This window comes from Erpetoichthys calabaricus, chromosome 16 (assembly GCF_900747795.2).
Source record: "Erpetoichthys calabaricus chromosome 16, fErpCal1.3, whole genome shotgun sequence".
Taxonomy (NCBI): Eukaryota; Metazoa; Chordata; class Cladistia; order Polypteriformes; family Polypteridae; genus Erpetoichthys; species Erpetoichthys calabaricus.
This window is the reverse complement of record NC_041409.2, coordinates 56,383,472-56,506,096: the sequence shown is the minus strand read 5'-3', so window position 1 is coordinate 56,506,096 and position 122,625 is coordinate 56,383,472. Positions and strand designations below refer to the sequence as shown.

Genomic DNA, 122,625 nt, shown 5'->3' with positions numbered 1-122,625 from the left:
TGCAAGAATTTGTGGCTAAACCACCAGTCCACTGGCCTTGCAGCAAAGCCCCAGACCTGCTTGTGATGATACCCGTCCCCTACAGACTCCCTCTTCCCACATGGAAGTCTGCTGAACCAACACCGTCGATAGTTATGACCAAGATGAGCTGACAGATGAGGACAAATCTCAGATGGAGCCAGAGGATGGTGGAAAGTGCTCATGTGCTTTTATTAAACAGTCAAAAACAAAACGAAAAGAGTCCACATTTCAATGTTCTTAAACAAAAAAATCCATAAAATCAGTGAAACGTGGAGATAAAAACAATAAGTAAATCCATTAAAATAATGGTTAAAATGCAGTCTCTTCACCCGGTCGCAGCCCACCACCTTCTGTCTCCCCGGCTCACCCATCACAGGTGTTGCCAGCAAGGCCTCTGTAGCACGAACTCCTTTCTGCCAACCCCCATCTTGGCTGCCACCACACTGTGTAGCCAGACTGTCTGAGGTCGGCTCACCTCCTGTCTTCCTTCTCACTCCCTCAGTCGCTCCTCAGATCCATTGGGAGGTATTACTTCTCGCTATGTGTGGCGTGAACCAGCCCCTAGAGCGCCTCTGCCTGCATTCCCTCACAGAGCCCTAGCTCGTGCTACCTTCTCCTTCCTGGTGTCTGGATCATCTCCCCTGACTGCCTTTTTCCGTCCTTTAACCTTAATCACATGCTGCAGGAAGCCAATGAAGTAATTGAGAACGATCGCACCCGTATGTGCAGGTGCGAATCGCCCCAACTACCTCATTTATTCCCCACGGTCATGCAATCGCACCCACGGAGAGTGACACGGCTTTATGGATTTGAAACCTGGCCATTTTGTTATAGCCACGGACCTGCTATACCACACTATTGTTGAGCAGCAAGAAAAAAGCTTTCAGGTTTATAAGAGTCCCTCCATAGGATGTTATCAGCATGTCTCCTGATTTGACTGAAGCAACTGGCAGGATAAAAATCTGAATCTTTGGTAGTTGGTTCTAAAATGAATGCCAGAGTGTGGGAGAAGTTTGTTGGGGATATTGAAAGTGAGCCTTGGGGGTGCTGAAGTGGTGCTATCAAAGCACTTGATAGTTCTAGAATGGTGAGCAGGTCAGCCATGGTAGGCAGTTCTAAGAGAGGAAGGGAATACATTAATCTCATCAAAGGATTAGAAAAGGGAGCCTTGTCTCTATAGATTAGGGGAGAACAGACGTTCTGAGATAAGCGGTTCTATACATTAACTCTGGATTCATGAGACGGGGCCAAACATTTAGCACAGCTGAGGCAGTACAGTTTGGCAAATGTTGGATATGAAGCACAACTTTGCTCCTCTGATGATGCCTTCTGTTTGTAGTCTTCATATCCATCCTTGACTATAGCAACATACTTTGTATACTAAGTGAAAAAACTGAGATCAAGGTGAAAAGCTGAGAGGAAGTTTCTCTAGTGAGCTGCTTACAAGAAGCTCAACAAACTGTGAACACCATGGATTGGAGTCTCTGGTACGCCAGGCTGAGAGAGGTTAGTTAGGTGGTCTGGGCATCTAGTGAAGATAGCCCCTATTTGTAGACTTAGTTTTGTTATTGTCACTTGTACAGAGTACAGCGAAATTCTTACTTGCAATGTCTTACCTTGAAACGTCTGTCGTCCTGACACTCATTTTTTTCATCTGCAAATTCAACCAACTTGTTTGCTGCATTTTTACTACCTTGTTCCAGAACCTGTTTTTCCTGTATATAAAGAAATTAAACACCCATCTTAAAACCACTCTCTGAACCACAGCCACTTTCAATCTAACGAGTAATTTTGTACTGAGTACCAAATTCACATTTTCTGAAAATCAAGGTACATAAAGGTATATTCTCAGATCCTTTTATTGACTCTTCATTGATCCGTGTGGCCTGGCTTTTTGTTTTCTCATGCCACTCAGCTCTCAGCTGCTTTTTAGCTACACGTATCCAGTACAGGGAAGAACCCGTTTTAGTCTTCAGGACAGCCCAAATTCTTTGAGGCATTAACTAAACAAGGTGACAGAAATATTCCTTAGAGATTTGGTTTCGCTACCAGTCTCAAAATACTGCCGCCTTACTTTAACTCAAAGCTTCCCTTTTCTCCTTTCCAGTCTAACTGTAGGGAGGCCATTAATCAGGATGTATACCCAGCTAGCACTTTGGAGCTCTTTACTGATTGATGCACTAGGGTCAATCAGCTTTCCACAATAATATTTTAACTTTTATTATAAACGATTACAGCAGTTCCACCGCCTGTATGCGGATTTTTTTTTAAATATGTTGCTGTGACACAGATCAAAATGTCTTTTCTACCATATTTAACACGGTTGCTCCCCTTTCCATATGCAGACTGCAGCATGCTGTTGTGTTTTAGGAGCACAGATCTTCAAGCGCTGTGTGGAAGCAAAGCTTTCCCTCACTGAAGTGTCTAAAATGGACTGAAAAGTTCTAGAATGGCCATACCACTGAAACAGAGGAAGGACAATCAAGTCGTCCATCAACATTGTCAATAGATGACAAATTTAAAGGAGTACTCCACCCAAAAATTATATTTTTTACATGTTACTTGCCCCTTCTGTTGCCGCACCCACCACATGACAAAACAGCTCAGGATCCTGGTTGGCAACTCCCCAGACAGACGCATGGTCCAGTCCCATCCTCCAGAAATGACCATCTATCTGCCACAGCCAAGTATTACGTGGGCATCCCCTTGGCCCGCTCTGGCCACTTGGGTCTTCAACAATGAGGATCCTGTGAGCCGGATCACCCTTGGGAAATCGCGCCACATGGCCGTGGTGCTGTAACTGACACTCCCTCACAATGCAGGTAATGTGCCTCATTCGGGACTCCGTGAGCAACCGTTCGTTCGACGCAAAGTCAAACCAGTGGTACCCAAGGATTCTCTGAAGAGACACAGTACCGATGGAGTCCAGTCTTTGTCTCAGAACCACATAGCAAAACAGGAAGTACCAGGATTCTAAAGACTTGGACCTTTGTCCTTACGCCACACACCCCTTTCCAGCATCCTCATGACCCCATGCTCTCCCAATCCATCTACTGACTTCATAGGAAGAGTCATTAGAGACATGATTGTTGCTGCTGAGGTGAGTAAACCTCTCGACAAGGTCAACACTCTCTCCACAGACAGACACACTGCTGATGGCTGTGCCCAAGAGGTCATTAAGACCTGGATCTTGGTTTTCATCCAGGACACTTGCAAGCCCAGACACTCAGACTCCTCACTTAGTCTCTCAAGAGCCCCAATCAGAGCCTCCATTGACTCTGTAAAGATCACAGCATCATTAGAAAACTCAAAATCAGTGAATCTTTCTTCACCAACAGATGCCCTTACAGCCACTGGACCCCATGACCTTGCCCAACACCCAGTCCATGCAAGCACTGAACAGAGTAGAAGTAAGAACACACTACTGACAAATCCCAGAATCAACTGGGAGAAAATGAAGAGGTTCTGCCTCCACTCTGCACAGTACCAGTGTACAGGCCGGCCATGATTTCCAGCAACTTTGGAGGGATCCTGTGAAGTCTCAGGATGTCCGACAGGGCAGCTCAATCAATTGAGTCAAACGTTTCATTAAAATCAACAAAGGATGCAAAGAAACTCTGCCGATATTTGCATTTGTGTTCAATTAAAGCCCTCAGTGCCAGGATGTGGTCGATGGTAGACTTCTTAGGTGTAAAACCAGACTGCTACAGTCGCTGGTAGGTGAGCAAGTGATCAGTGATCCTATTGAGGTTGACCCTAGCAAGGACCTTACCCGGCACCGAGAGCAGTGTTACACCTGTGTAATTCTCACAATCCAGGCGATCACCCTGCCCTTTCCAGATAAGGATGACACATCCTTTTTTTCCAGTCAGTTGGGATGATGCCCATCTCCCAAATGGAAGCAAAGATCGCTTGCAATGCAAGGATGACAGCCTTACCACCAGTGTGGAGAAGTTCACCTAAGATACTACAGATCCCTGCAGCCTTCCCTACCCTCAGCTGGTTCACCACCTGTGCAATCTCAGTGAGACTTGGTGGTTTACAACTAATTTGAGGATCAGCCTCAAGGACCATGAACCCAGGATCCAATGTCCTAGCCAGAGGGTCAGCTTTAAACAGCTCCTCAAAGTCTGCCTAGCAGGTCACAACTGCAGCGTCATCTGTAAGGACTGTTCTATCACCCACCTTGACTGCGACTCTCCAAGGAACAGATTCGGATGTGCATAATGCTTCGATTCCTCTGTAAGCAGGACGTGGGTCACTAGACTATAGATGGTGTGGCACTTGCTCACAAATTCCTCTATCAAATGCCTCCTCATGTGCCCTCAGATCCCTTGCAGCCATCCTTCTCAGTTCCCAGTACAGACCGGAGTTGCCATTGAGCCGTGCGCTGCAACTCCTCTTGATGATATTCAGAGTGCCCTGCGAGATGAAACACCTCCTTCTGGGAACACCAGCAACACCAACACATGTATACTGTACATATTAAATCCTAAATGTGCTGAGGGGTAAATTTAAACTGTCCAGTTTAGGGTCACATAGAGCCAGACATTATTGCGGTATAAATGGGGAAAAGGCAAGAAGCAAATGTGGTGGTTGGTATGTCGGTCCTTTGTAGGTCTCAACCGCACAGTCAAGCAGAAAGAGTTTGCTGCGTGCAATCCAGTAACAGAATTGTAGAAATGTTTAGTTTTAATCAAATTATTTGCTGTAGATATTTTTAAACAATATGACTGGGTGGCAAAGCGGCAGTGTTCATACTGCAAATCTTCAGGGGCTCACGTTGATAGATAGATAGATAGATAGATAGATAGATAGATAGATAGATAGATAGATAGATAGATAGATAGATAGATAGATAGATAGATAGATAGATAGATAGATACTTTATTAATCCCAATGGGAAATTCACATTAGAAATGTGGATGGAAGAAGAGAATGGATCTTATTAACTTCATTGCACACAAAGAACTAAACTTTTTTTTTGTAAAACACAAGAAAATTGTCAAATTTGACTGCTGGTCTGTTTCATGAAGGTTCCCCTATGGACTTAAGATTCAATAACAGTGGCCAGTGAAATGTGCCATTTTTCATACAAGAGAAAGAAAAGTAACACACTGTTTGTAATGCAGTGCATTTTATAGTATGTGACTGTACATATTTAGTTACTTTATTGTAAGTAATGAGTGATGTAACTAACCGTGTAACCTTTCCCAGCACTACATGGGACTGACTTTTTGAAATGAAGATCTACATCACCCCAAATTCACTGGTCAAGAGACCTCTCTTCAACAACAGCAATGTTTATTTCTAGAGCACATTTTCATACAAGTGATGGAGCTCAAAGTACTTTACAGGATGAAGAAAGAGAAAAAAGACAAAATATAAAAAATAAAATTAGGCAACACTAATTAACATAGAATATAAGTAAGGTCCGATGGCCAGGGAGGACAGAAAAAACAAAAAAAATAAAACTCCAGACGGCTGAAGAAAAAAAATAAAATCTGCAGGGTTTCCGAGGCCACGAGACCACCCAGCCCCCTCTAGGCATTCTACCTCACATAAATGACCTCAATCAGTCCTCATGGTTTTCAGGGTTCACATGGAAGAACTTGATGATGACGGTCATGTGGACTTCTGGCCTTTAATCCATCAATGTAGGGACATCACGGTGCTTTGATTGTGTGGTGGTGGAGCAGATGGCCACCACAGAAAACCGGAAAAAGAACAGCAGAGAAAGTCAGTCCTGTGTCACTTGTGTCTCCCATTTCAGGAAGCATTTATGCAGCAATATTTTAGCAAAAAATACATGGTTTTAATATGTTGTGTGCAAAATGACTGGATACGTGACATGGATTGTGTGTCACAAGATTTTTATTATCAATGTTTTTCATATCATTTGCCATTGTTGGTCATCATTGGCTTGTATTATATCATAAACTTTTTTTTTTTATCTTTGGTCTTCACAAACCCATGAGATTTTATTTTTTCCTGGGTCATCATTACAAAACACATGGGGCAAATAACATTAAAAATATAATTTTTTGGGTGGTGTATTCCTTTAACATAGCAGACATGGTTCTGGCAAAAGAGAGTGCAAAGATTGAAGTAAATGTGTCCATTACATAGGACACTATGCTGAAAAAGTTTTCATTTTTATAGACAGATCAAACTTTGTTTGTCCCCAGGGGGAAATTTGGCTTTTTACAGATACTTTCTAAGTAGATAAATAAACACAGGGCTATTCAAAATGAAAGAGCTGATTTCAAAAATGTATTTCAAACAAACTGCATAAGACAGAAAGACATTCCACACATCACTGGACAGAGGAAAGTTCAAAGTTTGGTCCTATGGTCCTTGAGGTTGCATGCACTCAACATGAGCACCATGTGTAGCACGACAAACATCAAAATGGTGGACCATTTCTTGTGACACACGAGTCAACTGGTCCCTAGTTACTGAATTCACAGCTTCCTCAATTTGATGTCACAAATCTTGAAGATTAGTGGGCACAGGTGGAGCAAACACTCTTTCTTTAATGTACCCCCATAGATAAAAATCTCAGGGGATAAGGTCTGGAGACCTGGGAGGCCACAGACGATGAGCAAGATCTTGTTGTCCACCTTGAACAATGGACTCACACTTCGCAAACTGCAGCGCTCAAAATGATTTCTCTTGTGGCGTTGTCACCATCTATATATATAATTCTCTAAGCCGCCGCCAGAGCAAGCAAGACACCCATGAAAGCACGCAGGAAGGAGCCACGCCCACCAACTCTAAGACCATTGGATACGACCAAAACTCGCAGAGCCACACCCACCAACTCGGACGCAGCAACTCACAACACAGGGCGTCATTCACGTTCGTCTCTGCTAGACTACACGTGCACCTCTGAGCCACGTTGACTTTTCATTATTCTTTTTGGTTATGACGCACGCACCACAATCGCAAACTGTTTTACACGCCATGGTCTTAGAGTTGGTGGGTGGGTCTCCGTGAGTTGCTCTTGCGAGCGGGCACATGACCAGGCGGTGTGTATGCTTTGAGAACGAGGGTGGACGCGGCAGGACCATGTAAGAAGAGGCATGTTTGTCGCGGATGTGAATCGCTGAATGAGCGTGCGACGGCGGTAATCTAATTGTCAGTCACGGACAATTGTATATTTCCCTCTCCAGAGTTACATCTTTTCATTCACCAACAGTTGTATCCTCAAACCCTCCCCTTTTAGACAACTGTGCACTTCTTTCCGGAAGTGTTCAGCCATCAATAAATAATTAGGCGCCGTATGCTACGCCGCGAGTTCACTAATTTTACTATAAACAAGAAACAGCGCTCGGTGGCATTCACTGGTACTTTTAGGCGGGCTTTTAAACTTTGAACTTTCCTCTGTCCAGTGATGTGCAGGATGTGTTTCTGTCTTATCTAGTTTGTTTGAAATACATTTCTGAAATCTGCACTTTCATTCTGAATAGTCCGGTATATATGCACATACACTATGGTCTAAACAGACACCAGAATGACTGAAAAGGAAGAAAACAATCGGGAGTGTTCTCCCCTAGACTTTCTCATATACTCCGATATGGGGATGGATATTTCAGGAGTAAACTGCAAGACAATGATTATATTTTTATAATATGTACATTAAAGAACCATCAACAACAGATCAAATCAATAATATATTGAACAATTATTGTAAAAGTAAACATGAATAAATCAGACTCTGCAGCTTCATAAATAAAAGGTCAAGTACCACTTCCGGTTAGCAAAAATTGCCCAAAGGTTGATATAAATCTACGTTTTGTACCTAATACTTGTACAGTATACAGAATTTGGTTGACCTAAGTGAAAGTGTACTCAAGTTATCATGTTTACATACACACACAGACTTAATTCCATAAATGGTATTTTTGGACTCAGGGAGGTCTAAAATGTTGTGATTCATCAAAAATGGAATTTTTGGAGGATTCCAATACTTACTTCGTATACGAGAAAGTCAGAGAGGTCTAAAACGTTGAGATTCATCAAATTCTCTACATCAAATCTTTGGATGATTACAGTATACTACGTATATGAGAAAGTCATTAAAAAGAAAGAAAAGTTCTGACTTGGCTGTCCCAGTCCCGGTCCCGGTGAGGCCTTATACAGACATAATGCTGTTGGTATAAAGGAGCCCCAGTCGTGTTTCTTCACACACTTCTGTTGAATGGTTTGTTGGCTGAAAGTCCTCATTGCTAGTGTGTCAGAGAGAGGATGTGCAGCATTGTTCATAATGACACTCAGTTTTATTTTAATTCTCTCTTTTGTTTCTACCTCCTGGGGGCTCAGAGTGTGTCCCATAACTGAGCCTGCTCTTTTAATTCGCTTGTTGACTCGGTGGGCCCCTGTTGAAGAGTTGTTACCAGCCCAGCACATCATAGTGTAGAAAATAGCACTGGCCATCACAGAGCTGTTATAGACACGTTTTGAATGAATACTTATTTAGGACATTCTCAAACTGTTTGTGTAATGATACAAAAGCTTACTGTATAGAAATGCGCAACACTAAAGCAAAGTAAAAGAAGGAGAAGGCACCTAAAAACATTTCATTTTTTCCTACTGTATACTTTTAAGTACAAGAGTCAAGTGTAAGGTAGTTCGTCAACTGTCATTAGTATCTTTTTAAGGAATCCCGTGCTCCTCGCCCAGATAATAAAACCGCAATGTGGTGCTCCAACGCCACCACTTTTACTAAATGGCCACACTGCCTGTGTTGAACATCGCCTTAAATAGCCAGACGCCTGGACGGGACTCTTAAAAGTGAAAACTGGAGAAAGTTCGGGATAAAGCAGCTGGTGTTGCACATCTGCTCCACACACGCACGGCGGGGGAGCGGGAGGGGGTAACTCTAGTGGAACAGCAGGAGCGCCCCCTCCACCCGCTAAGAGCTTCCCAGAATTCTAGTGGCATATATTTGCATATCATATAAAATTATTAAGTGCCGGGCGGCTGGACGGCATTTGGCTTCACCCAAGTGACACTGGACGCGTACACGCGCCTGCGTGTGTGTGTGGTTGATTTTTAATGGCAGCGCTTGGCGCCCTTCACAAGCAGCTGATTGTTTGCCGGCGACGAATACAAAGTGTCACTGTGTCCCGCGGTTACCACGCATCCACTGCCTTAAAAGGCAGCGGCCCCAGCCCAATCCACTCTGGCGACACTAAGGGGAGAAAGAGCGCTCTCAAGTTTAAGACATTTTTTTTCTTTTTTTTTTAATATCTAAAACGAAATATACCCGTCACCTCGGTGCAAGTGTTCAAAATAAAAATAGGAAAAAATGCTTCAAAACGGACCAACTCCAGTGCCCATGAGTAGGAGGAAAAAAATGGGATGGGAGGAGTAACGTAAAGAGAGAGAGAGAGCGCGCGCGCACGAGCGAGTGAAAGGCAGCCAACGAGCCAAGCGCCACAAGGACTCCATTATCAAAACAGAGGAAACACTTGGGGGACTTTCCTGGGACTCGGGTCGTGAGTATTACTTTGAGGGAAAGAAGAAAAAAAAATCCAACGCACTAAAAGTAAGAAAAAAGAGGAAAATCCAGAAAGCCATAGACATACTTTGAAGGACGCGGACGTGTCTTGTGTTGGAGGGATTGTCTTTATCCCGTCGTGAAGGTGAGTCGTTCGCATGGGTTCATTGAATATTTCGAAAAGTTCTTTTCGATTTTTTTAAAGAGGGAAATGTGTTTTAGTAGTTGTGGAGCCTCCATTTTTCGAAAACTCTTTTTACGTGCGCAACTTGCATTCTGTTGCAGGACGCTTTCGCTTAACGCGCAACTTTATTTCTCAGGGGGACGGTCCCGTTACGTTTCGCAGGTGAACAGGGATTTGACTGCAGCACTGGGGAAGGCGGCTGACAGTCGGCGCGGTAGACAAGGAGCCAGAGTGCGCGTGACCCCGCCTGCGTGTCCAGTGCTGCGGCCGGCCGCCTCGCCTGAATACCTCTCGGAGTCCATCGCGGCACTGTCGGGATAGCTCTGCAACATGTGCTGCGCGCTCGGTTGATCATTAACGACTTCATTTAATGCTAGAAGCGTTGTGTGCTTCGGAAACCTTTAGCCAGGTTTCGTGTTTTATTCAGCCGTATTCATTCTTTATTATTGGCGGAGCAGATTGAAGTTTTCACGTCGCCTTACTTAAAGGCTCGGAATTGCGGGTCGTGCTTTTGGGTGGGGAACGGATACAAATTGTCGCCCCCTCTTTTCTTTACTCTCGTATTGCCTGCCATTGTCAAGTTGTTGTTCGGTCAAACTGCTTTACTGATGTGTATTTTTTAATTTTAACTGAAGAAGTGTTAGGTGCGAGTCCGCTATCTGAAAAGCAAAATTTAATTGAACTTTGTTGGGTGATTGTGAATTCGTTAGAATAGAAAGGGGCTTGCAGTGATGGGGCTAATTAAACGAAGTGGTTTATCTGATTAAAGATGACCACCTCTGCGCCTTTATTCTATCCTATATGCACTCTGCCTTGATGCTGCAGATGGTTTTAATGAGCGGGGCGCCGACGCAGTTTTTCTTTTCAGTACGATACGCCCGTGTGGGCAGATAACCGGGGCGTAGTCGAAGCCGGGGATAGTGAATTAGACGAAGGGAAACAAATTAATAACGACCGCCGATGCGCAACTCTTCTGAACAGTACATATTTGGTGGGATTTTACATTTACAGCGGAGACGACCTGTTTTTTTTATTTTTTATAAGACTGGAACTGTTTCCTAAAATGAACCGTTATATTTGACTCAGTAACTTTTTTTTTAAACTACAAACGGAGTTAAACCCCAGATTAAGCAGATTTGTTGTTGGCCAGAGGAGACTAACCATTCGGCCCGCACAGATTTGCACTCCCAGTATTCTGACGCGGCTGGAATGGTGTTGAACGGCGTTTCGTATCCTGTCGGAGAAGTGGGTGTGTCCGGCCCCCTCTGACCCTGAGGGGTTTACTCGCGCTCCTCGTTTCCGTGTCGGCTTCCTTCATAACTGATCGAGAAATTCGTGTTGGCTTGATTTTTTTCCCCCCTTCCTCTTTTATCAGTATTTGTGAACGACGTGTCCTCTTAGATATACGAAAGGACTGAATGAATCAATGTATGGAGATCACTGTACAGTACCTGTGTGGTGTCTACCGAAAAAGTACCAGTCTTGTGATGAAATGACGGAGCCCCATTCTGTAGTGCAAAGAAGGGTCTTTAGCCCGTTACCTGGCGTCTTGGATACGTACGTACGTCTGTGCATTTTTAAGGCGGCGCTGGCAGTCGAGTCCGCGACCAGTGCAGTCGAAGTTTCAAGACCAGCAGTACGTGGTCAGAGGTTATGCTTCTGAAATAACGGAAAATAAATGCTCCTGATGGGCAACACAAGCATTAGGCCAACCATGTGTCAGAGTGAAGAAGTCAGTCGTGGAGGGTGTTGCATTTAACATTTAATCAATGCATGCAAAGGGTTACCAGGATTGTGGCTGATTTGACAGGCTATGCTAGATACTTTATTAATCCCAAGGGGAAATTCACACTATGGTGCTCTTAGCTGAATATAATGTAGTAATCAAGAATGGATGGTAGGTTTAAGCTCGTACATGCTGATTTCATTTTTTTTTTCTTCCTCCTGGTCAGTGACAGGAGTACAACAGCAGAAAATTGTGGCATTTAGGTCCATTACAGAGGTCAGGTGCTTCCACTTTCTGAGGTTGTGGACTTGTATCAAGACACTAATCTGCCTAATGACTTGTCACTGGATGGCCATCAGAATCGAGTTAATACAGAGAAAACGTAATATACCCTTATTAGGATTCAAGATCTGCCCTAACTGCTTACTTTGGAGATAAAACACTTCTTCTTCACAGGGCTGAAGGAATACTCCACTCAAAAATATTATTTGTTTTTGTTACTTACACCATGTACTTTGTAATGGTGGCTGAGAAAATATTTTAATCATGTTTTAATGCAGAACAGAGGGAGAAGTTTGACATAACAGTAGTCAATAGCGACCAGTGTTGAACATTGGCAATCAATGTGAAAAACAGTCCATAGAAAAAAATTAAAACAATCTGTCATAGCTTGTGTTGCATAATCATCTGTTATGTAGTTGCTTGCTCAAAACGTGCAAAGCACATGCTTTTCATTTGGTAAAATATTGTTAATAGTTACTTCTGGAATTATCTTTCCCATGAGTATCTAGGTTTAGTGTTTATGTCCATGCGGATGTTTTGACGTGAAAGCTGGACTCTTGACCAATGAATGACAAGGACTTCTTTCATACATTTCTTTCTCTCCATTTTACATAAAAACATGAGATTGAAAGTTTTCCTCAGCCACCACTACAAAGTACATGGGGTAATTAACATATAAAAAATATCATTTTTGGATGCAGTATTTCTTTAAGCTAGTAGCTAATTTAGTATTTGATGAGTTGTCCTGCACTGTCAACTGTAGCACTGCAACAGCCTCCTCCCGCTAGCATTCCAGACATTCTTGTAAAGTAGCCTTATTTTCAATGCAGGTTTTGATCTACATAAATATTTGTAAAGTAGATGGTGACACCAAATGTACATTGAGTCTGTTATGAAAGCAGTTAGTTTAGAGCACAGGTGTCCAAATATAGTCACCCATTCACATTGATGGGGATTAGGAGCAGAAGACACCCATGAATATGAAAAGTTATTGTTTGTGATAAGTTCTCTTGATGCAGTACCTACCAATTGATTCATTTGTAACAGGCACTCACAAAATTACTGACCAAAATCTTTTTTTTAATTGGTAGATAAATATGTCATGGGAGCTCCTCCACCTTTCTCCATACTTTGTCACATGCCTGTTGCATCCCATATTCCACAGTTAGTTGACTGCAGCCCAGATTAGCCCTCATCTAATGTCCAATGCAATGACATTGACAAAGAAGCTTATGAACGGGCAGTTTCATCCATCCATCCGTCTTCCTAACCTGCTTATCCAGGTCATGGTCGCATGGCAAGTGGAGCCTATCCCATCAATCATTGGACATAAGGCAGGAACCACACCTGCACAGAGCGCCAGCCCAAATGTCCATGTGGGAATGTGTGTGGGCGCAGCTTCAGTCAGTAACCCCCCTCATCCAAAATGACACACCTTCCGTAGTAGAAAGGTGCTTTTTGTGTCTCCATTATTTAAATGGATTTTGTATTCTGGTTGTTAGATTGCCTGGCCGTGTTTAAACCACAGTTTATTATGCAAGTTCACATGTTCTTCGTCGCATATCAATATGTTGTCTGAATCTAACTTGGACTGCTTAGGGTGTTTGAGCAGACAGATGTCAGTCTCATTCCAGCTTTGTTTCTAATGTTTTGACCATTACTTTGTGAGAGAGACTTGCATCTCCCCCACCCAACATTCCTCTGACTAGAAAGCAAATGATAAATAACATAGCTGGATTCTATCAGAAGTCGAGATAACCTGTTTTTTAATTGCTAATTCTCTTCACTTGTCCTTTTTATTCTTTCTTATCCATTTCACTAGGTTTCATGTTTATGAGCCAGAATGTTGTGAACACGTTGTAGGGCAGTACGTGTTTTGTTTTTTTGAGAAGATGCATTTTTGCATGCCTTGGGTAAGGACACCTTTAAAAACAATTGCTTGACATCAGATCGACATGTTTAATATAACTGTTAAAAAACAGATTGACAGTCTAAGGGTCAGAACACTGTGTTCATTACAATATAGAGCCACTATTCCAGCATTAATGACCCGACTTGCCTTAGTCTTTCCCTACATTTTTTTAACACTCTAGAAGCTGTGGATATGGGTGTGCAAAGCTGATGTGAAATGTAATTGAATTTAAATATGTGAAAGTGAGATCCATGGTTTTATCCTCTTTGTAGTGCAGCCAGACAGTACATACTTTTCAGTTTAAAGGTGGTAACACCTTAGTACTGTACTTGGTGTCTTTTATTCAAAAATTACAGTTGGTATAAGAAATTGCTAACGGATTAAATATTCTAAATCCAGTCCTTGAGATTTTGATTGGTTTATCAATACTTGGAAGTTACATTTGCTCTTAACAAAGAAGACCGAGTCAAATTAGACTAGTGACGTGCAGTTGGCTGTGGTTGATTGCTTTCACATCTACAGTTTATATGTTGCAAATGATTTAACTAAATTAATAGAATCTAAAATAACTCCTGAACACTCAAATCCATGGTATCAATAGATAATTGTATTGTTATGGCTTAGAAGTTCAGAAAGATTTATTTTGAGACTGCAGGTAGAGAGTCATGAATTTAAAAGTAAGGGTTTGCACCAGAAGATGGTTGATGTGAAAGCTTCAAGCCATTCTGTCTCCTGTCTCTCTTTTTGTACACACCCTAGTGTAGCTTGATCTCTTGTCCTTTGGTAGTTTAGTGATGGGAGCGGCAATGTGCAGCTCCAAGTCTGCCCCCCCCGATGTACTGTAGCATCTGAGGTGTTACTTATTGTTGGCTACATTTTGGAGCAGATGAAGCAAACCTCACCTGTACTGCTTATTATGAGTAGATTTTGTTTTGTTGGTATGTATTACACACACCCTTGGCTGATAACACTTCTGCCTCTCCCACTCAGGATGGCGCTGGATGGTATTCGGATGCCTGATGGCTGTTATGCAGATGGCACATGGGAACTGAAGATGTATGTGACTGACCTGCACCGAGATGTCTCCCTGCGAGTCACAGGAGAAATACATATTGGTGGAGTGATGTTGCGGCTGGTGGAAAAACTTGGTGAGTTGGAGTTTGTCACAGTAGGGTGTACTTTTTAATTGTGCTGGGCAGCCTGGGTTCAGCATGACTTGAACAAGCATCGTTTGTAACTCAAGACAAGTGAGCCTCCTGTTCCCTACATAGTCATTGCATAACATGATGGTTGGGCTGTGGCATTGGGTGAGCTTTAGAGAGGCTGAGAATTCACACTTAGAGTTCACTTTGGTTTCTACGTAACGCATTTGCATGTTGGAACCTAAAAAAATTCAGGTCATGTGAAAAAGTTAGTACACCCCATGAAATGCCACCTTCTTTTTACATCCATGTAAACTGAAGTTTGGTGATCGGGTAAAAAATTTGCTATTGCATTAAGTTCAGATTTTGTGATGTTCAATACTTTGAGAAAAATTGGTATTTATATGTTTGTCTGTGTGTTTCAGTCTGTGGAAACCTATTGCACAACGATTACTTCTGAAACTTTGACCTGTCCTTTTCAAATAAGTTACATTGTGTTTCTCGTTAGAGACTCTAAACCTAATGTTTTTGGTCCAGTTAGGGCCAGTAAAACAGTTTGATCTGTGTCAAATGATAACTGCCATAGAAATCGTTAATGTCAATGGGATATTGTCAGTATGGTCCGTTTAGCCTTTTGATTTGCAAAATGTTTGCACAAGTAGTTTTTAAGACACATGGTTTATTTAAATATATATATACACAGATAGTGGCACATTCACTCAGACTCAGAAGAAATTCATTAGTGAAGATAGCTGACAGTTTCTGCGCTGTAACAGAGCACGTGCTGGATGATGAAGAGAAAGAAGTGAACACAAAAACACACCACACCGAGATCTGTAAAGGTTGATGTGCACAGAGGCATTAGGCCACCGTTGTGCAAATCTCTCTGTGCAGCTTTGTTATTTCATTTGACCCAAAGTGTTTAGTTTCAGGATAAATATTTAAGTTGTTCACTTCAATTTCCTACTCATTTTGCTCTCCTCTACATTTATTTGTGTACATAATCAATATTACACAAGTTAGTGTACTTGATTCTTTATTATTGCACAGTACAGTCATATCTATTGTAAAATTGTCCATTGAGTGATTTCCTGTAGCATCGCTAAAATGAAATTTACATGGAAGTACTGTAATGAACCTTTCCATATCTTTTTAATATATGGACATATTAATGTTTGGTCCTCAAATAAGCAGTATCTTTAGTTAAAGGTGATGTAATTAAAGCAAAAAAAAAGAATTTAATTATGCAGTAGTTTATTCAACACACGATGAAAAGAGATGCCATTTTCTTCCTTGGGAAATGTAACATCAGCTTGGCTGTAATAGCTGGTGTTGCCCTCTCAAGTAGAGATTTCCAGTAACTGTCTACCAGTCTCTGCCATCCCACTCCTCCATGTCGTTCCTTGGTGGATATACTGGTATGTTTTTAGGGTCATTGTCATGTTGTAAGGTCCACTTTCAGTTAAGTTTCAAGCTTATGGCAGATAGTCTTCCATTATCCTCAAGCACCCTCTGGTACAATGAAGAATTCATAGTGGTTTCTGTGATGTTGAGCTGCCCAGGTACTGATGTAGCAAAGCAGTCCCAAACCAGAGCATTTATACCACCAGGCTTTACAGTTGGCATTAGATTCTTCTGGTCAAATTCTGTCTTTGGTCTTTGCCAAATATGGTAGTGTGGTAAATAACTTGTACCATTACCTGTCCAGAGCATATTGATCCAGATGTCCTTGCCTTTGCCCAGGTGTTAATGGGCAAACTTTATTCTTGCCCTGATGTTAATTCTGGGTAGCAAAGGTATTCTCCTGGCACACTTCCCATGTAGATATGATTTGTGCAGTCTGTTTGTAATGGTAGACTCATGGATGTTGACATGAACATCTGGAAGAGCTACTTGTACTTGGGAGACTTCTTTCAGCATCGTGTGTTCTGCTGTCAGGCAGAACTTACTGGTGTGGGTTGCCCTGGACAATTTTGGCAAGTGTTTGAAATCCTGTGTACTTCCATATGATGGAATGGTTGATTTCCAGTTCTTTGATCTTTGTAAACCACTTCCCAGACTCCCAGGCATCAATAACAGTCTTTCTGAAGGCCTCGGGCAGCACTTCCAATCTGGGCATGGTAATAACATACACTGCAACAGCAAAGACCAATCCAAACTAAATGTTTGAGGTTTAAATAAAACTGGTTCCTCCAAGATCTAGTGACAAGGCTCCGGACTGCGACTAAAAAGGTCGGAAATGTGACCAAAAATAGGCTTTGGCTATTATTTCTACTTAGATCACCAGTGATGAATGAAATCATTGAAAGTGTGCCGTTAGCGTGTTGGTTATGGGGGTAGGGCAGTGGCTTTGTTCCACCTTGGAGACCCAGGAGCCGTATTCTACTAAAGGCTGGTTTATACCTGACGCGTCCATGTTTATGGAGAAGGGTACTGCCACAACCTGGAGAAATTATGGGCAAATCTGGCTCATGCAAAAATATTTTTTAACTTACATGGTGTGGCAGATGCAGCGGTCATGTATTGCAAATGGTGAATTTCAAGGAGTGGCTGGTTACACTTGTGCCAGAATGATGAACGAAGGGCTGAATATAACGCAACAGGTCATCAAAACGCAAGGAGCACATACAAAACATTTGAAATTCATCTGTCCATCGTGCAAGTCTCCTGTTATGAAGATATGTGCCTCCAGAATTCAGTTGTTCCTTCTGACTTAGCGCACGCATACATCATATGTATGGTTTGTTATGGATTTGCCATTTCTCTTTTGATTTGACACATGCTCCTTGCTAAATGATGGCCTGTCTATCAGTAAACATGCATGTGTAAACATCGCTTGCTTGCTATTTCTTCATGCACGGTGATGTCATGAATTCTGTGTTTTAAGGTTGCAAGTGTATTACATATTATTGTTATTTTACCAGGGTTCTCTGATTGACGGCATGCAGTAAACTTTGTTAAAATTGTATCAAGTGCCATTTTGTAAGTTGTTACTTAAGTCATTTTGGCATGCACACTATATGTTCTGTTACTAGCAAGTTTTTCAACGGGAGCTCATCAACGAAGAAACATGGAAAATTTAGTAAAATAGAAATAATAGTAATAATTATAATTAATTCAGAATGAACACTGGGCAATTAAAATAGAGTACAGTGTTTTTAATAAGCCTATCAGTCTTCAATAGCATGTTCATATCTACTGTTTCCCTGCATGCCTTCACCCAGAGGAGGCAGTCATTTCCATAGCTGAGCCTTTTCTGTAGAAACAAGTGTCTATGCAAGCTGCTTGCAAAATGAACACTGTATAGCTAAAATTGTTCAAAATATATTTTTAAAGACTGCAGACATTCTTCTTTATCAATCTCATATTTAATGTGCCGCACTGTTCCATTCATTGGAGGGGACACTCATTTCCATATCTGAAGCTTTTGTCGTTGAAGTTCTCTTCATTTTACAAAATGAACACTGGACAGCTAAAATGTATTTTAAGAGATTGCTGGCTCACTTCAGACAAGTGGTAAAGAAGACCAAATTACTCTGACACTGACGTTCAGGGACACAGACTCAGACCTTGAATAAAATACACTGTTTTTAATAACTGTACACAATGTGAAAGTTGTGACATTCAGTTACCCAAATCTTCAAGATAGGCACAAAGGTACAAGAGAAAGATGCACGTTACAGATGGAAAAGAATTAAGCACACACATGGAGACTGTAAGATTCATATTTTACACATGTAATTATTTGGAGCCTAAATCAATGCTATTGGGTCCTAATTTTTTAGGTGAATTTTTGTCTGGTGCGCTGAATGATCATCTAATCATTTGTACCTGATTCTAATTTGAGATAAAAAGAGATGTTACAGTGTGTGTACTTTTTCCATGTGTGAAAGTTGAAGGTATCCATCCATCCATCCATTTTCTAAACCCTGCCTTTCCTTATCAGAACTGCAAGCATAAGGTATTCAACCTTATTTTATATTATATTAATAATTAATTATAATATATTGCATTCAGCAGGAACAATTCCCAGATAGGGTGTCCATTCAAATTATTGAAATTATACGGTGGATGACAAAATCTGTAGATGCTGTGCAAATAAAGATCAAATTTATGTCCTTGTTAAAAGGAAACAAAAAATATTTCACAGGGTATACTTATTTAACATGATTGGGTCTTTTTTTGCCCTTTCCAAGATTTCTCCCATTCCAAAAACAGGGCCTGTTAAAACTGTGGGAATATTGGTCCCTGTCGACCCCTGAACCCGCAGACAACACGCCCAAACACCAGGTAAAATATCTGAAGTAATTTTAATTCTTCCAATAATGTGCACAAAGCACCTCCACAATACACAAAATACTCAATACTAATCAATACAATAATCACAAATCCTCCACTCCACCCAGCAGCTCTGTCGCACTCCCTCCCAACTCCGGCTCAGTCTGCTGGGGTTTCCCATAGTCCTTTTATATTCCTTGACCCGGAAGTGCTTCTGTCCCTCAGTCCATGTGATTTCATAGCACTTCTGGGTCAGATGAAAACTTCCTTTTCTTCAGCCCCGAAGTACTTCATTCCTTCCATCTCCATGATTAGGGAGTACTTCCGGGCTATAATAAAAACCATTGTGCCTCCATGCAGCATCCCCTGGCGGCCCCCACGGTATCCAGCAGGGCTGTGCAGTAAAACTCCATTGTCCATGATGCCCTGCTGGAATTCAGGGCACCTCCATGTTGCAGGGAGGACTCCATCTAGCAGCGTGGGGGTATTGGCTGGGATAAACTGCCAGCCATATATCACAAAACCCATTGGGGCATTTTGTTTTTTTTTTTTTTTTTGGGCTGTTCAAGAAATAAATTGTAGTTGTTTTTAAATGATGTCGGAAAGAAGCCCTAAGAAATGTTAACATGGAAGATGGTCTGCTCCTTCCTTTGGAATTGTGCTACATTAAGATGGTTTTGGATCAGATTATTGACTGAATGGGCCAATCTGTTTTGGTAAGCAATATTTATATAGAAAAAATATACATTTTATGCTGTCCAGTCTATTTTTGCATGAGTACTGCAGTGGTTGCAGATTTCTTATTCAGCAGTGGATTCTTGTTACTTTCTATCCCTTTAAGACCTAAGCCTCCAAAATACTCCTGAGTACAAGTACATTTATTTGCTTAAATGATTCTTTTATCCAAAGCGACTTAGAGGTCAAGATAACCAAGTAAACATCAGTCTAAGGGGCTGTGTGGGACCAAGTGTTGCAGGACAAGGTTACAAAATTGATCATCACAAATGAAGAGCTCTGAGCAAAATACAAGCAAGTAGTAATTCCTAGGTTACAAAACCTATCTGTAAGAAGCGTTTGAAGACTATTGCGTGGTGAATTTCTGTCTTGAGTTTACCCCAATTTTACACTGTTGTCAAATGCTTTGTGTCTTCTGATGCACACAGCTCGCACTTTCTAGTCATCATAGTTATGAACAATACCATACAATATAAATAATGAAAACAGTGAGGTAGAGGAGAAAGCTACTTGAACATTTTAAGTAATGATCACAAAACGTTATTCACCTATTCTATATACCATCACCAAGAACTTGCCTTTTGGAATCAAATAAATACACATTGAAACCATGGACTGATATCCAGTGCCTCAGTTTGCTCTACTTGATTGTCAACAATCCTCTGTTAGGCAGTGGAGGCTTGTTAGCCTTGGTAATTTAGCCTCTGATTGGCTGGAAACATTTGAAATATTTATTGAGATTAGCAAACCTTGTCATCAGCAGCCACAACATCAAAACCACCAACTAGTGAAGTGAATAGCATTGATTATCTCATTGCAGTTGCACCTGTCTAGGGGTACGATATATGATGATGGTATATTAGAAGCAGGAAAAATGGGCAAAGGTAAGGATCTGAGCGACTTTAACAAGGGCTAGATTGTAACAGTTGCAGAGTGCCACTAGGATTTTTTTCTGCAGTAACTGCCAGTGTACAGTTAGGTCCATAAATATTTGGACAGACAACTTTTTTCTAATTTTGGTTCTGTACATTACCACAATGAATTTTAAATGAAACAACTCAGATGCAGTTGAAGTGCAGATTTTCAGCTTTAATTCAGTGGGGTGTACAAAACGATTTGCATAAGAATGTGAGGCAACTAAAGCATTTTTTTTAACACAGTCCCTTCATTTCAGGGGCTCACAAGTAATTGGACAAATTAAATAACTGGAAATAAAATGTTCATTTCTAATACTTGGTTGAAAACCCTTTGCTGGCAATGACAGCCTGAAGTCTTGAACTCATGGACATCACCAGATGCTGGGTTTCCTCCTTTTTAATGCTCTGCCAGGCCTTTACTGCAGCGGCTTTCAGTTGCTGTTTGTTTGTGGGCCTTTCTGTTTGAAGTTTAGTCTTCAACAAGTGAAACGCATGCTCAATTGGGTTAAGATCGGGTGACTGACTTGGCCATTCAAGAATTTTCCACTTCTTTGCTTTAATAAACTCCTGGGTTGCTTTGGCTGTATATTTTGGGTCATTGTCCATCTGTATCATGAAACGCTGCCCAATCAATTTGACTGCATTCAGCTGGATTTAAGCAGACAGTATGTCTCTGAACGCCTCAGAATTCATTCGGCTGCTTCTGTCCTGTGTCACATCATCAATAAACACTAGTGTCCCAGTGCCACTGGCAGCCATGCACGCCCAAGCCATCACACTGCCTCCACCGTGTTTTACAGATAATGTGGTATGCTTTGGATAATGAGCTATTCCACTCCTTCTCCATACTTTTTTCTTGCCATCATTCTGGTAGAGGTTGATCTTGGTTTCATCTGTCCAAAGAATGTTTTTCCAGAACTGTGCTGGCTTTTTTAGATGTTCTTTAGCAAAGTCCAATCTAGCCTTTCTATTCTTGAGGCTTATGAGTGGCTTGTACCTCGCAGTGCACCCTTTGTATTTACTTTCATGCAGTCTTCTCTTTATGGTAGACTTGGATATCGATACGCCTACCCCCTGGAGAGTGTTGTTCACTTGGTTAGCTGTTGTGAAGGGGTTTCTCTTCACCATGGAAATGATTCTGTGATCATCCACCACTGTTGTCTTCCGTGGACGTCCAGGTCTTTTTGCATTGCTGAGTTCACCAGTGCTTGCTTTCTTTCTCAGGACGTACCAAACTGTAGATTTTGCCACTCGTAATATTGTAGCAGTTTCTCAGATGGGTTTTTTCTGTTTTCGCAGCTTAAGGATGGCTTCTTTCACCTGCATGGAGAGCTCCTTTGACCGCATGTTGTCTGTTCGCAGCAAAATCTTCCACATGCAAGCACCACACCTCAGATCAGCTCCAGGCCTTTTATCTGCTTAATTGATAATGACATAACGACGGACTTGCCCACACCTGTCCATGAAATAGCCTTTAAGTCAACTGTCCAATTACTTTTGAGCCCCTGAAATGAAGGGATTGTGTTTAAAAACTGCTTTAGTTGCCTCACATTTTTATGCAATCGTTTTGTTCACCCCACTGAATTAAAGCTGAAAGTCTGCACTTCAACTGCATCTGAGTTGTTTCATTTAAAATTCATTGTGGTAATGTACAGAACCAAAATTAGAAAAAAGTTGTCTCTGTCCAAATATTTATGGACCTAACTATAGTTGTTAACATAATAAAAGCTTGTTGCATGTTATTTGCAAATCTGAATTTGACAGTAGTTTTTACACATTGCAGTGCAAGTACTATTACTATTTAAGTGTACTTCAGAGATGTTTAGTATTGGTGAAAACCATGGCAGTTTGGGGCAGGGGTTTTTCATATGTCTTTCTCTGTCCTAACTCTCTACTAACTGCAGAACAGTCTAGTCAGTCAGTTTTTGTCATTAACATGTTTCCCAAGTGGACATCTTCAAATACAAACATCCGGTGAACTCCAAGTAAAGTGCCCCATGCCAAGCTGCTTTTGAGTCTGAGTTTTAGGATAAATAGTGTAGGCCTTCAAATGAGATATTAGGTATCAGTAAATGTGCTAGGTGTTCAAGGCACATAGTTGGCAGTAAATAACTGAGTTTTCGGTGCTAGCATGGTTTGGCATAAGGTTAAGGTTGTTATGTAACTTGTAACTGACTTGCTGTGTACCACCTTCTGCTGGCATTCTGTCCTGATCCTTTTTGTGTGATCTTTGCTTTCCTGCTCACTGCAAATTGTTGTTGTGTTGGCTTAGCTATAAAATATTTTTTTGTTTCTGTAATTACGTCACAAATGTAAATTTTTTTTTTTTTTTTTTTAAAAGCTTGGATTGGTCCATACTATAGAGCAGAACAGTGGTGATTTCCCTAAAGGAAAACAAAATTGAGGTTAGAGACCGCCAGCTCAGTCTGGCTGTGCCCTCGGAGAAACGTTGCTTTAATGTCTGCAAGCTAATCCAAGAAAGTATTGTCATGCATAGCTGTAGTTCTACAACATAGGATTCTAACCTGGAAGATTTGTACTGAATTCTTGGTCTAATGATCTTCATATTTATCCTCTAATGTTAAGCTGTCATGCTTTTCTAGTGCATTGTGTGCATTCCTGATAAAGTCCTTGAATGTGTGAATATTCAAGGTTTGCCTTTTAGGGTGAAGCAGTCATTGGCCTGTTTTGTGGCTTGAGCTGGGAATCCACAGTTTTACAGATTTAACATTTTAACCAGAGCAGGATAATATGGCTGTTGTTTGATCTTCTTGAAGGCAAAAGGGCCAGACAAGCTAGTGGTCTTTGAAGCTACCACCAAGAGAACACACACTGAAAATGGGAATAAGAATGCAGACCACTCCAATGTAAGGAAAAAGACCCCCCAAATGAGATTCTGTGGAGAATAGATAGGTAGTTTAGCTAAAAAAGAAACGGACTAAAACCTGTAAATGTATTTTGCATTAATATGGGTATTGATCTGTCATACTAGATGAAGGTTTGTTGCTTTAGGGATAGAGGCATTGTTTCCTACTTTGTGTGTATGTATACTATATTGTGTCCTTCTGTATGGGTATTTCTCCGTAATCTGCCTACACCTTATCAATATGTTGGATGTGTTTTCTATAAATCTATATTCTTGACTTGAAAAGAATACTTGAAAGCCAATTTGCTGGGATATTTTTGGCATTTGGCAATGTGGGTTTTAATAATTGATAAAGGTACATAACATTTTGAGATGTGCTTTTAGATTCTGCTGATCTTTTTTTGACAAAGGTTTTTAATGATTTAGAGAATACGATTGCTACAGAGAATCAATTTGCACTTAATGCAAGTGGATAAGTAGAAGGTAAGTTTTTTTTTTTTTAAACTGCAGTGTGGAGGAGTGTATTTGATGTAGAAATCGTAAGACAACCCTTTCACTCCTTAGTCTTGTCACACTTTGACTGTTTTATTTCCCTAAGTCCTCAGAATCCAAAATTAGGCATGAAATTTTATGTGACATTGTACACTCAAATGACAGCTTAGACTTGTGTCCTCACCCAGATGAGTACAAGTTTAATCATATATTTTCCCATAATTGGTAATGTGAAACTGCATTTTTTTGATGATAAATTGTTTAAAAGTCTTAATCCTATTTAATGCTTGTGTAACTTCCTGCCTCGTAATTTTAATTTCTTCATTGTTTATATTGGATGCCTTTGTTACCTCAGGGTTTTCCCTTGTAGCAAGATCATTCCCGTTGTTTGCACAAATTATATGGTCCATTTCTTATAGGAAGCAAATATTTTGGATTTATCAGTGGTGTGATCAGTAGGTTAGATGCCCCCTTCAGGCAAAACCACTTCTTTGCAGCAGTCCATCTCATTTTGAATTATGGCAGGCATGTAAACATTTATATAATTTTCACACATTTAAGGTGATTACATGTTAGTGCAAGCATCACTGTTGTCATGCACACAGCTGGATTTAACTAGTCGTTGATGCATTGTGTTGCTGCTGATCTCAAGATCCCTCTGCATGTGAAGAGTTAATCTGGGGCAGTCACGGTTTTGCATCTGCATCTTGGTCTGCTCTTTACCACGCTTGGGCTTCATTGAAGGATTAATTACATTTTGTGAGCCTTCATATTCATTAGAAGACTAACTTGGCTCAGAATTTAAGGAATACTCCACCCAAAAATGGTATTTTTTTACGTTACTCCATGTAGTTTGTATTAGTAGTTGAGAAAAATATTTAATCTCTCATGTTTTTTCTGGTGAAAGGACATAGAATTTCTAATAGAACGGGACCCTATGGTGACCAAAGTTGAATGACAATGTAAAAAAATGCCCCCCAAGGGTTGGTGGGCTGTTACTCATGTTGCATAATCCATGTGTAAGTTATCCAGTCGTATACTGAATGTTCAAAATGCATGCTTTTTTGCTTAAATGTTGTTAAAGTAGTTACTACTTGACTAAACTGAGTAAATAAATCATAAACGGGAAACTAAACGCCTCATGGGACCCACATTATGAATTGATGACAGGACTATTGACCAATGAATAAGGGGGAATGGGGTCTTCAGTTCTAAAAAGACTGCAAGGATGTTTGTTTCTTGTTTATGATTTGCTGTGTTTATTTGGGAAGTAACACTTTAACAGTATCGCAGTGAAAATGCATGCATTTTGTACATTTTGAACATGTGACAGGATAATTGATATGTTGATTATGCAACACAAGTCATGTAAGATTAACATTGTTTGCTGTTGTCCAGCTTTGATCACTATTGGGTTCACTTCTATCAGAAACGTTCTGCACTTTCTCAATGAAAATGGGCGATTTAAAATTTTTTCTCAGTCACCATTACAAACTACATGAGGTAAGTAACATTAAAACCCTTTTTGGATGGAGTATTCCTTTTAAATCTCAAGTTGAACAGTATGCCTTGCTTTAAGAAACCATGTACTGTATGTGGTGTTGTAATATTTTTTCCATTTTATTTAATTACAAGTAAGCCAGCGATTCTCTAGAGAATTGTAAATCCAAGAATGGCAATCAGTTTCTGTTCCGTCTGATATTTGGATGGATGGACATATCTTGGAGGGTGGGTGCGTCTGGGGAAATGTCATTTAATTAAATAAGCATATCTGTACTAAAGCGGTTTCGCTTTGTGGAGACGTGATTCCGTTGCCTTTGCTGACACCGACGGCCGGCAGAGTGGAGCACAGCAAGTTTAGTGTACAGGTTGTGGTGTTTGTGTGCCAGCCACGGAGTCTGGGAAGCTGCTGTGTTTGACTCTGGGGCGTGCGCCACGGCGCAGAACGTATGCGCCTCGGTGGGAAGCCACTGCGTGATGAAATATCATGGAGGGTGGGTGCGTCCTGGGACAGTTCATTTCAACACGCTTCTGTTATTGGTTTTCTTCATGCAGTCTCGTGTTTGTTTTTTTTTATGTCTGTGTCGTCGTATATGCGGTGGTGTAGGCGGTCGCGTCCGGGTGGCTGTACAACCTGGCGTGCACGCTTCACCTCAGGTTTAGTTCACAGGTCGTAGGCATGGTAAAGTTTCCATTTAATTCAATAACCCTATTTGAACAAAAGTGGTTTCTTTGTGTGGGCGCCTTCGTTCATTGTTTTTATCCATACGGACTCGTTTACAGGTTGTGTTGTTTGGGCGCCACCTACTGACTCTGGGGCGCCCCTCCGCAGTGCGCATGCGCTTCGCCGCGTCCGCCGTGCATAAATTAACTGTGGTTTAGTAATATAGATTAATTTTAGTCACTTGTCAAAGTCGCATTCTACAACAGGGGTGGCGAACTCCAGGCCTCAAGTGCCGCAGTGGCTGCAAGTTTCATTCTTACCATCTTCTTAGTGACCAGTTTTTGCTTCTGCTGCATCTTTCAGCTGCTCCCATTAGGGGTTGCCACTGCAGGTCATTGTCTTCCATATCTTTTTGTCCTCTGCATCTTGTTCTGCTACACCCATCACCTGCATGTCCTCTCTCACCACATCCGTAAACCTTCGCTTAGGCCTTCCTCTTTTCCTCTTCCCTGGCAGCTCTATCCTTAGCATCCTTCTCCCAATATACTCCGCATCTCTCCTCTGCACATGTCCAAACCAGCGCAATCTCGCCTCTCTGACTTTGTCTCCCAACCGTTCAACTTGAGCTGACCCTCTAATGTACTCATTTTTAATCCATCCTCGTCACACCCAATGCAAATCTTAGCATCTTTGACTCTGCTACCTCCAGCTCTGTCTCCTGCTTTCTTGTCAGTGCCACCGTCTCCAACCCATATAACATAGCTGGTCTCACTACCATCCTGTAGACCTTCCCTTTCACTCTTGCTGATACCCGTCTGTCACAAATTACTCCTGACACTCTTCTCCACCCTGCCTGCACTCTTCTTTTTCACCTCTCTTCCACAATCCCCATAACTCTGTACTGTTGATCCCAAGTATTTAAACTCCTCCGCCTTCGCCAACTCTACTCCCTGCATCCTCACCCTTCCACTGACCTCCCTTTCATTTACACACATGTATTCTGTCTTGTTCCTACTGACCTTCATTCCTCTCCTCTCTAGAGGATATCTCCACCTCTCCAGGGTCTCCTCAACCTAATCTCATATGTCAACCTGTCCATCACCATTGCAAGTAAGAAAGGGCTCAGAGCTGATCCCTGATGTAATCCCACCTCCACGTTGAATGCATCCGTCGCTCCTACCTCAGACCTCACCACTGTCGTACTTCCCTCGTACATATCCTGTACAACTCTTATGTACTTCTCTGCCACTCCCGACTTCCTCATACAATACCACAGCTCCTCTCGAGGCACCCTGTCATATGCTTTCTCCAGGTCCACAAAGATGCAATGCAACTCCTTCTGGCCTTCTCTAAACTTCTCCATCAACATCCTCAGAGCAAACATTGCATTTGTGGTGCTCTTTCTTGGCATGAAACCATACTGCTGCTCACTAATCATCACCTCACTTCTTAACCTAGCATCCACTACTCTTTCCCAGAACTTCATGCTGTGGCTCATCAATTTTATTCCCCTGTAGTTACTGCAGTCCTGCACATCCCCCTTATTCTTAAATATCAGCACCAGTACACTTCTTCTCCACTCCTCATGCATCCTCTGACTTTCCAAGATTCCATTAAACAATCTGGTTAAAAACTCCACTGCCATCTCTCCTAAACACATCCATGCTTCCATAGGTATGTCATCTGGACCAGCGGCCTTTCCCATCCTCTTCATAGCTGTCCTTACTTCCTCCTTGCTAATCCGTTGCACTTCCTGATTCACTATCGCCACATCATCCAACCTCTTCTCTCTCTCGTTCTCTTCATTCATCAGCCTCTCAAAGTACTCTTTCCATCTGCTCAACACACTCTCCTCGCTTGTGAGTACGTTTCCATCTTTATCCTTTATTACCCTAACCTGCTGCACATCTTTCCCAGCTCGGTCCCTCTGTCTAGCCAATCGGTACAGGTCCTTTTCTCCCTCCTTAGTGTCCAACCTCTCATACAACTCATCATACGCCTTTTCTTTAGCCTTCGCCACCTCTCTCTTCACCTTGCGCCTTATCTCCTTGTACACTTTCTGCATCTCTCTGACTATCCCACTTCTTCTTTACCATCCTCTTCCTCTGTATACTCTCCTGTATTTCCTCATTCCATCACCAGGTTTCCTTTTCCTCCTTCCTCTTTCCAGATGTCATGCCAAGCACCCTTCTTGCTGTCACCCTTACTACATCTGCTGTAGTTTCCCAGTTGTGCCTGTCTCACCTCCTCCCTAAACTCAACATTGCAGTCTTCCTTTTTCAACTTTCACCATTTGATCCTTGGCTCTGCCCTCACTCTCTTCCTCTTCTTGATCTCCGTCATCCTACAAACCACCATCCTATGCTGCTTAACTACACTTTCCCCTGCCACCACTTTGCAGTCTTCAATCTCCTTCAGATCAACTCTTCTGCATGGGACATAATCTACCTGTGTGCATCTTCCTCCACTCTTGTACGTAACCCTATGTTCCTCCTTCTTCTAAAAATATGTATTCACCACAGCCATGTCCATCCTTTTGGCAAAATCCACTATCCTCTGACCTTCTTCATTCCTCTCCTTGACACCATACCTACCCATCACCTCCTCGTCTCCACTGTTCTTCACCAACATGTCCATTGAAATCCACTCCAATCACCACTTTCTGTCCCTTGGGTACACTGTTCGTCACTTCATCCAACTCGCTCCAAAAATTTTTTCTCACCCATTGCACACCCAACTTGCGGTGCATATGCACTAACAACATTCATCATCACACCTCCAATTTCCAGCTTCATAATCATTACTCTGCCTGGCACTCTTTTCACCTCCAAAACACTCCTGACATACTGTTCCTTAAGAATAACTCCTACCCCATTTCTCCTCCCATCCACACCATGATAGAACAATTTGAATCCACCTCCGATCCACCTGGCCTTACTCCCCTTCCATTTAGTCTCTTGCACACACAATATATCAACCTTCCTTCTCTCCATCATATCTGCTAACTCTCTCCCCTTACCAGTCATACTACCAACATTCAAAGTTCCTACCCTCAGTTCCACTGTTTACTTCCCTCCTCTCCTTCTGCCTATGGACATGTCACATCCCCCAACCAACCCTTCTTCTCCTTCTTCTTCTTCGAACAGTTTTTGCTGCTGATTACTTCTTTTAATTAACTTGACTCAGGCACTATGGTTGTTTCCTTTTCTTTAATTAGCAGCCAAACAATAATGAGACACAAAACAAGCCACCACATGACCAGCTCCCCTGTGCCTATTACACAATATCTGAAATTAAAGAGAGGTGATGTTCTTGGTAAGGTTGATCTCTCAGGTCACCAAACATTTTGATAGTGCTCTTAGAAAGAACAGCAAAACAAGTTTTCGAAATGTGTGCTGTGGCAGAATGAGAGCAGCAACAAGCCATGGAATTAAATAATGGGTTTAATTAACAGCAAGAATTGGCTTCTCATTAAGAAAGTGATTGGAGTGAAATTGGTTGGAGTTTGAAGCCCCAGTTTAGCTGGTCATCTGTTCGCTCGTTTCACATCTCATTTCTGCTTGGCTGTCATTTAATGAAGAAAGGAATGAATTCAGAGGGCTGAACTCTTCTAACAGGGCTATTAAAGTGATGGGGGAAAAAGTTAATTAGCAGTGAAAACTGGTAACTGATTAGGAAAAGGGTTAGAATGAAAACCTGTAGCTAGGGCTGGGTGATATGGCTCAAAATTCAAATTGCGATATTTTTGGACCAAATGTCAATATACGATATGCAACGATATTTTTTTCCTATCTATTATTACCTAAAAAAGAAGCCACACATTTATATTGCTCTTTAGTTAATTACTTGAAATTGCAAACTTACAACTTTACATCATAGGCATAAACCAAAATATACTCATTAATGCAAGAAACACATCTAAACATTTATGCAACAAAGCCAGTTGTCTGAATATTAGGTGACGTAGGAGTAGATGCTTTATCTACTTTACTAGGTTTGCCTAAAAAAAACTTAAAATAATAATGTTTCAATATGCTCTTTTTAAGCTATGTTTAATAAACAAATAAAGCGTGGCAAGAACATGCATTCAGGTAACACAATTTCACAAATTTTGTGCAAGAAAGACAAATCTGTTAACTGCCTCTGGCTTTAAAGATGCCCTGTGGCAGTTCACTATGTTGCCACCTGTGCTAAATGCCCTTTCTGAGGGCAAACTAGTGGCCTGTATGCAGAGATATTTTTTTGCAAGGCGACTGAGAGTTGGAAAGATTGGTTCATGCTCCATGCAAGTGGGTTTGTCTCAGTGTCAGTTTCAGCTGCTTGTAGGTAGGTTGAAAGTTCAGCTTCAATTTTATCTCTGTCAGACAATGTCGATAAAGATGTTGGCCTCTTAAAGAAGCTACCAAGGCTTCACTTCTCTTTTTTGGTCGGTGGTGGTGATGCTTCAGCTGCTTCTGAAAGTTCCCCAGCTAAGTCAGGCTGGGCACTGGTCTCATCATGTTGAAGGGTCTCCGCTTCAGACACAACTCTGTTTGACCTCTTCATACTTTTCCTCAGGAATGTATGATCTTTTGAAACGTGGATCCAAAAAAGAAGCAATGTCTAGTAGTTGCTGGGTGGCAGGGTCATCAAATTTCTCTCTCAGATAATCAAGAATTTTGGTCTTAATTGACATAGTGAGCTCTGTGTCTTCTGGCTGGTGAGCCAAGATGCTGGTTTGAAAAAGGTGTAGCACTGGCTTAACATAGGAGACTGTAACATAGGACTGAGCTGAGAGTGCATCTGTAAATTCCAGGAGGGGTCGAATAGCTTTATCAGTTGACTCTAGTACATCTATGTCCTGCCATGTAAGTGCCAGATGTCTGGTTTTCTTGTCAGATGAGACAACTTGGGTGATGGCCCTCTCTTGTTCCAACACTCTCTGTATCATTGCTGCCCTTGACCCCCATCTTGTAGGGGATTCTGTTATGAGCTGATGGGAAGGCAGATTGAGTTCTTTCTGTGTTGTAGTCAAATCCCTCTTTTTTTTTTTCCAGCTGAAGGAAAAACATGCAACAATTCTTTTGCATACACCAATTGCCGTTCAATGCGGGGATCTCTCATGCTTCTTTCTAAAACCAAACACAAATTAGTCATTAATTATTTACGTTATTATTAATTAATAATATTTGTCATACACACTATTTATGTTTATTTACTACTTAGCATATTTAACAGATTTCTCATACGTGCACACACACTTTACATTTATTATTACAAATTTCTTATTTATTACATGTTATTATTTATTTTCAAACATTTCTCATACACGCACGCGCTAGTGATGGGCATTTCGGCTCTTTTTAGTGAGCCGGATCATTTTGCCCAGCTCACTAAGAATTGGCTCTTTCGGCTCCCAAACGCCTCTTCATTTTCCCACTCCAGCCTTTTATAATTCAGCCAAATTTAGCAGTGTTCTGGCCCATGATTAGATGTTCGCACTTAGCGTTTCGCTACAAACCCTACACAGACATCGGTTCCATAAACCGGGAATCGGCTCCCACTGTTCACTAAAAAGAGCCGGCTCAAAGAACCGTTTCGTTCGTGATCGACACATTACTAGCACGCACACACACGCCATACCAATCGCCAGATTCAGCCGGTGACCAAAGCACTGCAGTCTCTTCCATTTGTTCAGATCAACGGCTTTAATCACATTTGCAGCGTTATCCGTGGTAATGCACACTTATCGCACATCGTCTAATTTCCACGATTTAAGTGCATCTTTGAGCCCCAGTGCAATCGTTTCTCCGGTATGGTCATCTGGTGCAAATCCTGTCTGAAGACAAACGCTTCTTATCTCCCAGTTTTCAATAAAATGAACCGTTAGGCTCATGTATGGTTGCATGGTACGATTAGTCCACAGATGGGATGTGGTGGAGAAGTGGCGAACGTTCTGAAGCCGATTCAGAATTTTCTCCTTTACCTCGTTGTATAATTTGGGCAGCGCTTCTTCGGCAAAGTATTTCCGACTGGGAATTACATATTTGGGATCAATCGTTCTCAGTAGTTTCTGAAATCCGTGTTTTTCGACAGTGGTAACAGGGACCATATCTTTTGCAGTGTGGTATATTACTGCAGCTGTTATTTCCTTCCATTTGGGGCTTGTTTTTTCATACGGTATGCAACGAGAGAAGGTTGCTACCAGCGTGATTTGTTTTGCGGCAGGGATGTGTTTCGTTGCGTTTTGAGCAGAGTTCTCGCGAAGTTTAATACATTCTTCGTACTTCGTAACGTATTTTGTTTTCAAAGAGGTTCGAGGTGTTGCCGCTCTTCGTTCCTACTTCTCTCTTACAAAGTTTTACATATAACAGTCTTTTGTTCTGTATCAGTTTGTCTAAAGCCAAACCATTTCCAAACAACGGAGGTCACATTTGTACCTTTTTTTGGCACTAAATCATCGCTGATAGCCGTACTTGTTTCTGCCTCCGTCTCAGCCTTTGTTGTTACTGTTTACGATAAGCAGGAGGCGGGGTTTAATCGCAATGACTGCATTTAGGATGTGCTCCAATTAGCAGAAATAACGCACTACACACTTGTAGTGTTTAATAAAACATATTACATAACATATCGCGATAGGTTTGTTTTCAAACAATGCATTAAAAAATATTGTTCATATCGTGCCACTCAATATATCACACAGGCCTACCTGTAGCCACTGCGGCACTTCAGGCCTGGAATTCGCCACCCCTGTTCTACAAGATGTAGTCTGTTCCAGAGAAGGCATATGCGAAAAAATTCCAGAACTGAGTTGTCCAGATTGTACATTTTGCAAAAGTTTGACAAATGCAAAAAAAAGAAAAATAAATCGAGTTCTTCACTAGTACTTCTGATAACCAGGACGCTGATGTTGAACATAGAAGATCACTTGCTTGTATTTTTGTTTTTCTTTCCTGTTTGAGTCAAGGTCCTGCTTGACACACACTACGTGCTTGAAAGTGCAGACCTAGTCTTTGTAAAATACATTTCTCTCCATGTGCTCTCAAGCTGCATGAACTCCAGTCAACCTTGTTTAGAAGGTTTTTTTTTTGTTTTTTTTTAGTTTTTACTGTCCTGTAACTGCCTAACATAGCTCAACTGAGAATACCTTATTTAGCAGTGGTAAAAGCTGATACTGAATGCGCAAGCCAACTTTCTTTTGTTCATAGGTTTGGACTTGCTCCATGATTTTTTTTTCTTTTTTTTTTCCTCCATTTTAATTTGTGTCACACAGTGTTAAAATTCATTGCTCTCACTGGGACTGCTCTCCTTACTAGCAGCTATATACAGGCTCTGCTTTTGTTCAAGTACATCCTGCCCTCCTCTACTTAGACTCTGATCTCAGTAACTTTGTATGCTGCCAGGTGCAATGGAAATAGGCTGACATGCTGACTTTGGATGGAATTGGTTAGATTAAAAGGGACATAGTGGAACCTAGATCCTTCAAAAGGCAAGTTCTGGAGTATTTATAAAATGACTGCATATTTCCTTAAACAGGTCCTTGAGAATCATCACTGATGGTTGTAATATGTTAGCCTATCAAGTGTGAGTGCAGTATATTTTCTGGATGATGGAATCTTATATTTTATAATAAGAAAAAAAAAACCCTTTTTCTCACCTTTGGTGGTGTTTTGGAGGCAGGATGCACATTTGATAGAAAATTGCTTCTTGATTAGATGCCTCTGTACCATTTATCCTGGTTATGACCATGTACAATCAGTCCTCCTCTTTCATGGGGGTAACATTGCCAGAAAACGAAAGTAAGACATGAATATTAATACATTAAACCTGTGGGAAATATGGGGTTAGGTTCCTGCAACCACCAAAAACCGTAATCTTTTGCTAGAGGGAGCATAGAATTCTTTATAGCAAAACATTCCAACACTCACTTTTCACAATGTAAAATAAACCATAAAATGCAGTATACAAAATAAGACCGTTAGTTTGCCAATGCAGAAGTAAAAATTAGGTTACTAATAAAATTGTGCAGATGCTTAAAGTCGTGAAAGTTAATGTGCAAACGTTGAGGATCACCTTTATTTTCGGTGTGGCTTCATCACTTGTAATAAATTTGTATGGGGTGGGGGGGGGGGGTGAATTTCAGAAAGATCATCAGACTTTTTATCTTAATGTGCACCATTGATAGTTGGTTTTCTAAAATTGAAAAATACTGCTTAATCATCGTGTAACATAGTGTTATACTTATTACTATCCAATCAGAATGTTTTTTTGAAAAGTGTGTGTGTGTGGTGTGATAGATCAGAAAAGGTCTTAATGGCTTTACATTTTAGCCTTTTAAAGTACAGCAAGCCCACAGTGGGGAGGTGTAACTACTGATTTTAGAAACCGAGCCCGTCACTCTCTCCAGATGCCACCTGTCTTTGGTAGAGAGCAACTAGTCATAGCCGATTTATTTTTTACTTTTAAAGCTTACAGAACTTCTGTATTTTGCATGTTCCTACTTTATGAAGTTATTCTGTCTTTTTAAATTTATAATTCTCACAATTCTCTACTGAAATTCAAGTCCAGATTTGTTTCAAAATGATGTTCCTCAGTTTGTAGTGCCGATTCAGTCTAATTTAGCTTTTGATCAATCTTTTGTGGCAGCATACAATAAATATTGTAGCAGCTCACAGCACATGTCTGGCATGCTTGGAAAGCTTTTCTGTTTTCTTTCCTTGCAGAAGTTTATATTGGTATCTATAGCTTAACATGAGGTCATTATTTGTCACAATTGACCAATAATATAATACGCAGTCAGTGTAAATGTCTTGCCATTTTTAGCACTGCAGACCTGTTTAGAATTACATGAATACCAAAGTCAGAAGCCTTAATGGGTGCTCATGTTTTAAAATTAGTTTTCTTTAGGTCCACTGGATAATGTTTGTTTAGTTTCCAGAGAAGGAATACCTTGAGGCAAGATTATAAATATAAGTACACTGGCAGTAATCCAGGTCCATTTTTACTTTTGATGCAACTTTTCCTTGTAATTTAATTTGCAGTTTTAAGTCATTGGGCCCTCATTTAGCAGATCCTCTGCCATAGGAGTTTGTAAAAGGTCCGGGTTGAGTTGGATAAAAGTTTCGACTGCTTAGGCAGTGTCAGAGTTGGTTCCCAACCCCTTCCCCCAAATAAGGCATGAGCATAATAATTAAGTACAGTACAGATCAAAGCTATAAGAAGCCCTGGCGATAGATGCAGTGGTCCCATTTCCAGTAAGATAAGGCTGTCACTAACAGTGGTTGTACTGGACCAATATAATGGGTGGAGCCCATTATTCCTTGGGCTTAGATGTGGGTAATGGACAATTGGCAAGTATTAGGTGGTAGCAAGCAGATACATTAACTTGTGCTTTCACAGATTCACGTTTTAGCTGAATATCTTATGTTACCTTTAGTAATTAGGAAATGGGCATCATTCTATTCTAAAATAAAAAAGTAACCGTTTCTATTTTCCAAAAAAAAAAAAAAAGCCCCCCCACCCCCCACGACTGGGTGATTGATATTGCAATTATGTTGAACCAAAATATGATCTATATATATAATTCACTAAGCTGCTGACAAGTAGCCACCCATGGAAAGCACGCAGGAAGGGGCGTGGATTCACTAAGCCGACGACAAGTAAGATGCCAATGGCGCACGCAGGAAGGAGCCATGCCCACCAACTCTTAAGACCATTGGATACGACGACAACAACTCGCAGAGCCACGCCCACCAACTCGGACACGACGACTCAGAAAAAAAGCCGTCATTTATGTTCGTCTGTGCTACAGTACACATGCACCTCTGAGCCACGTTGACTTTTCGGTTACGACGCACGACCGCATGCACCATAGCAAACTGTTTTACACGCTACATACAGCAATTCGCATCCGCGACAAACATGCATCTTCTTAGATGGTCCTGCAGGAACACGGAAAACGTTTCCCCGCCCACCAACACTCCTTATTCCCCGACCGGTGTCCACCGCATCCACGACAAACATGAGTGTTCTTAGATGGTCCTGCAGGAACACGGAAAACGTTTCCCTGCCCACCAACACTCCTTTTTCCCCAGCCCGCGTCTTCCCTCGCTCTCTAGGCATTCACACTGCCTGCTCATGGGCCCAGACGCAAAAACTCACCGACCACCCAGATAGTCCCTTTCGTCTGTGCTAGGAGTCCACATGCACCTCTGAGCCACGTTGACTCTTCATTATTCTTTTCGGTTATGACACCCGACCACGTCCACCATCGAAAACCATGGGAAAGGAACAACGAAGCCCTGCCCAGAAACTCTACCCCTCCTCCCACGTGATCGGGAACGCACCTCCGAGCACTGCCCGCCAACTCGAACAGCTCATCAAACACATACTTGCTTTGGTCTGTGCTGCTGTCCAAATCCAGCTGTGAGCCACGTTGACTGTTCTTTTGCCCTCCGTGGCTACCGCTTCAAATGTATTTCATGGAAACAACACTTCTTTCAATGTTATAGAAATTCCTGTATCGGGTAACTGTTTGTTTCTATCAGTCGGGTTTTTTTGGAAAAATGTCATTGACGAAACTGTTGCTCTCAAACTTCGCAACATGGCTGTTGGCTTTGTTTGCCAACATTGGGATAACGTCGGCGATGTGGTCACAAACTGCAACAACTCACCTTTGCCCGCCCCAACTCCTCACCTGAGTCGGTTTCGTCTGTGTTCAGCAGTGTTTCCCAAACTCTGTCCTGGTGAACCCCTGTAGATGCAGGGTTTTGTTCCAACCAGATTCCTAATCATTAATGCCAGTGAAACTCATCAGGGATAAGTCGGTTTTTCAAACGCAGCCATGTAGCAGGTTAGTCTAGCAGGATGTAATAATCCGAGATGAATGCGTGCCCCCGCGCAGAGTGAAAAGACAATGTATATTGAGTCTAGAAAACATGATCAGCAAGTCTTTGATAGGCTGCAACAAAATGATGAAATAACGGGCGCATTTTTTTCACATAAGCTGGGTGGGTGGGTGTTAGTTAATTAGTTACTCTAAGGATTTCAAGATTTAATATGCACAAGCGGTAACACTGCAAAAGCAGCCCAAACCAGAAAAGACGGCTGGCAAAAAGTGGTCGACAAATTAAACGCGTGTGCATTGTACTTACTGAAAGCAGTGTTACGGATTTTGCAAATGTTCATTTTTTTCAATCTGCTTAAAAAACATTTAAAAAGCGGCGTGATTATGCGGTGTATACTACGCCGCGGGTTGGTATGCAGCGTGTAAAACAGTTTGTCACGGATAATTTGCCTTTTACTTTAACACGAAGACAATTTCCTGTTAGATTTGCCTTTGCGATGACGATTAATAAGGCACAGGGCCAAACTTTCAAAAAGATGTGCATGTATCTGCCAAAACCAGTTTTCAGTCACGGACAGTTGTATGTTGTTCTCTCCAGAGTTCCATCTTTTCATTCACTTACTGGTATGCCTGCAGGAACACGTGCAGCGAGCGAGAGCGAGCGATACACACAAACATACAGGCGCGTGCGAGAGAGAGCGGTGTTTTCAGTATTCAAAGCGCTATCCACACAGGGAGAAACCGGGAAGTGAACCCAAAATCTTCCACGGTCTCCTTACTGCAAAGCAGCAACACTACCACTGCGCTACAAGGCAGTTAAAGAATTCACCAGGCTCGATTTTTGTTTTCACTTCTGTTTACAGCGATCGGATCGTAGCGTGCATTATTGCAATGTTACTTTCCTTGGTGGCTTATTACATTACGGATGTTTCACATGTTAATTTTTTCCCTGTGCTTAAAAGACATTAAAAAAGTGTTTCTCAACTGTGACTCCGGATCAACTCAGTACGCAAGCTATATTAAGCGTCAACAATGAAGACTCGCTACACCTTAATGAACAAGTGCTGAAACGTATCCTTACCGACGAAGTAACTTTCACCAGCGTGGCCTCCATCGTCATAGACGATCCCGCTTTCAGTCACGGACAATTATATGTTGCTCTCTCCAGAGGTCTATCTTTTCATTCACTCACAGTGGTATCCACAAATCCACCCCATTTGGACAACTGTGTCGTTCAGGAAGTGTTCAACCATCAATACATAATTATGCGGCGTATGCTACACCGTGGGTTGGCTAGGGGGGGGTCATACGCTCGCACTGATTACGTCCCTGCCCTTTGTACACACGTCCATCCCCCCCACCCCACATAGGTACTACCATGGTCGGGTGACTTGGTAGATTATATATAGAAAAGCAGTCAAAACCGCAAACAACAATGAAAAGTCTACGTGACTCACAGGTGCATGTGGACTGTGCAAAGAGGAAAACGACTCAGGTGACGAGTTGGGGGTGGGCACATGAGCAGGCAGTGCATACTGAACAAGAAATCAGCAGACTAGCATGACGGAGGGGGCGGAATGGGTGTCCTTCCCCTCTCCTCCCGTTCCACCCTCCGCGCCCGAGTGCCATCCACCCCAATCCCTCGCTCTGGGAGGAGAAGGCGCGACGGCGGTCCGCCAGTTTTCAGTCACTGACAATTGTATGTTGGTTCGTTCCGTGCTTTGTTACAATGTTGCTTTTCTTGGTGATTTATTACATTACTGATTTTTCAAATGTTAATTTTCTCCCTGTGCTTAAAAATCATTTAAAAAGTGGCCTGATTATGCGGCGTATGGTACACCGCGGGTTGGCTAGTATTCAGCATTTCTCTATGTATTTCAAAAACCCCTTAAAATTGAAGATTAGCACTATTTAGACATGTATACATAAATTTTCTATACAAAGTCCAAAACCTGGCATATTTTACCCACAATAATAATATATACTATTAGAAAATGAAGTAGTTTTTTTTGTGTTTTGAAAATGTAACAATTTCAGGAATAGGCATAGGAAAACATACTGCAAAAGCAAACCAAGTGCTTTTCAAGGCACAGAAATGGATTGTTCTTCAATGGCCAATCAACTGACCTCAACCCGATTGAACACGCATTTCACTTTCTAACGACAAAATTGATGGCAGAAAGTCCAATGAACAAGCAGCAACTGAAGACAGCTACAGTAAAGGCCTGGTAAAGCATCACTAGAGTGGAAACCCAGCACTTAGAGATGGCCATGGGTTTCAAACTTCAGACAGTCCTTGACGGTAAAGGATTTTCATCCAAATATTGAAAATATCATATATTTGATTGTTAGTTTGTCCAAATACTTTGGAGCCCTTGAAAATAAGTGGACTATGTATAAAATGGCTGTCTTTTCTAAACCGCTTGTACAATATCTTTGTTAAACCCTTTGAATTAAAGCTGGAAGTCTATACTTCAATTATATCTTGATTGATTTGTTTGAAATTAATTGTGGTGGTGCACAGAGCCAAAATTATGAAAATTGTCACTTTCCAAATACATACGGACCTACCTATATATACTGTAAGTTATACATTTAGTATTACATTAACTATTAGTATGTTTTTATTAAATAATGGATATATTGTGGTCTTATCTCTAAAGTGAGAGCTAAAACCATTGGATAGTGTGTTCAAACTTTACTTCCCTTGCTGTGTGTCCCTCAGCAGGTTACTTAAACTGCCTGTACTCCTACTAGAAACTTCAAAGGAAGTGTAACCAATTGTTTCTCAATGTTGTCAGACAAACAAATATGAATATTCACACCCATATGCATACATATATACGGTATTTAAAGCTGCCATCATCATGGCCATTTACAAATATACTGACCACATCATCCAGTGGTAGACCAACTGGCACATGTTTTAAAATGTTTATTCACTTACTGATCAGTCGGTGCAGCAGGCGAGTCCAATTTGTTTTTCTTTTTCTGCAAAACAGACTTGACAATATTTGCTCTGCTGTCTGTTCTTATGCAGACCTGGTGGTTTTCTCTAAGCACCGGGCGTCCTTGAGCACCACTGAGATTTCTGTTTGCTGATTGACCCTCGGGAAAACAACATATTGCATTCCACATCATTGTAATATATAGCAAGAGATGTATATGCTTCCAGTATGGCTGTGGTACACATTCATGATGTCCTGAAGCCTTTTTGATCCTCCATTATATAGGGTCATGGCTACAAATGTCGTCATGACAGACTGCTGTCTTGGTAGAGCACCACTGCTTGAATGCTTGCTAGCCATATCACTTGAGTGCTTTTTCTGGCAATCCTCATATTTAATCTAATGGTATCTTTTGAAGTGGTGGAATAGATTTTTGATGTATTCCCAGTCCTTGTAGGTACTTGGGAGTGGCTTATCTTGCATACTGGTCTGTTTGGTCTGGTTTGTGATAACTGAACGACTTCCAGACTTTTGATATGTGCCTTGACTTTGGTCTCTACATGAGCAGCTAACAGATTTTCCTCCTTGGTTTCGCTCACCAGGTCCTTGTCTTTACTGTACCGTACATCTCCATTAAATAGACAAGTGGTAATTAACAACATGGTCATGACGACTGTGAGGAGGAATGGCGTGCAAAGTTAAGCATGACTGGCTGATGTTTTGGCATTTCACTAAGTCTACATAATAGGTGACAATCCTGTCTATTTCTGTATTAATAAAACAGCTGATAAAAATGTAATCAAATTTTATACTGTAAGCTCATCACTGATTTAGCTGTCAAGAAGTTAAGTGGTCTGCATACTAAGAAATCAACGTTCCTTTGAAAAGGCACTAAATGGCTAGTTAGCCTTACACCTTAAACAGAAGGTGCCTGCTAATGACATTTTCTTTAGTACTTTTAGATCAAATCTGTCTAACAAATATAAGTGAAGAAGACCACTGAGCAATGAAAAAAATCTTTACAATTTATAAGAACAAAACTAGCCCCCAACTCTTTGTTCAGTAATTAAAATTATCGTCTAAAGGCTTATTCAAACAGCTTTCTAGATAAAACTGACTTTTTGCAAAAAGCAAATGCTTATATTCGTGAGATTTGAGATGCTTTTTAGAGTAAATTAATTCTTTGAAGTCGGGAGGCAAGTGCAAGTGAATTAGGACACAACTAAGTTCTTAATGCAAATTTCTGTCCATGAGACATAAGTAAAGATAATTTGGCACATTGTAGAGAGAGCGTGGTCATATACGAGTATTACCTGTATCACTGCTAGCTAATATGGGGAGTGGCAAACTAAATTTCCATCTTCATACCACTAAAACTTATTTTGCGTACAGCTCAATTGATCTTTTAATTTTCTGACTCTTGGATTTATAATGTACTGCCTCTTGATTTCTGTCACCCCTCTGGCTTGCTCTACCTCTTCCGTTTGCATTTCCTGGACATGGTCCATAGAAGAAACACAAAATTAGAAGCATTCATTAACCATTGTTAAATGTTCTAATAACTTGATTTTGCAGAAACACAAAATAAGAGAGGCTTACAGGCCTTATGTGTAATGCAGTGTTAAAAAAACATCAAATAAACAAATGTACAGAGGAAACCCAGTCTGAATGATTTGTGATTTGTTTCACTTTCTGAGAAATATGCATTGTGTATATGCAGATGAGTGTGGTGCACTCTGTTCGTCCCGTCCTGACAGTGACCTAGGCAATGCGTGTATCATGAGTAAGAACTAGGGGTTATGTGCCTGGGATAAGGTTGGTAGGTAGGAGATTTATTTCAGCCAGAGTTTAACTTTTAATATTCCAAAAAAGCTGCTGTCCCATATTCGTGTAGTTTCTCGTCAAAAAACATATTAGGGCTATTTGGTTGCCTCCCCTCAGATGCTAATTGTCCATAATGTATTCTTTTTAATATTTCCTCATCCCATAAATTCTTCCTTTTGCAGGGCTTGAAATTTGACATGGGATTGCATGTAAATTCTAATTTTGTAATATGTGAATTTCACTCATTACTTTGGTGAGCAGTTCTTCTTGTGGTAAGAATAGTAAAAAAAAAAATATATATATATATATATATTTTGCCAATCTTTTTACTTAGAAATTGATGTATTTTTTCATTGTTCACATTTGGTTAAGGTCTTATGCATAGGATGTTGCCATTTCTTTTGACTGGAATGTTCATCCGTAGAATACGGCATTCAGCTGTTCAGTGCTGTATTCAGTGGTGTGGAGGTGTCCTTTGTTTAAACTGAGATTTAGAAGAAAATCAATTAATCTTTATTAAATTGAAGTCTAAAACAGGCTGAAGTTTTATTTTAGTGTGCCAGAAATTCCGTAAAACTGACTTGGATTGTTTAGTGAATTTTGTATTCAGGCCTGTTTTTGTTTTTTTTTAAATATTTGATGAACCAACGGCTGCCAATTTGTGGCTGTGTTGAGAAATTTAAAGAAACACACGATCATCTTTTTTTAAAATGTTTATAGTGGGCTGACTTTCTTTAAGCCTCAATCTGAAAAGTAAAAATCTGTGACATATACCAACAGATTACAAACAGTGCTCAAGGATAATTTGAGCATTATGAAAGTTGACTGTAGAAGGCTGCCACATCTTACTCTGAAAAGGAGGACATCTCAGAATAAAAGTTGGAACTTCCCCTAGGATTAAATTTTTACATTCATGCATGGTCTTTTGGAAATGTATATTCACTGGCAAACAAATAAGTCAGTTATTTTCAGACCCAGTCCAATTCAGAGCCTGTTCTGACAGTAATGTGCACAATGTGGGAAGAGAGCCCGGTCAGGGTATCAGTCCATCAAAGGGTCCACTCACGGATTCACCCCCACATGCACATTTGGAGTACTCAGAAGAAAAAGACACATGAAGAATGGTGAAGCTTTACACAGATATTCAGGAGCTGGATTTGAACCCACTGCAGTACACTGGATCTTTAAAGTGGCTTTGAAAATCCATGTGCACTACTATGGCACCTGAGCTAATAATGTTAAGTATATTTTAACAAATGACTCCCAACTTCTTAAATCTTAACAACATTCATGCTTGAAGCATTATGCTGATTGCCTATCTGTATTAAACTGAAGAAATTATATTCTGACATGAAAAACATAATATTTGGTGAGGATGGGGGGAGAGTATTTTCTTAGCATTTTATATTACAGTAATCCCTCTCTATATCGCGCTTCGTCTTTCGCGGCTTCACTCCATCGCGGATTTTATATGTAAGCATATTTAAATATATATCGCGGATTTTTTGCTGGTTAGCGGATTTCTGCGGACAATGGGTCTTTTAATTTCTGGTACACGCTTCCTCAGTTGGTTTGCCCAGTTGATTTCATACAAGGGACGCTATTGGCAGATGGCTGAGAAGCTACCCAACCACAGCACGTATTATGTATTAAATAAAACTCCTCAAATATATTGTGAGCACGGAGGCTGTTTGCACCCCTAGAGGACACGGCCGCTCCTCAAAAAACGCTGAAAGATTACCTTCACACTGCTCCCTTCTTTGCTGGGCTTACATGTGGCTGCTTTGCAAGCGATATGCTACCTGCATGGTGCTTCGCATACTTAAAAGATGAAACAGCACGTATTGATTTTTGATTGTTTGCTTTCCGCTCTCTCTCTCGCTCGCTCGCTCTGATATTCTCTGCTCCTGACGAGAGGGGGTGTGAGCAGAGGGGCTGTTCGCACACTGGCCTAGAGGATACGGATGCTCCTCAAAAAAAAATGCTGAAAAATGCTTGCTCCCTTCCTTGCAGTTACAGTACTTTGTCCGGCGGTGCTTCGCATACTTAAAAGCCAAACAGCCCTATTGATTTTTGACTGTTTGCTTTTCTCTCTCTCTCTCTCTCTCTCTGACGCGCACTCCTTTGAAGAGGAAGATATGTTTGCATTCTTTTAATTGTGAGACGGAACTGTCATCTCTGTCTTGTCATGGAGCACAGTTTAAACTTTTGGAAAAAAGAGACAAATGTTTGTTTGCAGTGTTTGAATAACGTTCCTGTCTCTCTACAACCTCCTGTGTTTCTGTGCAAATCTGTGACCCAAGCATGACAATATAAAAATAACCATATAAACATATGGTTTCTACTCTGCGGATTTTCACCTATCGCGGGGGGGTCTGGAACGCAACCCCCGTGATGGAGGAGGGATTACTGTACGTAAATTTATTTGGATTATTGTACTGGTGCAACTTGTCTTTGGTAAATGTTTTTTGGCCAAATATGACTGGAAAGTGTTACATGCAAAATGTGTGTAGTTATATTAGCTGAAATAACAAGCTTATCGGCCATTCTTTCAAATAACTTACCTACTCAAAATTGTATAATGTACTGTAGACATAACATTATAACAACATTTATTTATATAGCACGTTTTCATACAAATTATGTAGCGCAAAGTGCTTTACAAGATGAAAGAAAAAAAGAAAAACATTAAAAAGATTAGGCGATTCTAAGTAACAAAGAATAAAGTAAGGTCTGATGGCCAAGAGGACTGAAAAAACAAACTAAAAAAAAAAAAAAAACTCTAGAGGGCTGGACAAAAAAACAAAACAAAATCCGCAGGGGCTCCAAGGCCACGAGACCACCCAGCCCCCACTGGGCATCTACCCAACATAAATGATCTCAGTCAGTCCTCATGGTTTGCAGGCTTCACGTGGAAGAATTTGATGATGATGGTCATGTGGCCATCTGGCCTTCAATCCATCAATGTAGGGACATCACTGTGCTTTGATCAGGACAGAAAGCCGGAAAGAGAAAGTAGAGGTTAGTACGGATTGTGAAGCTATGATATAAATAATTAAATGCATATATGGAATATTAAGGTTACACTAAAATGAAGCTATGAGAAAGCCATGTTAGATTAATGAGTTTTTTGCAGTTTTTTTAAAAATGCACCACTGTATTAGCCTGGTGAATTTCTATCCATGAACTATTCCAGATTTTAGGTGCATAACAACAGAAGGCCGCCTTACCACGTCTTTTAAGTGTAGCTCTTGGAATTCTAAGCAGACACTCATTTGAAGATCCAAGGTTATGCTTTGGAGTGTAAGGAGAGAGGCATTCCGAAATATAAGATGGAGTGAGATTATTTAAGGCTTTGTAAACCATAAGCAGTATTTTAAAGTCAATTGTAAATGGCACAGGTAACCAGTGTGGCGACATCAAAACTGGAGAAATGTGCTTGGATTTTCTTTTTTTAGTTAAGATTCTGGTAGCTGCATTCTGCACTAGTTACAACCGATTGATGTCTTTTTTGGATAGACCTGATAGGAGTGCATTAGTGTAATCTAGTTGACTAAAAGCAAAAACTTGGAACAATTTTTCAGCATCTTGCAAAGTTATAAGGGATCTAACTTTTGCTATATTTTTTAAGTGAAAAAAATGCTGTCCTAGTCATCTGATTAATATGTGATTTAAAACTCGGGTCAGAGTCAATAATTACCCCTAAATTCTTTACATCTGTATTGACTCTTAAGCCTAATGGATCAAGTTTATTTCTAATATCCTCATTATATCCATTTTTGTCAATCACTAAGCTTTTTGTTTTCTCCTTATTTAAGATACGAGAGAAATTGTGACTAAAAAAAACCCGACTGAAATCCCCCCATTTGTGTTAAATTTAAAAGGGGGTCTTCCCTCCAAATTTCAAAAATGAACTTTGAGTCCTACTTTTGGGAGTGACTAATACAAATTATCTATTTTTTTTATTAGTCTTTTAGTATTGCGTTTTTAAGTAGCTGCATGGATGTGTTAATGTGAGGAAGTGGAGCTTTGATATGCATTTTGCTGGATTTCCAGTAAAACCTGGCTATGATTCTACTTTTGCTTTGTTTTACCCCAACATCCATTTGTATGCTAAAGCCAAAATGCTTTCCAGACGGCGTTCTTGCTCAAACTGGCTGGCAAAGGCACATGTACCTTTAATCAGTATTGACACAGTGTTCTGCCAGTTTGGGGGAGATAAATGTAGTCTGGCTGGCAAGTGATAATGTAAGTTGTTTCCAAATAAGGCAGGACAATCCTGAGATTTGGTGCCTGGGGGCAGGGGGTTTGACACTCTCTCAGGATAATTCTAGAATGTTCTCCGCATAACAAGTTACATTTTATATTTGTCTCCCCTGTTTGCTCATTCTATTTGGAGTCTCTTGTATTGACTTTGCATAAGCAGTTTGAAAATATTTGCCTTTTCACTGATGCTGATTTGTCCCTAATCAATAAAAGGATAAAATGTCAGAATAGCTGCTGGGAGCGTTTGTCCAGTCATCAACGGCGGTGTCTCTGGCTTGTTAATATACCGTCTTTGTCCTTTTCAATAATATGAGAGGAAATGAGTCACAGTTTCCTGGAAGCATTTTGCTGCAGAGCAAGGTTTATCGATTTGGCTTTTTGCCGTGAGTGCATTTTATTTTTTTTTGTGTGTGTGTTCACTGGTCATTTCTTACAGCAGTCACAGGAAATGTGCCAGTTGACGTTTCTGTTCAGATTGATGGTTTTTGTTCAGATTGACAGGCCGCAGACATTTAACCATAATGTTTTGCTTAATGCTGACATGGCATTCAGAAAACATCTAGAAACAGCTTGTCTTGGATGTCTCAAAAATTGACCCAGGTGTGAGGCAGGAGCAGTGGTAATACATGTGAACAAATTCTGAGATTTTAAAAATTTTAAAAGATTTACATGAAAATGTAGAGAGATTCCTCATTGTGTTTTCTTGTAAAAATTGAATACCTTTACTTTATGCTATTATAGTTCAGAACAGTGGCATGGAATTTGTGTATGGGCATGTGTGCTTTTTCTGTCAATGGGAATTTGCCATTGCTGGTGTTATTTAACTACATATCATTTAATTACTATTGCTGTATTGTTGCTATCTTTGGAAGAACACCCATTAGTCCTTCCTTCATAGGTCAGAAATGGGGAAGAATGGTACTGCCACATTCTTTTGATCTAGAACAGAGTTCTCAGTTTCGATCATTCATGGTACCTGTGGATGTGTGTGTGTTTTTGAACCCTTCTGCAAGTGTCTGCTTATAACACTTGACATTTATATCCTTTTCTGCTATGCTCTTTTTTTGACTGTAATTGAAGGAGCAAATTTTATAGAATGGTAATAAAATTGGGAAAAAAGCACCAATCTTAATTTCATACAAAACCAAATCAACACAATTACAAAGTCTTTCTCACTACAAACTGAGAATAAAAATATTACTAAAAATACTTTAGTTAAAAGCAAGCATGTCACTGATCGTAAATAAATAGTAAAAATAACCTGCAGCCCAGTGGATGCTGCTCAGAGTAGCCCGCCCAGCCTAGCGGGTCACAACTACAGCTGTTCCGTTACCCTGACTGTGACTCTGTGACTTTTTGTCCACGGTTCTTGAAACTGATCCTCCAATTAGTTGTGAACCACTCAGGCCTTCTGCGATTGCACAGGTGGTGAACCAGCTGAGGTAAGGGTACACTGCAGGGATCTGTGGTATATTCTAGGTGAACTTCTCCATACTGGTGGTAAGGCTGTTGTCCTGGCATTGCAAGCAATCATTGCTTCCATTTGGGAGATGGGCATCATCCCTTTCTGGAAAGGGAAGGGTGATCACCTGGAACTATACGGGGATAACACTGCTCTCAGTGCCAGGTGAGGTCCTTGCTCGGATCTATGATCACTCACTCCACCTATCAGCAATTAGAGCAGTCTGGTTTTACGCCAAAGACATCTACCATTGACCGCAACCATGGCACTGAGGGAACTCATCACGCATAAACACAAATACGGGCAGAGTTTTTTGCAGCCATTCTTGATTTTTCATAAAGTATTTGACTCAGTTGAGCAAGCTGCCCTGTGGGACATCCCGAGACTTCATGGGAACCCTCCGAAGTTACTGGATATCATGGCCAGCCCGTACACTGGTACTGTGAGTGCTGTGCAACGTAGAGGCAGAACCTCTGTTTTTCCCAGTTGATTCTGGGGTTTGTCAGAGGTGTGTTCTTGCTCCTACTCTGTTAGGTGCTTGCATGGACTGAGTGTTGGTCAGGGGCGTGGGTAGTGCTGGGCGGTATGACCAAAAATCTATATCACAGTATTTTTCAAAATTATACCGGTTTCACGGTATTGGACAGTTTTTTTTTCCCCATGCATGAGTGGATGTTAGCCAGTAATTGCAGTTGAAAATGTGGTTAAGAATAACCTATTCCACTGTCATGAAAATTATACATTGTACAAAAAAACATTTTAATGTGCACACAAGTATTCATACAGGTTTGCATGACCCCATAAAGTGATCATGTTTTCAAGGGGGTGATGAAGAGAAGGAATCACAGTGCATGACAGATGCAGTCAAAATATAGAACCTTTTTATTGAACAAAGTTTGCAAACAACTTAACTAAAATTTCGACAACATATTTTTAACCATCCAAAGAGGCATTTAGACTTAATATATCCAGAGGTGCTTGTCAAAAGTTGTATTGCACTGAACATGTCTTAGAAAAGGAAATAAACAGTAAATATTTTTTGTAAACCAACTACACTTTCTGTTAACAATCTCTATCCACTGACATGTTTAAGTGACTTTTTAAACAACTTTACCATCATTAACTGCATAATATTTAAACTAATAAAATAAATAATGGTGTAACTTCCAGTAATACTATTACTTCCAAGACTTCAAGCCCAGGTGCATTACACAGTATTCACCAAATTAAAATAAAGTAAAACAAGTGCAACTTGGTGATGCCATCTTTACCAACTGAACCATCATTAAGGCAAAATGCATTAATATGGACCATACTTCAAGCTAAGCTATATACATAAATAATAAAACTGCAACTTGCATTTATAATGGTATTTGTGGTATAGCCGTAAAGAAGCGTATTAGGGCCACGGTGAAGGAAAAAAAAATTACGGACACAATGGGGGGTGGGGGGGGGGGGGGGGTTTGGGGGGGGGGGGGGGACTGTCGAGATTAAAGTTGACATGTTGACTTTATTCTCAACATTTCCACTTTAATCTCAATGCTTATGTCAAGATTAAAGTCGACATTTCCACTTTATTCTCATAGTTTATTTTATGATTCAAGTAGAATGTCGTAAACTAAACTTCATCCTAAAATCAATGTTTCATTTACTAGATTTTTTCAAGCCCCGTCATAAGTTAATGTAGCACACTAAATGCTTTGTGTTGTGTTCCCCGACCCAGTTGTTAATCACTGCGCTCTTCTTAAACTGACTTCCTCCTCACTAAGAGGAGGCGCAGGCAGCAATCGCAGCACAGAATCCATTCACTTCATGATATTCCTGCTCTCTGAAAATTTAGAATGCTAAGATAAATACTTGATATCATTTTCATGATGAAATGCATTAAAGCAGGTATTAAACATGCATGGTGGTGTGGCGGTAGTGCAGCTCTCTCGCAGTAAGGGGTCCCCAGGTGTATGTTCAGTGTAGAGAACTTTATGGCAGGTGTGACGAGGCTCTAAAAAAAAAAAAAAAAAAAAAAAAAACTGCATTTATGAATGGGTATCACACAGGTTTAACTTAAATATTGTGTTTGTGATCTGGTGGTCAGTGACACGAACACAGAATTCAATGGATGTTCTTCTGAGCGTACTTTATTTATTGCATGCGTGCTGTCTGTCTGATGTACCAAACCCCCCAGTTCCTATCCTTCTTTTTTCTTTCTCCACATAACCAATCACCACACGATAAATGTCTTTGTGAAATTAAAACTAGTTGTAAACTTAGACCACGGAGTGTTCAGAACTTCAAAAAAAATCTTCGTTTTACACGTTTAATTATGCCAACCATTCAGAGTTGTGCCCATCCCAGCAAGCATTGTGTGCAAGGCAGGAGCAAATCCTGAACAGGGCGCCAGCACATCACAGGGTGAATACGAGCAATACATACACTAGCAGGGCCAATATAACGTAACAAAACCCCACATCCTACATGACTTTGAAAGGAAACTGAAGCGCGCCAAGTAAACCCACCGGAAAAAACATGCAAATTCAAGGCAGGGAACATCCGGGACCCCATTGCTGCGAGGCAGCAGTGCAACCTCCACGCCTCCGTGCCCATACATGATTAATACACGCTTTAATGCATTTTGTCATGAAAATGATATCAAGTATTTATCTTAGCATTCTAATTGTTTAGAGAGCAGGAATATCATGAAATTAATGTATTCTGTGTGCTGCCTGCGGCTCCTGTTAGTGCAAGAGGAAGTCAGTTTAAGAAGCACGTAGCGATTAACATGGCTCCGGGAACACACAACACAAAGCATTTAATGTGCTACAGAACTTATGACGGGGTTTGAGAAAATCTAGTAAATTTAAATATTCATTTTAAGATGAAGTTTAGTTTACGATGTTCTACTTTAATGACAAATTCCGATAATAAAGTCAACATGTCAACTTTATTCTCATCATAAGCGTTGAGATTAAAGTGGAAATGTCAAGATTAAAGTCAACATATCGTCACACTATTACACAGTACCCAGGTACATTACACAGTATTGAAAAAAAATAAAACAAGTACAACTTGGCTTGCAGTATTATCTAGTAGTATAGAAACAGTATTCACACATTTGAACATAATGGTCCACATCCGACCTTTTAAAACCAAAGTATCTCCAGACAACAGACACGGCTCCTTTTTTCGGCAAAAGTTCTTCTGTGCCATCGTGTTCAACTTTATCGTCTGCTACAGTTTCAGAATGTTCTATGTCCGTTTTCACTTCCACTAACGCATGTACTCCGTGTTTAGCGGTGCTGCCGTGAACAAGGTCCCCCCCCTTAAACGGTTTCCCACTGCGCCACGCCACGTTCCGAACGTTGTTTAGGCTATTTAAACCGGTGCTGTGGTATAAGAAAAGTACATATAACAAAAATAAATGGTTTTTGGTATGAACCGGTATACCGCCCAGCACTAGTCGTAGGACATCTGTTGGTGGAGAAATACTTCACTGATCTTGACTTTGCTGATGATGCTATGATGTTCGCGGAGTCAATGGAGGCTCTGATCGGGGCTCTCGAGAGACTAAGCGAGGAGTCTTGAGTGTCTGGGCTTGCGAGTATCCTGAATAAAAACCAAGATCCAGGCCTTTAATGACCTTAGTCAGTAGATTGTGAGACCATGGAGGGGTCATGTGGTCACTGGAAAAAGGGTGTGTGGCGCTCCCAATATCTTCACAAAAGGATTAAGGTCCAAGTCTTTATAGAGTCCTGGTGCTTCCTTTTTTGCTATATGGTTGTGAGTCATGGACTCTCTAAAGTGAGCTGAGACGAAGACTGGACTCCTCCAGTACTGTGTCTCTACTGCGAATCCTTGGGTTCCACAGGTTTCACTTTTGTTGGACAAGAGGTTATTCACGGAGTCCCGAATAAGGCACATTACCTGCATTGTGAGGGAGTACTAGTTATGGCACTATAGCCATATTGCCCAATTACCAGAAGGTGATCCGGCTCACAGTATCCTCAATGCTGAGGACCCAAGTGGCTGTACCAGCCCAAGGGGATGACCATGTTACACCTGGCTGTGGCAGGCAGTTGGTCATTTCCTATTTCAGTGGGGCTGGACCATGTGTCTGCCTAGGGGGTTGCCATCAGCAATCCTGAGCTGTTTCGTTATTGTGTTGGGTGCACCAATCCGTTGTACCAGTGCATGCACTCCCTGACCTGACATGACATGTAGATGCTCAGGGTTGAGTATGATTAATTCTAAAAATATTAACAAATTTCGGACTGTGTTAATTGGCTGCTGGGTTCTCGCCCCTTGTGTGGTGTCTGATAAGTATGTTTTGCCTTCTGCTTTTAAATTCTAAATAACAAGATGAAGTGGTATAAATGTAGGGGATTAGACCGTATATCTTTTTTTCTCTAAGCCTTTTTCCAGGTTTTTAGACTCTTACACCTTTACCCCAAGTCAGTCTTGTCACTACTGGACTGTCCTTGTCACACTCGATTCAAGAGTCAGAAAAGAGAATCAACTGGCATGTTGTTTGTTTGTGTGTGTGTGTGTGTGGTTGTATAAAAGTTACTTGGCAACTTTGTTTTTTCAAATAACTTAGATTCTGGAAAATTTCCTCCTCCATGATGAGGCATGGCAACATAGGCCAAGTATGTCCTAACCTGTTAAGATTGTAGGGATTGTGGTTTCAAACCAACTTCTAATAATAATTCTGGCTACTGTTGCTTGTGTGTAAAGAGATGAGGATAAGTTACAGTTGAAGCCTGACATGATGAATAGCTCAATGGTAGAATTCCTTAAAAGTCTTGGTTGTGGCAGGAAATGACTGTCCTGGTTTGGCATGCACACTTAACAGCTGGCTTTCTAAATCCCCTCCTACTCATCCAGTATTTCAGCTGCATTGATCTGTTCTGTTCTAACCTAACTTGACAAGAGAGGTGAAGCCTGACTTGGTCAGTAGGTGTGAGACTGGCTGAAGTAACGAGCAGTAACAGTGAGAAAAATTGGAAACTGTTTTCCTTTGTTAGCTTTCTTGTTTTTCTTTGGTTATGGCAGCTCGGTCACCAGTATGTAACTACAGCAGCTCTCTTCATGCACAATACCTTTTCTCTCCCGTTTTTTTTTTTTTTAATTTTATTTTGTTTTTAAACCTGAAGTAAAACTTGCTGAGAATGTCTGTGTGAACGTGGAGTTAATGTTTGAACCTGTACAGAGCACTATCTCATGTTTAGTACTGCCAAGTTGAAGAAATCTTCATTAGAGTTTAATTTATATGGTGTTATTGCATGCTTATAGAGCAATATCATAAATTACTCAGTGCTACCTTTCTAATTTGGAATTTGCAAGTCTGAGAAGGATGTAACTGGTCAGCAAAGTGTCTAGAATTCAGTACTGAGAATAAGACTGGTCAGCAGTCTCCAAACTATCAAAACTGGGAGAGAAAATTAAAATGAGTTTGCAGGACTGTGTGTAGGAAAGGTGGTGCTGACTGAAAATCTGCACCAAGAGGAAAGTAGAGAAAACAGAGCCTTTGATACTCGGTGGTGCATCTATGATTTTGTACAATGCTAGTAGCAATGTGTCATTTTAAATTATCCACAGGACAGGGTGGGTAACAAAGTCCATAATGAGAAACTGAGAAAATGAATACGTATGCCAATGTGTTAAAGCAGGCAAAAAAGACAGAAAATTTAATCAGTAATTCAGGACTGTTCTCAGATTCACACAACATAGCCCTTGTTTCTATCTTGGAAACTAAAATTTTGTTTTCATTCTAGCATTGCATTTTTGACATTTCACATTCCCAGTTTATCCTGATAAACTGCCAGTTGTGACATAGTTACAGCTCCCATACAACAAGTGAAAAGTTGAAAGGAGATGTTTCATAATGGCAAGCCTCGTTTTGTAACCTTCTCTCTCGCACATATTTCAGCATTCCTGCTTTGAGTGTCAAAGTGAAAATGTGGAGTGAAAACATGTTAACTTGTAATAATAATAATAATAAAAAAATCATAGTTCCTATGTTTGAATTAACTTATTCACTGGATTTTTTTTTGCCATTTTAATGGCCTGCAGCACTGCTTACAATTTAATTGGAATGTTGGAGACCTGAAATACATGTGTTAAGTGTTACATAAAATATTGATTTAGCAATACATTTTAATTCTGAAATTTTACCAAAATGGTAGATGGTAACAAAACTCGCTTTCCATAATAAGGGTCCATATCAGATGATCTTTCCTGCTTTCTCGTTCTTTTAGCAAGTTCAAGCCCACAGACTATCACATACCCACACTGCTCTCCACACAGAGTGGCAGATCTGCCTCTTCACTCACTGGAAAGTTGCACTTCTCTTCGTTTTTTTGAGAGAGACTATGGTCTTTAGCCCTGAAAGCTGGAGACTGCACACTCGGAACAGTAATTTACTGCTGCTAGCTGAAGCAGTTGGTGACATGCACAGAATGAGAGTTGAGTGTTGCATCTAGAGCGTAAAGATTAAGTGGTATTTAATCATTATTTGAAGGAATCAGGATATTCTGGGAAATTGCCTTAGTTACTTGATGTGTTGGGCTTGAGGCATCAAGGCTAGTGTTAACAAGTGTGTCGCCAGTGGTTCATGATTCAAGGTGTGGGGTTGCTTTTTTTTATGGTCACTTCTGTTACCCCTGTGTAAAAGTGATTTTTCTGATTGAATGGTATTTGTTTAGTATGTTGGGGTTAATGGCACTTTTAAGAAGAACCCTAAGCTGACAAGGGAAATGGCAGCTATTTGTCCAGGACACTTTTTCATGCTGATTTGGAATGCCTGTTTTGCAGTATAACCCATAAGGCTTTTCATTATGAAGATGTTGAAAGAGCAGAAGGGGATATATTTGATTAATAGATGACACTAACGTGTGTCTTCCAGGGTCTCTGCATAATTTGAATAACCTGAAGATGACCCACAGGGTGCTACACCATTTATTAGATGCTGTTTGCGCCACCTTCTCCCTCAGAAACAGTTTGCATGTGCTGCCGTCCAGTGTGTGGCATTTTGGTGGCTTATTTCAGTTATCTTCAGGCAAACATAGGAAGTTATTTGCTAAATTGCAGCCCAGCTTTGGCTTTGTGGTTTCCTGCTAGAAATTGGATTGTATTCTGGATACTGACTAAGCACTAACTCAACAGAACACCCATCCCCCACAATTTAAAGTCAAAAGCACACTGGAATACTTGCAGTATTTTCTTCTTCTTTCTGTTAATAATTCTAAATCAGTTTAGGTTTTCCAGTCTGGTTGAGCCTAGTAGTGGAAATGGGTGAATTATAAAACAAAACTGTTCTAATACTCTGCAGCTGCTCTGGTGCCTCTGGTAAACTGTAAAGTAAACTGAGGGCAAAGTAATTGGTTGTCCTGTGTAGGATCAGGCTTCCTGTGTAACATGCTTTTCGGAGGATATTTAGAGCACTCAACACCCAACCTGAACTCGCCTTATTTTATTTGAAAATGAGACAGTAGATGTAACTTTTATATTTTTATAAAAGCTTCTTTTATCGTTCAGGTTCCAACACCTTATCTTTAACTTTGTTGTCACGATAAGGCGGATGAGTCAGATTGTATGAGTCTGGTGGAGAACTCTTTCTTGGTGCAAAGAGAATGGTCTGCATCTTAATATCAGCAGAACCAAGGAACTGGTTATTGACTTTCGCCGCACCAAAGAGCCTCTGTGTTCGGTTACTATTCAAGGAGCCACACATCTTCATGGATGTATAAATGGTCCATTTCTACAGGTACTTGAGGGTACACATTAATGACAAGCTGGATTGGTCTTGGAACACAGAGGAACTACTGTATATAAGAAAGGGTAGAGCAGACTATTTTTCCTTAAGAGACCACATTCCTTTAATGTGGGAAGTTACATCCTTCACATCTTCTATAACACTATGGTGTGGCACTTTGAACTCCCCACCCCCACAGGTGGTAGCAAAAGAGAGAATTAAAATGGAGTTCCATTATGAACAATGCTGCACATCCTCTCCCTGACACATTAACACTGATTACTTAAAGCCAATGAATTATTCAGCAGAAATGTGTCAAGAAATGCTACTGGGGCTCCTTTATACTAACAGCAATACATAGGCATAATGCTCATGTAAATACACTGTATTTATCTACCTATTTATGTATTTATTTAAAGAGCTTCTGAAAAAAGCCAAATTTCCCCTTGGGGACAAATAACCATCCATCTAAAATATTGTGCCCTATCTATCTGTCATATGGCGCCTTTCCGGTCTCTTTATTGTATCTAACATATAGCGTCTCTGTCTATCTATTTAACAATCATAGAATCGAATATATGGTCTGTGTGTATCAACCCTATAGGGAACAGTGCTGATTAATTCAGCAATAAGATCTGTATACTTAATTCACATTTCATGTTTACGTTCACTACGGGTTTACTCAATGATTCCTAATCGAAGGAATGTATTGTACTAAATAATTTTTCTCTTTAATATTAATGTACAGATCGGTGGATTCTTCTCCTACCTTTTTTTTTTTTTTTTTTTTTTTTTACCATTTGTGTCTGTCATTTTATTTAATAAATGCCAGTCATAGGAGCTTTTGTGTGCTGATGCAACTTGTATCTCATCCAAATTACTAGACACACCACTGTGTGTTTAATACACAGATGACTGAGCAGAGCTGGAAGTGTTTCAGGAGACATGAGTATGCATGGGAAGCCTGAACATGGTGATGTGGTGAGTTTGCTGCTGCTGATGAATGGACACAGGTTGTCGGCTTGCAAGTCACTGCCAGATGCATTAGTCGAGTACCCTCCTTCCCCTCCTCCTCCTGGTCCTCTGCATCTAATTACTGAAACTGCTCTAGACTGGGCATTACATCACTGTGGCAGAGCATATTTTTAGCTATGGTGGAGGAGGAGGCGGCTGAGGCCCCCAGAAAATTAAATTACCCGTCTTATAAAAAGGCACAACAGCAGTATTCAGACTGCAGCCAGTGTCAATTTAAGAGTGGGGGGTTAAAACATGAACTGATGTGAAGTCTTGCAGAAGGGAGCACAGACTCATTGTTGTGAGAAGAGGTGTTCGAGTTTGCAGGTCATATACATTTTCGGCCATGATTTTAATACTGTAAATACTTAAGTCCCTATCCCCCAACATACCCGTGTTAGCAGTAGGATATTTTATTTCTGAGCTGCTTTCAAATTGCAGCTTAATCCACTATAATTTTGCAAAAAAAAAGTGAAATAATTGGTGCTGCCAGGAGTTTTATTTATGGAGTCTGTGCTCCTGTGTAGACAGAGGTCATCAGCCCTGAGAAATATTCAGCAGGTGCAGATTGCCAAGCAGCTGGAGGAGAATAATGTATGGCAGGGGCCTGTTTGGCTATTCTTTGAACATTTAAAATGCATGCATTGGTCCCTGCTAGGCCAGGCTGCCTATTACACCTGTGCTAATGGACAGACTGTTTAGTCTTCAGACTCCACACATCTTCACATAGTTACTGTCACATTATGTCCCATGCTCAAATGGAATAACTTCCGAAAATGGTGCATCTGTTTTTCCTCTTCTCAATGTAAGAGTGTGTTTTGCAGTAGAATTATGAATAGATACAGAATTTCTGGCAGGGCCTTATGTCTAAGATGATCGATTTACAAACACATTCTTGTATGCCGATCATCTTACAAACAGCCTGTAAAAGCATAGTTTTTACATTAGCATGTTTCTGTAAGGCCACAGGTAGCCCTTTCCATTGCAGTGGTGCTTGCCAAAAGTATTCTCTCTGTGCTATATAGGACATTTTACAACCTTCAGTTTGCCTAACAAATTATAATCCTACTAAAGAGTGTCCTGAAATGTAGCATGTATGCTAGCTGTAAAAAAAGGCAAGCATAGAAATGGAAAACAAACTGGCAGTGTCAAATGCCACTGTCTGGTTTAGATTTTAATGTTGAAAGTGAAACCAGGGTATGCAAGCTTGAAGCATATATCTTTTAATGTGAGGTACAAACTCTTCCTTGCAGTGTTGCTCCCAAAATATTCTAAAGCATTGCACATGGAAGTCTTTAAAGGCCAGAGACACTTGATCTGTTGACCCTACTGGTTGTCATTCATCCACATGGTCATAAAAATAAAAGGAATGTCAGAATGGTTCCAGATTTCGCCCTCCCCTAATTCTAGTTGTTTGTGTACCAACAGGCATTTCCAGCATAATGCCTCTGTGCTTTATGCATTGTTCAGCTGCATTTGGTTTATGTTTACATTGTTGGAAAGCGTTTACAGAAGAAATGTGACGCGTTTTTCTGTATGTACTTTTCCCCAACATTGATGCCTCAAGCTTTGCTATGTCCACAGTCTTGCAAATTACGTTGATTGTGACTGTTCACTTTTTTGTAGTTTTTTGATGGCTGCTGTATATGGAACAGGAAGAAGCCTTGGTTTCGGGATAAGATTGCAGTTGGGAATTTATGCCTGTTTAAAAAAAATCTCTACAGCTCATTCAAGACAGTAGGAAAAAAAAACAATATTTTCAATTTCAACCTATTTTGGTGCAGATATAAAAATGAATGATTCATGCATGCTTAAAGAGAACAACACCGTGATCAATCTCATAGCTGAATAAGGGAATTGAAAATAAGGAGATAATTTATTTTAATTAAACTTTAATTAAACTTTCATACTCTGCAATTAAACTCTGCAAATTTAAACTTTAATTAAACATTCATAAGGGAATGGAGATTTCACATTCATCTTTTTGGGTGCAGAGGACATGCCTGTGTTGGTCTGTCCATCCATATTTTTCTTTCCGGCCTATTCAGTTCATGTTCGTAGGTAGCCAGTCGGTGCCTGTCCTGGCTGCATTGAGCACACGTTGAGAAATGACTTTGGCCAGGGTGCTAGTCATGTTCATGCAAAAACTTTAATCATTACAAGGCTAATTTAGAGTCCTCATATAATCTTACTCGCATGTCTTTGGGATGTGGAATTACAGCCTGAGGAAAAAAATCCATGTAGATGCAAGGAAATAGATTAAAGAAAACTACGTATGGCTGGTGACAGCTACAGTTGCAAGATGTAAAAATAAATGTCAATACCTGAAGCAAGTCCAAGACCATCCACACACGCAATGTTTTTGTTTTTTTGTTAATCTCCATCCACATGAAAACACAATAATAAGCTGTAAAGAGCATAAAACAGGCATAGATAACAAAGGGAGTGTCATCTAGATTAATAATCCCCCACCACCAAATGTGTTTTGTTAGCATAGAATTTGCAAAAATAAGGGCATCATGAGCGCTACCCAGCCATTTCACTACATCATCAACAAGTGAACACTTATAATCGTGGGTGGCTTGTATGTCAAGAGAAAAACTCCCCTTTCTGTTCAAATAATCCATGGAATTTGTGGATGGCTGCTTTATTTCTATGGAGTGTTCAATGTAGCAGTGACCTCTGTAGCGCATCCTGACGTCTCGGTTTGCTTAATGTAGTGATAACATAATTGTACATTTAAATGTAAACATGTAAAAAGTCCTGTTAACAAGGTTAACACCAGCACTACTTGGCACACACTCTGACGTCAAGCAAAGAAGATACTGGCACACACTCTGATGTTACAAGCCAAAAACTGTTTTCTCTGTCTACACGTAAACAGGGAAAACTGAGTTTTTTTTAAACTAATTCACCCTGGCAGGAGCTTTTCAAAAGCTCCATTTTCAGTGACCTGAAATGCAGTTTCAATATGGACGAAAGGCCAAACCACATAGTGTTTTAAAAAATACCCGGGTACATGTGGACACGGTCTAAGAAACTGCATATACAGTCGTGAAAAAGTACGTACACTGACATTTTTATTAAACATATTTGAACAGGCAAACGTTGCATCTTAATGGAAAGATGATATACATCGATAAAAACACAAGGAACATTGGTCTTTTAAGTCATTTATTCCTCCAAAATATCAATATATTTAATGGTCCACTGAGGAAAAAGTAAATCTCCACCCTTGGACTCAGAAGCTGATATTGGCCTGCTTTAGCGTAGATCACTTCTTGTAGGCATTTTTCATAATTGCCCACCAGTCTCTGACATTGACTTTGTGAATTTGTTGACCACTCTTCTAAGCTCTCTTAGTCATGCAAAATTCCATCAGTTGTTAAGGTGATTGTGGGTTTTCTTGTATATACTTCCTGTTTCAAATCCCCCACAACATTTCAGTGGGATTCAAATCAGGGCTTTGTCTAGTGCAGCCCATAACCCACCATTTATTTCTTATTTCTGCTGCTTTTGCTAGTGTGCTTCGAATCGTATTTTTGGTTCAGTTTCAACTTTTGGACTGAACCTGCCATTCTCATCAAGCACACTTTGATATGATGTAGAATTCATTGTAGACTATAACATTCCCACCATCATGCTTCACACTTGGTATAGGGTGGTTCACCTGAAATGCAGTCTACCATTTGCTTTAAACATATCTGCTGTTTACAGTGGCCAAAAACTTATCATTGATTAATCTTTCCAGAGCACATTGTTCCCAAAGGGCCTGGTCTTTGTGTAGTTTTTCAGTGTAGGCTTGCTTTAATGTTCTTTCCTGGCATACCTCTAATGCAGGTTAAATCTGTGCAGCTTCTTTCTGATTGTAGATGCATACATTTTGACACCAACGTTTGGAAGAGTTACCTGCAGACCCCATGGTGTAATTTTGGGGTCTATGATAAGATAGTCAGCTCTTGGACTGTATTTGCTGGGCTGGCAAGTCCTGGGCAACCTAGCAGTTGTTTGAAATCTATGCCACTTGTAAATGATTTTCCTTCTAGCAGAGTGATGGATTTCAGATAATTTGGCAATCTTTTTAAATCCCTTGCCAGACTCTTATGACGCCACAGCCTTCTTTCTGAGGGCCTTAAAAGAGCTCTTTTGATTGATGCATATGATGACTCCACAGACATGAACAGTAAAGAGAACACCAGACCCTTGTTATCTATGGTTCAAATGAGATGGCTTCCGCCTGCATACTCCCTAAGGAAGTTCTAAACATTGGCATCTTATCTGGAATGCCTGATTTTGTGGATTTGAAGTGGTGGAAAATGTAGGGGTGTGCTTACTGTTTCCACATGACAGAGCTGCATTTTTATTATCTTAGATTATAAGAATGAATACACAATGTCAGATTTGTTAACCCCCCCCCCCCCCCCCCCCCCCCCCCCAAGTGTATCATCTTAATTTGTAGGAACTGTGTGCATGAAGATGTAATGTTTACCTATTCAGTTATATAGAAAACTTGGCAATTTCCATGGGGTGTACTTAACTTTTTCACATGCCCGTATGTATTCCAAAACACAATTAGTGACTTTTTTATTTTTGTTTTCAATGTCTCCACATTGGCCACACATGGTAGGCTGTTATAATACAAAATGAGATGTGTGGTTAGTGGGACTGATAAAACAGCATATGCAATGGCTATAAAAAGTTATCAAACACTAAATTTGTGACATTTGTTGAGCTTTTGTAGCTAAAGTAGTATGCTAATGGATAAGAACTAAAATATATCAAATGCAGTAAAGCACTTGCTGCACGCATTTTTGGTACTGGGACAACTAGGATGCATTGTCTGTTTATAAATATATTTCTGCAATCACAAAGAGCCCCTGAGCATAGCAGTTTAAAAAATAAATAAATAAATAATTTTAAAAAATCTAATCTATGATGTGACATTTTCTGAAATGCATTGATCTTAAATTGAAAAATTTGATTTCAGAGACATCTGTAATGTTAGAACAAATGTTTTTAAAATGGAGAGGGAAGAGAAAATTTAAAAGTATTAGTTTATGAAATTTGCTGTTTAAATTGATAATTCGACTTTTCCATTAAATGTTAGTTTTCAATAAAGAAGAGCGAGACAGCAAGAGAGCGAGCTGTACTTTATAAAATTAATTTTAAAATTCAAAGATTGCATGATGCTCATTTAAAGTTTTTTAACTGCCTAGTTAAATGTCTCGCTCGTGACACCCAAAACTTTCCCTAAGGCCAGATTTAATTTCTAATATAACTCATTTGAACACCCAGGATCAATTTCAAAAAAGATTAAATTAGCCAAGTGTTTCATTCCACCTGCAACAAGAAGACCCAGGGAGCGGAAATCAACTTTGTAGCTACTCAGGTTAACAGCAGACCCTGAAGGGCCTGGTGAGTAAAATAAACAAAGCTAAAATAACTCTTATTAAAATATATACACTGAATTCAGACAAACTGTCTGTTTTAATTCCTAATATGAGATCCCCAGAGCTTATAATGGCAGTAGGTTTTAATTGCGTATTAATTCCTGATATACAGTAGACAGGCCCTCAGCAGTTGTAATCACAACATCTAAATCACAACATCTATTCACATTGCTGAGGGCTGAATTAACAATGACTTGGAATTATTCCTCACTTCAAACTGAAAGGCTTGTCATTATGCATAGCCTAGCAAACATTGCGTTCTTGTATTTGTATCTACTTTCTGGAATGAGTGCAAGTCTTCCTCCTCCACAGAGCCTGTAGCTTTGTGTTTCCTTTTCAAATGTTTGTGCATCACCGTTGTGCTCCAGTGCCACACATGGTCAGACCTACACGTTGTGCACCTCACAATCTTTTTTTTTTTCTTTTTTTTTTTTAATCTGCGTTCAGAGCAAAGAACTCCCAAATTCAAAGTCTTAGGTCGCGCAGTCTTTTCTTCACTTTCTTACTGTCGGCCATTCAGTCACTATATGCGCGCTACATAATCAGCCTGAAGTAATAATCTAATCAATGAAAGTGATCATTGCCAACTTTTTAATCAATTATCGATTATGAAGATTGTTGCAGCCCTAATTGTATTTTGAAACTTACTTCAAAGAAAGAAAAAAATATGACAAAGCAGCCCTTTGAATAACCTAATTTGAAAAGTGGGTTGGCATAAAACAATATTTTGTTTTTGACAATTCACATTTCTCTATAAGGATTGAACATATGTGAAATGAACAGCCATATAAAGTTATATGAGGGTAGCTCTGTATTTAGATAGGTTATGTTGCCAGTGATGATAGATTATATTCTTATTCTGTAACCCCAATAAATTATATATAAATTAATTTTAGTCCCATGAATTAAACTGACTAGCCTAACATAATCACAAAATTCAGTGAAAATGAAGTATAATTATCATTTTTACACCTTGATTCTGGTTTACTATATCCTTGCTAGTATATACAAAGAGTGCAGTACTGGAGAATGATTGATTATTTGTAGAGTTTTCATGCAAGTCTTTGAATTAAGTCAGTCCAGCAATACAGTCAAAGCCTAGTATTACCATTTTGATTTAATTTTCTTTTGTCATGTCTGTTGTCTATTATTAACTGTTTTGTGTTTTTATTATTATTGTTGTTATTGGATTATTATCTGTGTTGTAGCCTATATAATTTTAACCCCTATTTATGTTGACACCCTTGATACACTGTTGCTGCGTACCTGGCAAGTCACCTTTTATTTCCTTCTTTTAGTGAAGATGTTTGTAGTGTGCTGTGTTTTATTAGCACGCATAATCCAGTTCAGTTTGGGGTGCAGCAACACACTAGCTAGCTTAAAGTCTACAGCTGTCATGTTGTCTGAATGGGGGGAAGAGACCAAAGAAACTCTGCAGAGAGAGTGTGCAAACTACACATCTGGTGCATGTGTGAGTGGAGATTAGATCTCAAGCATCTGCAGAGATGAGGCAGGAATTCTCCATCCCAGAGATGTGCTGGTTACATTGATTTAACAGCTCTAAATTAGTTCATGAGTGTGAGTGCTAGGCACTGGATCGGTGTTCTGTACGGGGTTGTGTACTCTTCTTCATTCAGTGTTGTACGCATACTCACTGTATTGGCATAATTGGGAGATCACAGTTAAGGACCCTTATCAAGTCACATTAGCCCATACTAACATGGGTATATTTTTCATATTGGGTTTTTAAAGTTAATGACCTGGACAGAGGAAGAAGTACAACTAGGGACTCTTGTGGACTACTTGACTCGTACTTGGGGACTGCTGGTGAGAACTGCTGCTCTAATCTAACCAACTGAATCCCACAATGTGCCACTTTTCCACTTTGCAGCCACCGCACACCAAAAGGTCCATTCATCACTGTATGCTACTATTGGGATAGGCTAGTTAGATATTAAAACAGATTGAGTCAAACTCTGCATATTCTGTATTTAAAATGTGTGTTCCACCTTTGCATGCATGTTTCAATTTATGCAGTAAGTTTGCTTAAGATCATGTTGTTAGTGTTCCCAGGTGCCTTTTTAATACTGAAAGTGCTGCAGGTATGTTAAAACAACAAAGGCTTGGGTCTTTTGTGCCAGCATCGCGGGATGAAATTATTTCAACCATTCAAGTAATTGATGCTATACTTGAACCAATCTGCTCAATGCCTGTCCCTTTGTCTCTTTCTAGATGTGAAGAAGGACTGGTCAGACCATGTACTTTGGTGGGAAAAGAAGAAAACATGGCTGCTGAAGACACACTGGACTCTAGACAAGTATGGAATCCAGGCAGATGCCAGACTGCTTTTCACTCCACAACATAAACTACTGCGTCTACAGCTGCCAAACATGAAGCACATGAAGGTCAAAGTGAACTTCTCTGATAGGGTGTTTAAGGCTGTCTCAGATATCTGCAAAACATTCAGTAAGTGCCCCTTGCTGCTTCAAATGTATAACCTTTGTACATGTGTGACAGTTACAATTCATCATCTATAAATATATAAATAAAAATATAAAATGCCATCCAAAACTTCAGTTTAAATGACATTAATTCTGATTGTTTATGCCATGTGACAGAAAGAGTTTCATACTTATTATGGGTAGAAAGGGATTTTTCTTTTCTTCCACCAGGCATTACAGTGAACTAATCTTACGAAGTCACAGGAACATTCTTTTTGAAAAATGGTGAATTCAGAGTATTCACTTTTTCACATTTTCTTGAAATTTTGCTATGTTGCTGCCTGGTGCTAAAATCTTTTAAATTCAGTTTTTCCCGCATCGAGCAGCAATCCATACCCCAGAATGACAAAGCAAAAACAAGATTTTAGACATTTTTTGCAAATTTCTGATAAAATAAAACCTGAAATAACACTCTCACACAAATATTTAGCCCCTCAGAAATGATACTTGAAATTTGGCTCAGGTTTGTGATCTGTTGATCATAATTTGTTTCTACATCTTGTTCAGAGTCCACCTGTCCAATCAATTGAATTGACCATATGATTAGGAAGGGCACACACCTTTCTATAGAAGGGCCTTCAGTTGAAAATGTATATCAGAGCGAAAACCAAGCCATGAGATTGAAGAAATTACTTGCAAAGCTTAAAGACAGCTGCTCAGATCTTGGGCTGGCTACAGAAATATTTCTGCAGTGTTGAAGGTTCCCAAGAGTACAGCTGCTTACATAATTCTTTAATGGAAGAGGTATGGAACAACAACTACTCTTCCTAGAGCTGGTTCCCGGCCAAACTGAGCAGTCGTGGGAGAATGACCATGGTAAGGGGGGTGAACAAGAGTCTGATGGCCACTCTGGCTGAAATCTTGTGTGGAGATGGGAGAAACGTCCAAAAGGACAGCCATCACTCCAAACCTCCACTGATCTTGTTTTTATAGGTCAAATAGAAGCCTCTCCTCAGGAAAAGACACACAGAAGCCAGCTTGGAGTTTGCAAAAAGGTACCTAATAGACTTTCGGAGTAGAAGAATAAGATTCTCTGGTCTGATGAAACCAAGATTTGCATCATGATGCCTGAAGGGTACTGGGCACTGCTCCTCACTTATGTAATACCATTCCAATGCTGCAGCATGCTGGTGCCACATGCTGTGGAGTTGTTTTTCAGAGACCAGGACTGGGATACAAGACTTTGTTGGGAAAAACAAAGTACAGAGAAATCCTTAATGAAAACGTGCTCTGGAGCACTGTGGACCTCTGACTGGACTAAAGTTTCACCTTCCAACAGAAAAGTGACTCTTAAGTACAAAGCAAAGACGACACATGGGTGGCTTAGGGAAAGCTCTGTGAATGTCCTTGCATGTTCCAGCCAGAGCCTGGACTTGAACCTAATCGAACATCTCTGTTGAGACTTGAAAACTAGTTCACTGATGGTCTCCATCCAACCTCACAGAGCCTTAGAGTATCTGCAGAGAAGAATGGCAGAAAGTCTCCCAACCCAGGAGTGCAAAGCTTTTCACATCATACCCAAGAAGGAGTTTTAAGACTTAGTATAGAGTTTGAATACTTGTGTCAATATGATATTTCAGTTTTTTTTTGTTTTTTTGATCAATTTTGAAAATGTCTTTCACTTTGTCATTCTGGTGTATTTAAGGATAAGGCTGCAATATAAAGTGAAGTCTGAATCCACAGTAACCCTGTATAAATAGCATCTCAAGTACAAAAATATCATCGGTTATGTATTTTATGCAGTGTTTTTTAATTAATGGTTTATATTTTATACAGTTATGGTTATAAATTTTAAATTCAATCATGTTGCAATATCAGACACTTGATGAATGAGGAGGACTGTGTTAATCTATATTTTGCAGAACAGCACATTACATGATGATACTGTGATACTTCTTTGATCTTTGAACTTGCTAGTAGTGTTTGTAAAGGCTGTGCTTCTATTGAAGAACTGATCCTACTGATTATACCAGGAACATTTAAGAATATGCTTCATTTAATTCTTAGCCTTTTTCTAATCATTTATTCTGGAAATTTTCGGCATTTCTAAGTGTGTGTGCGTGTGTGTGTGTGTGTTTTATTATGCCCTTGTTACTTCTTGTTTTTGCTCACTCTTGCACAGGCTCTCAGTTCAGGTTAATATTCCACCTCTCCCACAACTTCCAGCTTGTCTGTTCTTCTAGCGTTCTTTGTGTGGGGTGGTAACCTCTGTGCACCTGAAAAAGCTCTTTGAATCCACGAGTTTCACTAATAAAGAATTGCTGTAGCAGATTCTGGAGTCACTGAAATTGTTGCTTAAATTACTTTGATTTTTTCAGAATCCTGTTAGCAGGAAAATAATTCCTAATCTTTATCAAGTGGCATAGTCCCATCTGTGGGCTTATTTTTATTTGTTGTATTGTGTGGGTGCCTGCCAGCACTGCGTGTTCTGTAGGCATATTGTAAATCTTAGAGTCCCTGGTTGTTTGTAACTGGGGTCAGTGCAGGACTGCTATTGTGCTGTGCTCATTTTCTTAGCTCCAATGCTTTCTACACCTCTGCAACTTGATCTTTTATTTTCTGAACCACAGGAGTACAGGCACTCATATTTCAGTCCTTTGTAAGGCTGATTTTTTTTTTATTCCCACACCCTGCCAACACAGATGAACATTAACCACAATAGTCAATGTCTAGCTCTTATTTCACCTGCATGACGCAGGACATAAAAAAAGACTGCCTGAGTCAAAATATTGCAAAGACAGGGTGTATACTCCAAACCCCAACATTTTTTGTTTTTCCAAACAAGGAGGATGGGCTTGAAAGAAAGGGACCAAACCAACCAAGGCATATTGGTCAATAGAAATGAGTGTTGTCTTGAATTAGAGATTTTGCTTGTGCTACTGTCCATTGCAAAATTGTCTTGATTGTTTTCAGTGGTTGTGGGTGGAGGTTGGTATGTGCTGCCTTCCCAGCTGAACTGACATCAAGCTGCATTCCCACAGATTTATTTCAGTGTAAGGACAGTGATTGGCAGGGTTTTTTTTTTTTTTTAAATATACTACTACTCTCCAAATTTCAATTCGGTTTGGGTTTTTAGGCTTCACATTTTAGCAAGTCTTGGAGAGACCATGTAAAGTATATAATTAGCACTGTAGAATGGCATCCCGTTCATGAGAATTAGATTCTTTGGTACTAATATGTGGAATATTTATGATGGTTTATCTCCATTAAAATACAATTTGCCCTGGGCAGTTCTAGTGCTTTAGTGCTAAAGCAGACAGCTGAACATAAATGTCATGAATGTTTCAATAGTATTATCGTCCATTCTTGACAAAGCTAAAGATCCTGGAATACTCAATGTTGTTTTTTTTTTCCCCTTACCTTGTCTTACCAGTGTTTCAAGAAGTCAATTAAAATGGAAGAAAGTGCCACTGCTATTCTACCAGTCATATTTACCAGCCATCTGGTAACCTAAGTGGTAACCCATCAATATTAGGTACTTGGAATTTTGTGCAGATTGTTTTTGGCTGACTGGATGCAAGCAGTCATTGGCAGGTGATTTAGTGAAGTTGGCTGTTTTTCAAGTGTGACACCAGAGTCTTCCGTTGGAAGTAGTAAATGGTAATGATCCCTCCCCCCACCACCATTCTACTGGTGCTAAGCCAGCTATGACCAGGCACTTCCTTTCTCCTGCCTTGCAAGTTTCCCCAAATTAGTTTTGTACACTCTTAAACTGTTTTCTGTTTTTATTATTTTAGAAGTATGTAGTGTGTCCTGAAAATCTTAACTGAAGCTGGTTAGTTAGATATCTGGGCATAAGGTATGCTTGACAGCTGTTTTTTAGAATCCTGATGGATTTTATTACTTGATCGAATCAGTGACTGAGTTGGATATACTGTATGTATTGAGCAAGTCATGGTTTTGGGGGGCTGGGATTTTCTTAAAGTGACCTTGTCAGTGAGAAATGATTAGAAGAGTGACAGGATCTGTCCCTACTTCTGAAAGTGGTACTCACCAGCTTTGTTGCTGTCCTAACTGAACTAGGCCTTGTGAGTGAATCTGTAGATTATAATGTCATGAGACCTTTGATCCAGCAGTCAGCCCAATACCACATCTTTTGTGAAGAACTCCTTTTTAGATTGTTTTTACCAGTTCCTTTGTACAGCACATTATGGTCCAAAAAGGTCACAATACAATGTAATTATAGTCTGTTTTTTATTGTGTCATGAATGGGAAGATTGTCTAAAGGTGAGCTGTAAGTGTAGTTGGTGTGTGTGTGTCTGCCTGCTATAAAACTGTTTGCTGTCACTGACCCAAGTCTACTTTGCTTGTGCTTTTTTACAATTTTTTCAGGCTGGTTAAGGAAGTCAGTCTGTATACCGGTTGTAACCATAGTGATAACTATGATTGGTATTTAGCACATAATGGCATAGTTTTTCTTTGTGAAAAGCATAAAGAAATACAGTGAATTGACAATACTGAAAATGAGTGAAAGACAAAACTTTCAAATACAGGATGAATTACAAAGGCGTTCAGGTTTGAAATTATCAAGGAGTACAAATATTCTAAACAGTTTTACAAGGATGTCATTCATATATCACAGGAAAACTGTTTGAAGGTAATTAGCAGCTGTTTTTTGCTCATTTTCCAAAAAGTAAACATGTATCTTATTTATATAAAAAAAAAAAAAAGACTATCAAAGATTCAAAAAACAAAGCCACGATTATTCTGAATGAGGACCAGGAATGCCTGGGGTGTGGTGTGAGTATTCAGGACAGAGTTAACAGATGAGGTTTGGTTTGATCACTGAGCATATTATTTTTATTTTATTTTATTTTTTTTTTAAGAATGTACCCTTCCTCAATGGGTATTTGCAGCTGCAGTTGACACGACTCCTGTTGTCACCTCATATTGCTGTATAAGGACAGGCTTCCACAAGCTTCACTCAGCCTGGCCATCTGGTAGCACTTAAAACTCCTGGAATTTCTTTGCTTTAGCTACACAAGCTAAACAGTGTGTCTGTGCCAGAAAACTAGAAGCAGGCTGTAGTGCTTAGTCACATTCTCCCTCTGAAGTCACATGTTCACGCATAAAGTATTCATTGACCTAAGCAGTGCAGCATCAAAGGTGCTGCCATCCACCCATCCTTTCAAAACTGTATTACTGTACCTTAGTTTGTCACTGAGTGGTAGGGTTAGAGTCCATGGTTCTTTTTTGAATTAGTACTAATTTTTGGCCATTTTCCTTAATGAAGAATATTTGTAACTTTCTCAATCTCTAACTCACTTCAGGCTGTTGGGGTGCCTACTGGTTTTTAAACTAAACTCATTATAGAATTATACAGCCCATCTGTTGACCTATGGCACATGAAAAAGGATGGTTCTGGTATCCGTAGCTTGACGAGAATGAATTGTCCTAGGCGTATTGTTTTCTAGCATTAGAAACTTTTTCTGGTCAACAAAAGTTGTCTAAAATGACTCTAAAGGCATTTTGTTAAAGTAAATAAAAGTGATAGTTTAAAAAATTAAAACTAAACTGAAATTAAAACTCATACTCTACCTAAAATAAATAGGAAATCTATGGAAACAAAATCCTTTTAATAAGCAAGTTGCCTTCTGTTGACCAGTTTTCATCATAAGCTGCATACATGCGTGAGCACACACAACTTGCTAAGTCGAGACTTGTAGGTCAAGAAATTCTACCACTGAAAGTTTACAAAGCAAAGATGGTAATATGGCCCACTTCCTGGTAATCGATTATTGAGACTTGCCATAGAAAACCCATTTGAAAATTAACATTAAAGTGACCCACTTAGTTTGCATTTAGGCCATCCACTGCGAGATATACAGTTTTCATAATTTTGGCACATTGTATTTGAAATGAAGTGTAGACTTGCAGTTTTAATTTAATGCGTTTAACAAAAACATTGTGTGAGCCATTTGAGAAAGACAGACATTTTTATACGTGCACCCCAAACCTCCACCAGCTCCCCCCATGCCCCCCCGCTCCTTTTCAGGGGTTCAGAAGTATTTGGACAAACTAACATACTTGCAATCATGAATATAATGTTCATTTTCAATATTTCATTGAAAATGCGTTGAAGTCATTTACTGCCTGAAGTCTGGAATCCATGGTCTTCTGTAAGTGCTGGGCTTCCACCCTACTGATGCTTTGACAGGCCTGTACTGCAGCTGTCTTCAGGTGCTGCTTGTTTGTTGGACTTTTTGCCTTCAGTTTTGTCTTCAGCAAGTGAAATGCATGTTCAACTGAGTTGAGGTGAGTTGACTGACTTGGTTATTGAAGAATATTCCACTTCTTTACCTTGAAAGGCACTTGGTTTGCCATCACAGTATGTTTTGGCTCATTGTCCATTTGTACTATGAAGTGTCATCCTATCAGTTTTGCAGCATTTGTCTGAATCTGAGCAGACAGTATAGCTCCATACACTTCAGAAATCATCCTGCAACTTTTGTCAGTAGTCATATTATCAATAAACACCAGTCGCCCACATCTATTGGCAGTCACACATGCTCATGCCATAACACTGCCTCCACCATGTTTTACAGATGATGTGGTATGCTATAGATTATGAGCTGTTCCTTCTCTATTCCATACTCTGTCCATCATTCTGGTACATATCAATTTTAATTTAATTTGTCCAAAGAAAACTGTTCCAAAACTGGACTGTTTTAAATATTGTCAAGCTTTGGTCACAGATTTGCACAGGAAGAGGGATCAGGTTTCCAAGGTACAAAAGCTTTATTGCTAAACTGGTCGGTACAAACACAAGACTTTATTCAGAAGGGAATTATCTTCTAAATACCCAACTTGTTGGAAGGGAATGTCTAAAATAGACATTGGTGAAAGGGGAGCCCTAGGAGGTCTGTGAGCTGAGACCACCTAACAGTTGGGACAAGACTTACAGAACTCCTCGACATCTCTGGCCATATTCAGCTAATAGAACTGTTTTGAGATGCAGTCCCTAGTTTACTCAGTGCTGAGATGACCGCCTGACACGTGTGCATGAACAATCTTAAATAAAGCTTTCAATGGTCAGCTGAGACAACCAACTGTTCAGTTAGACCACTGGAAATCACCCGATAAAGGAAGCCGCTTTTAACCAAAAGTGTAGAGTTTTGAAGCCGGGGCTCTCATGTTCCTTATAGTAGGAATCACTGACGGCATGGGCTTGTTTAAATGCAAACTCTAGGGAGCTGTCAGCTTGGTACAAGTACACAAACTCTGTCTGCTCACCAGCTGATGCCTCAGGAGGGGCTGGAGCAGTGGCCCCATCTAAACAGGTTGAAGAACCGGAAGGCTGCTCGAGGAAATCCAAGGAATCCCCACACCCTCTCTGGACAGATTGGGTTCAATTTCCAAGCTGGTTTCCTGACCAACTCTGTCCGTTAATACCTGGGAAGGGCAGCAGGAGGAGCAGGCACATCCTCTGGGTCTGATGGAAGGGGGTAACGTGCTGAGATACCTGAGGATCCGGGTACCACTTGTCATGCTTGGGTCACAGAGTTGCACTGGAGACTGGAAAAGGGATCAGGTTTCCAAGGTACAAAAATCTTTATTGCTGAACTGGCAGGTACAGACACAAGGCCTTATTCAGAAGGGGATTATCAACGGCAGAAAAGCACACAGGTTTTAACTGTCAAATGTGACGGTCCAGATCCCCTCTCCAGGTCAAAAGAACACAGTCTTCTTTATTATATGGGTTCAGTGGCTCAGAAGCAGCCAACGGGGCGCACACACAGTCTCAGGGAGAGAAGACAAACCTGTTCTAAACCTTTGGTGAGAAGCATGTTGCGCGGTAATCCTGCAGCTTAGCCTGCAAAGGGGATAGGTAAGAGTGAAATACTGTTTAAGAGGAAGTATCTGAAGGGCAGCCGTGTTTCTTTGCCATAGGTGTACTGTTTAACAGTGACACAGCTTGCAGTTAAGTGCATAAGTGTGTGCAGCTGACAGCACTACGTGGTAGTAAAAACGGAGCAGTGGAACTACTTAACTGCATATGAACGACGGTTGCCACCATTATGGGTAGCTAACCAGTTACACCGGTCACAGTATTTTCTGGCAAAGTCTCATCTGTCCTTCCTGTGCTTGAGGAATAAAAATGGTTTACACCTTGTGGTAAACCCTCTGCGTTTACTTTTGTGAAGTTCTCTTATGGAGTTAGCTCAGAAACAGATTTGTGTGTGCTTTGAGAGCACAAGACATCGCCAATTAGAAGAGTTTTAGCTGTTTAACTTTTAGTTAGTGAGATTAACCACTTTTTAGTACCATGCCCTACACTGTCCCGATAAAGGAACGGAGGCTTTACATTCATTCTCTGTTCATCTACAGATACCCGTTTGAGCACCCATCCAATTTCTAAGCAGCATCAGGGTCATGCATATAGAACTAAAGGCTGTAGAAGGAAATTGCAATTACATGGCAGCAGAAAAAGCAACAGCTGTACCAAGGGAAAATCCAGCCACGGTTTGAAAGAAAAGGCTATTTAGTTTGTCTATGCTGGTGATGAAATAAGCTGCTGCATTTTTTAATACCAAAATATAATTTATTTAGTGTTTTGATGCTTAGAAGCACAAAGCATATGTCTTTAGTAATGTGACATGTACTGTGTTAATAGAAACGCATTGCAGAGACACACACTTCTAGCAATACAGAAAAGCAGCTTACTGAATATGAATCTACAAATACTAAACTTGCATTTATCATTTGGGCTTTGGAGGAAAACTAATGTTCAGTAGTATAATCCATAACGTGACAAATGTAGTGAAAAGCGCGTACAATATTTAATATATTTGAATGGTATAATGGTGAATGTAATGCAGTATCTCGGTTATAATTAATTGAATACAAGTAATGCCATTCTAGTAAATTTTGTAATTCTTGATTTGACTGCAGGCTGAGCCAATAACAGACTTTAATCACTCATAAGATGCTTTGAAAACCGCACAACAGAAGGTGTTTTTACAAGAGTCCTTGGATAATGGATTAATGTAAAACTGTGATGTTGGATTTCACATAGGAATCTCTGAAACTGGGCCAGACGTGTGGTAAAAAAAAAAACAGATTTGGAGAATTAAAGCAGTGTGATGGTGTGGGTTGTTCCCATCTTACTGGGTCTTCCCAGGGAGCCTCTTAACCCTCCACCATCTAACATCCCCGAGGGATGCGCCAACTGATGAGGACGCAAACATAAGGGGTAGGTGAAATAGTGCCTTGGTGCTTTAATTAAAATTGGAAAAAAAAACAGAGTGCCCAAACTGCAGTGCAGGCATTGAATATTTAAATAATTCAATAAACAGTGAAAATCTGTGAGTTTAAAAGCAAGACATAAAATGAGAATTAAAAAGCAACAGTCATTGGGTCAATGTTCCTTCCACTCATAAACAAGCCCAGCACAACTCCCTCTTTGTCTCCCGAGCTCATCCATTCCTCGCTCAGCAAGTGGAAACACAAGTAGCCGCGGTCCTCGCCAACCCGAACCCCGTCTTGGCTGCTGTGAGTGGTGTTGGCCAGAATGCTCGGGGTCAGTTGTCCTTTCATTGTCGTCTTGCTCACTCTGGCAGACCTCTGATCCCTAGAGAAGATGCCGCCTCAATCGCACCAACTCCAGTACATTTATTCAGTGGCAACAATCTGCCCCTAGACCACCAGTCCTTTTCTTCTTCTTCACTGCCTTTCCCTATACTGGTGACACTGTACAGTTTTGTTTTTTGTATTATTGCTTATGTAATAAAACACCTTTAACACCTGGCATTTTGTATTCTACCATGAGTGAGAAGATCCAGAACGAATGAGCAGCTCTCCAAAGTAATGTTGCTTGGCATAAAACTGCTTCTGTATTTAATCATAAAAAGCTAAATAACATTTTTCAGTTGGCTATAATTATAATAAATGAAGTAGCAAGTAATAATTCCTACATAAACAGTTTATAAAACATACAGCCATACTTGCATATTTTACGAAATTTGAATGTAAACCAATGGACTGATTATAAAACCTTTCACATCAGCAGTCTGCACTCATTTTTGAAATCTGTCTTCTGCACTGAGAAAGATGACACTCACTCTAACATGGCACTGCTTCTGTACTTGTTCAGTTGTCTGTCTCCTTGACCATCTCTATAGTAGGATGACAGCTCCTGTCTCATTTTGTTTACAGTTCAAAGCAGTCTTGTCTTTGAGTCAAGTCACTTATTTGCCATGGAAAAAATTGTGCAAATATTGTCAGCAGTAACATTTCACACATTGTCTGTGAAAGGCTTAACAGGTCTCATCATCACAGTTGGAGATTGCTTTTTCTTGGTAATCAAGTGGAATATTTCTGCAAATAAGGAATAGTGTTTAGTATACTGTATATTTGTGCACTGCATGAATGGGCATCAACAATTTATCACAAGTCACTGATCATTGGTGGTTATGTTCTGTTCATACTTAAGGCACAGTGAACAAAGTGTGCCAAGTGTCTAGTGTAGTGGCAAATGTGCATTACATTTTTGTTTGTGGTGTGTCTGAGTGAGCTGCCTTTCAGCACTGTGCTATTTACTCTGTCCACAAGTTACCATTTTCAAGTCTAGCCACAAATTCTCAATTGGAATGAGATCTGGATTCTGACTCCACCACTCCAGGACGCTAACATTGTAGTTGTTAACCCACTCCTGTGTAGCTTTGGCTTTATACTTGAAACTGTTGTCTTGCTGAAAAATTACCCCTCTGATGCTCAGGTTTTTTTTTTGTTTGTATTAGTTTTTCCACTAGGGTTTCCATATGTTTTGCTGCATTCATTCTACTCTTGCAAGCCTTCCAGGGCCTGCCCCAAAGAAGCATACCCACTGCATGATGCTGCACCACAATGAATCAAAGTAGGAATGGAACATTTTCGATAATGTACAGTGTTCAGACATTGTTTAGTCTGATGCACATTATCAACAACTTACTATCCTCAAAAACGGCCCAAATTTGAGTTTCATTAAACCATAGAAATTTCTTTCAGCTGATTTCCAAGTCTTTTATGTGTATTCTGGCAAACTCTAGCTGAAATTTGGTATTTTCTTTTTTTGTAACAGTGATTGTTTGACACTTTTGCATAAAGCCACGACTGGTTGGGCACCTAGGCAACAGTCTCTCCAATCTCATCCACTGCATCTTGTAACTACTTGGTTGGCTCCCTCACTGGTGGTGGTCTTGCACAATTAGTCAGTTTTTGTGGGTGGCCTTCTCTAGGCAGATTTACAGCTACGCCATCCATACTCATTCCAATTCTTAAGGACTGATTTAACTGGGGGTATTCAGTGACTTGGATATTTTCAAGTCTCCATAGCCTGGCTTGTGTTATTCAATCACCTTTTCATTGAGTTCTTGCCATATTGTTTTCTCTTCATTGTGTAGATTAGACCATGTTACTGACACGCCAGTTGCACTTTCCAGATAGAGGGGCAGTTATACTACAATGAATTGAAATTCCTTGATTACATAGAAGTGATTTCCATTGAACTAATTCTGGGACATATTTTATATTTGTAATTAATTTTAAACCACTTTGCATAGATCTGTTTTCACTTAGTTTTTCCTGATGATTAGTGTCAAAAATCCAAATTACTGTGAATCTACTGTTAGTTGTGTTGTACAGCAATAACATTTCCATGGGTTGAATAATTTTATGGGCACAATATTTTAGGTAAACTATTATTTAAACCACTAAAAGAAAATCATCTTGTGAAAGTCTGGGGTGCATGTTCATACAGGATCAAGTTCTCCCTCTCCCCGATTTGTTGCTATGGCCTCTCACTGTATCTCCAGGTTTTTTTTTTTTAGCATCACTTGCTGAACCACCTCAGATACACAAGCAAAACAGGGAATAATCCCCCCACCACCACCCCCCAATAATTCTTTCACTTGCCTTTAACTTTTGCTCTCTAGCTGTACATCTTTGTTGCACCATGCTCTACGATGCTGATAATATATGAGGCGTCAGAATGGTCAAAGAATGAGCTATTCCTGGGCAGAACTTGCTGACCACTGAATGATGGGTAGGTGTGTCATTTCAATGAGCTCCCCTTGCTGTCTAGCTCATTTTCAAAAACATTCCCAGCTTCCACTGGAGCATCATGCTAACTACATGCCTAAACCACCTCAACTGGCTACTCTTCATCTGGGGAAACACTTGATTTGCTGCAAGGTTCTCCATATTGCTGAATTACTTGCCCTATAATGGGAAAAGCCCAACAACTTTGGGCAAGAATTGCATGTGCTCACAGGCACAGGACAATGAACATTAAATTATTGAATGATTTAATGCTATGTGTTCTTAGTGGAGATAGTACATTTTTCCTTAGTAATTAATACTTCTATTTTCAAACTTTCAAACAAGGAAACTATACTGGTATTTTAGAAAACATTAATGAGATGTTTCCAACTGTTTCCAGGTTAATTGCTAGTGATTATCTGCTCTTTCACTTAATATGTTTGGAGGTCTTAATTCATAAATGAGTGTTAAATTTTTCTGAACCACACTTTGAGTATTTTGCTTTCTTTGCAGCACTGGTCACATTAATGGCAATGTTTACCCAACACAAAACATATGAAACTCTTATTTTGTTAATTTGATTGCAGGAAATTGCGTTTTGCAAACCCCCACTTTGTTCAGCTACTATAGTTCTTTGTTCTTTTATGTGAAAAGACCATTACTGCAGAGAATTATTAGTGGAGAGCCAGTTTTATCAATCTCTACCTCCCCAATTTTGAATGTGTTTTAATCAATCAGTATTAGTTTTCATAAACACTTTTTTTAATAAATAGGTTGTGTTCTGTTTGGTTCCTCTGGTTGTATCTGTTTGATCCCATTTGACTACATTTTCAGACTCTGTAGGATTGGTTTTATTTCTTTCCTGCTACCTTAAAAATCAAATTTCTTGCATTTTATTTTGGACCTACATGCTGATGTGATCTGTGAATCCTTTCTGAAATGTGTTTTTTATTCCTTTCTTAGGAATGCAGTGATTCAAAGTACCAGACTTGTTTAGAGATTTACGACATTTTCCGCACCTACCAATGCATATGCTTACAAAGACAAGTAACATAAAATTATACATTGATAAACACTACAATATCTACTCGCTGCATTTCAGGCCTGATTCTTTGCTTTTAGAGTCTAAGGAGAAATTAAGACTTCCTCAGGACATCATCCAGATGAACACCCAGAAGCATGTGCCTGCTTCGACCTGCATCACATTATCTTTGTAGTTAATGTTTTTGAAAGAAACTACTGGAAACATTTTGACCAGAATAGGATATAGATTGGTCCCTCCACTTTTTAAAACTTTCTAATGACCTGATTTTCTTTGACATTTTTTGTTTTATTTTCTTTTAAATTACAGGATTTTACAGCCAGTAATGTAGATTGTGGGACATGTTTATATTTTATTCTTCTTTTTACCATGTCCTTTGCCTGCGTTTATTAGTACATGCCTCCTTGTTCAATTTTTAACATTTTTTACAGTAGTCTGACAGAGAAGATGCATTTTTGTCGCAGTAATTGGCCTGCTTTTGTTTTTTAAGGTTAAGTGCAACTCTGCAAAATCTGCTGCTCACAGGAATAATTGAGAAACACATTCTTTTTTTTATTCTCTTTCAGTGTGTTTTTTTTTTTGTTTTTTTTTTTAATTGGTCGATTACACAATTTTGCTCATTGATTTATTTTTCTTGATATCGCTCCTAGATTACTAGAAACATTTGTCAGTTCCTGGGAAAGACATTGTTATGTACAGATCATGCTACGACCCCCACAACGTCCTTGAGGTCCTTGGCATCCCACCAGCTGTCAGAATTTTCTGGCGCCTATGGAGGAGGGAGTCTGACATTCATATTTTAAAAACTGCTTTCCCTTTGAGAGATTGGATTTAAATGTAAACCTCCCTTGATGGACTTGTTAGTGGCAGTATCTATATGGCTGGATATGCAGTAAGAAAACTGCATCTAATTCATAGACTTTGTGCCACTTTAGTAGGTTGTATTAAAGTTTTTTGTGTCATTTTAGTCAAATATATGAAATATTTCAAATACCTTAAAAAGATTCAACACAAGTGTAAGTAAGATAGGCAGTCAGCTATAATATCTATGTATTTTAGCACTTGGTAAACACTTGGAATTTGTTAGAATGTACATCTTTCCCTGAAAGAGAACTTTTAAGTACTGCCTTTTCACTTAGGGTTGGTGTTCAGACTCTTGAATGTCTAGGGACTGGCTTACTCTTACATGTGTGTTTGTTTTAAGAAGGAAGGTTCCTACTGTATCTTTGTCTTCCCATCCCATGACTTTGTGTCAGAGTTCATTTTGCTGCAGTGTAGCATCTGGCTACATCTACTTCCTTTCTCTATTTTGTTCTCTGTCAGATATCCGACACCCAGAGGAACTGTCCTTACTACGCAAGCCCCGAGACCCGAAGAAAAAGAAGAAAAAACCAGAAGAGTGTGAAGATGAGGCGCTAGAGCTAGAAGGACCACTCATCACCCCTGGATCAGGTAAAGATTTCAGCATGGTGCATCTGTACTCAAATGCACGCTAGTAGGCATTTCAGTCTATCCCATATTGGCTGCAGCTCAGAATTCACAAGCCAGATTGTTCATTTCTTTCCAGATGTTTATTGGGGGGATGTGAAACAGTATTGTATGGTCTGCTTCTAATTAAATGTAGGAGCTGCTTGTTAGCTGCCAGAGCTCAGCTCTTCTTCCCACGTGCGCTCTGAATTAGAGACCTGGTGTAGTTCAGTAGTGATTCTTCTTTCTCTGTGGAAAAACTCAATCCTATCAGTAATTCGGTAAAACGGAGCTTGCTCAGGAGTGACTTGAGTCTTGTGCAGCAGTCCCAAGGTTTTCTTAATACAGGATTTTAGAAAGGTTGGGTGCATATTTAGTTTGGTTACAGTCAGCCTCTCCCCCAGATGTATTTTATTCATTTAAAAAAAAAAAAAAAAAAAAAAAAATTCCTTTTAAGAATGTTTACTGATTTTGGGCTTAGGGGATGGTGATAGATGCTTCTGCTACTTCTGCGCTTACTAGGACTGAAATTGACAGTAATGAATATGATGGTGCTTTTTGGGCATTATAACTCTTTTGCGTTTTCTGTTCTTCTTCACCTGTTAGTAGTTTTTCCCTGCCTGTTGATTTCTTAATCTCTCTTCTTCCTCCTTTTACTCGCTCTGCCCCTTCTCCTCCAGCTTCTGATGTTATTTACATTGGACCTGTCAAAGGTAAGCTTTCTATCACCCTCTTTTCTTCTGTGCTTTCCAACCCTGCTATGCCCATCTTTGTGTATTTTAGGAGCATGAATGTGTGCATGGCCAGAATGGAAAATGTTTTACAGCACAGGAGTGGGTGGTATGAGCAAAAATCTATAACACAGTATAATTCAGACATTTGAAAGTTTTTAGTATTTGTAAGTACTTTTTAGACAGATTTTGTTAACAATTAACAAACACGTTTATGGTTAATTGTGCACCTGCAGTAGGCACACTTCTTCTCAGTCAAAATTCTTGCTAACATTCTGCTACTCAAATGGATTCAGTAGGAAGGAATTGTCTCTCTAGTTATAACAGATAAAAATGAAACTTTTTATTTAACTCACTCCCTTCTGTCGCTTCCACTTCCAAACAAATGCAGTACCAAGCGTGGCTTTTTTTCTATCCCCATACAACTCATAATTATTTTAATGTAGACTCACTAAATCAACATTCTGTTAGGTCCGGGCAGCAGCAGGTGGAGTTCATGTTGTTTTAAAAGTTGATCTAGTGGCCATGAAGCAAAAAATCTCAGAAAACATGAGAAATCTTACATTGTTACTCAGCCTGAGTTATATCAATCCGTTGGATTCATCTTTGCCTCCATCACACATACATTGTTGTGTGCCATTTTTAAGTCAGTATCCCTTGATATAAACTGTTTTGTTTTTTGGTGTTTGTGATATGGATGGGGGTAATGCCTGCATTTGCCCCCCTGTCTTTCTATGCAGATTTGTGCTACTCACATGCTGCCTGAAATTGTTCTCATGAACTTGCTGTCTTTCATCTTTCCACTAGATTGCTGGTTTGCTCCACAAGTGTGTGTTTTCTGTGATGTTTCTTGCGGAAGTTGCTTCTATCTATCTATCTATCTATCTATCATTCATTTTCACAGTGCTTCAGCCTGGTAATAATTGTGCTGACCTGAGCAGAGCAGAACATGCCCAGAGTATTTACATTAGAAGACGCTGTTTAAACTGTTTGATATTCTGTTCATTTCTGTGTATTTTCCCCATATTATAATTCATTAGCACATTTTTTTAAATTAATGTTCCCACTATCTTTCATTTATTCACTGGCACATACGGAAATAAATTATTTCATTTGAGTTCAGGGAGGTATTTGTTTAAATCCCAATGTTTTCCCTGTGTTTGTTTTTGTGTTGTTTAGGTATTGAAAATTTCACATAATAAACATGAGCAAGTTCAGAGGATAATTTTCCACAAATTAGTCAAACTGTCTAACACCTATAGTGTCTTCTGTCGCACACACCATCACTCTGTGATTTCACCTTTCCATTCTCTCTGCAGTGGCTGTCTTTGTCAGAGGCTAAAGAACCATCCTGCCATGATGGAAGTTTGCAGTTGTCCCTTGTTTGTGGGATATGAAGGGTGCTTGGTCTAGGCAAGAACGAATCTCCAAAGGCATACTGTTCACTAGCATTAGAAATTCAATGATGGTACAATAACTTGACCTTTATGATTTTTTTTTTTTTTTTTTTTTTTTTTTTTTTTTGGGACTTCTGTGTTGACTTAATTCTGGCACAAGAAACATGCAATACAAACCACAAATTCCAAGAAGTTGTAATTCACATTTTCATTTTAAGAAGATAAACTTTGCACGTCTTTGCCCTAAAGCAGCATTGTAGCATACATATTTCAGGTTTGGGCTGAAAACCTTGTTATGACTCTCTTTGCAGTTTTAGTAGTATGATTTAGAGAGAGAGAACATGTCATCTGTTCTGTTTGAAATCGTTTCTAACGCTGTTAATAAAGGGTTTTTATTAATTCGTGTAGAATATGAAAAAAGTAAGCATCAAAGTTCAAAATAGAAAAGGCCGTTGTGATTTTGGTCCAGACTCATTGCCTGATTATTTTGGGAAAAGCGTAGGTGAGAGAAAGGAAATGTTAATTGGACAAACTGTTCTACCCCCCTTCCCTTCATCCTCTCCCGTTGCTTATGAATTTAGCTAAAATATCCATTAAAACGTTCATCTTCAGTGCACTGCTACTGTTTTCAAAGATTAGAATACATCTCATGTTGTCCAATTCTGTGGAAGGGAGTTTACAGATTACAGTAGACTTCTATACACAGGACACACACAAGGACTGCTGGCCTGCAATTGTTTTTCCTGCTTTGTTATACTAAAACTTAGTGGATCATGTTCATTCATGACATAAGCAGTGGTATTTTTCAATATTGGGTTTTTTGATGAGTTTTACCTACATTTATTGTTTCAAGTAGACCTTTTTTTGTCTTGCTTTCACCTGAATCTATAGAATTTTGTGTTGCTTTGCTTCTGCACAGGTTGCTTTCACAATAATGGGTAAAGTTTCTTTGATAAATAACAATCCCAAGATAATTATTGGGTTTATTTTTGATTGTTACAATTATTTATCATTTAATTATATTGGTTCTGTATTAATGTTTGTATAAATACATGTGTTTTTAATTTTTTTTTTTTTAAATCTTGCAAATTAAACATACTGGCAAGTACTTTAGCTACTGATGTGTCTGATGCAACTTCTTTGAACTTCAGTGAATTTTAATTGGGATATTAGTGAGATGGTTGTATCACATATAGTGGTCCTTCCCTTTTTTCTTTGAAGCTGCTTAAGCCATTTCTCTGTCAACAACTACTTGGTTTCTGCCTTTTCTCTCACATGAAACTAGAGTATAGTAGGTATGTTATGACAATCCTCCTTCATTTTCCTAATCCCATTGCATGGCTTACATTGTCTCTATACTGCTGATTTGCTATTTGTTTTGTTTTACATTTAGAAACCTCACCTAATTTAGGAAAAGTGGATTTGGCATTGTTCTTCCATGACCCCTCTTTAAGTATTCAGTCTTCTTAGATGAATTCTTATGTATTTTATCAATTGGTGGGCTCTGTGTATAAAAAAAAAAAAAAAATTTGATTTCTATAATACAAGGTCAGAGGCAGCACAGCTTCTTATATGTGGTATCCTTCAAGTGGGGAAGTAAGCAGGAACGAGGTTGTGTGACTAGAAAGTGTAGAGTACTTGTCTGCCTCCCTTTTACCCTCGTTTCTAATGTTTCAAGCTGGAGATAACTCAATATAGCAAGGGTGGTAATCAATACCAGGAGTTTGGATAGGAATCGGGTTGCATTTTAAAAAGGTAACAGATATTACAATTTAAAAATTGGGGACTGAAGCTGAGAAAGAGTTAACTGCTGCACTAAAGTCAGGTTAATGAGCTCAATGGTTTAAGTTAGCAACTTGAGCTTATAAATAGTGAATGGAAAAAATTCAGACTCAAATGTACTAGACTACTTTTAATTGTGAATGTACAGGAATCTGCATAATCGTTACAGAAAGACCTAATATAACTCTGACTTGGTTAGATATGCCACAGATAATGTAAATAAACATGGGTGTGTTTGATCATTGTTGTCATGTGCATGGAGTACAGTGAAATTATTACTTGCATGTGATAATCAACATGCAGCAATATACGGTATGATATGATTACACAGTGGTGTGTTTAACACTTTTAAGTGCCCCTTATGAGAACTTTGGAGATGTTGTATTGATTTCATCGCTATTCATGTCCACTCAGTCTATTAAGAGATTAAGTAGGCTAATGGTAGGTTGAATTCCATAGCTTGCTGTGTGACCTACATAAGGGTGGCTCTATGTAATAATAATAATAATTCATTACATTTATATAGTGCTTTAAACTGTAAAGTACACTTGTGAGCCACTTAGAATATCATTGTAGTTTTTCCTTAAATTTTACAGAAAAGATACAATAGCACAGATAATTTTAGACCAGAACAGCTAGACTTAATCAGGGACAGTGAAATGGGATTAGCAGAGTGAATGCAAACTTCATCATGCATTATTCAACTTGAACATGGTTGGAAAATCTGGTTAAAGGTAAATTATATACTAACTTACGAAAGATTTAAATAAATGCATGGAATAAGTTACCAAACAATATAGTAGTTAGTAGAAGTTCAAATCTTATTTTATAAACCTTGGCCAAATAGGATTTAACAAGTCCAGTATGACTGAATACATGGTTCTTCCTAAAAACACTACACTGGTTTTTTTCCCTAACCATTGAAAGTGTAGTAGATGTTAACCAAGCTTATCCTCATGACTGTCTGATGTCAAATAGTTGTATTGTGGGATATCAGGATATGCGTTTGCTATCATTTATACTACCCTGCTTCACATTCTTGAATAGTCTTCAAGTTGAAATCTTGTGTTAATGTTTTTATGGAAAATCTTCTACATTTAAGCAGTTTCAGAAAAAAAAAATAAGCAAAGAGACTGTCAAAGTTGGTGTTTCGTTGCCACTTTTAATGTCTATAGAGTGTGTTAGCTTCATCTTCTGTCAGTGTACCCCAGGGTCACAATGCATGGTGACCAGAGTTAGAGGACTGTAGAATTTGGGTTTGTGATTTTTATGATTTCCATGTTTGTTATTGGAGATTTTAAGTTTAACCTATCATCATTCCCAGGGAGCATCTACTCAAGCCCAGGACTATATAGCAAGACAATGACCCCTACTTATGATTCTAGAGATGGTAGTCCCCTCTCTCCCACCTCTGCCTGGTTTGGGGACAGCCCATTATCAGAGGGAAATCCTAGCATCCTCGCTGTCAGCCAGCCCATTACTTCACCTGAAGTCCTTGCCAAACTATACAAGCCTCAGAGCCTCCTGGATAAGGCCAAGATCAATCAGGGGTAAGAAGTTCTTAAGAGATGCTTCATCATGGTGCCAGTATATTGTAAGTTAGTTATAACCAGACTATTTCTTTGCTCTATCTTTTGCAGGTGGTTAGATTCTTCTCGGTCTTTAATGGAACAAGATATAAAAGAAAATGAGGTTCTGCTTTTACGATTTAAATATCACAGCTTCTTTGACCTAAATCCAAAGGTATGATTTCCCCAGTAGTACAAGATTGCAAAATGTTTAAAGGTGTGTCTTGAGTTTATGACCTTAGTCCAAAATATGAACATGGGGAGAACATGTGCATTACTCGCAGACTGTAATGTCTTTGGGATTTGAAAACACAGCTCTGAAGAAGCTTTGACTGAGTTGAGTAATGGATGATAGCTGACAGGTTGTTACTATTTGGCAAATGCTGTGATCTGAGGCAACATAAACATTAGGCTATGTTTAAAATTGATTGTAAAAAATAATTTATGGGGAACTGAAAGATTAACAGACATATTTCTTGGTCACACAGTGATTTAAAAGTGGAAAGTGACTTGTCAACATTAAGGTTTAATGCTTGGTGTGCAAATTATATGTAGCAGTGATTTTCAAATTGGGGGGCTTCTGGGGGCACTTGGAGTCCGCAGAATTCCTGATGAGGTTAGTGTTATTAAAAGAAAAAAATCAATTCTAGTTTACAAATAAAAATAAACCAAGCTGTTAAGTAGACCTACAGTTTATCAATTGTAGTTAAAGACCAGAGCAACATTTCTCAATCTGTGTGGTTTGTGAAGGAACCCAAAAAAAAATTATTGGGGTTGTGGCCTTAAGAGGACCACTGATTACACGGCGGTTGAACCCAAGTCTTAATCACACCCTGTGCTTCAATTCTACCCCTCCATCTCACACTGCTTCTGCTGTAAGATTCCACTCTCTTCTCTCCCAACCAGCCTTGCCCACATCAGTTCAAAGTCTCATCGGTCACAATGCATATGAGATAACGAGAAGTGTCCAAGTACTTCAGACACTGAGGTCCATAAATTGACACCCCCTTCTGGAGCCTTTCGCTGGTGAACTGATGCCTATATTACATGCCCCTCATGTCGATTTCATTTCCCTTTAGTTCCTTTACTCAAATGTGTATTCAGCATTTATTAAACCTCTAAAATATTGAGGTCTCTCAGTTCTGCATCTGAAGCAGTTGTTTTGCTGTCATATATTAGAAACAAATTGAACAAAAAATCTTGGCATTTTGTATTTTATAGTATACATTTTATATCTGTTTTTGCCATGTCTCGTTCATGAGACTGCACTTTTTAATACACTGCCTGGCCAAAAAAAAAAGTCACCACCAAAAAAAAAGGTGTCACACTGTAATATTTCGTTGGACCACCTTTAGCTTTGATTACGGCACGCATTCGCTGTGGCATTGTTTCGATAAGCTTCTGCAATGTCACAAGATTTAGTTCCATCCAGTGTTGCATTAATTTTCATCAAGATCTTGCATTGATGATGGTAGAGTCTGACCGCTGCGCAAAGCCTTCTCCAGCACATCCCAAAGATTCTTAATGGGGTTAAGGTCTGGACTCTGTGGTGGCCAATCCATGTGTGAAAATGATGTCTCATGCTCTCTGAACCACTCTTTCACAATTTGAGCCTGATATCTTGGAACATGCCCGTGCCATCAGGGAAGAAAAAAATCCATTGATGGATCCATTGAGTTCCCTTCGAATTGTGCATGTGGAAATGTTCTTACTTTCACTATTAAACATAGACCCTCAGTTCTACTGTTGTTTTTCTTCGATTTGATTTCACCAAACGTTTAAGTGATCGCCGATCACGATCATTCAGGATTTATTTCCGGACACATTTCTTCCTCGAAGACGATGGGCCCCCACTATCCTTCCAGTTTTTAATAATGCGCTGGACAGTTCTTAACCCAATTTTAGTAGTTTCTGCAATCTCCTTAGATGTTTTTTCTGCTTGATGCATGCCAATGATTTGACCCTTCTCAAACAGACTAACATTTTTTCCATGACCACGAGATGTGTCTTTCGACATGATTGTTTAAGAAATGAGAAGCAACTCATTGCACCAGTTGGGGTTAAATAACTTGTTGCCAGCTGAAAGATAATCGCCCATGCAGTAATTATCCAATAGGAGGCTCGTACCTATTTGCTTAGTTAAATCCAGGTGGTGACTTTTTTTTTGGCCAGGCAGTGTACGTTAGTTATATGCTGCACTCAACAGAGTAGTGGCTCCGTGGCTAAGGATCTATACTGGTAATCAGAAGGTTGAACCCATATAAAAATGGGAGCTGCTAAGGAAGAAGACAAAGAAGAATTAATTATATACTGCACTAAGCTACAATTAACACTACATATTTTTATAGAATCAAATAAATCAGATGATTTGTGTAAACAGTCAAAATGTGCAATACTACGTGCCGGATGTTCAGGAGCTCTTTAGTGTACTGTCTTTGTGGTCCTCTCTGTGTTATATATCATTAGTACTGTATTACTGGTGTACAAGATTTTAATATCTATAATAACGATGCATTAATTGTGGCAGAGTTTATGCTCCAGAGGAATGACACACTCACCCTCAGAAGCACAAAGAGGTATAAAGTAGTCGTTTGAGTCGCCCTGCTAAGACCTTCTGTGTTAGCTGAGCGGCTTTTTGTACCCATTAGGGATGGCTCACGACCTTGAAGCAAGTACGAAGAGATGTTTATTACATTCAAGAGACAGTTTATCCTGGTGAAGCTTTTTTTTTTTATAATAAATTTTTTTGCACACATGTTCAGTTTGCCACCATTACTATAATAGTACATTTAGCACAAAAGTGTACCGCTAACACGGGGTTGGGGCGTGGAAAGTGGGTGGAGTCAAAAGTGATTCAGCTGACAGGGGCATCGTCTTACGGGCCTCAGAATGTCTCAGGTTGCTGAATCTCTGAGGCCTAAAGCTGTCCTGACTGCAGCTGGACTCTATTGGAGGTAACAGCTCTCTTACTCCCCTCTCCTGGAGCTGACCCCTGCCAGGATCAAGACTGCCTGGGAAGTGTGCGCCAATGAAGGTTGATTTTTGTGAAAGGGAACAGCTTAACACGTTGGTGTTCTTTCTCACTCCCTTTAGGCTTTCTAATTTTTATTCCATATTAAACCACACTACTGTTATTAAATTAAAAGTAATTAATTTAAAAGGCATTTGATGTACATAAGAAAAATTTAGATTCACAACCACATAGAAAAACTATCTGTAATCCCTTATTAAAATCTCCAAATGCAATGTTAGTTGCATGGGGGTTTAAAGAAGTATCACTTTTAGGTGTGCCCAGTTTAGGGAAAAAAAAAAAAAAGGTGGTACTTGAAAACCTCTTTTCTTGAAGGTGGTACAGTAGGAAAGAAATGTTGTGCACCCCAGCATAGAGATTTAATGTGATATTTGATCATAAATGTATAGGTAGTCTGCTGTAAACAAGCACTTGCTTTGGTTAATGGGTCTACTTAATAATTGTATGTGACTACTGCTAGCAGTAACCAAGATGTCGAAGATTATGCTCCATTTCTCAGCATTGGGTTTATATTAGTGAAGGGTCTCGACCAAATAGTACGTTTTTGTTTTTTGTTTTTTTTTTTTTTTAGGGTTCTTGGCTTAAGTTTGGGATTCCTTTGTTTTGTAGTAATTGGTTTCCAAGTATATTTTATCACTACAAAGCTTATTTGGAAGGCAATAGTTGATTAGTGTTTTACATACACAGGAAAAGTAATAAATATGCTACATATACTGTAAAATGTAAAGTGCATTAGTCTCTTCCCCCTAACCCCCCCCCGGCCATATTCAAGGGAGATGCTTTCCATGCCCCCAAATCTAACAACCCGTGAATTAGCAAAACCTGTGGATATTACCAAACCCTTTACAGTATATAGTCGATTTGAATTGGGGGGAACATACTCCATCATTGATGTTATGAGGAAAAATGAGGTTTGGTTCCAGCAGGGATGCCAGCTCAGGGGGAAGGACTGACATTGGGAGACAGGTAATGGCAAACAAGCCGGACCTCTTATCTTGCCCCTTTAGCTAGGTAATGATCCTTTTGCATGTTCACCTACAGAGCGACACATACTGAAATTTCAACAATTTTGGGGAACATTTGCAAGCCCCTTCCCCCATCACAGTTCAATGTTTTATCCACATGGATACTGAAAACACACAAGGATAATGTAAAACGAAGTAGTAATGATTGAAATGATTCAGAGTGAGTTTGTGTAATTTAACAAAATTCACAGTACAGTTCAATGAATGTATGTTAGCCTTGTGCATCATTTAGGTTTTACTCTTGCATTATAGGTCATACAAATATTGAATACTTAAAAGTTCAAAATTAAATAGTTATTTTCAAAGGAAAATATCATGTTTTATTAATCTGAATTTTAGGTTTCCCTAATGAAATGTTTTGATGCTGCTCATTAACATCACATCAAGAGATTTTATTGTACAAACATTTACAGCTAAAATGAAGACTATGCAACTGAACTTTTCAAATATGTCATGCATATAATGGAATTAACTAAGATGGTTTGCAGATTGTATGTTCTGATTGGTCGTAGAGACCTAGTGAAGAGTGGCTGTTGAAGTATTTTTATGTTCGGTTGCTGCTTACTGTTATCTCCTCTGATTTCTTTAGTATGATGCTATCAGAGTTAACCAGCTCTATGAACAAGCTAAATGGGCCATCCTACTGGAGGAAATTGAATGCACAGAAGAGGAGATGATGATGTTTGCTGCCTTGCAGGTGAGATGTGGATACTTGGTACTTTTGATGTTCCTATTGTGGATAATAGGCCCTAAAACTGAAAGCTAAATTACATGTTTGCAGCAGTTTAGGGAACTGTTTCTGTTTGCAGTGTGCCACATAGTACATGCAGTGCTTCCTGGAGAATGCAACTGTCTTGAAATTTATGACCTGAGAGATTTATTGCCTTTACTGGTTTAATTACTAGAATAGAGTAAATATATTCCTTTCAACTAGGAATGTCCGCTCAACTATATAGTGTATGTATATATCACCATGGTGAGCAAAAGGGGCTCCTATTAGCAATCTTGAATCTATATTCTTGTAGAATTTATTTTTTTCTGCTCAGTGTCCATAGTCTGTCTGCATAAGCTTGCTTAAGATTATTGTAACAAGCTTAAAAACAAAGATCTGTAGCCAATTTTATGGAAGGATCTGGTCTATCCATCACCCCACTTTTCCCAGAAACTTCAGTCTGCAATGGCCACAGCCTGTGTCCTTAACACATTAAAGATAATATAACACACCACATCTTTACAAATCCTTGAGTCTTGAATTACATGCAGAGCAGATTTTTAGGATCTCTCAGCTCTGCATCACATTCTTATACAGTGAATCTCTTAAAAATGAATGTGTGCATCTAAGAAACAGGTACTGTATAACTCTAATATTGTCAGTAAAGAAATTTTCAATCAGATTTAGGCAATTACTTTCATTTCAACTTTAACATAGTCTTTTGCTTGGCAAGTCTGAGAAGTGATTTGTATTAACCACCAGTTAATATAGCAAGCTGATCTCCCGTCATTACAAACTTTTTTGATTATTTTATGGAATTATCACTTTTGCCTTTTAGTCCTCTTCGAGTTTTGCTTTTAAATGTATTATAAGGTTAGGCAGATCATTTGACTATAAAATATTAATGCAGTCAGTCAACTGGAAAAATGGCATATAGACCTCAAACACTTTGATTACAGTGACAAGGTAATGCAATATAGATTTAAGTGCAAGAAAAGGTACAAAGCTAATATTCATGTTTTGTCTGTGTCTCCCTTTCAGTACCACATAAACAAGCTGTCCATCATGTCCTCTGATAACCACATGAACAACAGTGACAAAGAGGTGGATGAGGTGGATGCAGCCTTGTCTGATCTGGAAATAACTCTAGAGGGGGGCAAAACATCCAGCATACTGGTATGCACATCCGAAAATGTACACATTATCTTTGCAATTATTAGAAAGAAAAAAAAAAACTTGAATTGTATATGTGTGCCCATGTGTTGCATCAATTCAGATTTCCATAGAATGGTCAACAAGAGTGAGGGTAGTATTGTAATCTGACATATAACGGAGTATAGATGTTGTAAATACTTTAGTATCACTGCATGATGATGATGATGAAGTTAAAAAAGAAGCTGGGGTTTTACCAAATCATTGATGTTAGTGAGCTCATGTCAGAGAAAAGTAATTGGATTCAGAAACTTAAAGGAATTTTTAATTACATTGTTTGTAGTCTGAGGCCTTTTGTGGTTTTTCATAATAATTTAGGGATTGGTTTTATTCATGTCCCAAAAATGAGTTATTGGGGTAGGTGTTTATATGCAATATTCAGAGGATCAGGGATTCTTATGCTTATGGTAATCTAAAATCTTTAAATACAGTGGACTCAAAGAATTCAGAAACCTTCTCTTCCTGCACACTTTACAGTGTTGTAGATTTAATTTTAAATGGATAAATTGGACATTTTTGCCTATCAACCTGCACTCAATAACCCATCACAAAGTGAAAGCACATTTTGAGAAAGGTTTACAAATTTAATAAAAAATCAATACTGAAATTTCTCATTCATAGGTTTTTCAGACCTTTACAAAAGCCCCTTTGGCAGCAATTACAGCTTTGATTCTTCTTGGGTAAGTCGCAATATGCGTTGCATACCTGGCAATTAGGCAATTTATCCTGTCCCTCCTGGCAAATCCTCTCAATTTCTGTTGGACTGGATGAGAAGCATCTGAAATCTGCCACCTTCAGGTCTCTCCACATCTGTCCTATGGGGTTTAACTCTGGGCTTTGGCAGGGCCACTTAAAAATAGATTTCCCTGAAGCCACTCCAACATTGTATTGGCTGTATGCTTGGGGCCATTGTCATAGTGAAAGGTGAACAATCGCCCCAGTCTGAGGTTGTGTGCATTCTGGAGCAGGTTTTCTTTAAAAACATCTCAGTATTTGGTTATATTCAATCTTTCCTCAATTCTGGCCAGTCTCCCTGCTGCAAAGAGGCACCTCCATAGCATGATGCTGCCACCCCCATGCTTCACGTTAGGGATGGCATTAGACAGGTGATGAGCATTTCCTAATGTTGCTGAGATGGTCGTCCTTTGGACAGGTTCTGCTGAAGCTCTGTTAGTGTGATGATTAGGTTAGAATATTAGAACCCTCTAGACAAGAACAGGCCACTCAGCCCAACAAAGCTTGCCAAGTTATTAGTCACCTTCCTGACCAAGGACTTTCTTGACTGGTTTCTTAATTTTGCCAGATGGCAAACTCTAGGTTAGTATAATTTTGTCTTTTTATATTAGTTTTTATTTTTGATCTTGCCTGTAAATGGTTTTGTTTTCCTTTATTGTGCATTTTTAGTTTTAGTTTAGTTTTTATTTCACAAAGACATTTCTATTATATATATATAATATATATATATATTAGTTTTAGTCATTGTGGTATGGTTAAAAGAGCTACTATGGAGTTTAGTTTTGTGTCACCATCAGATAGAATTGTACACTTAAAGGGTTTGAATACAGTATATGTGTGTGTATCTATGTGTATATGTGTGTGTGTGTATGTGTATATATGTCTATATATGATGTATATGTGTATATATGTTATATATATGATGTATATGTGTGTGTATATAGTGTGTGTATATATAATATAATATGCGTGACATGGTTGATGTTAAGAACAAAAAGAGTGTGATATTTCAAGTATCTCTTTTGAGTGAGAAAGAAAAATTCAAGAGGGAGACAAATATTTTGAAACCTAATTCTGCCACTGGATTATTTTCACAATATCAGGTATTTTGAGCTGTGAATGTAAAACTAAACAAGATTAATAAATACAATTGGCAGACTCTTCACCTACCTACCTGTTAGTTCAGTAGAGACATTGTCAACTCGAGAATTTTACAAGGTTTGTATCGCTTCGTTGTTGAGCGACCTTTTTAAAGCAAAAGCAATTGGTCAGCAACAATATGTTGATTTTGTATGTTGACCTAGTCAGCCTCTAGTTATATTTTCAAAAATGATTTTTCCTGTGTGAAGTGGTAGGTGAATTACTGTCAACAAAACAGACACCTGAGAAATAAACTGAAACATTACGCACTTGTGATTTTTCTGTCCATATTGTAAAGGTTTTGTTGACCAGCACATTCTGACTTCAGACATTTGAATTACATCTTGATATACAGGAAGCACACAGAAATGTGGCAGCTCATCATAACGGACTTGTGCAGCCTGGAATTTGGCTTAATTGTGTGCTGCTGTATATACTGTATATTGGGCTCAGTCAGAATTACAGCTAACATACCAACATTTATGAACAGACTAAAATTCTGAAAGGGATTATCTGTATCCAGTACTTCTCTTTTGAGCCCCGGAGATCCAGTGAACAAACAGCAGCTTTGAAAGTTGCCGCGCACATTCAAAGCAAAACTATCACCTTGGTACATTTCACTAATAGTTGAACCAGAATCTTATCATACTGTTACTATCAACTCCTGAAGAACTGTCAGTGTTATCACACAGTAAATCACATTCTTCATCACGCACTTTACATGCCCATATTCAGCTTGCTCTGTCACCCAAATGCTGCCTCAACACCAGCCGCCGATGACTCGATTGAATATATGCGGGAGGCTTGTGGTGGATGACTTTCTGTTTTAGAATTAAGTTACAAGGGCTAAAGACTAGCAGCAGGAATATTTATTCAAAAAACAAATGTGAAATTCTTAATATATTTTGATTAACTTTGGGACCCCTGCAGCCCAGGTTAGCCAATTGCGTAAGTCCGACTGTTAGGGAAAACTTAATGTTTTTAATAAATTAGTTTGTTTCAGTTAGTCTTTTCAGCTACTTTAACAAAACCTAAATGAAAAACAAACTATTAATTTTATTTGTTTATGAAAATGTTTTTTTGTTAACTAAAATCAAAGTTGAAACTTTTTTCGTTAACTATAATTACCTTGGTAGTCTCAAACCTTTTCCAGTTTGCAGTTGTTGAGATCACTGTGCTCCTGGGAACACTCAAAGCTTAGAGAACATTTTTATACAGTGGCCCTTGATCTATGCCTCAGCACAATTTTATGACCGAGATCTACATAGACCTTGGGACCTTATGTGAGGTGTCTGTCTTTCCAAACTATTTCTATATCAGTTTAGTTAGCCACAAGTGGACTCCAGTTGAGTTCTAAACACATCTCCAGGATACTTATAGCAAGCAGGATGCCCCTGACCATGATTTGGAGTGTGTTAGCAAAGAATCTGAATACTCGCATAAATAAGAGATTTCAGTTTGTCGTTATGGTTTATTGAGCATACACTGATGGGCAAAAATAGCAAATTTATCCATTTAAAATTAAACCTATAATATAATGGTGTCCTGGAAGTGAAGGAGGTGCAAATCCATCCGTCCATTATCCAACCCTCTATATCCTAACCACAGAGTCACGGGGGTCTGCTGGAGCCAATCCCAGCCAACACAGGGCGCAAGGCAGGAAACAAACCCCGGGCAGGGTGCCAGTCCACCGCAAAGAGGTGCAAATGCTTTCTGAATTCACTGTAGATGCAATATGGTATAGGCATAATTTGTGAATGTCTGCAGAAACAAATAGCGTCTTGTTAATAAGCCTTTTAGAGCTACACCGTATGATCGAAAGTAATCAAATTGTAGAGAAATTTATTGAGTCAGTATGCAGTGTGCAAGGATTAGCTGTGAGCCCTTTTGACCAGCAGCACAATTTAGAATAAATATAACATTTTTCTTGGTAAATGATCTTCTATAATCAAACTGCCTTATGATCAGCTATGAGATATGGTATGCATTGACTTTATCAGTCTCTACTTTCAAGAGTCTGCACAAGTGTGACTTTATTCAGATTCTTGTCTGTTTTTGCCAGTCCACTTAGTTTTCTTTCAGCATGGGTACTTTGAACTAAGTGTAATTGTCTTGTGAAATATTTTCTTTTTATATACTGTTGCAAAGGCTTTGTGCTGTGATGGTAAGGCATTTAACAATTACAGTATAAGCAGACAACTGTATTCATTTTCAGTTTCATTTTAAAAAGCTAACAAACCTTTGACACCGTCTGCAATTACTCATGACAGCTCTTATGGACTGTGTGTATGTGTGTGCCTTTATGCATAATATGTACTGTATGAATGGGTCAAGGATAAACAAACTCCATTTCTTCCATATCCCTAGTCATCTATAAACGTGATTGGCCATAACTGTAGTCTCCAGAGAAGCTGTGCTGTCATAACTAGGACAGGCGTAGCCATGAATGGTTGAAGGATGCAGTTTCCCCTCTAATTTCATCCTTGGCTCTGCACTGTTTGCCAGTTAGCATTTTGTGGGCCAGTATCTACTTATCAAACAGATCAAGTTTGGCATTGTTAAGATACATTGCCAACAAGAGCTAAACACCATAGAAACATTTCCAGTTTTGTGAAAATGTGTTCCCCATCCTCCTGCAACAATGTAGCTGGAGTATTTTCACATGTGATCTTTAGTGACTACCATTATGGAAGAGCTAGCTATTTATCATATATGTTTTTCCCTCTGTAGGGTGATATCACTTCCATTCCTGAGCTTGCTGACTACATCAAAGTTTTTAAGTGAGTACAATGATCATAACTTTCATGTGCCTTGAAAAGTGGTATACAATTATGCATTTGAGTGTAAACCTTTATTTAGCAAATATGTTGAGTAAAACTGTGAACTCTTGTGAATGCATGTGATTGTGAGGCTTGAGCCATTTTAACTTGACACAAGTCTGTCACCCTATGCCTTTAAGGGTTATAAAATAAAAAACAAATTGTTGTAGAACCGAGTAGAGTCCCAAGAGAGCTATTCCAAAGTCGTGTCAACCAAATAAATAAAGTGGGTGGCAGTTACATGTAAGTTCTCCAGAAGTGAAGAGACAGCCCTGTAAAACTGCAAATTTAGTTATTTATTGTAAGTTATTTCCTTAATCTTACTGTATTTAAGAGAACAAAACACATTAACGCCAAGTCAAAGGGTCACAAACATAAGCATTCTAGTGGTACAAATACTTGTGGATTTTTTTTCTTTCTTTTAAAGCAATTACTTCTTGCATTTAAAACACACCCAATTTTGCTATTAAATTGCAAAGGAAGCCACTATTAAAATAACATCTCCACCTTTTAGGAAGGAAGTTGTGATTTGAGCATTCGTATACCTGTATGTGTCTTTGTCTTTGGACCTGGCACGTTGCTTCACTGTTATTTCAAAGGTTAACCCAAACATGTTCTCGTTAATAAACTATTCTATTTATTGGTAACACAAATGTTGGAGAAGATGAATATATGCACATATGTCTGAAACAAAAGTTGACAAAATGTGAACTGACTTGGTAACTTAGTAATGAAGATGACAAAATCTTTATGAATTGTTTCCTGTTTTAAGTTTTCTTCTGCAAATTAAATGGTTTAGGAAGTACATCCTCGTACAGCTTGTGTTCTAGTTGGTGAGATGTGAGTGAACCATCAGCTTTACTTTTGTAGGTGGTTCTTTCTTTTAAATACAGCAACCTGCCTTCTTTCCCTGAGAAGCCTGCCAGTGTGTGAGGGTTGTGAAGCTGTTAGTTGGGAGGTATGGCATGGCAGCCATAGCAGCACCAGTGTTTACAATGGAGGGAGAACTTAGTATAGAGTTTGTTTCTTTTCATATACAGTACATTGTAAGGATTTTGTGGTAGCTTGTTTTATAAAATAAAGCATGATGGTTGAAGATTGTCCCTCATTGACTGAAGTAGTCATACATAATGTTTTTTAGACCAAAGAAGTTAACTCTGAAAGGTTACAAGCAGTACTGGTGCACATTTAAAGACATAACAATCTCTTGCTATAAGAGCAAAGAAGAGGCTCATGGAACTCCTGCTCATCAGATGAACTTAAGAGGTAAGGTACTGCGTGCTTTAGTTGAGTAGCATATTAAACAAAACCTCCAGAAACTGCAGGAAATTGCTGGTAAGATTAAACTGGTAAGAAAAAAAAAACTGAGAATATGTATCTAATTTTTTTATTTAGATATATTAAGCTTACATAGTGTTTTCCTTCAATTTTGGGGGAATGGTAAGGAGCATCAACGATGTGTGCAGAATAAACTAGTATAGCCATAAAATGGTAAGAATGGGTTGAAAATGCTTGATGGATAATTAGACTTGCCAGATGATGTCTCATATACCTTGTCCACACTAACACAGATAAATGTGAAACACCATTTTCATTTTGAAAGTTTAGTATTAGATTTTAAGTGGAGGAAAAATGCATGTATAAAGTTTTAACAATTGCCAAATTAACCTAAACTTGAATGTCCTTTTTAGGGTGTGAAGTGACCCCAGATGTGAATATCTCTGGTCAAAAATTCAACATCAAATTGCTGATTCCAGTGGCAGATGGTATGAATGAGATATGGCTGCGTTGTGATACGGTAGGTTAATTTGCTGCATTTTTCTACCATTTTTCACTCAAAATTGTTTCTTGAACATAGCCATCCAGTTTTTGTAAGCATCTTTTAAAAGGGCCTGATGTTTTCTAAGGTGGTAATGCAGGTGGAATTTATAAGTAGCCCAAAATAAAATGATAGGCATGCTAAGGAGAGTGTTTCCCAGCTTTCATAATATTGTACTGTTCGATAATGTTAAATAATCCCTGTTTATGTTGTGATCCTAATAAAGGAGCATGTGGATCAACCCATTAAATCACCTCTGCTGATTCCTAATGTTTACCTGTTATGTCCAGTTGTCACTCTTGAAGCAATTCTGTTTTGAGTGTAGGAACCCTTTAACTGTGTTTTGTCAGTCTTAACAAGTAACAATAGAAGTTGTTGCTTTCCATTTTTTCCCTTTTGTTCAATTTCTCAAAACCTACTCCACCCATGTTCTCCTTGGCTTCAGGAGAAGCAATATGCCAGCTGGATGGCAGCCTGTAGGCTTGCCTCCAAAGGGAAGACCATGGCAGATAGCTCCTACAACCTGGAGGTCCAGAATATACTTTCATTTCTGAAGATGCAGCACCTGAACCCTGATCCTCAGATCATAGCCGAGCCAATCAACACAGATGTCAACCCTGAATGTCTGGTCTCGCCTCGCTACCTGAAGAAATATAAAAATAAACAGGTACTTCTATTGGGTGGCAGTGTCAAAAATGTGCGTCTATGACAATGTGTTTTATAAATTAATGAAGGCATGGGGTGCAAAATATATAGATTGCTTGTTTTACTCTTTCTGAACATTTTGCTGTACTAATTGCCTCCTCAAATCTCCTTTCTAGAGACAGTATAGAATTATAGTAGAAAACCTTTTACTTCTGACTGACAGTCTATCCAAGAATACAAAGAGGGATGTCTAATATAGGTGCCTGTGGTTCTTGAGGGAAGAGTGTTTATTTAAAAACTGCCAATTTTTCTGTTCACTTCTAATATAATCTCCATACTCGTGGCTTAGTGGGTGTGGTTACCAGGTGCGATGTGGGCGTGGGCATTTCCGCACTGTAGTGCACAGGTGTGGGGTCACCCGTGTCTGTAATTAATGCTGGGAGCTACTAATTGCCACACCTGTGCCATGTCCCCATTATAAAAAGGAGAAGCGAGCGTGTGGATGGGAGAAACAGAAGGATGGAGGTTAAGGGAGAAGAGGAAGGCGAGAGGAGAAAAGAGCCGGTGTGGGTGTGAGCAAGCAGGAAGAGCAGGCTCTCGAGTGTGGAGGCAGGCAGCTGGGAGGACAGCCCTGGAAGAGTATTTGGCTGACACTCAGGATGGATGGATTGGGTCGTTCCTGCTGAGCGTTTCAGAGGATCAGGAGTCAGCGGGAGGCTTGGGAAGCTGAGCCCCAGCATGAGCGCCCTGGCTGTTGGGGGAACCAGAGTCTCGGTCCAGCAAGTGGGCTGTGTGTAGCTAGGGGACGGAAGGCAACCGGACTAGGAGAAGGTCAGCTGCAGTTAGGGCAACTCCCCTGTTGCAAATCCCGTTGAGATAAGTAGGGGAGCTGCCATTTAGAAGGAAGAAGGCACCGAATATTTAAAAAGGGGCCGCTTCCAGCCTGTTTATTTTAACCTTGTTTTAAAGGCTTTGTTTTTTTGGATTTTAACCTCCACTTTTATCACGTCATTTTATGAATTGTTTATTTATTAACTTTGAGCACTGCACTGTGGACACTGTTTTTAGTTTTGTTTTTAATAAAAGCACTTGCACACTTTACACCTTCCCCTTGCTCCAAGTGTGAATTGTCCTCATCTGCCAGCTCATCTAGTTACAAGAGGCTCCCAAAACAAGAAGAGGGAACATGGAGCTGAACCCACACTGTCACAGAGAGAGGCTATTTTAATAGGTTTTTCACAGCTGTTCAAAACTTATGTTGATTAAGTTATCCCCTACATGCAATATAGGATACTATAATAATAGTAACGTCTGTCTGTATGTATGTCTGTCCGCTTTTCACGAGAGCACTACTTAGTTGATTTAGATTTTTTTCTATAATTAGCTTGAACATTCCGGTTGATTTTGCAGCTTCTCTCATTACGCTAAATATCATACTTCACTTGTAAGAGCGATTTATTCTCATTAATCCAAGACATGGGCTGAGGGGAGGGGAAAGTGTGATATCAGGAGTTGGGAGCCGGGCGAGGCCCTCCTTAGTCAGACACAAGTATCTGTACAAGTTGGTCTACCCAGCGACTCCGGTTTGTTGATTTTCAAAGTTTGTCCTGTTTCACTACTACTCGGGTGGAGCCGCAGGAGACCGCTTGTGTGTGTGTGTGTGTGTGTATATACACTGCCTAGTTAGTAAAATGAGACCTCAGCTGTGTTTGGTTGAACAAGTAGTGCCTGCATGACTTCATCAGTGTAGTGTAATTTGCCTCTTTGTAGGTTTAGCCATAACGCCACATTCCATGAATTCCTCCTTCTCCTCCTCCTCCGCTGCTTCTTCTCCTCCTTCACCCAGTGTCTGTGCAGAACTGATGATTTTGGACAGACCTGGAGTTGTTCCAGGCTCTGAAATGTCAATGAGCACATTCCCACTGTGGCTTATCAACAGAGAATTAACCCTTTTTGCTTGACGTTTTACAACTATTACCCCTTGCCAGTACTTGACAGCATCCAAGCCAAACCTACCCTAATTAGGGCTCAAGATGATTGAATAATTCTTTGTGAAAGGAAGTGGGTCTTTGTTTGTAGGCCAGTATAAATATAGTGACCTCCTTCTTGCACCAGACAGTAGTGTCCAATTTCTGTTGGCAGTCTAATCCGTACCACATTTTCTTTGTCATTTGATTTTCATGTTGCAGGCATTTGTTTTTTTTTTTTTTTTGCATTCCTCCAGCGTTAGTACCACAAGTCAGGCTTCATGGGATGGTTTTATCATCTTTTGATTGCTAAATCCAGATGTTGTCATCTCTCCTTTACTGAATTCCTGAAAATGGGTCCAGGAAAGGGACACAATAATTTTGTCACTTTACATTTAAAACAATAATTTTCCATTAAGAATTGGTCTTTGTTAAAAGCTGTGCAGTTTTATTTTTACAGCAAATGACCCACACCCCATCTCTGGCCCCCTTTCCCCCATACGTCAGCTGTGCTCATCTTATCCTGCTGTGTCATAAACAAGTGCAGCATTACTCTTTTTTTTTTTTTTTTATGTGCCAGTGTTGGTGCTCTCTTGGGTCTTTCTGTATTCATGTTTTAGTTTGTGTCGCCCTCTGGTGAAGTTCCCATGTTCAGTCCTGGAGGACAGCAGTAGCTGCAGGTTTTTGTTAAAACCCACTTGATTATTAAAAGCCTGTTCTTGGTGAAAATGAAACCTAATGAAATGAAAACTTTTTTTTCATTTTCCTATGCCCTTTCATTTATTTTAGATTTTTCCTTTCTGGAGATTTAATTTAAATAATGGATGGTCCCAGAGCATATTCATAATTCTCAGTCCTTTACTTATTCCCTTCCATTTTTCTTCAAATATTTTATTAAAATGGGAGCTTCATTAGTAACGCACCCAGATGTAAATGGGACCCCCCCGAGGGTTGGTGGTGAGCTGCAGGTTCATTTACCATTTGCATCTAGTTGTTAATTGGCAGCTGGTTAAGAAAACAAAAACATTAAAAACTGTGAATAAAACAGTTTAAGATGTGAACAATCAAAAAGAATGGTGGGAACCATAACAAGCAATTTAAGTTAAATAAAGCACAAGAGTGATTCTTAAGCTTTAACTACTTCAGCAGCAATAATTAGATTGTAACTTAAAAAATGAGCTGAAACAAAAACCTTCAAGCACTGCGGCCCCCCAGGACTTACCTTGGGAACCCTTGCTGAAGCAGTTGTCAGTTCTTTGAAGAAAGGAGACAGCAGAGCTGAGTAATCTGCACATCCAGGCGAATTCAAAAAAGTTTTGTAACCTTGAATTAAAAAAAAAAATGAATGTAGAATTTTACAGTTGTAATTAGAAATCAAGCAAAATGACAACACCTTTTATTGGCTAACTAAAAAGATTATAATATGCAAGCTTTTGAGGCAACTCAGGCCACTTCAGGCAAGATGCCAGATTCTACAGTTGAAATCCTGGCTCTTTTGTAACACCCTTTAAATAAATTTCAGAGACCCAAAATAATTCTGCTAATTTATGTTCGTTAGTGTTTTTGACAGCTCAGTTCTCAATGCCTGACATTGTTTGATATTAGTAATTAAGGAGCCAGCGAGGGGACGTGTTCTTCGTGTAGTTTTGCTCATGTGATGAGAACTGCCTTAAGGAGCTTGATTCTGATTTTATTCTAATTTGCCACAAGCCAAGGCTGCAGGCCACATTGTTTATAGAATGGTGATTGAGAGAACAGGTGTGACACTTAAAAAGAGCAGTGCATACGTTCATGGTGTGTGTTTTGGTCATCCTTCACATTTTTAATAACTATTCTGATTTACTATTGTAATTTTAATTCTGCTCTACTGTAAGCCTTTGGGCCAGCATGCATGCATTTTGGGATTACCATAATGGATAAGGAGTTAACCTTTTAGAGAACACTAATGATTCTGTGACTCAGAGCGCAGACACTCGGTCAGTTAGGGCTGTAAAGCACAGGAGTACATTCAGCACATTGATTCGTTGGTCATTGTAGGTAACGAGAGTGCAGTTGGGAGGATGTGCTGATAGTAAAAGCATCCAGTAATTTTAAAGTCTTTTTTTTTCCTGACAGCAAACCAGTAGTTGTTAAAAGAATCCTACTGACAGTGTTTGGAAGGGTTTCTTTTTAAAGTAAAATGTCACGTATTCTCCATATAGAATTTTATTTTATTCTGGTTTAATTTTGCTGCTTTTTTCTTTCTTTTAATTTTTTTCTTGCTTGATTTCTACTTCTGCTCATATTTGTTTGCTTGGTTGCCTTGTTCTCACTGCTTTTTTTCTTTTTCTGCTTCCCTCCTCCTATTTTCTGCTCATCCTGCCAACTTCAGCCGAGTTATATAAGGGACTTGGTAAGTGCAACTGTCTGTCTAAGTGTGGTTCATTGAGGAAATAAAGCTGGCACGTGGTGCATGGGTGGGGCTTCAGGGTTGGTGGGCAGAGTAGTATATGTTATGTCAGCTACTCCAGGAACATTCTGATATCTAGAAGGCAGTTAAAACCATTCCTCTTCAACTGGGATTGCAGCCATCTCTCCCATTTAGAAATTTCAAAATATATATTTCACATCATACAGTATGTGCTAAAGGCACTTTATAAAATAAAGAATGCATGTTCTGCAAATCAGTTTTTCACGTCCCAAAAGTGTGCAGAGCCACAGGTTTACTGCCAACATCTCAGAGAATGGGGACAGCTTTGCCCTTGCTGCTGCCAGTCCAGTGCCCTCCCTCATTAACGTATTAATTATTAAAAAAATTAAATTAAAAAAGAAAGAAAGAAAAAAGTGAGACAACTTAGTGGTGGTGCTGGTAGCAAAGACGGTGAGAAGCTAGGAATCTGCAGATGTGTACTAAGCAGTGATTGTTGTCACCTTGCAAATGATGTTGCATGCTTTGACTGCTCCCTTTTGAATGCACATACAGCACAACATATCATTCTGTAAATGTAACTGTAGTCTTTGAAGGATGGAAAAGCTGATTAGAACACACAGGTGGGTGTCCTTTCATGCATTAGAACATCCTGCTTCATTTTAGCTTATTAAAGGCTCTGCACAATGAAGAGTTATAGGCACTGCCGTCACTTCACATGCATATCACTGGTTGCTAAGGTAAAGGCAAAAACTTGTCATTCATACCAGCACTTATATTCACAATCCTTCCATAAGTATCTTTCTATGGGGTTTAAAAGAAAAAAAAAAAAAACCTTCCTCCTTCACACATTTTTCTTTGCCTCAGATAACCGCTCGCATCCTGGAAGCACACCAGAATGTTGCCCAAATGAGCCTTATTGAAGCGAAGATGAGATTCATCCAAGCCTGGCAGTCATTGCCAGAATTTGGCATTACACATTTCCTTGCCAGGTAAGTACATGACTCTGGTGATTGTGACAGCTTTTACTAACCTGGGGCCCTCGTTGTTTCAGTAATGATATACCTATAGGTGGAGCCTTGCTGTACCATGCAAATAAAAAAATCCAGATTTATTTAACAGTGAATTGTTGTACTACCACTTAATTGTTAAGTCCAGATCATGGAAGTCCATCCATCCATTATCCAACCTGCTATATCTGAACTACAGGGTCACGGGGGTCTGCTGGAGCCAATCCCAGCCAACACAGGGCACAAGGCAGGAAACAAACCCCAGGCAGGGCGCCAGCCCACCGCAGGGCAGAACATGGAAGTACATTAGTTATTTTTGTATTTGTTTATAGGGAAAGTACAAGTAATGGGCAAAAAAGATGTCAACTCATCTTGGTCAGACATAAAGTTGGTCTTAAGAATAGAGAAGATGGACAAGTTTCCCAAAATAAGACAAATTCTACATTTCCAGACATAAAATGTGTACTTTATTCTCCTTAGCACATCACTAATTGCACTTGGCACATGCTTGTCATGAGCATTGATGGCTGTGTATTGCACACCTCTGCCATATGCAAGATCCTTGCAATCAACAAATTTAAATCAATTCCACAACATGGCTCTAACACTCACAGTGCCTCAAAGGTCTGTGCTTGTCTTGTACCCCTGACACAGTATACAAATGATTTGTCACTCAGACTTAATACTCACACATTGTAACTCGGTCACTATTATTTCCTTACAATTTTAGTCTGCAGTATTGGCACAGTTCCATCAGATGTGTCAGTAAATAACACTTAAGTATTGAAAAAGAGCCACAGGCAGGTAACTGAATAGGACATGAATTGCTCAGGCTCACAAAAGGACATTGGAGACGCTGCCTATGATTTGGACAGTGGCTCTGCATTTTGCCCTTACTGATGTTTTGTTCACCCTGTCAAGGCGATTATACCTTGTCATGCTAAAAATATACTTATTTTTTATGGAGACTTTTGGAAATAAGTGGTAGAAAGAACAGATACATAGATGTATAAATAGAAATTATATATATATATATATTAGTGTGTGTGCGTTTAGTTTTTATTAATTGGTTATGGCTTGCAGTGCATCTGTAAAGTGCTTATGACTTGTACATTACATACTTTTTCTGTCTACCTGTAATACACATAAATAGCCCAGAGAAAATTGTGCGATTACTCCAACAAGTCAGATATATTAGTCTTTAATACGTTTTTCTTTTTCCTAGCTATGCTATTTTTTTCTGCTAGATCCTATAATTTCCCATCCTCATCTCAGTTTTACATAAATACAGGCACTTGAGATCTTTACATGTTGTTTTTACAGGTAAACTAGCCACATGAACTAAATGTTAAATTATAATTGTAAAGGTATTTACTGTTAATTATAATTATTTAGAAGATTAGTTTATTCAAAGCAACTTATACAAATCTGTAAAATGACCTTGAGTATTCTGAGTATGGAGCAAAATGTTTAACTGCAGCCAATGGGTTTTTTTTGTGCTTTAATTCTATGCCTAGAGGAAAACTAGTAACTAAGAAAAAAAATGCAGCTGGTGGGTAATAAAGGGTGTGGGACCTCACTTGATACTCGTAATGTGAGATGTGCCATCGGTGGGAGCAGGTGGTCAAGAAGTAACATAGGTGTGGACTGCATTTCAAACTGCAAGTATGCTAAGGTTGCTAAAATGAGAATCTCTTTACATTAAAAAGGCTCTTTAAGATGTTGATTTTTAAAGCCGTTACAATGAGAAGAGAATTCAGAGTTATAGCAGTTACTTTATCTGTAATGAGAAAGGATGGTCTCTTTGATTGCTCTCATTTTTTGCTTAAACAGTTCTAGAATAAAATAGTAAGGGAAGAATGTCAAGTTCAAAATGGGACCAGGAAGAAAAGAGTAGTTTAGGGTACTAGAAAAATTATTTAAAAAATTTTTTTAAATCTGTTCTTAGTAGAACTGTTGGTCCAATATAAGAGCAGTAGGGTAGAAAAATCTATCCTAAAATTTGTTGTGAAGAGTATATTTAATAAGCAAAACGGTTCTGATGATGATCATCAAGAAACCTGTAGCATACCTCCTAGCATGTCTGGAGTAACACTGTGCAGAAATTAGTGCAAAGTTAAACAAACTATTGTTCGTTTTAAATGCATTAAAAATTGTAAAATTCAACCTAACATCCCTTATGTACAGTGTTTTTTTTTTTTTTTTTTTTTAAACTATCTTTGTATTAATTCCCTTCTCTAATTCTCACTTTCTTCTTCCACCATACTTGGTTTGTTGCCATCATCATTGGATATTTTATACTCTATTCGTTATATTAGTGGTTCCCAAACTCAGTCCTGGGACCCCCAGTGGCTGCAGATTTCTGTTCCAACAAAATTCACAAGAAGTGATAATTGGGCTCGTTTGATTAGCTGGTCTTTTTTTCTCTTCTCTTATTATGCCTCCAGAAAAGCATGGCAGTACAGTGGAACCTCGGTTTGCGAGTAACTTGGTTTACAAGTGTTTTGCAAGACGAGCACAAATTTTGAATAAATATTCACTTGATAAACAAACGAGGTCTTGCAGTATGAGTAGTTTGTCTGCTGAGCGTCATGTGATCACAACTGAGCTGATGGTTGTTCTCTCTCTCTCTCACTATGGGATTGTGGGCAATCGTCTCCTATTCTCCGTCTGAGTCGGCGTGCCTCACTCATATAGTCAACATCCGTACGAGCGTATAGTGTTTACTACAGCATTAGCATTGTGACTGTGTGTGCGCTCGTGTGTGTGTGTGTGTGTGTGTTCGCGCACACGTCTGTGCTGTGACGTGCGAGTCCCCGTCTTGCACCCTAAAACACGAAGCTGAGTCTCAGTACTTGAGCAACACAAGCTTTATTCAGCTTGAAACAGCAACAGCTCGGTTATTTATACACAGACACAGCAGTCAGGCAGGGCCCTGCGCATTTATAATGTTCCTTGTATCACCCATCGACGGCAGGCGCTTATAGCATGTCCGTGATCTTTTCGGATTCGCTTTTTCAGAGAACTGCTTCAGCGCTGGGAGACTGCGATTGCTTTGGGACGCTCTTCCACGTGTCGTCCCGTTGGGTGCAATCCCACAAGAGTTTAGAAACTCACTCACACCAGCCATGATTCTTTTCAAAGGTAAAGTGCAAGTTAATTTGTTTTATGTATTTTTACTTTATATTTTGTATTAATCATTTTTATATGAATAGTTTTGGGTTGTGGAACAAATCTGAGTTTCCATTATTTCTTATGGGGAAATGCACTTTGATATATGAGTGCTTTGGACTACGAGCACGCTTCCGGAACGAATTATGCTCGCAAACCGAGGTTCCACTGTATCTTCTTCTTTCAGCTGCTACTGTTAGGGGTTGCCACAGTGGATCATCTTTCTCCATATCTTCTTGTCCTCTACATCTTGCTCTGTCACGCCCATCACCTGCATATCCTCTCTCACCACATCCATAAATTTTCTCTTTGGCCTTCCTCTTCATTTAAAAAAAAAAGTGATAACACTTCCAATTAAAAACAGAAGTTGGTTGGAACAAAAACCTGCAGCCCTCAAAAAAGGGTCCACAGGACCAAGTTTAGGAAGCACTGGTCTGTATTTTAGTAACTGTTCAGTTTGTCAAGTGTGGTTTAGTGCATGTGTTTCTGGTTTGCTTTGCTCAGTGGTATGTCAGAAGACAAGAAGTTTGAAGTGTTTGCTGTTGGCTTAGATTCGGGAGACAAGTTGGGGTTTGTGGAAGGGGTGTTGGAGAGAGCAGATCTCCATATTTTATTTAACATGTATTTTGAGGTATCAGTGGTCTCTGGGTTTACCATTTGGCATGGTTTAATATCTGAAATCCAAGCAGTCTAAAAGGCAACAATTTCCTCTTTTATCAAGGAAAATGAATGCTTAAATACAAAAACTCAGTAACTCCTCTTGATAACTGAACAAGTCATTAGGTTTTGTAAGTTGTAACATTAAAAGCCTTAAGCATGAATTAAAATGCAAAAAGTGGTATTGCATGTTAGTACAGTACATCACAAATAGCCTACTTGCAGGGGGGTCAATTTAAACACTAAGAATCAGTCTAAGCTGCAAAGAGATTGCATTAGCCAAGTGACTTCACTCCAGTAATAACAAGATGAACAGAAGAGCTAGAATTGATTTATAAACCAACCCCATCTGTAGCTACTAAGATCATCTCTGAATCTGGAGGCAACTGTATTGAAGTGGCTAAGAGAATGAATATAGTATTTCTGAAAATAAAAATGCACATGTATAGATCAGTTTCATTACTGAATAGTAGTTTTCAGGATTTTAACAAAGTTACCAGCAAAAGGACTGGAATATGTCCTTCCATCAATAATTTAGTAAGATCAGATGGATTTGTTGAAGGCAGGCAAATACTATGAAATGTTTGATGACAGGTCAATGTAAATCTAGTCTTCTGTAGCCACTCACCTGCTGTGTAATATAGAAGAAGCTTTTGCTTGACTAGAATAGGGAGATCAGGTTACTGTATTATGTACTGTAAATCTGACATCCTGTCAGCAAGAATTCAAATTCTGTGCTGTACACCAGAAGCATCAGTTTGCGTGAATGAAACCAGACAGGGTGCCCACTGTCACTCTGTTCATAGGAAATCAGATTGTAATCTTTCATCAGGTCTTCTACTATCTCTCAATAATTCAGCTATTTTGAAATCACAATTCTAAAACACATGAATGTCCTGACTGTTAGAAAAAATCATGATAAGAACAGGCCATTCAGCCCAACAAGCTTGTCCATCCAGTTCACCTGGATTGTCCAAAATAACATCAAATTGAGATTTGAAGGTCCCTAAAGTCCTACTCTCTGCCACATTGCTAAGTAATTTATTTCATTTGTCTGTAAAAAATCTGCCTTTAACATCTTTGTGACAATGGCCCTATGTTTTATTGTTTTGGTTTTTTTTAAACTAACAACTGAGATGCACTGTACCAATTCTTTTCATAATTTTAAACACTTCAATCACCCTTCTTAATCTGTTTGTTTAAACTGAAAAGGTTTATCTACTTCAATCTCTCATCATAGCTCATACCTCTTTAGTCCTAGAATCCACCACATCTCTGTTCTCTGGATTTTTTTTTTGTAGACTTGCTTTCTTTTTTGTAACATGGAGACCAAAGTGGCCTACCTAGCGCTTTATATAATTTAACTGTAATCTCCCTTGATTTATACTCTGAACATTTTGATTATATACAGTAGCCTAAAATCCTAGTAGCCTTTTTGATCTTTTCTGTACACTGTCTGGATGTAGACAGTGATGAGTCTTCTATGACTTCAGGTTTCAGACCTCCCTATGTATATTCAAATCTAACATTTTTACTTGTGTAATTTACTTGCATTAAATTTAATCTGCCAAAGCCTGTATTTTGTCCAAGTTGCAATTTAGCTGATTCTACATGATTAGATTAAACTTTCTTGTCCTTTTACAGTTACAACGAAATGCAGTTTAGCATCTAACTAGAAAGTGCAAGTAGTAGACTACGGCAACATGCAAACGAGAACATATATCTGTTTGATTATTTGAATTTACAGGTAGTAGAATATAAAAGGAACAAGTATATAGATGTGAATACTGATCAGTAGTACAGATACATGGTATGAATAAATATAAATATATGAAATGTTTTGAGATACAGAATAGATACATGTAAACAGGTGGAAATATTCAAAGAGTACAGTCAGCAGTTATTGATATTTCAAAAGTTTAGCTATTGAGTGGTAAGGATTGAGAGTTTAGAATGGTGATCTTACGAAAGAAACTGTTCCTGAGCCTGCTACAGTGGGATGGATGGCTCCTGTTGTGCCTCCCTGATGGGAGGAGGGTAGACAGCCCCTGGTTGGGGTGTGAGGCATCCTTGATGATGGTGTGAGCCTGGCGCAGACACCGTGTATGCTGCAGATCAGCAACAGTCCGCATCTGGATGCCAGTGATGTGCTGGGCAGTTTTCACCACCCGTTTCAGGGCCTTCCTGTCAGCTAGAGAGCAGTTGCCATACCACACCATAATGCATTTTGTCAAGATGCTCTCAACAGTGCCGCGGTAACAGAGAATCTGAGGAGACCGGCAGGCTTTCTTTAGCCCCCTCACAAAGTAAAGTCGTCGTTGCGCTTTTTTTTTAACTCTAAATGTGTGTGTAATTTGCTAGTCTCTGTTCTATAGGAATTTCCCCAGTGTGCAAAGATATGTGCCAAGGGTTTATATTTGTACTCCCTAACTTCTTTAAGCTCCAAGGATAAATGTTATCTGGTCCTTGTGACTTGTTAGCTTTCTCCGTGTATAATTTCCAAGTCACTAAGTACCTCTATAGCAGTCCCTGTTACTTTTGGGAGGTTATTGACTTCACACATATAAACTTTAATAAAATGCAAGTCCAAAGCATTTTCATTGTTTATATATTCTAGCTTACATTTACTATTGACTTTCCTTTTACTGCTAAAATTGTGAATGAATCTCTTTGGATCATGTTTTGCTTTTCTGCAGTATTTCTCTCATTCTGTCGTTAGGCTTCCTCATGTCCTTTTTAGCCATTGCTTTCATAAGCTCTACAGTTAGCACTGGGATTACTAGTCTTGTATGCCTTATACAGCTCTTTTTCCTTTTGTAACTTTATTTTTCCTCCTTATTGCTCCTTAAAACCTCAGAGTTTTCTTAAATTTCTTACTCTTTCTAAATTTTGGATGACCATGCCCTTTATTACATGTAAAACACATTAAATCCTGCCCCACATCTCCTCAGCTGGCCCAACACTTAGAGCTCATTCTGATTTATCTTTCTTAGGCTTTGGCACATCTGCTCCAAACTTGCCCTACTAAAGTGTTTGTTTTTGTTTGTTTTTTTGTTTTTTTTTCCTTTTTTTTTAATATGCACTCTGCCAAAACACACAGAAATCTTCTCTGTCCACTGGATCATAATGCTCCAATCACCTTTACCCCTGTAATGCTTTCCTGATTATTACAAAATGCTAAAGCCCACTCCTGATCCATTCCCCCAACTACCCCCCCCAAACACCACCCCCCTGCTTATTTCACTTGAGATCTGCTGTTTGTAAAGCCAGCCTTATTAATATTTGGTTAAAGTTTCCATGACTAGAGTATTCCTCACTGTACTTGTCTTTTTAATGTCATTATAAAGATGTACTACTACTACTACTTGCTAAAATATAAAGTGCAATATAAATAAAATTTATTATTATTATTATTATTACTATTGTCTGCATTAGGGGGTCTGTAGCTCATTCCTGATATGAGGTCTTGACCCCCTAATGCTGTCTACTTGAATCCAAACAGGAAGTCTCCCACGTTTTTGATTTTGTCTGACATTTGTAAGTAGTGTGTACCCATCAGTGATACCACTGCTCATCTCTATTGTTTTGCCAGGTTTCAGTTATTCCTAATATTTCAAAGTTATGTGCAGCTACATATAATTTCAACTCACTGATTCTATTGTTAACACTCCTAACATTAAGCCAAACAATATTTAACGTATTGCTTATTCTTCTTATGGCATTTTAACCTTGGGCTTGAAATTAAGTTTCCATTTGTTTTTGGTTGCCCCTTCATGTGATGTCCTAAACTCCTTGCCCCTTCAGTCCTCAGCTAACCTTATCATAGGCCACCCCAGTACATTGGTACCCTTCTGTTCAGATGTTCTCTGTCACAGCAAAAACAAATCCCATCTGTTGCAGAAAGAGTCCCAATTCCCCATAAACAATATCTACCCTAAACATTGGTGTAAGACAGCGGAGCAAAGTTACTGTAACCTGTATGAAACTATTACTTATGTGTATTTTATTCATCTTTTCCCTTTACAATAACAGGGACTGTTTTTATGGATACAATTAAACATTCTGCCCAAAATGATGTTCCTGATCGGAGTATTTCTATATGTAATAAATCTTTAGACACAAATATACCAATGTTTGTTTGGAGTGCAAAAAGGCTGCAATTTGGAAAAATCCATTTTACAAAGATATAAATAACAGTGAGGTACAGCAGCACCTAAATGCTTTTTGTACTACTATGTTGGAAATGGACATTTTTGTAGACTTGGCAGGAAGCTGAAAGAACTGAAATTGTAGTGGCTTGGTTGGATTTAGAAAGACGGTCCTGTTCAGCTCCTCTTTACGTGCACCTTCTACTTGTAACAACTTTAGTTCGTTTGGTAGGAATCTGGTGGTTCAAGACGTACAGGAGACACTTTATAACCTAAATGTTTCTTTCAATTCCATCTGTGCATAATAAGCAACTTTTCCAGCCGTTCTTAACTTAGAAATTCATGACAGATTCTTGGCATTGGGACCCTTATGGATTATTATATTGGTGATAAGCTTGTATCCATATTAAAAAACAAATGTACTGAAGCACAAAAATCTCTTGAAATCTTATGATGTAATAATGCTCATGCTTTAACTTCAGTTAAACCAGGAATTAGCCTAAGAGAATGTTGCTGTCCTGGTAGCTCTTCAGAAGTGACTACTCTTGCCAGTTACACACAATAAGAAACTGGAGCATTTATTGTGTCTAAACAATCTGAATTGATGTGTTGCAGAATAGGATTGGTACAATAAGGTGTCCAGTTTGAAAAAAGATGTAAAAAATAGGCATGTGTCCAGTCGCTCAGATACTGCGGATCTGAGATACACGTTTGTGCATCTTGTCGGCGTGTCATTGCAGTGCACATTACAGCACCTCTTACACTTAATTGTGAGTGTGTCCCTTTAATCAACTGGCGTCTGCAACCTGCTTTTACATACTAATTGCATTTTCCAGGTTCCAGGGTGGAAAGCGAGAGGAGCTCATTGGCATAACATACAACAGACTTATTCGCATGGATGCCAGCACTGGAGATGCTATTAAGACCTGGAGATTCAGCAACATGAAGCAGTGGAATGTCAACTGGGAGATTAAAATGGTATGCTGCTTTTTTATTTGCCCAGAGAAGCTTTTAATAGTAACTTGTGTACAAATTCCATTAGCATCATTTTCTAGACCCAATTTCCTAGGGACTGTCCTAAAACAGCTGATTCGTCTGACACCCCATACTGTACAGAGCAGGAGTCGCATAACTGGTTAAATGTAAGAGTGATGGCTTTGAGTTTTACCTTAGATTGTTAGAAGAAGTAATGGCCAGCTGCACTTCCTGAAGAGACTGACTGTTGTGAATTTTTTGTATTTTTGCTTCTCAAAATAAGAGAATGTAGATCTATAATTTAAAAGAAGAAGAAAAAGTCTGTTTGGCCTGCAAAATTTCCAAAAATCATAAAATAATTTCACTTAAGTAATGCTTTCTGCCTTAAAATCCTATTTATGTCCGCATTAGTTATATGTGCCACCACATACCTTCCTATATATACATGCATACGTATCCGGACGTCCCTAACAATCATCCAGCCTTTAAGTCCTACAGTTAGAGGTTTCTGACCTTAATGACAAAAATGAGTCACCATAAACAAGCAATATCAAAATGTAAATGGATTCCACACTACAGTAGCTTGTAGGACCACCTTACTAACAACAGTTTGAGGTAATCCTGTCCTTAGTGAGTTAATCGTATACCTGCTTAAATATATAAGACATGCAAAGTTACACCCACTGTACCTGTCTGGGGATTTTCTGCCATTCTCCTCTGTAGATCCTCTTACGCTCGGTCAGGTTGAATGGAGACACTTTTTCAGGTCTCTCCAGAGATGTCCAACTGGGTTCAGGTCCAGGCTCAGGTTGGACCACACCGGGACATTCACGGAGTTGTTTTTGCTTTGTGCTTAGGGTCACCCTCCTGTTGGAAGGTTGAAGGTTTTGCCCAGTCTGAGGTCCAGAGTGCTCCAGAGCAGGCTTTCATTAAGGATCTCTCTGTACTTTACTCACTTTAGCTTGCACACTTCACAGTTGGAGTGTTGTACAGGTGATGAGCCATGCATGGTTTCATCAGCCCAGAGAACTTTATTTCTCACAGTCTGAAAGTCCTTTAGGTGCCTTTTTGAAAGTTTATCCCACGTCAACACCGGTCTTCTGGAGATCTGTCAGTGATATTTGGGGTCTCGGTCACCTTTTACCAAGGCCTCAGCATTTGATTACAAGCACATCGCTGATGAATTTAATTGCAAGGGTAACTTTTTCTTATTTTTTTTCCTTCTTCCCCTGCCTAGGTGACTGTGGAGTTTGCTGATGAGCCCAGCCTTTCGTTTATCTGCACTGAAGTGGACTGCAAGGTGGTCCATGAATTCATTGGAGGCTACATCTTTCTTTCAACTCGGGCCAAGGACCAGAATGAGAGTCTAGATGAGGAGATGTTCTATAAGCTTACCAGTGGCTGGATCTGATTCTGGTGGGGGCTGAGAGGCTATGGCAAGAGTTCTTGTATGGTCACACATATGTACGTATACACACACACAAACACACACACACTCTCTCTCACTCTCTTGCACTCAAATGCCAAGCCTGCTTTCTTTTTCCTCAACTTACCTGAATCCTGAGACCATGGTGTGGAGTAGTACTATGTAAAGAAGCTCCTTTCCCACCCCATTTACAAAAAAAAAGGAAGAAAAAAAAAAAAACTCTTAACAGGTGAAATGACCCCCGTCACCATCGTGGTCACCTGCAGTGGACAACTTTACAAATCCCTGGACTTGTCTATGCTCTGGTAGCACTGAAGCAGAAAGATCTCACTCAGGCACAAATAGTGGCTTTCTTGCTTTGAACCATGTTACAGACGTTGTTACTGAAGTGTGGGGTGATGCTCAGCTGGACAGATCAATTCAGGAGAGCGTCTCTCTTTAAAGAGATGCACATGCATAGACATTTGGACTTTTAAATCTGTTTATCATTAGAAAGTGAGACACATCGTGCATTTGATACGATATATTGACTGATCCGATGCCTTTGGCCACACCATTGGTGGCATGTGAGGTGCCTGTTCGCTTGAAGAGCTGTGAGGGAAGATGCTCCTTCCTTCCTGGACTGCAATTCTGAAACATTATGGGGTGTATTCTTACTGGGCTGGATTAAAATCGTGACGTTTTCTGCAAGCTAATGTTACTCAAATGAAGGAATTCAGCATATGTCATTTTTTATTTTCTTTTTTTGCGTGTGCACGAACACAAGCACTTCACAGTAGTGGTATTGTTGCCAGAAAGTCTGCATGTATGCTTTGGAACACATGCCCACGGGATACCCTCGTAGGGTTATCAAGTTCCTCACCTCTGGAGTTTGTTGGTTTATTGAGACCCTTGTTGTTTGCTTCATTTATAGAACGTCAATATGTGCAAGGCAGTCGGTTCTGTTTTGCAGCTGGAAGTGTGTTAACTTCGTGACCGTTTAAGTCTTCACAGCCCTGCTAGACTCGTGTCTCACTCCATGGAGAGTAACCACCGCCATGTGATTCCCATGCAGCAGAACTGAGGGCCAAGGGGAGTCACGAGTAGCACGTTTTGGGGATTGATGTCTTGATTTATAACTGCTAATTATTTGTGAAGCCCCTTAATTTTGGCAGAGTGAGGACACTGCGTATTGTGATTTTACCTCTTGATAATCTAATCTCACTGCTCAGCATCCAAAGCTTTGCAAGGCAACAGCTACATTTGATTGGCTACAGCCTTAGAAATGCGGCATTTGATTGGCTAACCTTTCAGTTCAATCTTCCAACGTGCCATTTTGCCTGCTTTTCAACTTGCAGATTCAAGCATTGAAATAAATAAGTGAGTTCAACTTTTGTTGCCAAGCAGTAGAGGCACTGGCATACCAATTGGTGGCACCCAGTCCCAAACTGAATTACGTTGGTCAGATTGTGGAATTGTGTTGAGAACAGTCCAGCCCACGTGAAGACACCTTGTCGGTTTTTCCCATCTTGTAAAGTACCTGACCACAACTTTAGTGAATCCATCATCCACTGTGTCTGTGAAGGATTAGTGGTAGTCCTGTACTCAAACCTCTCGTCACTCCCGTCTGCCGCGCTAAAGAATAGATTTTGTCATTTAAATGTATCTCGAGTGAGTTTTCGATTTCTTTTGCTAAATTTTACACTAAAACCGTGACATTTTCCTTTGGCCTGGGCCCACCAATTTAAAAACACGACAGAACGTGTAGGATTTTTCCTTGTGGTTTTTTAGCAGACATCTCTATGCCTCCCTGCCTTCCTTAACCCCTCGTTTTTGGGTGTCGATTGGCACAAGTTGCCAGGGCAGCGTGTCCCACTGGCCAGCATTTGTTGTGCGCCACATAGTATTACTTAGTGCTGCTCTTATTACACACCAGCGTTAGACAGTTGTGAACACGCATACGCAATCAGGTTTTTATTTTCTCTATTATTTTTGATATTGTATGAAGGAACACTACATGAAGCAAGTTTTTATGTATCTAATGTAAAAAGTACATGTTTTATATAATTGTACAGTTTTTGAAATATATATAGAATAATGGCTGAAGTTATCTGCACCTCTACAAGAATACGGTATGTGAAGTTTTTAGTATTCAATAGTTTGGTTTCTGCCCGCAGTTAGGTGGCTTATTTTGAACAAAAGTATTAGGGAGAATGAAAGCATTAGAGGCTGTTTAACCTGGAGAGGCGACGGGCCGCCAACTTGACGAAAACCAACTAGCTTAGCAGCTCATTTATAGCCCCATAGTTTTAGGCCATGAGTACTGACTCTTTATAGACTGTAAAAAAAAAATGCATTTATTTTAAAATAAATAAAGATTTCTTTATTTAAAGGAAGTGTGTGTGTAGGATTTGTGAAACTGTTTTGTTTAACCGATGAGGCAGTGGGAGTTTCTTGTCGAGGGGGGTGCATTGGCACTGCTGACTTGGCACAGGAGCCAGCTTGCACTTTTGGCCTGGTCACTGTCTCTTGAGTTTGTTTGTTCTGTGTGAGTGTGTGACATGTGAAGGAACACTGGGGACTTGTAAATGACTTGACAGTGTGTGTGTGTAGAACAGTAGTTTGGTGCCCTATTCACAGCTAGTCCTGCCATGTTTCAGGTGCTGCACAGGTAGGCTTCATCTCCTTGAAGTTCTTTATTGGAAATAGCTGTTACAAGTTGGCCACCCATTAAACGGGCAGAGTGGTGCCTCTGAGGCTAAGGATCTGCGCTGGTATCCAGAAGGTTGCCGGTTCGTCACTGCCAACGGAGATCCTACTCTGCTGGGCCCTTGAGCAAGACCCTTAGCCTGTAATTGCTCCAGGGCGCTGTACAATGGCTGACCCTGCGCTCTGACCCCAAGGGGTATGCGAAAACTAACAAATTCCTAATACAAGAAATTGTATAATAATTGCTAACACGGTGCCTCACTGTGTGTGTCTGAAGTACTGCAAGGGGCCACAGACCGTGGCACTGGGCAGAATCGTATCTTGCTATGTGCTTTCTGTTCTGCAGTCTGTCGACTCTGCTCAGGGAAATCGACACACAAAGCCGCCATGGCTGTACAGTCACTACAGTGTACTCCAAATCTTGTGTTGGCCACAGTGCGCCCAGGCCACCAATCCCTCTTTTCAGGAGTCCATCTGAATAAGGACGTTACTTGGGCATCAGAAGTGATGATAGCACAGGCCCTCCATTTGAACTGCTAGCTCAGCTGTTCCTTGTCCGACAGCATGATGGGTAGACTTGCCCATCCATTTTCAAAGTGCAGTCCAACCCAGGTGTTTCTGGGTTTTCAAGTCTGTTACACACTGTTCAGCAAAGGGTGCACATCATGACATCCATTGCTAAAACAGTTAGGAGAAACATCTAGAGCTGGTTTTAGCAGGAAACCTGGTGGCTGCACTCGGTCCCAGTCCAGGTGGTTCGTCGAGTGGTGGGTGCGGCATGCTCCCAACCTCCTCCTCTGGTGGTCTTCCCCTCTCTAACCTGCATCTCACAAAGGCCAGTAGATAGAAAATGTGACATATTAACTTTAGACTTTCATCTGACAATGACCTCTGTGAACACGTCAAACCAAAGGGAGACTGCAGAGGTTAAAACCTTGTCAATGGCAGGTTGACCTCTTGCTGACATTAAAAGGAACACTTGGTCACCTATGAGAAAGCTTCACTGCATCTGCTTTAAAAAGTTAAGTTCAAGCAGACGGATTGAGAGGTGACATGATGGGACAGTTGAAAATTATAAAAGAAACTAGTGTGATGGATCTCAATTATTACTTTAAAAAACGTTCAACAAAAACTCGGGGACAACTGAGCACAAAGGTTTTGTTTTTTTTTCTTTTCAAACAGAACTACAGACACATGGAACAAGTTAGTGTAGTGGACAGTAGGGGTCCATCGCATTGTACCCATGTGAGTCCTGGACGAGGCAACATGGTAGGACACCAACACGGATGAAGGGCTCGGGTCCAAGTGTCGTGCCTGTCAGCAGTAGGAGAAGATGGAGATGAGGTTTGATTGACGAAGAGGAGAGCACAGGAAAAACAGAATTTTTTGTCAACCTCTTGAAGCATCATTGGAAAAAGAAGCAATAGAAATGACTTGTTTCAAGGTGGACTTCAGGATTATTCTGAATACTATCGGCATTGAAAAGATTGGACTTCATCTGGAAAATCCTAAATCACAAATGTAATCCTGTAGCGCTACATTCACCCTTAATCTGTAGAGTGAGGTTAACCCGTAGAGTCTGCCAGAGCCTAAGCTTCGCACTGCTGATAATTAAATGAGGTTGTAACGTCGCCAGGGAGAAAGCAATAAAAATTCAATCGGATTTATGAGCAACACGAGGCCAGCTGGTGAGGTGAAGGCCAGCATCGGCCTCGGAGCAAAACCTCACTGACCTCCATTGTGAGCCATGCAGGAGGTTCATCCAGGAGAGCTCATCAGGGCTTTCTTTGGAACGTTGCTGTCAGTGACCCCAAAAATGCTATCTACCACCCCGCCACATGAAACTGTCTGCTGTGTGAGCTTCAGGAGGGTCTCGCTGTATGTACAGAAGTCTACACACCACAGCCTGAATTCCTGCCAGAATGTATTCCACCTTTGTTGCAAAACTGCAGTCTATACAACGAAGGTGAAAACAAATGGAGATCCTCCAAAGAGCTGGTAGCTTTAGTGTGCAGACCCTGCGTTCAGAATCCACCAATCACAATGAGTTTCATCTCAGATAGTAGTTAGTATACACCTGACATCAACTACAGTGCCACTGATTGAGCTCAAGGAAAGTTTGTTTGTTTCCGTAGATTATTCTGATACCCTCTTGGTTGTAACATACTGCAGAAGCCATGGTCCGCAAAGACTTGCTTTTAAAACATGAATGGGATCTCATCATTGAATTGTACCCGTGAAGACAGGGCTACAAAAAAGTATCCGAAGCATTAAACATCCCATGGAGCACAGTGAAGACCGTCATCAACATGTGGAGAACATGTGGCTCAGCAGTGACTCTACCAAGATCAGGATGCCACTCCAAGATTGATGTGAAGAGAAGGACAAAATTGGTCAGGGAGGCCACTAACACCCCTATAGCAATTTAAAATATCTGCAGGATTTCCAGGCGAGTGCTGGTTGTTCCCTACATGTGATAACAATCAGCAACATTCTTCATATGTCTGGGTTGTGGGGTAAGGTAGCAAGATGAAAGCCTTTTCTCACAAAGAAAAACATCCAAACCCACCAAAACTTTGCATAAAGGTACATACACCCAATCATCTACAACCATGTGGAAAAATATATTATGGTCTGATGAGACCAAGGTTGAACTATTTGGCCATAATTTCAAAAGGTATGGTTGGTGCAAAAATAACAGCACATCCTCAAAAGGACACCATAACCACAGAGAAGCATGGTGGAGGCAGCATTATGTTTTGGGGTTGCTTTTCTTCAGCTGGAAGTGGGGCTTTAGTCAAGGTGGATGGAATCATGAGCATCAGTCTATTGTGGTACAAAACATTCAAATATCTGCTAGGAAGCTGAAGATGAACTTCTCCTCTCAGCATGAAAACAACCAAAAGCATATATCAAAATCAACAAAGCAATGGTTTCATCAAAGTTCTGGAGTGGCCCAGCCAGAGCCTAGACCTCCATCAAAATGAAAATCTGTGGGGTGAAGTGAGCTGTGCACAGGAGATGCCCTTGTAAGCTGACAGATTTGGAATTGTTTTACACAGAGGAGTGGGCAAAAATCATCAAATCCAGATGTACCAAAGTGATAGACTCTTACCCATAAAGACTGAGTGCTGTAATAAAATCAAAAGATACTTTAGTTTAGAGGCTGTGCACACTAATGCAACCAGGTTTGGGGAGGATTTTCTTTCCTTTTTTTACTTAACAGCTTCTGATTTGTTTTCACCTTCTTTGTAGAGACTGCAATTTTGCAATAAAGACGGAGTAAGTTCTGGCAGGAGTTCTCTTGGTTTCATCTTTTTATTACACAAAATCTGTGATTTTTGTCAGGGGTGAGTAGACCTTTTATAGGATTATTAGCGCTGACATTTGTGTTGCTCTCTGATTGTGTTAGAAAGTACTGACTGTATTTTCTTTCCTTTTTTTCAATTATACAGGTGCTGGTCATAAAATTAGAATATCATGACAAAGTTGATTTATTTCAGTAATTCCATTCAAAAAGTGAAACTTGTATATTAGATTCATTCATTACACACAGACTGACGTATTTCAAATGTTTATTTCTTTTAATGTTGATGATTATAACTGACAACTAATGAAAGTCCCAAATTCAGTATCTCGGAAAATTAGAATATCAATTAAGACCAATGCAAAAAAAAAGGATTATTAGAAATGTTGGCCAACTGAAAGGTATGAACATGAAAAGTATGAGCATGTACAGCACTCAATATTTAGTTGGGGCTCCTTTGGCCTGGATTACTGCAGCAATGCGGCGTGGCATGGAGTCGATCAGTCTGTGGCACTGCTCAGGTGTTATGAGAGCCCATGTTGCTCTGATAGTGGCCTTCAGCTCTTCTGAATTGTTGGGTCTGGCGTATTGCATCTTCCTCTTCACAATACCCCATAGATTTTCTATGGGGTTAAGGTCAGGCGAGTTTGCTGGCCAATCAACAACAGGGATACCATGGTCCTTAAACCAGGTACTGGTAGCTTTGGCACTGTGTGCAGGTGCCAGGTCCTGTTGGAAAATGAAATCTGCATCTCCATAAAGTTCGTCAGCAGCAGGAAGCATGAAGTGCTCTAAAACTTCCTGGTAGACGGCTGTGTTGACCTTGGACCTCAGAAAACACAATGGACCAACACCAGCAGATGACATGGCACCCCAAACCATCACTGACTGTGGAAACTTTACACTGGACCTCACGCAACGTGGATTCTGTGCCTCTCTTCTCTTCCTCCAGACTCTGGGACCTTGATTTCCAAAGGAAATGCAAAATTTACTTTCATCAGAGAGCCGCAGTCCAGTTCTTTTTGTCTTTAGCCCAGGCGAGACGCTTCTGACGCTGTCTCTTGTTCAAGAGTGGCTTGACACAAGGAATGCGACAGCTGAAACCCATGTCTTGCATACGTCTGTGCGTGGTGGTTCTTGAAGCACTGACTCCAGCTGCAGTCCACTATTTGTGAATCTCCCCCACATTTTTGAATGGGTTTTGTTTCACAATCCTCTCCAGGGTGCGGTTATCCCTATTGCTTGTACACTTTTTTCTACCACATCTTGTCCTTCCCTTCGCCTCTCTATTAATGTGCTTGGACACAGAGTTCTGTGAACAGCCAGCCTCTTTAGCAATGACCTTTTGTGTCTTGCCCTCCTTGTGCAAGGTGTCAATGGTCGTCTTTTGGACAACTGTCAAGTCAGCAGTCTTCCCCATGATTGTGTAGCCTACAGAACTCGACTGAGAGACCATTTAAAGGCTTGCAGGTGTTTTGAGTTAATTAGCTGATTAGAGTGTGGCACCAGGTGTCTTCAATATTGAACCATTTCACAATATTCTAATTTTCTGAGATACTGAATTTGGGACTTTCATTAGTTGTCAGTTATAATCATCAACATTAAAAGAAATAAACATTTGAAATACGTCAGTCTGTGTGTAATGAATGAATCTAATATACAAGTTTCACTTTTTGAATGGAATTACTGAAATAAATCAACTTTGTCATGATATTCTAATTTTATGACCAGCACCTGTATAACATTTTCACGTGTGCTCCACTAACTTTAAGTTGTATCATCCATTCCTTGAAACTCCAGTGCATTAGAGAACTCTGATTGCTTATTGGGGATTTATACCACTAAAAAAATATGAACTGGCAGCAGTGCCCCCTTGACATTTCCTGATGTCCATACAACTGCAAAAACCAACAATCGCTGTGAGGCCAAACATTGCAGATCCCAAGCATCGTCCTTCACTTTGCTTTTCTTGTCTATTTCTGGACAGAATCTTGGAACGTCACTGGTGTGTTGTGGAGTTCAGATGATCTCCCTGCTAAAGTGAAGTTCTGCCCATCACAAAATCAAGGAGGCCTTTTTTTCCTTTTCCCTTATACTGGAACTGAACCCGTGTGTTTGGTGCCAGTGGTCCTGTCCTTTAGGCTCCTCCGCACCGCTAGGCCCCTAAAGAGTATTGAAGTGCAGTTAGATGTTCTGATCAGGGTTGGGCATGAAGATGTCGGTTGTAACCTGCTCTCGGTCTGTGTTGGGGACGGCTAGATAGGAAACCCCAGCATTAGAGGCAACACCGACTATTAAAGCTAAGGGTTAACTTACTTTATCCACGGATGGAAACGACACATCTGTTCATTTTTCCTTAAATTACTCAAAATCAAATTCTCTTGTATTCTTGTATTCAATCAAATTTTCTGGTCAAAAAGACAAACCCTTTCGTGTGGCCTCCTCACCTTTTTTCCAGAAGTGTTTGTGTAAGCAGACCGTCTCTCCAAGTTCAAAGGTCATTCCCAGTGCCGCACTACTGACCATCGCTCAGCTTCGGGGGCCGCGCAGCACTTCAGGCCTTAGGTGTTGGAGAACCTGCAGGTGGTGCCACACGGACAGACCAGCCCCCCTAACCAGAATGACAGCAGGACCCCCATGGATGTAGCAAGTGCACGATATCTGCATCCTTAGTCAGACTTGTGGAGATCATTTACTGTTCATTTTTATCTTCCCTCCTACAAGCGTTTTTTAATTTTCTCGCACAATTCAAAGCAAAAAAGTTGTGACGTAGGAAGAAAAACCAAACCAGCGTTTTTGTTTTTGAAAGCTCATGTTGAGGCGTCAGCGGAGGTCAAGCATAGAAACTGCTCCAGTCAGCTCGACGTCGCATACCCACGAACGTAGAATACGTGTGGTGTGCCCACGTCACTCCTGACGGACTGCGCCCTTCTGGTACATCAAGAGACCCCTCATAAGGACAGCGTTACAAACGCAGAGCACACAACAAGTAGCCAGGAGCCCATGGACCGCCTTCAAGGCCTAAAATTATGTCCTGTGCCCCTCATCACCTGACCACACAAAACTTGTACAGGGGGGCAACGAAGCCCAAATAGTGCAGGGTACCCTCCGCCAGCTGATCGGCTCCTTTGTGCCCAACACGATGCCCCTCTGGCTCCCATGACGGCCCTTAATGCCTGAACACGTCTCGTGCCCTAAATGACGGTGCATGGGGGGCTCCACGCTGGTCACTCCTGGAGCCGTTGGAGTTTCTCATTCAGAGATTTGCTCCCAGAATTGATGAGGTAGGCATCGGTGTGGTGGTCTCTAAATTGGTGTTTTAAAATTGCAGAGTTGACAATGTGGCGAGTCTTCAGCCAAAGGCCACCGTGTGCTCAAGTCATCTTAAAATAACGACACATCCATCCATTTCAAATTCTGAGGAGCAGGGCCTGGCATTCAACTCCTGGCTGGTCACCAGAAAAT

The 122,625-nt window shown here is 39.8% G+C and overlaps 1 protein-coding gene across 4 annotated transcripts; it reads left to right on the top strand.

The window, feature by feature from the left end:
• Positions 1 to 9,076: 9,076 nt before the first annotated feature.
• On the top strand, positions 9,077 to 115,337 carry fermt2 (FERM domain containing kindlin 2). Of its 4 annotated transcripts, XM_051919885.1 has the most exons (17): positions 9,077 to 9,671; positions 14,621 to 14,778; positions 63,993 to 64,226; positions 78,645 to 78,773; positions 79,469 to 79,501; positions 84,023 to 84,248; positions 84,339 to 84,441; positions 88,912 to 89,019; positions 90,076 to 90,210; positions 94,852 to 94,901; positions 96,082 to 96,206; positions 96,632 to 96,738; positions 97,205 to 97,426; positions 101,743 to 101,763; positions 102,646 to 102,770; positions 111,601 to 111,742; positions 112,977 to 115,337. In XM_051919885.1, exons 2-17 carry the CDS (start codon positions 14,622 to 14,624, stop codon positions 113,148 to 113,150), a joined length of 2,091 nt encoding a protein of 696 aa, XP_051775845.1. In that variant the 5' UTR covers positions 9,077 to 9,671; position 14,621; the 3' UTR covers positions 113,151 to 115,337. The 4 variants fall into 4 exon arrangements, with proteins under 4 accessions (XP_051775845.1, XP_051775846.1, XP_028678112.1 ...); XM_051919886.1 differs by lacking the exon at positions 101,743 to 101,763 and having other exon boundaries at positions 9,079 to 9,671; XM_028822279.2 differs by lacking the exon at positions 79,469 to 79,501 and having other exon boundaries at positions 9,080 to 9,671.
• The last annotated feature ends 7,288 nt before the right edge of the window (positions 115,338 to 122,625 follow it).

Bases quoted from the DNA above. Each gene is read 5' to 3' on its own strand.
- fermt2 (XM_051919885.1), top strand. From the start codon at position 14,622: ATGGCGCTGGATGGTATTCGGATGCCTGATGGCTGTTATGCAGATGGC. The intron at 79,502-84,022 runs GTAAGCTTTCTA...CATCATTCCCAG, and splicing joins TTACATTGGACCTGTCAAAG to GGAGCATCTACTCAAGCCCA. The intron at 89,020-90,075 runs GTGAGATGTGGA...TCTCCCTTTCAG, and splicing joins TGATGTTTGCTGCCTTGCAG to TACCACATAAACAAGCTGTC.